The 144,179-nt window shown below is 42.0% G+C and overlaps 5 protein-coding genes across 8 annotated transcripts in view; 4 read left to right on the top strand and 1 right to left on the bottom strand.

Annotated features, from left to right (window-relative positions):
• The first annotated feature begins 38,772 nt into the window (after nucleotides 1–38,772).
• MYOT (myotilin) lies at nucleotides 38,773–52,353 on the top strand. Of its 2 annotated transcripts, XM_062587297.1 has the most exons (10): nucleotides 38,773–38,888; nucleotides 40,614–41,216; nucleotides 43,289–43,439; nucleotides 45,822–45,923; nucleotides 47,965–48,014; nucleotides 48,584–48,716; nucleotides 49,828–50,035; nucleotides 50,505–50,670; nucleotides 51,199–51,332; nucleotides 51,755–52,353. In XM_062587297.1, the coding sequence occupies exons 2-10, from the start codon at nucleotides 40,780–40,782 to the stop codon at nucleotides 51,925–51,927; spliced, it is 1,554 nt and encodes a 517-aa protein (XP_062443281.1). In that variant the 5' UTR covers nucleotides 38,773–38,888; nucleotides 40,614–40,779; the 3' UTR covers nucleotides 51,928–52,353. The 2 variants fall into 2 exon arrangements, with proteins under 2 accessions (XP_062443281.1, XP_062443282.1); XM_062587298.1 differs by lacking the exon at nucleotides 40,614–41,216.
• Nucleotides 52,354–53,555: 1,202 nt separating this feature from the next.
• PKD2L2 (polycystin 2 like 2, transient receptor potential cation channel) lies at nucleotides 53,556–65,994 on the top strand. Its single transcript, XM_062587727.1, has 14 exons — nucleotides 53,556–53,601; nucleotides 53,857–53,964; nucleotides 54,264–54,397; nucleotides 55,661–55,917; nucleotides 56,755–56,976; nucleotides 57,608–57,836; nucleotides 58,376–58,546; nucleotides 60,092–60,273; nucleotides 61,714–61,834; nucleotides 62,658–62,758; nucleotides 64,289–64,378; nucleotides 64,473–64,539; nucleotides 65,297–65,418; nucleotides 65,913–65,994. The coding sequence occupies exons 1-14, from the start codon at nucleotides 53,556–53,558 to the stop codon at nucleotides 65,992–65,994; spliced, it is 1,932 nt and encodes a 643-aa protein (XP_062443711.1).
• A 3,290-nt stretch (nucleotides 65,995–69,284) lies between these two features.
• FAM13B (family with sequence similarity 13 member B) lies at nucleotides 69,285–119,460 on the bottom strand. Of its 2 annotated transcripts, XM_062587100.1 has the most exons (25): nucleotides 119,275–119,460; nucleotides 108,756–108,922; nucleotides 107,653–107,843; nucleotides 106,972–107,184; nucleotides 102,865–103,042; nucleotides 102,111–102,255; nucleotides 98,738–98,895; nucleotides 91,791–91,832; nucleotides 90,598–90,753; nucleotides 88,563–88,698; nucleotides 88,300–88,323; nucleotides 84,863–84,930; nucleotides 84,046–84,100; nucleotides 83,464–83,611; nucleotides 80,742–80,807; nucleotides 79,437–79,647; nucleotides 77,920–78,049; nucleotides 77,342–77,423; nucleotides 76,813–77,042; nucleotides 76,293–76,376; nucleotides 74,991–75,086; nucleotides 73,625–73,708; nucleotides 73,350–73,522; nucleotides 72,835–72,936; nucleotides 69,285–71,627 (listed from the first exon to the last, which is right to left on the bottom strand). In XM_062587100.1, exons 3-25 carry the CDS (start codon nucleotides 107,807–107,809, stop codon nucleotides 71,504–71,506), a joined length of 2,862 nt encoding a protein of 953 aa, XP_062443084.1. In that variant the 5' UTR covers nucleotides 107,810–107,843; nucleotides 108,756–108,922; nucleotides 119,275–119,460; the 3' UTR covers nucleotides 69,285–71,503. The 2 variants fall into 2 exon arrangements, with proteins under 2 accessions (XP_062443084.1, XP_062443085.1); XM_062587101.1 differs by lacking the exon at nucleotides 80,742–80,807.
• A 10,155-nt stretch (nucleotides 119,461–129,615) lies between these two features.
• On the top strand, nucleotides 129,616–132,512 carry LOC134146851 (thymosin beta-12-like). 2 transcript variants are annotated; one of them, XM_062587430.1, is made up of 3 exons: nucleotides 129,616–129,688; nucleotides 131,107–131,214; nucleotides 132,250–132,512. In XM_062587430.1, exons 1-3 carry the CDS (start codon nucleotides 129,631–129,633, stop codon nucleotides 132,285–132,287), a joined length of 204 nt encoding a protein of 67 aa, XP_062443414.1. In that variant the 5' UTR covers nucleotides 129,616–129,630; the 3' UTR covers nucleotides 132,288–132,512. The 2 variants fall into 2 exon arrangements, with proteins under 2 accessions (XP_062443414.1, XP_062443415.1); XM_062587431.1 differs by lacking the exon at nucleotides 129,616–129,688 and adding an exon at nucleotides 130,186–130,226.
• Nucleotides 132,513–142,099: 9,587 nt separating this feature from the next.
• The window catches only part of WNT8A (Wnt family member 8A), a 3,252-nt gene continuing 1,172 nt past the window's right edge, over nucleotides 142,100–144,179 (top strand). The window contains exons 1-5 of the mRNA XM_062587726.1: nucleotides 142,100–142,170; nucleotides 142,314–142,347; nucleotides 142,579–142,717; nucleotides 143,407–143,532; nucleotides 143,633–143,775. Coding sequence (XP_062443710.1) covers nucleotides 142,100–142,170; nucleotides 142,314–142,347; nucleotides 142,579–142,717; nucleotides 143,407–143,532; nucleotides 143,633–143,775 — 513 coding nt within the window. The remainder of the gene's footprint in view (nucleotides 142,171–142,313; nucleotides 142,348–142,578; nucleotides 142,718–143,406; nucleotides 143,533–143,632; nucleotides 143,776–144,179) is intronic.

Here is a 144,179-nt window from a genome sequence, read left to right as displayed (position 1 = left end):
CAACACTCACATCAGCCTGAACATTGTGTTAAACTTCAAGACCTTTTCTTTGAAATACATGACAAGTCTAACATTTCAAGGGAAAAGTCATTTTTTTTGTCAGCACGCCTTGATTTTGTTGACTCATTAATTTAAAGAGTTGATTAGCTCTTTCTTATGCAGATTTGGGTCCTTGCCTCTTTCCAAAATTAAAATATAGAATATACTAATATTCTAGGAGTACTCAAGTTCTGTTAAAAGGTTTAGTGTGGTTAGTGTTAAAATAATTTCAGTATGTTTTGGTAGGGTGGGCATCTTGAGCAGTTGTACAAAAAGCATTTGAGAATAGTGAAAGTATGTTACAAAGAAAAATTATGAACAGTCAAATTAATATAATTTAGCCTTCAATATAAAAAAAAAGATCAAGAGTTACAGTACATCTGCTGCTAAGAAATAATAGCTGCTTTTGTATTCCTGGAATGGCTGAAAAAAATAGCCACCAGTTTAAAACATAGAGGGGTTTATAGACATGCAGAGATAATGTAATTGGGTAAATTTATTATTATGCTTCAAAAAATATATTAAAACTTCAACAGAAAACAACTAAAGAGCTGCAATTATTTTCTCTAATACTCAAATGAAAAGAAACATTCTCCATTTGTTTAACCTATTTTATCACATTTTCCATCTGACACCATTGACTTTAGTTATTGGAGAACCTGGGTAAAATACCAAGTATCACAGCTAAATTGGGGAGAGCGGGGGGTGGGGGGAGGGGGACTCACATGTCACTATTCTGCAATTGGCATCAAAACCAAAAAGTTTCTAACCAAAGTTATAGAAGCCACTTGGATCAAAGTGGCTTTTTTTTGGCTAAAAAGTCAAAAGCATGAGGAGAACTGAGAGCTAGCAGGTAGCAGGGCTGGAGAAAGTCAAACCCAAAGAGATATGGAAGATGATCAAACCTCAAGCTTCCCGGGCCAGGCTTTAGCTGCAGCTTGCAGAATCGTAAAAGCTTATGTCACTGCCTAGCAAGTATGTTGGCTTCCTTTCCAGCTGGGTAAGTAAAGTCTGGTTCAGAGCACATACAAATGCAGGCACAAAGGTTTGCAGGGAGAGTAGGAGAGAAAGCCTTTTGGTTAAAACATGTTTAAGGGGTGGGATATGGAAGAATAAAGTGTGTGAACTTGTATTATGGAGGGACTCATAGGGATCCTTTGAAGGGTGCGTGGCCCACTGCTGGTTGGACTGCCAGCAGAAAAGGCCTATGGTGCGGTCAGCAGACACCTTGGCAGGGTTATTTTTAAATGTCTGTTCCAGTTCCAGTGTTTGAAGCTAGAAATAGTTCAGGCATAGCAGGAGCACCATATGGTGAGCGTGCTCCTCTCCAAGGCAGGGCGAGGAAACGGCGGGTCAGGCTGTTGGCTCGGTTCTGCCAGTCAGACCATCTAGTTTCAATGCTGAACACACACTCAGCTGCTGCAAGGAGACTCCAGCTTTTGGAGTGAGCGCAGTGCCAATTGGATTGTGATAAAGATGTCACACAAGTAATACCTGCTTCAGGGACCAGTCTGATTGCTCTAAGGGTAAAACAAGTAAGGTCAAAATATAAGGTTGATGCATATTCCTGAAGATCAGATTTGACAACTACCCTCCAGACATATTAATATAAAATGTAGATGCCAATAATTTGCAGAATCCCTGGATTCTGATCATCTAAGGAAGCTCTTCTGGTCTCTTTTTCTAAACCCTTAACACGTATTGAAGCATCAGCTTTCAAACCCATTGCAGTTCCACAGATGATGCCAGCAGGAGATTCATTCCTATTAATTTCAGCCCCAGTTAGGTCTGTCAGAGAAAAAAAGATGAAAAAAGAAATATTTTTTCCCTCCCACACCTGCCCAGAAACATAGGCCATGTCCTGCTTCACCTGTGGCTCCACATCATGGCTCCTCACCACCGCCGCCTGCACCACTTCCCTCTCAGCCAGGGTGAGCTCCACAGGGGGATTTTTTTTCTCCTCAGAAAGTTCAGCTTCTAGTTTGTCAACAAGAAGAGCTGGGATGGAGGAGTGGGGATATGCTGAACTGGAGCCAGCATCCAACTTCCCATTGGGATCAGTAGTTGTTAGTCAACATACAATGGCATAAACACAGCCACCATCAGTCCCATGAACTACTACCCAGGACACCCAGGACTTGCTTATTGGGGGCCATAGTGCACCCAGTAGCTTTGGGGTGCCTGGGATTCGGAGCCGCTCATGACGGAGACCTGCTACGAAGCTCACGTGGGAGAGGAGCTGGAGGACTGCAGCGCTCCCCTTCACTCCAAACGCAGATCAAGCTGCAAACTCCCTTAACCTGATCCTACAAACCCCTCCCCACAGTCCCAGAAGAGATATTCATGGCACAATCTCCACATTTACTCTGGAGTGAGTTAGGCCAGATTGCACAGACCTTAGGATGCAGCACGGAGCGAGGCAAACGTAGCCCTCTGAAGGATGCCACAAAGCAGGACACTTCGATCTCCGGTTCAGCGTCTGCACAGCACAGCCACAGGGCAGGAGAACTGGTCAAACGTCTCCAGACAGAGCCGTTCCCCTGCACAGGAGGGCGTCTCGGCCGCTCACGGCATGGGCTAGGCTCGTTTGGCTTTCACTGCTGCAGCTGCCGCGACATGGGATGTTCACAGCAGCCATCCATGGCTCTCTCCAGAAAGGGCCCTTGAAATCGCTGCTCACCGGGGCTCTGCGAAGCCGCAGGGGACACGGTCGCACTGCAGAAGGCACAGCTTCAAGAGGACAGCACCAACTACATACAGAGTGACATTCGCCGTCAGTCCGACATGCCATTTCCACAGCAGGGACACACTGCCAAAGGATGGCGAGCGAGCCACGCGGCACCCTCCCGGGCAGAGCTCTCTGCATACAGCTTCTGACTGACAAAGCTAACGATGAGCAATCAGGTGCCAACTACTCTTTCAAATCCAAAGCTGCCCACGGATCAGCAGCAGTTTTAGGTAACACTAAAAATTAAATGCAGTTTACCTAAAAGGTGAAACATTCATTTCTACAAATTGCTGGGTTCCCCATTAAAAGACATCTGAGGTTTTTTTGATAGACTAAACATTTCTTTCAAAGAAGGTGATTAGGGCTATATAAAAATCACCTTTTTAATTCTACTGTTCAGCATTTAGATTAAGCTACTAACTAGTTTTAACATTTTGGCAGTCATCCTGCGAAAATGAAGATTTAACACAGTCCTAGTCAAAAAGCCCTAAAGGCTTAAGTTTCCACAAGGGAGTTGATAGCTAATACAAAGGATATCTCCCTTGTAGAGCAATTAAACCTCTTAAATGCCCACAACTGTTGGGAAGCCAGAAATCTGGCTTATGTAGCTCTCACTTTAGCATGCTGAGTACACCATAAATGAACCACGTGGAGCATAAGATCAAAGGTAGGAAACGTGTCTTGGATTATTATGAGGACAGAAAGGTTTTACCCAAGCTGAGTTTCCAAAATGCATACAGAAAATGGATTAGTCCTCAAAGCTCATCATCCACTCCTAGCTATGCCAGGAGAGAAGGCCTTCCAGCATTCAGCTTGCTCTGTCTGGATTTTCATTTTCCTTCTCCCTCCTTTTGTCTACCACACTCTTACTGAGAAAGGGCAAAGATTAAGTTTCTCACAGTACTTAGCAAGAACAGCCACCTACATGATGTAGCTACCCAGAACCAGGGCACACCATGTCTAACAACATGCCTAACAACACATAATTCAAGCTTTCCAATCAGAGTAATGCAAATCTAGGTTTTTAATTTTTGTAAAAACTTTGGGAGTTTTACCAGCTGCAGTGTTTACACCAAACAAGTTGTTTCCAGTCACTTAGGTAATTTTTTAATTAAAAAATGTCAACAACTATTAAGCACTAGAACTCAAAGGCTAGTGTTCACATCATTAAGCAAGTCACAGCATTTTACCAACATGACCCCTGAGTATTGGGCTACCAAATACCTACAGTTGCTCCAAACCCATCCTCTTCCTTCCTGGAAATTCTGTCTGGGTAGAATTGGAGATTTTGTAGATCTGTCTGGACCCATCGATTGTACAGCACAGTTCTCTTCTGGGAAATGCCAGGCCAACAACACATGCACTGGAAATTCAACTGTGTCTATGCAACAAAACCAGTGACTCTGGAGCACATCTACTTTATTACACAAGCACAGGCCACCTGCACACCAGAGATGTTCAAAAGCATGGGTCTCACAGCATAAGAGATGTCCAGGAATCCCTGGAATGTAATTTTTCATCCTTAGCCTTGCAGAGAGACCCCCAGCTCATGCACTAACCACCGCATGCTCCCCAATGGACACAACCTTCAGGAGGTTAAATTGATTCAAGGCCTGGGTTCTCGCCATTCTCAGCACCACATTCAAGCCTGTTTTTCCTAATCTATATTTTTTTCCATTGAAATACCAAATGTCATTAACTTGAAGGTTCCCTAAAATTCCATCTCGCTAACATTTTAAAAATACACATTCGATTTGTGTCCGTCTTGTGACAGGACCCATCAGGAAGCTGTTATGGATGAGATGGGAAGGAAGTGAGGCATTCTTCAGAGACGGTCTTCACTGGAAGGGGAAGGTCCAGAGCGCTCGGTAGCTACCTGCAGTTCCCAAAGGGATACATGCACTTTGGTAATCGAGATAATTACATGTTTCCAAGACAGACCGCTGACTGATCTAGTATTTTATAGAGCACACAACCAGACTGGAGCAGTTTGTCATGCTTTACTACACAGCCGACTTCCATATCTAGCTTAACATGTTCAGATCCTCTGGGGAAAAAAGTGAAAAACAACAGAAATACTCTCAAGACTGTTCGAAGACAGGTACCACTACACCCTTGTTAAAAAACTAAGTCTTGATCCTTCTTAGGGAAATCAATGTAGTTCCAATGTGGTATGTTATACTTCCTAGGTAAATATTTTTCCCTTGAAATAATCTCAAAATGTAAAATTCTTGGATGTCACAAAGAAGAGACATTTGTAGGACAACTGTCTCATTTTAACTGTAATGAAAGGTCAGGACAGACTCAGCTCTAGATGCCTGCCCGGGTCTCCTATTCCTGCTTTGGAGTAGCCTGTGCAGACTAGCTGTCCATTTCTGCATGCTACTGGAAGCACCTGCAATGCTTCCTGCCCGAACACCCTGTGTCAACTCTTCTTGCCACGCAACCCAGACCTCACCATTTGCAAATTCACCACACCTTATACCCGCACTACTATAAATACAGGGCAAGCCTTCAGCCACAGCATTACCAATTACTTTATACAGCTGCTTTTAGGCACAACCCTAAAACAATCCGGACCTGCTGAGTTTCACGCATAAACTGCATGCGCTCACTGCTGAGTTCCCATGTCAGGCTCTCCACTCAACCAGTAAATCCGTAGTTTCCACATATGTTTTCATCTGGGGGCTTCTGTGTAAATGTGCAGAGACTGGATTTATGAAACAATCGGATTTTTTTTCTTTGCTGAGTTTTGAAAAGGAGAACGAAAAGTAACCAAAATTCTTTCCCCATCTCATCATTTTACTGTATTGACATTTTATCTGTCTGTCTCTGGAAACCAGGGTTAAAGTCCCAACTTAGTCACAAGTTCAGGGCTTGTTGGAATTGCTCCAGTCCCTAATAACTGTTTGTCCACATCATAAAACTATTATCTCACAATCCGTCATCATTAGCCATCGCTGTTTGGCCAAGGCAGCAGGTTATATTGGGTCATACCTGATATACAGGCTGGGCTAGGCAGGTTAGCCAACATAGCAACTACCTGCACACACCACACCTTCAGCTAGGAGTACTGCTCACTTTTTCGAAAACAGACCAATTGAACACACACTTTTTTTTAAAAAATGTTATTTTATTGGCATTTTTCTTCACAGCAGTTTATGGGTACAAACTATTTTTTTTGCACTGGAGAAAATCAAGGCAGTATTATGCTTAGACTGTATCTAATTAATTTTTCATACTAAAAACCTTCTCAATGCCAGATGCCTGATACATGGTCATTTAGAAACCAGAAGGCATCAGTCAGAGAAAAACAACCCCCCAACTTTGTTCACTGTATGTCCTTTTTACTTAAAGCCACAGTAGTTAGAGCATCGTAACTTAAAAAGTTTTATAGAAGTATAGCAGAAAGACAAATACGTTTCAACAATAATATCCATGAAATCTTGATATTTGATAACCATGGAAACACTGTTATTCCTAGACTTGCTTCCATTATTTGCACACAGGTGGATTTCCTATGTTAAGCCTGATATATGCTGGGGATATAGGTAAAATATTACTAGGTATCTAACAGAAAGGCTGCCTGGTTGCCTTGCGACAGAAGTAAAATCAAGCAATTTCCAAATGTCTTTACATTTTACAGTGTCCACGACACAACATTTAATTCTACATGTATTACAAATATCCTGTAAAAATTATCCATCTGTTTAACTATACCATGAAAAGATCAACATGGATGGTTGGAGGGGAGTGTGGAGGGGGAGAGAGAGAGATTGATTCCACACTCGCCAGTGGAGATGCTGAACGATGAAAGATTGCTTCTGTCTGGGAACCTTTTGCATATTTGAGGACAGTTACATCTCTTCTCCATCTACCTTCTAAAGGCAACAATTAAAGTTCTTTCAGTCTTTTCCTTTGGTCATGTTTTTAGATTACTCTCGGTGCTTCTCTCCGGACTCCCCCTTTCTCAAACAGTCTGCACAGCTCACATGTAGCAGGATTTTATACAATGCTTTGCTTCCTTTCCAGTTACTCCCTATGTTCCCTGCAGTTCTGACCTGTCTTGCTGTTCAAATTGTATTATACACTTCTAAACAGGAAAGTCACTTAACAAAAGGATGAATTTTTAAGATTTTAACATATCAACCTTCCTAGCCTACAGAATTATGCTTTTCTATTCAAGCCAAGTGTCTTGAGCGCAAAATACAGAAGCACAGAACATTATTCTCTGGTTTATCTTTTGCTGGGTCAAAAGATCTTTGGGTCACCTTCGCCATCATCTAACTCAGGGCCACTGAGGAAGATGTATAGGGAAATGTAGGGCTGGGAGCTGCTGTGGCTCCCACGCTGACACCTTCAAGGTACAGTCTCCCAGCTGGCCAAGGAAGACCATCCCTCCAGGCACAACTCAGCCCGGGACCGAGAGCACTGCTGAAGCCAGCACAACAGGAATCAAACACCATGTTCGCCCAGGCCGGCGCAGAGAGGAGCAAAGCGCCGGTATCCCTTCTCCGCAGGTGACGCCTGAGGTTACACAAACAACGTGAAGGCATTCCTGTCCTGTTTGTGCTCAGCTACCTGCTGGTTAACATTTGCCAGAATGTCATAGGGGAAGGAAAAAAGCGCTCCTCAATAATGGACCTTCTGTTGTTCTCAACTCAGGGGTTTTATTAAAAGGGAAAAAGCAGAGAGCAGCTAATCAGCTGCTCTAGCAAATGAAGTTCTGGAGATTGATTTTTCAAGTGATTAGCGGTGCAAATATACATGTTCACAACTCAGATGAGCCTTTTCATCCAACAGCTATTTTCATCAATCAAGAAAGGGTCAGAGAGGGACAGTTAACAGCCAAAACTAGCCTCCAATATCTATAGCTTTATTAGCAGTTAAAAAACTTATTCTGCAGCTTTGTTTCTATAGTCCCAATAGCTCCACAGGCTCCACAAGCAGCTTTAATTAGAAGCAAAAATCTGTTACTGCACCTTTGCACATCCCATACTTTCGTGACAAAGTACCACTTGCTGGACAAAACGCCGTTCACCTTTGCACGGGGCCTTTCACTGTTTGCAGCAGCACCTCAGCACTGTCGCTCCCAGGTTTAAGCTTAGAAGTGCTAACAGAGCAGACCAGCTGCCAGCGGCGCAGAGGCTGAAACGGCCATCGGAGCGGCGCGGAGACGGCGGTACGCCCTGAAGGGAGCTCGCAGTAAGTACGGCCGGCCGCATCAGAGAGCCGGCGTATTTGCTGTGCTTCTTTCTGTACCCGCTGTACCTGGAGATACGACGTCCTTGCAGCTGACCATGCACCTAGGAATGAAGGCGCCGGTGCGCAGCACTCCCATGCTGCACCTCCAGATAAAACCAAGATAAAAATTAAGATCAGAGAAACTGTTCAATATATCCCTAAGAAGATTCAGTTTAAATGTCCATCAAGGAAGGTGATAGTAAGATAATCACTTTTCTATTACTTGGTGCCAAAGAGAAGAGAAAGCAAGGAGCAGCAGGGTTTCGTTCTCCCAAACCCGAGCTTTGGTGCTGCTCCCACGTGCCAGCCCAACATCCCTTGCGCTGCAGCAAGTTAACATTTGCCAGAGCAGGCGGTGAAGGCCGGTGTGAAGCTAAAGACACCAGCATGCAAGGCAGGGACACTGGGGAGCAGGAGAGCATCGCGTCACCCTCACCAGCCCAAACAGGGACGATGCACCCCGCGTGCACCCCTGGGCAGCATCCCGCATGCTCACGGCTTCCCTCGGCAAGGTGCTCCCCAGGTCGCCGCCGCGCTGCTCAATGCCTCGCCACCCCCGGGCGCATCTCCACGGAAACAGCGGTGCTCGTACACTATAACACACCATCAGACACGACTTGGTACTTGCTGCGGCGAGGGCCAGCAAGTGTTTGTGGCAAGTCCTCGGCTATTTCTTCGACGTCTTACAGCTCCCAAGATGCAGCACTGACGCCCCCGGGAAGGCAGAGAACTCTCAGTTAAGGGCACGGTTGTCACACAGGTTGCTACTGCCCTGCCACTTCCACCCGCTGCGCTCTCATTACGGAGCACCGCAGGGTTTTTCGCTTTCACCAGCAGCTGGGGCCTCACGCTGCTCCTGTAAATCCTCCACTAGCAAAATGTCATACTTTACAATTAGTGCACTTATGCAGGACACTGTTACTGAACCTGCAATTAACAATTATAATTAACCACTAGCAATAGGAGAAGCATAAATTAACGTGCTGGCCACACATCATATCGATCCATACAAGCTATTCTCCAACACGGCATTGCATGCCGGATTTGCAAACCCCAGCCTTTTTGTCACACTGTTTTTCACCTGGCCCACATGCTGATTAGAGCAGGTCCCTGGGCTATATGACTAAACGGGTTTGCTTCTGCTCCAGGTTTGGGGCTCCTAGATCACCACCTCCCCAGTTTTTCCGGATGACCCACTCTCTTAGTGCCCAGTGAGTTCTTTCTAGTCTCAACAACAGGTTTGTTTTCTCTCTCCAAACTGCCCACAAAGGAAGCTCTTATACCAAAATTTCACTCCCAAAGAGAAGTTTTGCTGCTACGCCACAGGACAGCTGCAAAGACACTTGAAGGTGCTTCCTAAGAATTGCTCTTCAGAAGAGAAAACTATTGGCTAATTTAGGATAGGACTGTCACAAAGTCCTGCGCTCCCCAACCTCCGCTTTCTATCCCTTGGCACTGATGGTGGGACCAGGCACGTGGCAACAGCCTCATTCAGGCCGTGGATACACAACCCTGGTTGTTCTGGATCAAAACACAGACAGCAGCTTCCTCTGTCTTGCTCTGCCCCTTCCACTTACTCTCAAATGCAGCTTCCTTGTACAACAGTCTAATTTAAAGAGCTGCGTCTCACCCTGCAGTCCTGGGTGCCAAAGCTCTTCTCACCTAGGGTTACTGGGTGTCCTCTCATGCTCTGCTCTGCCATGCTCCTCCCAAACTAGAGCTTTCGAGGTTTCAGTATGGGCCGTTAATTCATCAGAGATTGCCGTTAAAAGTCATTCACATACTCCAACCACATATCCAACTCTCAAGTTTAATCACCAAGCCCTATTTCCATGGCAGAGACCATATACAGGCCATAGCAAACCATGTGGATGGAAGGTCCCCGTTCAACAGAAAGACCGCGTCTCTCTAACACATGCTTTGATTTATAATTTTCTGTACTCTGAATTACACTGGACATTGGTGCAATGCTTCAAAAAGGCAAGGCTTTCCTCTCCCTTAGGCAGTTTTAAAAATATAAAAGTATAAATGAATATATAACGGACTTGAGAATAAAGGTTGATTCCTTATGCTTATACAGGCTCATAGATAATCTCATAGTAGTTCTCAATAAATTAATTCATGCACTTCATGCCCTTAACATTATCAAGATATGGCAAGGAATGCATTACACAAATATACATTTACCATGGGGAGTGGAACAGCTGAGACCAATTTTCATTTTCATTTTTGCATCTGCACTTAGATATGCTTTGTAGATATTTTCCTTCAGCAAGTGATTCAATCCATCACAATTAAAGCAACACAATGCAATCTTTACTTTGATTTAATTGTTCCCCTTCTGCCCGATATACAAGTTCAAGATACTTAAAAACACATTTAAAGTAATATTTACAATAGAAAGATTATTTTCAGAATTAGCACAAATAATGGGTTCACAATTACATGCTGAGAGTCTTGCAAAGCATTGATTTTTAGTACGTAATTTTAAAAGATTTCCAAAGTATGGCAGCACAAACCTGAGCTGATATTTCCCAGGAACTCTAATGGACTTGGGTATTCAAATCCCACAGAAGATCAGACCTTTCCTGCACGCTGCTGCAAACACATTCCTTCCCCCAAATGCTCAGAGCAGAGCTGCGCATTTCAAATCCTGGACTGTGCTCGCAGCCTGCTCGAAGAGCGAGTCCTGCCCCGGCCAGGCAGGCAGCCCACGGGATCATCCCTCCGGCGCTTCTGTACAACAGGAACAAAACAATAGGGGCAAGCACAAAGTCAAACGAGAGCTATGTGGAACAACACCAAGTAGAAAACCTCAACTCAGCCCAACACCAAGTAGAAACCTGCCTCTGTTACTTTGACAAAACACCCAGGAAACTGGAGAGGCACTTGCTGGTTCTAAACTAGGGCTGTACGCCCCAGCGACTTCAGTCACTGCTAATTTGGGCTGAATTTGACCTGGCAATTTGAAAACTCTTCTGAACAGTTCCACAAGCACTCACAAGGTAATTCATGTGTGCATAACGATGGGCTTGTTAAACAGCAAACAAGAGCTACACTTCGGACAGTTCTACTGTCTTGTAACCAGGAGACAGATTAAGAAGAGCAATTCAACATCATCCCAATTAATGAATGCATTTGCTTCCAACACTTCCGTGTACCTTCCATCTCTTGAGGTTGTTCTCAACTCCCTTCCCTTGCCATACCATCAAATGTTGAATGTCATGTCTAAGCTCTGCCCTGGAGCTGTGCCAATGCTGATGTCTGTTAAGGGAAGAAATGAGGACTTCTTAGCATAGGGCAGGCCAACACTCTTGGCAGTGGCCAAGGAATGCCAAGTGATGGAGTACAGTCTGGACGTGAGCACCAAGGAGTTGGAAAGCAGGAACAGCAAGCTTTCTCCCCGTGTTTCCAAACTCCTCTAGCACTGGCAGTAGCAGCCAGGTCTTACAAATATTAGTTAAGGCTTATGCACCACATTCTGGAAAGCAAATGCACCAAATTTTCAGTACTGTGTCAGTGATGTGCCATCTTCGCAAGTATTGGAGTCGTCACGTTTTCCAGGAGTCTTGGCTCCCCAAATTGCAGATCTACTGACAACAATTTTAAAGGAAATGCCACCACCACTTAAGTTTTCATTAGCTGCCAAAATGGGTTTTTATACAGGAAGCAGCAGTGTTGCTTCAGGAACCTTCCCTCAGTAAACCATTTAGAGAAAGCAATTATCCACATCAAGCTGTAAATCTCCATGTTATGTTAAAATACTTGCCGTTCCTCATCAAAGCCATCCAAGAGTTCTTTAACTACTTTGGAATATGAAGGATGCTAAAATAATCAGCACAGGCAAACACCTACTGTAGCAGGTATGCAGCAAGATCTCGGGGGGGGGGGAGAAGCTTTGAATAGAAAAGAAACTGGCGTGAAAGGAGTAAAAATTCACAAGTTTTGTCTTTTTCTTTGTCAAACGTCTCACTGTGTCTACCAGGCAGAAAATAGGATATGCTTGTTGCAGCTGGGTATTTCTATATTGCGCTGCATCACCCAGCACAACCTGTCCCAGAGGATACCAGCATTGCCACACAACAGATACGAGCACAAGCCAGGGAAGAGGGGGTCCCTGCTCGCCCCCCACACGGGCGGCTGGAGCAAGGGGCCAGGGTGACAGCCTTTGCCGCAGACCACTGCCTTCCCCTTCTCCTCCGGCAGGATGCAGCTGAGCCGGGATGGCAAGGAAGTAGCAGGACACCAGGCAGTCGGAAAGCTGGCTATTTTCAGCACGCAGCGGCAGATGTGGCTTGCTGAGTACCAGCTGTGGCTTTTGGAGTTGGTCTCCTCCTCAAACCAACCTTCAAGGAGGAGGAAGCTACTGAACTCTGCACTAATGGATCAAAACCAACTAATCTGTAGGACTCCTTTCATTGGCTTCAGGAGCCTGGATCTTGCCAAAGGCCTGTATCACTCCTGCTTCACATATGAACTGAGGGTAAATCTGCACAGAACCACTGCATATAGCTATTTACACCAGTGCTGCTGAATACAGCCTTTGTATCCCCATACAAAGCTATTTCATGTAGCTGCTTCATGCTAAAACGTACTGCATAATTTTTTTACTTACGTATTTAGAAATGAATACATCAGAACTCATATACTTATTTTTTATGCTTACATTTTATTATTAATCTATCCCGTCTGGAGACTTGGGAGCTAAACGCAAATACATGTTCAAATCAGTGAGAGACTCTTCCTCAACTTCAACAGAATTAAACCAGACTCTCAATATCAAGATCCCACTGCTATTTACTGACTGATAACAGGATGCATATTAATACGAGCCATAAAACATAATATTACAGCTAATCCTATTAGAATAGAGACCTATCAAAGAAATGACTGACAAGAAATATGTTCTCCTAAAATAACCACAGTACCTGTCAGTGGCATTGACATAAAGAATATCTTTGAGCTACAGGTATCTTTGTTAAATAAAAAATAAAACTCTGAAAGAGAAACATATTTTTGTCTGTTTTATTTTTATATGTAATAAAGCCCAAAATGTGACCGTATGTTAAAAGAAGTGTTACTTGTTTATGTATAGTTTCTACAAGACACAGGCAGTATATAAACAAAGCAAATTAACTGATGTGAGAGCAAACAAACAGAGGCCGTATATCACGTATACCACGTATATCACAGTGCTTGCATACACTGGTAGCCATCGGCTCTGGAGCACACAGAGGATACAGAAACGGGCAAGGGAATCCTTCTAAAACACAGGAGGAGCACAAGGAACCATGGCCTGAGCTGCCAGGAAGCTAGTGGCATGACACCGCGGTTATAACTTTGTGAAGTCTTTAACTACAGTTTCTTCTGCACGTTCACGTAATCACATCTTACGTCTTTCAAACGGAATATTCTGACAAGCCTCTTCTGCGCTCCTGCCACCTCCAAACAACACAAATAATTATGAAGTAACCTCATTTATAATAGGTGAAAATCAGATGTTTGTTGAACAATGGGATGCAAGGGTTGGGGGACCAAGAGCGCACGTTGAAGTGTCCCTGGAAGGTACTGGATTTAGCAGCAACACCTGCTTGAGTCAGCAGAAAGCCTGAAGCAGTCTCACCAGAGGACAAGCTCATTGGGATGCCTGTTTCAAGCCCTGATTTCACAGGGCTCCCTGAGAAGACCCTGCTGGGGACAGTTATCTGACATGAGGAATAAAGGTAATAGCCACAGTCAAGGCCAAGACACGCAAAAGGACAGGCTGCCAGTCTGGGTTAAAACAGAGGCTAAAATTCCTGGTCATCACATCCATACATGGTCTGGGCTATCACCAAGCAGGTCTTTTCTTCCTGTGACTTGACCAAGTTGTTTTCTCTTCCAGTGCTTCACGGATGGTTAGTCTGCACTCACCTGGGCAATAAAGAACATGGTTGGTCAGGTGAGGTCAGCTCCACAAGAGATGTCAGGTTTTTCTGTTTGGCCACATGCCACGGTACCAGCACAAATCAGGAAGGGGAATTACAGCCCCCAGCTGCCTGGCAAGCTGCTTGCTAGGTGCCTCTGTCACCAATGCATCGTGTTCTAGTAACTAGCAAGCGCAAAAAGCATGAAAATTCTTTGAACTTTGAAATGCTGAAAATTCCTGGCTTTTTCCAGCACTCGAGAAGCAGTGACTCACTCACAAGAAGAAGCGCTCCAAGGGCTACATGGTTCTCCACAGCCCCAAGCAAGAATGGAGAGCTGCATGGGAGATTGGATGCATGGGTTCACACCTTCACCCTGCAGAAACAGCACAGGGTTCCAGGCAAACATTAGAGCCCACAGGAGATATCATCACAGATGAGCTCTTTAATATAGGGTTCTAATAAATACTTACTTGCCACACATTACTGAATTACTGAAAATGCAATATTCAGTACAAATTACTGAAATGAACCTGACCTCATAATTCTTACTTGGACACTTGTTCTGTTAAATTGCAGACTAAAGGCTATAAGGTTTGATGAGGTGTTTGGGACTAAACATAAAACCTTCATCAGGTCCAGCGCATCCCTGCTTTGCACGTGCGTTGCAATGCAGGAGACAGCAAGGGTCGCTGCACCTTGACAACTCTGCCAGGGCATCTGCAAGTGCAATTTGTGGATTACAGGAAGATGCTAGGAATTTTATTTAAATAATAATAATAATCTTCTATGGTGTGACTGTAATTTAACAGCTTAAATGCTCAGTAACATTTCACCTGCTCAGTTAGAAGATGTTCTGCTGAAGTAATTTTTGGTTTTGCCTTAACACACACAGAGTTCTGGTGCCATCTGCCGTTTGCCTGGGATTGGTAAGCAAGTGCAAGCAAGGCAGATGAAACTCAAATAATATCAGAACAAAAAAATGAAATAATAAATTAAAATCTGGCATAAATCAAAATCCTTCAGATTTCCTGGGGTCTCCTGTGCAATTTAGGGATAAATGGGGGTTTAGCTGAGATGTATTTATGTGGGAAACATCACAAGCAAATCTCTGCCGACACAGTGCTCAACGGCACAGGAATTCAAACCCATTCCCCTCCTAGAAGCATTACACCTAGAGCGAGACGAAAACAGAGAGCACAGCAATCAGACCTGCCTGTTCTCTCATGAGAGTAAGGAGAGAGGAGCATTTCCTCGGGACTAGCAGCCAGCAGCAGCAGAGCATGGAAACACAAATACTTGCCCCACTGCCTTTTCAGGATGCCCAGTTTGACCCAGACCTGACACAAAGATAGTAGCTCATAAAGATACCAGTTTGGGTTTGACAAATATGGACAGTGTTTTGCTGGAGCCCTGTTCAGCTGCTTCCCATGCTATACTTCATATAAGAATCGTTCACATCATCCTTGGCAACAGCTATTTATACTAACTATTGTGGTTCGCTTTAAGCATGCCTGCTGTCCATCAGCAAAACAGGTTTCACACCAGATACAGTGCCTCTTCCTTCTTACATCAGTCATTAAAAACTGAGAAAAGGTTCAAAGTCATGCAGAGAAAACAGGTAAAATATGTTTTGCAGACCACAGACAACATAGTTTTTAAATGTGCTTGCTTCTGGGTGTTGAAACTAGCAATCTTGAAAACCAGAGGTGCTTGCACAGCCATCCAGGCAGGCTGCAGCTGTTCGGATGGCATGCTGAATATTCAGAGAGAGCTTCTGTGAGAGCTAAAAACAGAAAGCCTGGGTGGTACGAGGCAAAGTGCAGGCAATCCAACTTCTGCACATGTTCTGATCATCTTTGGCTGAGGCACACTGAGAGAAAAAGTCTCAGCTTTTAGTCTATTTTCTCTTCCTCAACAAACTGACTCCCTCTCCTAGGCACCAAAGTGAAAAGCCGATTGTAAGAACTACTATCACGATGTGAGATGGAACAAGAGATCATGACAAACTCCGTCCTTTCTGCCTAGCAAGTAGTTTGCTTAGGGAAAGGTCAGGTTAAAACATCCTTCCCTGGAAATCTTTCTGCTCTACCTTGATAAAACCTACACCCATATGCAGGGAGAAAACTCACAGATGATTTTAACATATTTTGTGGAGCTGGCATTACAATGCAGACTGCAGAGGTTTGTTAGGACCTGAACTGGGGACACATCAGTACACTATCTCCATAGATATCAGAGTAAGTGACCTACCCAGGATTGGCAAATATCCAACAAATACTCACCACTCCTCAAATTACCTATAGATAAGTCTATATATCTCAGACTGGCAGTGGTTTCAGTTACACTGGAAAACATATCAGATATGTCAAAATGCCTGAACTTAAACCCAAGGGAGTGCTGCCAGAAAACATAACTGTAAGATCACCCAATAAGCAGATGCCTCCAGGCCATCACTTAATAAAGGCTCTATTGCAGCACCATGCATGAGCTTTAATCTGAGGCTTGTCAGACTCCCAATTAAAACACTGCTCCTGAGATTCTGCGTACAGAGAGCAAACAAGCACCTCTGCTAAATTACTTTCACAAGTTAATACTGAAAGATGACTGAAAACACCTGCCAGCAATGCCACATTTGTTACATAACAACACATTTTTAAATTACTCATGCTCATTTGCAACCCTTTTCCAGCACACTTGCTCAATGCCTTTGAAGACCACCAACATGCGCCAGCAGAATTTGGAAGAGTATTTACCTAATAGTGACATCATCAAAGATAACCTGGATTTACACTAGCATAACTGATAAGAATCTAGGCTAAAACTACTGATTTGCTTGGCCCAGGGAGAACTGATCTTCTGTGGAATGACTGCTAACAGCAAGAGAAGGATGAGATTCATCCTGCTGTCCAAACAAAACCTTCATGGAGAAGTACATCACTCCACTGAATTCAGGGGAGCTCCATCTTCAATTCAAAATTGGATTTGGACCAGGGTACTCTCAAAGATGGGAGGTGGCCTAGCAATTGCTGGTTTCATACTGGTTTCACTCTTTAATCAGCCAGACTTGGCTCAGTTAACTGGTGAGTCCAGTTTCAGACAAGTTTGACTAAGTTTAATCAGCCAAACTTGGCTAAATGTCTCAGTGTTTACCACCCACTTTGAGACACCTGTGGAGAGGAGATAGGAAGGAGAGCTTGGAAGCCTTCCACCACATACAGTCACAGCCCCTCCACTGCATTGTCCACACACTGCAAGCAGGCTGTGACACCTGTGGTTATGATGCTCAGGAGACCTTCCTGAGTCTCTCCTCCTCTGTTTGCAAATGATTACTTTAACACGTAATCATGTTAATTACACTTAGCTGAGAATCTCTCAGGTGAGGGCTCCAGGCTGTTTTCAGCAATGGGTACAGCTGCCTTTAAACACACACCAAACACACAGAAATTCACCCTTGCAGGCCTCTCTGCTCACCTCCTCATTCTTACAGCAGCTATCCTCAACCAGCCTCTGCCCAACAGTGGTAAATCACTCTTTGGGAAAGACCAGTGGGGCCTGCCAGGCTGCCTGGAGCTCCTCTTTCGTCCGGGATTCATAGTACTGCCATACTGCCAAGCTCCTGCCAAGCTTCCTTCCTATCCCAGATTCCCTAGTGATGAGAACACCATCTTGATCTAAGCTACTCCGAGGGACAAAGATGTGCTTTGAGGTCTGTGTTTCACCAGGGTCATCAGACTCCCAACAAAGGTCTGGATTTCCTTGCAGAAACAGGAAATTTCTGCCTAAATCCCAAACCTGTTAGCCATAAGCATTAGTTCAACTCAATCATCACAATCTACCTAGGCATCAACTTGCCACTGAAGATACCTGATTTCTCCATAGGGCAGATTCCATTCATTTTCACACCAAGACCATTTGTTACTTAAATTCCTCTCAGCTTAAAAATCTCTTTCGGAAAAAAAAAAATCACTACTCATCTGTCTCAGAGTTTGATCTGATATATGTTGAAATGTCTATTCAAAAGACCCTGACAAAGCACTTCAGGAAGAAGAGCCCCAGCATTTATATGCCAGCTGCTTTTCCATTCTGAGAAGGTTTTAAGATAGCTGGAATAGCCAGTCTCTTCTCACCATCCCTACATTCAAGCCAGTGTCAAAAGTTCATCTGACAATTATGCCATCAAGGGGTAAATAATAGTTTGAATTCCTAGGGCTAGATGGTCTAGCTAGAGTAAATCCCATTGATTTGTATTACAGTTACTTGTCCACAGCAGGATAGAGCAGCACTCCTGGAGTTAAAGACATGTTCCTCAGAGATCTTCAAGCGCAACAGAGAAGAGGGAGGCAAAATTCAGTCAAAGACATCTGAAAGGAAGGAGGTGCAACTCCCAGAGCATCATCCCTAGGCCAAAATCAGTGATGACAAATGATGATGAGCATGCACCCAAAGTGTAAATTAGCCATAAAGCCCAAGAGCGGCAAAGCTGTGCCACTTCCACAACATTTAGAAGGCACAGAATGATTTCTGCTCAAAAGCCGATGAGTATGGAGGGGAGAACACAGCAGGAAGGTCACTCCAGGAGCAACCTGAGATAGCTGTTCACAGGCACATCACTCCCAGCCTCCTCGGTGCTACACTCAGCCCTCACACAAGCAGACACACCCTCTGCCTAGGACACAGCTGGCACAAAATCCCATGCCAGCAAAGTTGCATTTCTTTTGCACACCTACAAACTGTGCAACTTATATATTCTCTGACTACTGCATATGCCACCCTTTCCAGCACCATCCGGGCCTCGCACTAGTAAACCCCTCTCCCTCACCAAGAAGCACCACCAGGTACTGCATGCAGGGCACGACCAGAGGAGACCATGAGACGGTAAAGGGAGCTCCTCTTCCTACTTCTTTCCACGCAGTACTGCTGGCTTCTCCACTCCCGTAACGCCAGCAGTATCACACCTCTTCCCACACCAGCGCTGCAAAGGAGGCAGAGTAGAGAGGAGTGCTGCTCATCTTTAAGGCCAGCTGATCTTGATACCATTCGCACCAGCACAAAAAATAACAACAAAAAACAAAAAGCCCACCACCATACTGGGAAAGATGCTTTAACCAGAAGTAATTTGTGACTTTTTCACAGCTTTTGTGATGTGGCATGAGGGAAGGAGACAAGTAACAAAATAAATTTAACAGTTTGCGCTTGCAGGAACCCTAACTGGTCAAATTTTCCAACGGGTAATCTGGGGAAGACTTCAAGCAGCCTACAAAAGGTAACTAAGTCAGAGTACCTCAGTTTGCTAGGCAGGGCTTTGCAAAGCAACTGGACGATTTTGAAGGTCCCAAAACTCACACAGGTTGACAGTGACAACATTGAATGACTTAAGGCCTTCAGCTGTGCAAGTACCCTTGCTACAATGAAAGACAAGATCAGACTCATTTATCGACATTTTCAGAGCAACAAGCATTTCCCCAGCAGCTTTGCTTGGGGATATCTTGGTCCTACCTTTCATGTATGTCCACAAAAAAACTCCCTGAAATAAACTGTTACCTAGGATTTTGGAGCACAGTAACTTCCACTTGAATTTGCTGCAGTAACACTGGGCACAGCCACACAATCCTGTGCTTCAATAATGGCCTCGCTCCAGCTCCTCACTACTGAGTACTTCATGGAATAATGCACCTCGTTTAAAAATTTAAGCTCATAATGGCATTGTGCTTCTGCCACCAGAATGTTGCTTCAGGTCCTAGGAGCTTTCTGTAGCTCTTCTAGCAACAGTCTTGAGGAGACACATATGAGACTGCTGGAGTCAGCAAGACATTCTGCTGGCTCCACCAAATCGAAGCCATCCCCTACATTCCTCAGCACTTGGGGAGGGCAAGTAGCTCAGATTTTCTTTATATCCCAGTTAAATAGAAAATTCTTCACATTCCAGATTTGTATAAAGAAGTCTTGATTCTAATGAAGTTCTGTCTCACTTCTCTTTCTTGGCCCTCTTTCAATGCAGAGAGTCACAATTAACCTGAGCTGGCATCTTTTTAACACTTAGGAGCATTAACACAATAAATTAACTATGATCTGGCCACAGCTGTATCTCACAACAGCAGACCTGTTCTCTTCTAGCTAATGGTGCTGCTCTGTTGACTTCCAAACAGCCTGGAGAGAATAAATTGCTGCAGTTTATTCCCATACAGCTGACATTCCCGCCATGCCATCACTCACAAGCAGGGATCTGTACATGAGAAATGTAACCCACCACCCCAGACAGCCTTCAGTCCTCAGAAAGGAGTTGGTGTGTCTAGAGGAATCTTTCCACTTCAAGACTCGGCGCTGACTCAAGCTGCTGGCCCAAAAATCAAACTGATGGCTCAGAGAGGTGAGCAACACTTTAATTTCTGGCATACTGATCATGTTCTCATATTACCCAGTAGCTTTTTGGGGAGTGGGGAGGAGAAGGAGGGATTTGATTTTTGATTTCAGATAGCAATGCTCTCAATTCTGGCAAGTGGAGCTCTGCTCTCACCTGCAGGCTCATCAAGCAAGGGCATCTCAGGGTCCTGGCAAACCAAGGCCTCCAGCACCAGAGCATGCCAGACTCGGTCCTGCTGTCTGCATGAATATCTCCCACCCTCACCTTGGGGAACCACAGATCCCCCAGGCAATACTGTGGTTTCCATAGCAACAGCAGACTCAACTGCCACCACAAAGGCATCCCAGCTTCACAGCACACATGTGAGGGGTGAAGCCATGATGAGCTCCCCATCCTGAACAACTCCATTGCCAAGGTACTTTGCAAGCAGCCACTCCACCAATACTTAGTTTAGGGTCTCAAGCTCAGAAAAGAGGCAAATGGTTTAAAACGCACCTTCTTCAGTTGCTGCTTTACGTGCTGCTGGGATGCAGGCTCAGCTGTGCAGTACTTCCCTGTCATCACCTCCCGCAGCGCACAACTTGCAGCCGGCAGCCAGGACATGCCGGCCCTGCAGCACAGTACACACCTGCCAGCCCAACCTGGAGTCTAGAGAAAACCCAGACACGTGTGCATGGGAGTCTGGGGCTTCCCAGCTCCAAATGGCAGAACTATTGAGGATTAAATGTTTTTCGGAGAAAGCAGGGAGCAATGTCCATCTGAGGGTAGGGCCTGCCCTTTGAAAGGAACCTTGTTCTCCCTGTCACTTGGATATGACCTCACTCTTTTAATATATTGCTTTTCAGTTGTATTAATTAGCACATTTTGGTGGCCAGAGAGCTTTTTTCCATAACATTGTGCTCTCTTTTAGAATAATTCCTAGCTTGTGTTTCAAAAGGTAGCCAGAGAAAAACAGTGCTGCAACTTTACTGCAGGAAAAAGAAACCTGGTCCATTTACCAAAAATACTATTAACAAGAACTGCAACTGCAACTAGTCTCTATTCTTGTTGCTCATTTAATCTACAACATTTTAAATGCATTCACTGACCTTCTCTCTAAACCAGACACAAACTTGGCAGGGGAAGGCAGGCAGAGGCAAAGCCCTGGCTTTCCCATGCCTTGCACCACACACATTCCTCCATGGTATCATTTCCTAATTTCCAAAGGTGATGGCTGTCAAGAGACAACCCCTCACTGACTGCCAGGGGCTGCCACTAGGCTCCAGTTGCAGCAATAGCTGGAGATCCCAACTATGTGGATATTGCTGTGTTCAGCGCTGTGAAAAGTGGCACGTGAAGTGTTTCCAGCACAGATGGGGACAGCCTTCCCCCACCCAACACACACTAGATCAGTTGGTTTTGTTTTCCTGAGGCTCTCCAGTAGTTACACACCATAGCTTGCTTACAAGACATAAGCAAGAGTTTAACAGACACACAGTCTCCATCAGTCTGTAGTAGATAGAAAATTCAAGCCCTGCTGTATTTTTAGGGCTTTCTACCTAGGAATTTTGTGTGCCAGCTGCCAAAAAGACAGCAATCTGAGCACACACTGAGATCACTTCCTAGATATATTTTTAAGCAATCAGCGTGACATCTAGTAGATCAAGAGCCCACCAGTATCTTAGGCTCAGACCATGGGTGGCTGTCATTACACAGACCTTCACAGAATGATTTGCATCCAGCATTCGTAAAGGAAACTTCCTGAACCAGAGCGACCCAAGGTTCAGATCACTGTAGAAAAGTCTTTTCACAAGAGGGGAACAGAGACAGTATGACCAGAAAAACTTTTCACCACTTGTAAACAGAAACAGGTATGTACTAGCATGAAATGTAACATGGGTCACGAAAAAGAAATCATGACTTGCTTTTCTAATGAAATGGCATTAAAATCTAATAATCTGGTCACTGCTACTGCTCCGATTTACATTCAGTGCAAGCTAAAACCTGACCTGGCTTTCTAGATTGCCTTTGGGTAGAAATGAGCATATTTGCTTTAGCAGTGCACTTGGGTTGCTTAACAGGCCAACAGATTTGTATGACACCAGCTGCTTCCATATCAAATGCTGTGCACATCGTTAAAATTAGACTGATCATATTTCCTGGAGGGGATTCTGCTGTACATCCCACTTCCAGCCATCGCATGGGCTCCCCATCAATAAAGAATTTATTTCTTGGCATAAATCAAGCACACATTATTCTGTAGAAGCCCAAATGCCATCGTTATTCATTTAAGTTAACCATTTCTGTCCCCTAAGACCAGGGTGTGACACATCTCTATCATAAGAGCTGTTTGTGGGAGCTGAACAGCCCAGTCTTGCTGCTTTCTAGAAGCAAAAAACAACTATAAGACCAGGTGTTTCTTTATTTTCCATTATAGAAACATCAGCACAAGTTACTTCATTTTATGCATCACTTTTTGCAAGCTCAGTTTTCTATGAAATAGCTTAGTTTTTGTTTAATTAATTCCCTATAAAGTTTCTTCTGGTTGTACAGTAATAGCTTCATTTAGACAACTTGAACAACTGTTTGTGGGAATCAGTACTTTTCACTGCTTCCTAGCCTACACCTTAATGCTACAAAGATGCCTTGAAACTACACGGTGCTCAGCGACATTCTGATCATTTGTGCTTTGCACACATGACTTGCACTGTGCGTAAGAGCTCTAGGGCTAGAATGGTTTTTGCTATGTTTTACAATTCAGTGGGTCACCAGGTTGAGCATTGTGGTGCTACTGTAGCAGGTATAATGGTGACGATAGTGCTGTGACTGCTGCAGTTTTTCCAGACTTGATTATATGATGCACTCTGTGTCACTGTAGTTTTGGACAGTTACCACAAGCTCTGTTGGTGGAGCAGAGTTGTTGGTACAGACTGAGACTTTTTCAGATGCCAACAGCTGCCTCAGCTCCTCTAGTGAAGAATCAGAGACAGGGCACAGCCCAGATACAGATTTGACAGTATTATTAGATCCTAGTGCAGTAATTCCCTAGCCTCTGCAAGAGTCACACAAGGCCAAAATTATGGCAAATCTTCTCCCCACATTGGCATCAGTGTCAGCTGCATCTCCTCCTCCCCCCTGCTGCCCTTCAGACCAAACAGCACCAACATCTTACTCTATCACCATCTTAGAGGGTCACTTGGGATAACTCTGCTGTTCAGGTTCAGGCAGAGGCAAGAGCTCTATCCCACTGTGAGCACCCCCACGGCCCACCCCCACGGCATTATGCCCAGTACTGTGGAGGACCACAGTTTCATGGGAGCTGTGATTTCCAGCAACATCCTGTGCAATTCAGGTGCCCACAGTGAACTCCACAACTCCCACCGAAACCCAATGTTCTGCCTTCGGGAATGTTTCTCTGCTCAGATCCTCGTGCCAGTGGAAAAGAGCAAGCGTCCTGGGACATGAGGAATGGTTCTCCAGTGTCTCCCATGCAACCCAGACAGACGCTCCCCTGCCAGGAGACAAGCAAGCTAAAAAAAATCTCCAGGCGTGGCAGTGAAACCTGAGACAGGAACTTGAAATATCACCCTCCTCATAATGCAAACACTCTTGAGGGGAACCTGTGTTTCTTGTTTAATTTACAAGTTTAAATCTTGCCTATGCACTTTGCCCCATTGGTGGAAGGGCTGGTGCTGGCCATTTGGGGTTTCATTTCTGTTTAACATGTTTACATGGCACAGCTGAAATGAGCCCAACCACCACTTTTGCAACAACAGTGAGCATTTGCGCAGGGGCATTAGCTCCCAGGAAGTACTGCAGCGGGCCTAGCACAGCAAGCCCGGGGGGAGACAGCGCTGAAGATACGGCCACAGGCCTTGGTTACAGGCAAGAAGTTGCTCTGCTGAAGAGCCTCCTGTGCTTTATTTTAACAAGTATGGAGTTTCATGTTTTCAAGTGGAAGCTTTACATCTCTTAAAATAAGCTCTTGGCATCTTTTAATTTAGGTGCTTAAAAAGGGATTTAGTCACTTGGCTCTAAGAACCCCAGTTTGACTCAAGTGTCTAATATCTGTTGGCAGTTCAGCTGTTATCCAAATGCAGGGAGGGAGAAGACAGGATTTCCCAGCCCTGAGAAACAGCTGTACTCAGAAGCGGGCATTTAACCCTAGGGATAAAATTAATTTGCTCTCAGTGCTAGTGTGTGATCTGTTCCCAGCCGCTGGATTAGTATCCCGGGTCTCCCAGGAGGTCCTGCCGTGGCGCTGGGGGCTGTGCAGAGCGCACCCCGCTAGGCGGCCCCCGAGCCATGCCACAAGGGACCTCAGCTCTTGAGCAAGGGACATTTTGAGATGAGCAAAGACTTTCAGACAGGGAGAAGAGTACACGCACTTCAGAAGCGATGGGACTCTCCGTGCCTGCAAGTCTTTGCTCATCTCAAAGTGAGCTTGCCCTTCAAAGACAGCCCACCTTTCTGTCTTTCCTGGAGCGCATGGACAGAAATGCCTGCAGGAGTTCCACTTTTTTTTTTTTTCCAGATGCAAGTCTCATACCCTATATACTTAAGGGGAGGCATTAAAAACCTGATGCACAGAAAATGAGCCTTTGAAATAGTGTGCTAAAGTGCTGCATATTCTGAAAATATACTACAAAAAAATCATCCTTGAAACTGACTCAGTACTCCACTGCATTGCTACAATTTAGAAAGACTCTCAGCAAGCTTCAAATCCAATTACGATTTTGCAGTTTCTGTAAATACCTTAATGACTACAATAATTTCTTCTTTCTTTTCAGAATATCTTAGGTTTCGGGTCATGCAAACCCACCCTTCTCCCCACCTCAGAAACAGTCATTTTAAAAATCTGTTCCACAGTTTGAAACCATCACACATTTCTCTGTAATCTAACTAGTCCTCTCAGGATTCTTGAGGAGTGGGAAGAGAAATAAATAAAATCACTATTTTCCCACTTCCTACAGAAGTCTTGGTTATCACCTTCCAAGGGTGGTAACAGAGGTCCCGCTTTCAAATCACAAATTTACCTCACCAAGTTACAACTAGGTAGTTCACTACTAAAGGGATGATAATTTCCCCATCTAGCCTTGTAGCACAAGAGAAATTGGGTCCAGACAGGGCTCTCTCTATCCCACTGCCTTTGGGAAAGCTTCATTCTTTGCAGTTCTTCCTTCAAGTCAGCACTAAATTGCATTATGCAGTGCCACAAGATTTCCAAGCGTCTAGTGTACACTCCCAGACCTTAAACACCTCTGTAAAAATGAGTAAGACCATCATGCACATGCAGATGGCTTGCAGAAAACATCACGTCCAAATTAATTGAAGGTTGTTATTTTGTATATCTATTTGAGCCTGTTTTGTAAATGAAAGCCATGCTAGTACATTAATATGATCACACAGCCTCGGCCTGCCTCGGTTCTAAATGTAGATTTAGAGATGTACTTCTCCGCCTTAAACACACTTTTTATAATGCCGTTTATTTCAGATCCAGCAGATGCTTATTTTGTTCCTAGAACAGATTTAATGGGTTTTCCATGTTCTAAACACCTGGCAAGGAGTTCCATGAAGCCTTAATATTTTCCTAACCCTGTGTTAAATTTGTCCTAGTGTTCCATATAGCATAATTCTGCAACCATGTCAACTATTCAGGTAATGCTAGAATGTCATCATTATGGTTTGTGTCAACTGCATGATCTGTATGTACCTTGTAATCATTCTGGTGTTGGGTTGCAAAGGTCCCCGGACTCTTCATTTGGCTGAGTCTAATTCTGTCCTCTTCACAAAGATCTAGAGTTACACTAAGTAAAGGCTGACATTTACATGAGACACTAAGACTGCTAAAATGACTCACCAAGGTAAAACCTTGGCTCTATATTCTTTCAAGGGCGTAAGCCGTACAGTGCTAACGTTTCTGCTAACCTGCTCTAGAAAGACTCTGTGCTTTGCAAGGCAGACACGTACCAAGTGGCACATCACGTGTGGGGCTCACGCGGAGCAGCCTCCTCCATGCCCCTGCGGTGCTGCCTGTAGGACTCGGAAAGAGCATCTCAGGAGTTTGAAAACAGATGGTTAGAGAAAACCAAGACCAATCACTCACAGCTTAAAGAAAAGACGACGTGTTGGAGAGAAATTAGCTATCTTTGGGTGACCTTCCAGTGTTATCTGGGAAGCCGAAACTCCTCCCATTTTTACTAAGTTGGACAGCCACGGCTCAACTCGTTACTGAGCATCGCATACACAGGCTCATAGACAAGACAGCTCTGCACTCACGCATGAAACCAGCTACTAGTAAGAGGGCTGGTCAGCCTTGCAGCTGACCCAAAGCTCTCAGCACATTTGCTCTGCTATGTTCACACTGCCCTCCAAAGCAGCACCTGCCACCACACTGAGCACACCTCAAAGAGTCTTCTGGCTTACTAGCCAAATATCCTAAGCACTAGTGCCATTAGGTCTCAATCAAAACTACACAGTTTCAGGCTAAAAATAGTGACTGTTCAGGTGACTAAGCTTGTAAGCATTTTATCTACTACCGTGAACTCTTCTTTATCCAAGTCTAACATTAACAAGCATCAGACACTCAGTAGAAGCAAAATCCAAAATTGAAGGACCATTGAACGTGAAACGAGCACAGCGTACAACATAAACTATCCACAGGAAGGATGAGTTTGTTTACAAACCAAGGAGCTGCAAGCAATGTAGATTCGGAGGGCAGCTTTTGCCTTAAAGAGTAGACACCTATGGCAGCCAGGCACAGACAGACTTCCCAGTAAGAGGGTCTCTGCTCAGTTTCAACTAGGAGGATCCCACTTTGGCAAGAGAATTAGCCCAGCCTTCCCAGAGCACAAGCAGCTGCACCATCACAGATATAGCTTATGTATTCACTGTGTGAACACTGATTGCTTTGTGCAATCATGGCATCAGTCCAGTTTCACTTGTAGGTTTTGACGGCAGTCATCTTTGGCCATGGCCTCTGTCATGTCAGAAGGTCTTTAGTTGTAATCTTTGCATGGTGGAACTAATGCCACACAACTGAAAATCTGTCGAGCACAAATGCTTAAGCTATGCTATTCCTGTTTACAGCGAAGGTTCAGTGACCATTTTATCATGGCTGGAAACTTGTCAGAAGACGTTCTTATCTAGTTCAGTAGACCAAGCTCTCTTTTAAAAGTATTGCTTCATGCTTCAGAGAAGATGTGTCCCACCTTTCTGAGCAAGCTTCTGGAAGTGCCACACTGGACTTTGATCATAAACCACAGCTTGTCACAGCCCCACTTCTGATGACTTCACATACTCTTGCTACTGCGCACTTTTGTGCCTACTGTTTTATGCATGTCTTCACATTCAAGATTGATCAATGAATCTGGAGACACAGTGGAACAACCAACAGTGACTGCGTGTCTATAGGAGAATCAAGTCTTTTCCTTTACAGGAGAAAAGGGAATTCAGACAGCACAATGCAGTTCTGCTAACGTTGTCTCAATCGTGCTCAGGAAGATCTTTTTTAAATTGGATATACATCACTCCTGACATTCCTTTCACCATCTGCAGGTGTCTGATTTTTTGCCACATTTTTTTCTTTGGAGGAAAAACAAAAATCAGTATGTCTTGTAGTTCCTGAAAAATGACTATACTGACCATTATTTGGTAGACTGCAAGGAGGCAATGCTAACAGCTTCCCAAGGATCCATAGTGGAGTACAGCGATCAGTTTACGGTGGGAACCCAGGGCAACTCAATAACATTGTCTTCCTAGTCCCTCCTCCCACATCCAAGAACTTGGATTATCCAGCACTCCTTGCATCACAGCACAGCCTTATTGATGGCCATGTGATACAACCTTGGCCAGAAGCCATCCTTGAATTGCTTTAGAGGTATTTATAATTCAAGAGCAGCAGATTGAAATAGGAAGGCCACGAGTGGTCAAACTATGTGTCTAATTGCTTTGCTGGATCAGGGCCAAGCTTAAGGTATTGCAGGTTTGAATGAGACACAAGTGAAATGCTCTTGTCAGACACGTCTGAATGCCTTAAAGCTGTCCATTTTCTCATGCGGCTCCCACAGTTGTCACAGAGCTGTACCAGTCAAATCCAACAAGAATGCAAAATATCCTTCGCTGTAATAGGTTATGACTGTCTTAGTGACAGAAAGGAGGGGAGAGAGAACAGCTCTCAAATAAATGATTTGGACTAAATGGTTATGTAAAGCCTCTGAAGAGCTCAGATGCTTACACTGATCTTACATGATGAGTTGGGTGCTTTTGTAGCCTACTGACCTATTAGAGGTACCAAAATATCCATCTGTTGATGTACCATCATGTTTTTATAACATGTACCTCTTTGCATCTCCACAAATGTGACCCCAAGACAGGGTGTAACAAAGCTTGTAAATACCAAGTACCACCATATGGAACTGGGAACACCAAGGGTAGGACCCAGACCCTGAAGAAACATGTGCATTTGGCTGACCTTGAACACCGCCAGGGTGCAGAGAAACAACTAAATCCTTAAGGAGTGGCTGCTCACCCACGAAGCCGCAGCTTGTTCTGGTTCACAGCAGGCTGCAAAACACCCACAGTGGGGCCAGTATCTGTGGCCATAACCACGCATCACTCAACAACAAGCAATAGCTTTGTAACCATCCGCTGTTACCTTAAGGTACTGCTCCCATGATCACAGACACATACAAACTCAAACACAGGACTGGGCTGTGTTTGACAATATCAGCTCCCTGGCAATGCAGTATAAGGCTCTTAATTCCACCCCACAGGTGCCAAGAGTGGGAGAGGGAGAACGGCTGGCTGATGGGATACGGAAAATAAATCGCAGGGCACCCTTTGCAAGCCAGTAACTTGCAAGCGTTGCATCAAACCAGACAGATCAGCCCGGAACATATCTTCCCATTACAGCAAGTGCCAAGTCAATGTAGTTATTTCCATGCCTTCTCCTTGCTGACAAACTGGCTAGGTTCAACTCCTTCTCTCCAGATGTAGAAACACTGTCTCATATGCTGCTGTCTCTCAGCTTGGAGCCATGTTTTTAATATTCACTCCAGAAGCAGAGTCAATGACAACAGCATGGCTGCTGCTGGGAATTATTTATGGAGACCTGCATGACTGCTTTTACTGTTGCAGTTCTTCAGCCTGCAGTACTCCACCAGTAATGATCCCTCTTGCAATAGCAAGAAGGAAACACAGATGAAACCATCAAACCTTTTATTACTGTTGTGATGTAATGAGATACCGTAACTGCTTGTTAACGTTAATCTGGTACGCTCCAGTTCTTACATGTGAAGGATCTAGTATTTGTTTTATGAGGTACCATTTTCACTTCCGCTAGAGCAGCAAGGATTTTCTTTAGACTCTTCCATTAAAATGCAGAAAAGCCATAACTTAGCCATGGAGCCGGTTTTCACAGGTAACCTCTGTCTTTTGCAAAGGCCTACATCAACAGTCTTGGTGAGATGTCCCCATACTCTGAGGATGGCTTGAACCTACTCACAACTACTATGGATACTACTATTCTCTTTTGCATGTACTATTTTGCTCTCCAGTCAGCATGTTCTCAGTTCACAAAACATAGCCTTTGCCACGTCGTAAGGAAAACATACTGATTTATGTTTGTCTCCCCAGGTTCATAGGGAAAATCTGAAGGCTTGGCCTCCCTGCAAGTCTCAGCATCCTGGCAGGACCAGAGGAATGTCACAGTAAGTGCAAACACTGTTGGGTCAAGTACATTCAGCCTGCTAAAGTCTCTGTCTCCATCCTGCCATGTTTATTTTTCCCCCCACACCAGGAAAAAGCGGAAAGCCACCAGTGTTTTGCTGACCATTGGTTCCTCAGCCAATGAAGTCCCTAGCAGCCGCTCAGCCCACCAGAGTTACACCACTTTAATTCAGCCGTTATCTATTGACCCTCAAAGAGTAGGTTACATGTTTTTTAAATTATTATTTATAGTATTTTAGAAATATTTTATAAGGATCAGCTTGAGCACATCTTCAGCAAGCCACAAAGAAGCAAGAATCATCACGAATATCAAGATTTGGACTCTCCCTCCTGGAAAATGGCTTTCTGGCTTGGAACATTTTCCAGCCTGAATTGCTAAGAGAATTGAGGGAGCAGGGGGATAAGACTAGAAATCATTGAGTAGCTGCCACACAATGTAGCCATTTGCCAACCTCCTCCAAAGATTCACTTCAGACAGACAGTTGTTTTTGAACAGTTACTTGGTCAAGAGCTGGGGAACTCAAACTATCTAGGAACAGATTTCCATATTAACTCAGGCTGGGAGGGAAAGAGCTGATAACTTGGGCTATTTTGGAGAAGAGACAGATTATGGAAAAGACCACGACCACAGCAAAACAAACCCAGGCACTTCAGCTGCACTTTTCCATGCAAGACAGGTGGTCCCAAAGCTAAATGAGATGGGTGAGAATGGATATCAACACTTCACCACAGAGCAAGAACGCATCTTGCGCTGCAAAGATTTGATAGCCTTAAGACTGCCATTCTCAATTAATCAGACACCTTACTCTAATCTCTACATTAGTTAAGCTTTAAGAATATCAGGACAGACCACTGAAGTTCCTTCTCATTTCTCTACATTCAGCCTCACTGTAGTAACACATGCATCACACAAGCCAAGAAGAGCTAGACCTGGAACCAACTAAACCAGGCAGAAATCTCTGTAGAAGACGACAACTACTGGAAGGCAACATTGAGCTGTACAGCAAAACTACAAGATGTGGGCAGTGAATTGGCTTTTATGCCCTACATAACTAGCAACACTTACAGGTTATCAGCTCTTCTTTCCACTAATTTGTTGTTCACAATCCAGTAAGGCATTTTCTCTTGGAGCACGTGAACGGAGACTTTCCTCAGGGTATATGATAGGCTGGTGCACGAACAACATAAAAAACATTTTAGCAGCTTCCTCTGTTTCAAAGTGAAGTGCCAGCAACACAGCTGGGTTTCTGCATATGTGAAATGCAAGCTATAAAATCACTTTTCTTTGCTATATAGATGCAGAGTCCCTCTACAAGGCAGACAGGGTCTTCCTATGGAACCACACCTGTGTTTACAAAGGTAAAGAACAAAGGTTGGCTGAAAGACATGGCTTTTTCTGCAACTTCAACCCCTAGCATTAGACTTTGAGTTTTATTCTTCCTTTAGAAAACCCCTGGGGGTGGTTCATTTACATTCCATAAAAAAACACAATTCATTAGCAATGCTATCAAACTAGTATCTTAATCGGTAAATGATCCTGACAAACAGAACCACTCACATGAATTCATCTCATTTATTTGCTGCAAAGAAGGCTGAAGTGGAATCTTTCACTGTAGCCTCCTTTATTATATATCATCCTCTAGAATTAGATGTTTTTCCTGCTCTTTCATTTTGATTTGAATACATGAGTAAGCTAAAGTCTTTAAATGAGCACTGGTCTACAGGTGGAAAAAACTCCAAACATATCTAGAATCAAATCAATTATTTTAAGTAAAATAAAATAGTCATGACATCACCTTGTTCACTGAAAGGGCATTTGATTGCCTAAGTGTTTCCCCACTTAAGCAATTACTATCAGCCATTTTACACCATTTTTTCCTCCTCCAGGGTCTACAAAACATCAGAGCTACAAAGGGTCAATTAGTGGTATTTGAATGTCGCATTCACACCACGCCAACCTTACAGGTTCACTGGTACAGAGAATATGACCCAATAATAGATTCTGCAGATTTCCGAATACTGCGGAAAAGTAGGTATTGCTATGCCTCTCTAATGCACATTAATTTTATTGGGATAGTAAGGAGATAGGAACAAGAACCACTATATAAATTAGAGGACAGTATATGTTCGTAGAGACAGGATTTGGTTTAAAAGTATCAAATGATGTGCTGTTACAGACTGCTGTATAGAGCCTGTCCTTTCCTTCTCTGGGGATGCATGAACAGAGCAGGCACCATGGGAACAGGACTGCAAGGGCGCTAGTTACTGGTGAAGGCACTACTGAGCCAGGAAGGCACTGTCACAATATACCATAACTACTGATCAATTTAGCCATCTTCTATATGGCCTCAGTGGAGAGGAGTTTGTGCCATCGAGTTTCAATCAAATCTGAACTTCCCCTAGCTGGTCGGTATTTCTATTGATGGACACAGAGGTGGTCTTCTTGTAATCAGCTGAGGTGGGAGAGTGAGTGAGGGCTGCAGGTCTTTCTTCTATTTTCGCATATACAAACATTTAATTATTTTTTCTCTTATTTTGAGCAGAGGCTTGCTCATCAGCAGTTCCTGGTAAGTACCTCATACTTCTTTTGTTAGACATCCCCTCAGTTTGCCCCAAGCTTAGCTTTTTCCCCTCATCTAATCCAAAATAAAACAATAATGCTGAAAGGATAGCCAGAAGATACCATGTTCAGTGTCAGACTGATAGCTTTCAGGCACTTGGTTTTGACCCAAGCTCCTGAAAGGCTCCGGTTTATTTAGCCACACAGTCAGAAAGGCATCCTTTTACATTCAGCCAGAGTATCCCGTGCGTTAAGAGACACTGGAAACATATACTAACCTGTGGGTTGGGTTTTTTTTGTTGTTTTTTTTTTCCTTTAAGTGACAGACAGAAAGATCCTTCCTTCATCTTTGCTCCTTCCAAATCCCTTGACTTCCTATGCTGTTTACACCGCTTCTTGCCACCAAGCCCCATCACTAACCAGCAATCCCGTCTGCAAGGACCAGGTCCTACCTGCTAACGTTCAGGCCTTACAGTACAACAACATGCCTCAATTTGTCATTTCAGAGGAAGTCTGCACGCTGGTTATTACAGAAGCTTTTCCAGAAGACTCTGGGATATTTAAATGCATTGCTGAAAATGAATTTGGATCAGTGGCATCTACTGCGCGTCTCTCTGTCTCCCCAGGTAAGCATAAAGTTCTTGAGCTGAACAACTGGGCTCAGGAGCCTCTGCTGCTACTCAGCATCTGGCAGAGTCACAGGTATTTACCAAACAAAAACCAGGCCCCAGCACTTGCGCAGGCTCAGCCAAAGAGAAATACCCCCAAAACACAATCCGCTTGGGCATTTCTCAAGGCTGAACGCAAGCTGTTCTGCATTTCTGCTTCCGATCAACGTAGGGCAATGAGGTGAGGCTGTCATTCCCTCGCACAAAGGCTCTCCTCCCTGAGCTTTGCCCCTTCACCCTGCAGCTTAGCCCAACACGCTGTCGGGATGGACACCTTGTTCATCACAACACACAACTTGCCTGGCTTGTGCTCAAAGCCTGCTGCAAAAATGAAATGACTGATTTGTGCACAATCCCCTTCCCAGGAGCAAAAGAGCTGGAAAGCTTCCCGGGTGCTGCGCCGGTGCCAGCCACCATGAAGAAGCTCACCTTCCCTAGAAGGAACCAGACTGCCAACATGGAGCGAGACATGACTGACCAGCCACCCTACGGCACCCAGCCAGAGACCCCAGGGTTAGGCCAGCGAGCAGGATCCACTAACTTCAGCCAGACAAACTCTGAGACCGAAACCGAAGATTTTCCTGGCGTTTATGAGAACTCTCCTCAGGCTTCACCTCTGCGGTAAGGCAAAGGGGAAAATCACAACTCAAGGGTGGCTTTAAATAATAGAGGATGAGCCTTCCAGCAACCCCAGGGACACAACCACAAAGTTCCTGTGCCCCATACCTGATGCAAACACCCATGTGCATCAGCCTGAGCTGTTTGCCTAAATGTCACAGGAACTTGTAACACCAGCCTAGCTACAGAACAGCACAGGCTCAATCTGACAAAGCACCTATCTAAAGGCTCAGGTAAGTGCCTAGCGGTGTTTTCAGAAGCACCTATCTGTAAGTAGCTTTAAAAGCGCAGCCACAAATAGTCAGCCACCGGAAACCCTCCAACTCCACAGTGGAGCACAAGACAACACAACATCCGGGAAAATTCAAGTCACAGTTCTGTTGCCACCAACTTCCTCCATAGCTTTGCCTGAATCCCATCACCTCATATTTCAGTTTCCTATTCTATGAAACAGCAATAAAACTCAGGATCCTGAAAGTGTGGCACATTTAGATTGCACCTGTAAAGCACCCTGTGGAGGAAAAGCACGGAACGGGTGATCCCACCAGACACCATGAGAGGTGTCTCTTGGCATGGTAGGGCCCTGTTCAGCAGATGGCAATTTTCCTTAAGAATACAGTATCACCTCTCACAATAGGACTCAATCCAATTTCTGCCCCCAATGTAACTCTCAAGCAGCTATTTACTTACTGCATTGCTATTTAGCTAGTTTAATTATACCAGAGAAATAAAACAAGTCATAGTTCACATGCTTTCTTAGCAATTGCACCCCAGATTTTTGCAGTGTTTTTCAGGAGTTTATTGGCACGATGAAGATCGCAGACAGTGGCAGTGAAGGGGCCCTGGGGGATTCAAGCCCAGCGCCATATTTCTCCCATACTTTTTGTGACAGGAAAAGCTGTAAGGCAGACGTGCAGATCCTCGCTAAGCTGGATGCCAGTGGCACATTACAGCGATACTATTACAATATAATGTTGTCCTTGGTAAATGGTTGCCTGGGACAGAAAGTGGTCCATGTGTTATAGTTTTTTTTTTTTTTTTTAGACGTGCTCAGCCACTTTCATTAAACCAGTTATTTTAACAATTCTGAACATCCTCCTCCAAATTCAGCACATGAGAGGTCATATTTCAACAAGGATTTCTCTGTGCACAGGAGACTTTTATTGAAGAGTTGACTGAAAACAGAGTTTACTTCCATACGCTTCAGATCTCTCCAAGGAGGCTGTCAGTTTAGCTCCAAGCCCTTCCACGAAATCCAGGAAGGCCTGTGCCAGGAAGAGCAGCCAGGACCCTACACAGAACCCACTGCACAGTCAAAGCCCTGGTTGAAGCTAGCTTGTTGACTCCTGGCCATAAACATGACTGGTACGGACCAAAGGACATGGCAGTCCCGTAGAGCTGCAGTGGGCTTGCTTGTAACCCGCGACGAAGCTGCACACGTACTGTCATCTTCAAATATCCCAAGCCCAGCGTGCGAATACTGCACTGTATTCAAGTAAACTCATGCTCAGCTACCGCAGTAGAGATCTAGCTGAATTTGCAGGCAAGTACCTAGCGCAAATCAGCACCGTATTGCTTGTTGTCTTCACACGTGGCCTATTTCAAACAAGGCAGGCTCTTAACTTTCTGATGACCAGAAACGAAAGTTTGTTGTACAGTCTCTGGTATAATTACCTCCCGGAAGGAATGGAGACAGTAGGATGCATTTTCTAGCTGTATTTGTAGAAGAGGACTGTTTTTTCCATCCTCTCTCCAGATCTATTGGAGGCCACAAGAAGCCTGCACTTCAGCCTTTCTGCAAAGCAACATGCAAGGAGGCTTCTTTCTTGCAGATACTTGCTGCTGAGTTTATTGCTGCAGTAGTATCAGAGATGTGTTTCGGTGTTTATTTTTAAAGTTCTGGTTGGTTTGATATGCAGTATCTGATATCCTACATGAAAGGATAAAATGAGCTATGTAATAGCTTCTAAAAATCAGGTCTATACAAAAATGTTAACTAGCATAGAGTGCTTTTGATTGACAGTGATGCTGAACCAGATTTTGGAAGGTATTTATAGGCCTCAAGGTAAAGAGAGAAAATTATTAAAGTTTCTAGAAATATCCACCTCTGAGCATTTAGGTATTCTTAAAAAACACAACCTTGTTATCATGTGCTTTGAAATATCATTATGAATGGGACTTAACACTGTAAATGCTGCTGTTAATTCAAATTAAGAAAAGGGCATGCCAGTATTTGCAAGGTCAGATCTCCACTGGTGAGCTGTACAGTAATTGTCTTATTAAACACATTTAATTCCATAACTCTGATCACGTAGCCCATGTACCTGAAACCATACTACTGAGACAAAAAGAAATAACAAGCAAAGAACACAATGATAGAACAAAGCTATTACTGGGAACAACTATAAAGTGAATGAAGTCCTTGTACTCATACTTCTCCAAATTATTGCTTAGCAATGGTCTGTCTACAAAAGCTACAAAATGCAATTCTAGAAGACTGCCATTTGCAGATATTCCTTTTTGAGCCCATTATACCTGCAGCTTACTATTTCCTTCTACCTTAAAAAAAAAAAAGGCAGAAAAAGCAGCCCATGCTAGACTCTATGCTGATTATTAACTTTTATTAAAGTAACTTAATCCAGGCAAAAGGGGAGGCTTCAGGCACTAAGTTTACCGCCAGATCTTTTTAGACAGATTGAAGATTATTTAAGAAATAAATAAAGGATTCTTTAGCCTTTTCTAGCCATTTGTTGCTATATGATTCAGGCAAAGAGGAGAACCTGATCAGATGCATCACTCACAGAAAGGAGACTGAAGCATTACAGAAAAGCTAAGCTCTAACACTTCACAGTGCTGGCCAGAGTACTGTTAAGTTACCCTAACACAAGCTGTGAGATTTATTCCTCCACCTCTATCAGCTGAGCTTCTAGCTCTTCCAATTTTTTTCCTACCTTTTGGATCACATTTTCCCATTCCTTGCCTTTCACGCGCATAGTCCTAGTTGTGTCCAGCCTTTTAAACATACAAAGCTGTCCTTAAACTGATACCTTGCAGCCACCTTCAGCTCTGCAGCAAGCCTGCTGCACCTTCATTAAAGTCCATGGGAAGCCCATGAGCCCAGCACAGAACCTGACCTTTAGTGTGCTCACAGCCTCCTGCAGCACAAAGCAGCCTGCTACAGTTACCCTCACTTATTTTTCATTTAGCATGCAACACTCCTTGTGAATTATTGCAGCATTTTCTGCTTAAAGAACAACAAACAACCCCTCCAGAAAGCTAAGGTCAGGCTTCCTCCCCTCCTCCAGCCTCCACTGCAAGCAATTAAATAAATTAGCATTCAGTTAAGGCCTGCTATGTAGAATTAGTTCACAAACACGGGGCTGATGTTTAAATGCAAGCGTTAAATGCAGATTAACTATTAAAGACAGCTGTGCAGATAGACTCAATACAGTCAAGGAAGAGAAGAATCCTAAAGGCCCCACATGGTCAGAGCTGCTCTACTCACAGGGCTGGGGGGTTTTTAAGCAATGGTATGCATGTTATGCAAGAGACTACAAAGTACAATTAAGACACTTAAAACAGTATAATGATCAATTCAGACATAAATTAAGTCCTTAAGTCTTTAATAAAAGGGCTACAAATCACTTAAGCCAACACTATCTTTTCACCCCCTGGGAAGAACAGCATAGCTAGATCTTTTCATCCAAGTAAGTAGGTATAATAATATTTTACTATCAAGTACAGTCTTTTGCATGTGTTATTCCATTTTTGACTCCGGTGCTTCAAACATTTACATGCCTGTTTAATTTTACCCCCATGAGTAACGCCACTGATTTTGATTGTGCACATTACAGTAATACAGTAAAACGCAGGAGCAGGGCAACCTGGCCAAGGGTACCAACAGAGATGGCTGCAGGATGAAGGCTTAAGTGTGTTGCTGATTAATTATTTAAATGACATTTATATCTCACTTTCACATGCCTGTTGCCTTTAAGCAGGTAGCCTTGAAAGCAAGTCCACATTTTCTCACTGCAGATGCAATTAGCTACAGCCAGTTATGGTGAATGAAGAAAGAAGGAATTTCCCAAGATGCTTAACAGAGGAGTTAGCCAACAGTGCATTTCAGCATGTGCAACAGGCCTTCAGTGCTGTTCCTGACAGAGAGGTGGCCAGGGGTGGTGAGAACCATGCCTAGTGCTCAGGGCCAGGGGTGGCTGGAGCTGTGGCCTCAGAAGCCACTACCCCATCTTGGGGGCTGGCAGTCACTACCCACCTTGGCAGTGCTGGGTCCTCACCATGCCAGGACATCGCCACTGCTCGGCCCAGCCAGGAAGGCAGCAAGCGCCCCATCAGCGATAGCAGGCCAGGTCTCCTTGCCCTCTAAGGGCTTCAGCCTCAAACCCAAAGTGGGCAAGGGAATGGGCCAAAATTGCATGATCTCAGAAAACAAATCCTCACCTGCAGACTGCGTATTAAACAGTCCCAAATAAACTGCGCTGGTGAGCTATAAACCCCCTGGGTTGAGGCCAGGGGCATCAGAAACCCCTGAAGCCACCAAACTATCATCCTTTCTGCAGCTGGGATGATACGAGGTCTCTTGCCACAGCCAGCCAGCATGGCCCGACACCAGGCACCTGTCCCAGCCTTGCTCCCCACCAGGAAGGTCCAGCTACACCTCCAGAGCCTGTGGTGCACCCTGATAGAGCTCTGCTCCTCCTCAGCTCTTGCAGCTGGAAGGCTATGGGAGGAGCAGGATTTATATCTCCGGCACTACCTGATCTGCTGACCATGGGCACCTGTGAAAAAAAAGAGGCTCTGGCCTTTAAATGAAGTAGCAGTGGGAGAGTGGGGAGTGGTGGAGACTTTTATTCTGACACTGGTGTAGGTAGGAGGACAGGCAGGCAGGTCCAGCGGCTGTCATTAGCTGGCAGCATGTTAAAGCCTCTGGTCTTATAATGCTACGCAGAGGGCTACTATGACAGTCTGTGTCACTGAATGACGGCCTCTTCCCAAAATACAAGTTAAAGCCCAGGTGACAACTTCTAGGCTGTAGGTAAGGTGCTTTGGGATTTTTGTTTTTATGTTACTTTTTATTTCATATCTAGCTAGCAAGCTGGCATTGCAATGCACTGGATAATGCTGAGCTGAAAATGTACCTTTAAGGTACTGCGCTGTTAAATGTAGCGTAGAAGACAAAGAAGAAAATTGGTGATTTGTTTGTTTTTTAAGTGTTTCTACTATTGTATATGCTTTTTATCTTACAAAGTCAGAAATCTAGGGCTTTTTTTTTTCTAAGTCAAGGTGGGATGGCTTGAGGAAAGTGTAAGTGATCCCTTGCTGTGATGAGTGTATCTGTGTGATGTGGGGCAGTGGGTTTATCTGGTATCTTGGTTAACTGCAGTTTTCTAGAAAACAAAGTAAGGGATGGCTTTTCCTATGTAGGCTGTAGAAAAAATGAATGAATCTGTATATAGTCAGGGATATAAAAAAAGGTATAAAAACAATATTCAAGCAGTTTTCTGCAGCAGTGAATGAGAAATAGTTTGGACATGCTCCAAAAATTTGAGCTGGCTTCAAATTCCAGAGCATAACAAAGAGAAAGTTAGGGAGTTTTTACTAGAAAACTTTGCTTACTTACATTTAATTTTTAGCTAATACTGATAAATACCTTTAGGAAATGAAAGCTTTCAATCTTTAAAACAAGAGCAATGCCTTCAGCTGATCCCCCAAGGGAATTTATGACCTCCTGGAACCCTCCTTTGGGCTCTCCGATGAAAGGAATACAATATACTGGGTATATATAGCAGCGAAACAGCTGATCTCAGTGGGACAAGATTACAATTTTTTCCAGCACATGTAACTGGGTAGATTTATATTCTCATTTATATTAGTAGCTTTTCACTTATTTTGGCAGAGGGCTATTTATTTATGCCAGAGCTGAAGTTTGTCAGTTTTTAACAAACCTACTCAGATCTCTTTAATCAAACTTTCGTCTTCCATAAACTGATGGGAAGCCCAACTTGGATATCACTGACCTGCAAAATACATGCAGTCCCTCCAAGCAGCTCTGCTCGCACTATTTCATCCCGCAGCTGTATCATTCTGGCTATTACTAGCTATAACAACAAATCACTTCAAATGGAGAAGCACGGTCCTTGGCATTCCAACTCCTAATCTCAATTGGATATGAAAAAAGCTCTGAATTCAAAAACTATTACAGAAGAAATTGAGATACTTGGTTTCAAATATTTAGCTTGAGGTTTAAGAAAATAGAACATGTATCATGCTTCCCTAGTGTAGTGAATTTCCTGGCAAAAATAGTGAGTTCTGCACATAATAGTACATTTAGTATTTTGAGAGGGTACAAAACTGGAGGCTCCAAAGACCTTTAATTAGGATGGTATGTGGCAAATTACCTGGTTTAGCTCTACTATCTAAGATTGTCTGTAGACATTGACAGGCGATGGGTTGTCACAATAAACCAACTGCTATTTCTTGTAGAATTTACTGGGCTCTTCTAGATAAGATAGCATTGGAGAATACTGCAGCTGGGTGCGACAGAGTGCATGACTTATTACTGTAATGAGAAATATTCACACAGTTCTGGAATAGTTCTAACCAATTCTTCTAATCAATCCTGAAACTCTTTATTTTAAGCTTAAGGCTTAATTGTCTGAACTTCATGCTCTTTGGACTGATAATGACTGCTCACAAAATAGTATTTTTGCAATTCAAATTGTGCCATACAATTTATTTTATCTGTATTGTCTTCCTTAAGGGAAAATCCACACCAAGACAGCCTCTATTCTGCAAGGCAAGGGTTCCACTCTATCCAGGAGCCCAGCCAGGAAAGCTTTTGTAGCCTACCATCTAATATTTACCAGCCACCTATCCAAAGCCAGTTGTCACCAACAAAAACCCAGGACAGTCGTGAAACCTCTCCTATGAGTGTCTGTAATTTCCCATCTGTTTCCTCTATGTACCAACCAACCATGTTTAACTACGAACGGCCAAAACACTTTATCCAGGCTAAGAATATGTGTCAAGGGCAACAGCAGCCTCCAGGACCCGCAGCTTCTACAGAGTCAAGCAGACCAATCAAACAGTCCTCCATCCTAATACAACCTCGTAACCCTAGTGGGCAGAAATTTTCTTCCTCTTCATCGCTGAGCTCTTCAATCACGCTCTCCTCGCCTTCCTGTAGTGCCCCCAAGGAATCCACATATCCCGTCACACCTGCATCTGCGCAGTCTCCTGCTAGCTCATCATCTGGGCACCGGCTTATATCCATGCCTAACCAACCCCCTGCAGCATTCCTGTGCTCAGTGTTACCCTCGCAGCCTGAATATAACAGCCAAGCTCCTTCTCCTATGGATCCTCAGTAAGTACCTACAGGCTTCTAACTTCCCCTTGCTTTGAACTAGTTTTGGCTGACTTGGCCTCTCCTGTGCACTGACCAACCCAAATCCAAATGTCCAGGGGAATGCTGGCTTTGCTGAGGCCAATGGCACAATTCCCTTTGACTTCTGAGGTCCAAGGCAGGACTTTGCATGAATAAAATGAATGAGTTTAGGAGGCTGAATGCTCGCTTGGTGTCTGTGTGGAACAGAGGACTATAAATTGGAAATTAAACTACACAGCATCTGTGTAACTGGCTGCTGTGCATCTCCTTGGGTTGCTTTGAGCAGTTCAACTTGATTTGATGAAAACTGCTTGTGTAAAGGGTATCTAGAGCAGAAGATGGGCATCCATCTCAAATGAATTTCTGTCAGCAAACATGGCTTATATGTGGAAAATATTTTTTATCCAATATAAGCACCATTAAGATTCCTAGCAAGTCTCAGCAGTATTTCCAAGCTCCACATCACAATAGGCCTCAACTTATTTACAACAGAGTTTTCATTAATCACAGTTTCTAACAAGAAGGCAGTCACTTGAAATTTTTTATCCCTTCACATCAAAGACCAAATTCTTTCCTGGATATGTATTATATCATTTTGTGTTTGGGCTACAATCCAAATACCTCTCAAGGTCAGTGAGATCCCAAAGGGAGCTAGGTCTTGCCTTCTTACCACCTTCTATTCCTGCCAATGTTAGCTGGAGGTCCTGGGGGAAAATCAGGGCAGGGAACATTCAACTGGAGATACTAGAAAGGTGATGAGGGTAGGGGTGTTTCCTGCTGACTTGGATATAAACTTTGGCTTAAATGTCATTTTGTATTCAAGAAATCTGAATGTAATACTAAGTGGGCTAGCTGTGACAGAGTTATGTTTCTTAAAAGTACTGCTAATAAGGCAGGACAGTATATATGGGTTAGGTATGCATCTGGAGTAACCACCGGGTTTTGTGTGTGTAACATATGTAGGGCTGTTTGTTTTCATAGCAAAGGGCTTTGGTGCCTCACTATGCCTTTCACATAAGCCTCTCTGAATAACTAAATGCAACATCCTGTGAGTCAAGGATTTTTCTAATTATTTTACAAATGGGCAAACAGGAACCTGACACTTAACTTGTTGGCCGGGAGCAAGTTTTAAGTCCAACCAGTGCTGAGGATACATACCAGCATTATAGTGCTTCCGCCCTATTCTCATCAGCAGAACAAACTCCCATGCTACAGAAGGAAGAAGATTTAGGACAGAAATAACTGCCTGATACAACCACAGTGTACAAGGCCTGACTGCATTTAAAGGATTAGGTTAAATATTGTCAGCAGAGCGCTGTGACCTCTGGTAGACTTTCACAATCTGTTTCGAGGGACGTTCCTCTTTCCCTAACAGCTTTCAGAATCAAGTCTATATCACTTAACTTGTTACCACAGTCAAGACTTCATTGTGTCCCTTGATTATGGATTACAGAATTAAGATATACGGGGGGTATGCAGCATAAAGACCCAGCCTAGCTCAGGTAGGCTTGAACATCTGAACACAAATGCTGTATCAAGTAACTTCTGGTGCGTAGAAGAAAAAAACTATAAACAATTTGTTCACACCTAATTAACTAATTTGTGAACCTGCTGTGGTTTTGCAGCACCCAAGGCATTTTTAACAATTGAATTGCAGAGAAATGCAGTTTTTGAGGGAGAACTTGCTCCCTGACAAACTCGCAGGACTTAATGGAGTCAGTGGCTCCTTCAAAACACTGCTAGCCTTAGTGCACACATGAGACCCAGTAGTGGGGCCACAGCAAGATTTAGAGATGCTGCCCACAGTAGGCTACTGTGACAGTGTTGTGGGAGAACCATCAATGACTGGGTTAGACCACGATGCTTCCCCTTAGTTTTTTGATCCCCGGTTATAGCATCTGGCCTACCTATCTCCTAAATGCTTTACAGGTTCATCTGAATCACAGTCTCTAGGTAACAGGTTCACATTTTTGTGTATATTCTGTGAAGCTGTAGTGAACAGCCAAGGAGGCCTACAAGAATAACTTTGTTTTCTCTTCTTGCATGAGTAGTTACTCAAAACCGATGTATAACAAACAAGCCAGCATCAAGTCTATGCAGAAGACATCAGACTACGAGCTTCGAGGAACAAAAGAGGCCCTCATTCAGGACCTGGAAAGGAAACTTCGATGCAAAGACAACCTTCTCCAGAATGGTAACCAGGTAAGGAAAACTCACTGATTAAAGAATTGGTTTGCTCTGACTTTTGTTAGTGCATGCAGGGATTCAGGGACTAGGCTCTAGTGCTCCAGAGACTGGAGCCTTCCAGCTGAACAGGAAGCAAAAGAAAGTACTGGAGCAAGTGGATGGCAGACCATTGCCCAAATGCTCTTACTTAGTACTGAGATAAGGCCCAGTGAGGGTTCTTTCAGCCATTTGTATCTAATTAAAGTGTGTGGGTTTTTTAAAAACAAAACAAAACAAAAAAAACACTCTTCCAGCAGCAATTCCATTTTTGACCTAGGCGTGGTTTCTGAAGGATTTAAATCCAGCTACTTCAGTTCCCAGCATCCCTGTTCGTAGTTATTTTTGCTATTAGAATGCAAATGCCTGTACTGCTGGGGCAGGTTCTGAGCCCAGCTCAGCCATGAGGCTCCTTCCCAGTAAAGGAGCAGCATATTGTTAGGACATGATGAAAGCTGTCCTGAATGCGTAGCTGTAAATCTGTCTGTAGGCAGCTACTGTGGCAGCTGAATGTCTGCATCTTTTGAGACTTCAGAAAGGGTTGCACTGACTCCTGAAAGCAATCTGACGCAGCAGGATGGCTGGGCTGCTATTGCCTTTCCTTCTTATCCTACCCTCTTGGCCAGCACACACTGTTGAAGCTGTTCTTGAAATTATGCAGTCAAATTAATAAAGCTAGGGTGTGGATTAAGGAATCTGTACACCTGGAAAAAAGTAAGTATTTAGAGAGGGGAACAAACTCGAACTCTCTGCTGGGTATCTTGCTGAATATCACATCCACAGACAACTTAAAACCCCAAGATGACTGCCTCAGGGTTCTCCAGATATGCTTTCTCTCTGACTTACAGTGCTAAAGGTTGATAAAGCACCCCTGAGTACTTACAAACTTGGATAAGCACCAATAGTTGGAAACCCATTCTGGCATCACCATATGCAGTAAAACTCTTGTATTTCTCTCTATACAAACAAAAACAAATCAAGGAAAACACATGAGTTTCTACTTTAAAGGCTGTCTGCCATAAGAAGGTCTCATCCGTGGCTAGAGAAAGCAGGTCCCTAATGCAGAAACCATCCTGCTGATTGGAGACAGACCAGTAAAAGCTCAGTGTTTACAGGTTCATCCCTCTTCCCACTGAAGTAGAAAGCAGCTTTGCAGATACCTTCAGTAGGAACAGGCTTGTGGCTATATAATTTCACATATTGAAGGAAAACAAAATACTATGTCAAATCTGAGTTAGTGTGTCCCTAACAGGAATGTCCTATCTGCTTTAACAAAGCTTGCCACTGCAAGCCAGCTTTCCTTCCCATACGAAGCCAGGCTAAAAATAAGGCTTATGCAATCACCATTCTGTGTCCCCTTCCCCTGTCCTCCAACAACGTCTGAATTTGCCGGCCAATCTCAGCACCACTCGATACAGCAGTAATGATCTCAGGGATATTAAGTTCCCACAGGTTTTGCAAAAAAGTCTCTTGCTCTCTTCTAAAGAGAAGTCCCACAAGACTTCCCAGGCCTTTATCTATCAAGGAGCAACGGCATATATGTCCCAGACTCAGGAAAATTCAACTGGAGCTTGTCCTCACTTCACAAACCCAAGATAAACTTGTAGGAAGCAAAGTTTCAGGTCTCTTGGTGCTCACAGGATCAACATGCTCAATCTCTTCTAAAGTAACAGAATTTAAATTTAACTCTCCTCATATTTATCCCCATGCGCTGCATCCATACAATAAGAACCTGATCGTTACATAACTGAAACACATTCCTACATCTTCTCAAGGCAACACACAGCATTTAAGAGAGGAGCTGTAGGGCTGGCATGGACTTCGCTTGTGCTTTCACAGATACAGGCTGCCATTCCTCATTTCTCCTTCTCCCCAGCACACTATACGTTCCCAGCTGGCTGCATTTACCTGTGGTGTGGCTCTTGCCTTTTTGGGGGAGAAGGGGACATTAGCACCCATCAAGCCTCTAGTTTCTGAAGTAAATCCACAGCTGAATGACTTGGAAAGCTTTCTGAGGGCTAACAGAAAGGTACCCTGACTTACTCTGGCTTCTGAGATGATGCCATCAGTTATCCATAAATAATCCTAGTGCAGAAAGAGAAGGCGTGGAAGGCCACAGATGGCATTAAAAAGGCTTTGATGAACAGACAGTTTAATCTTTTATGCATTGCAGCGGTGTATATATTGAGGCTGACTCCAGTAGGCGTCACGGACAGCAAACCCTCTGGAACAGACGTGGGGTTTCTATTCAGCTGCTGCTTTCAATGACAATACCCTGAATTGGGGGCATATTAATGTGCTCTTACAAGATGAACTGAAATAGTAAATGGACTTCTAACTAGACTTCCTCTCTGCTTTAAGCGGTTAACTTATGAAGAAAGAATGGCTCGCAGGCTACTTGGACCAGAAAATGCTGCATCTGTGTTTGAAGCACAGAGTGAAGAAAGTGCGCAGAATGCACAGGTAAACGGGAACCTGTCCCTAGAGCAGTGATTACCTGGCAATTGCATTGCGAGCGGTTGATGCTGCGGTGGGGAGGCAAGGTGGGGTTTCTTTGGTGCCAGTGCGGAAGAGGAATGGGAAGGGGACAGCCTGCACTAGCAGAGCTCCGTAGAGCTGGATTTGGGGGGTTTCTAGGGGGAAGTTTATGCACTCGGTATAGTGGTAGCAGTATTTGCATCCCCTTACTGGGACTGATCTGTAGGAATGACCTCTCCAAGCAGGAATTACAACAGCTGCTACACAGCACATTACACCCTGCCTGCGACAGGCAGGGAGGAGCACAGCGAGGGACACAGGTACACGCTCTCCAGCAGCCTGAGCTCACAGTTGGCCAGGACAGCAGGATTTACACCTGTCACTGTTTAGAGTAAGTGACTGACCATAAGAGGTCAGGACCTTGTAGTGGGTTTGGTTGGGTTTTATCCTTTCCAGGAGACTGCAATCGTTAAGGGAAGACAAAGCAGTTATTTTAGCAACCCGTATGCTGATAGCCAAGGATATATTAGTACTGGCATGTTGAATAACATTTTAATTAGGGACTTGCATCATTCATTGGTTATTCAGAACAGGCCAGTTAAAAGCTTTCTTTGGCGCTTCTTTGGTCAAAGTTAATGGAAATACATCTGTGATGTGGCACTGGATATCTGTGTTACCAAAGAAAACATCCCTATCCTGCTGCATGCATGTAGAGGGAATCAGCAGGCTGTCATACACCTTTCAAAATGCAATTAGCAAAGCTCTCTTCAATGCAAGACATGCTTAAGATCACAGCAAGGGAGGAAAGCATAGTCTAAGTTGTAACGAAACTGTTTCCCCCCACCACTGGCCTGATGTCAATAGCAGGCAAGCAGGGAACACTATAGATGTCAGAGAGCAAGAGAGTCCTCATCTTTCCCAGAGAACATGGAAATGTTCAGCCAAAACAGGATGACTGACACCTTTTCAGGGATGTGCAATACTCCATAAAGAGTGGAAGGAGAGACTGGCTTATGTTTAGGAGATCTTATTTGCATTGTTCAGTCTTATTCTAAAATATTACTGCCAGTGACTCATTTAGCCTTCTCATTCCTCAGTCACTTACAGTACAGTCAGTCTGTATAACAGAGCACTAGAATTACCATCAGCAACTTCATCCCTACAGCATCGTTTCACAAGGCAAAGAAGCAATTACACAATACTTGTGTTAACCAGCAGATACAAGCAATTGCCTTTGAAACTCCACTTTGAGCTCAGTCTAGCAAAACATGAATTGAAGACTGCTTCTGTGCTTGAAGTTTAAACCCAGGCTTAAGTGTTCCACAGGTCTGGGCTACAGAGCACAGAACTAAGCATCATAATGGCTTAATGTAAATACCCTAGAAATTTCCATGCAGCATTTCCTCCCTCTGATTCCACTGCTAAAATGAGTCCCTGGTAATAAACTCTACTGGTACTCTCCAAACATCCAAGTTCCTAGCAGGGTTCAACCTGGGTACTTCAGAAGATCTACTCATGTCATTGTGGAGTTGTCAGTAAGCTTAGCTGGGATTGTGATCTAGGAAGAAAACTATTTTCCAGTTCAACATGTGTTCATTGCTCCTGGTACCATATTTAAGTGGGCACAATACAGTGTTCTTGCCAGTGATTCCACTTCTATTCCTGCTGTAGGGAAGGACACTCCGAACTTAGCTCTCATTTTAGATACAGCCAGTAAAACTATTCCCCTCTAACAAAGGTTACTGGTTTGCCAAAAGCCTTGTTTGCCAAAGGCAACTACTGCACCTATCACCTGTGCAGAGTGATGAGAAGCTGTCCCATGCTATTAATAGTACTCATTACTGGCCAAAAATCTAGGATGAAAACCAAGCATATTAGCTCCCAATGCAAATGTCTTCACACCTTGTCCCAATGGCTTCTGAAGCATTCAGTTTGCTTTTAAGCAGCACTTAAAATGGTTTTCCATTCAGTTTATACTTAATCTTTCTCTGTAAGCTAACTCATCTTTCCTCTTTCTCTTTCCAAGCACCAGAATGCAGAAAACATCAGGTTGCAGGTTCCTACAACACACGTAAGGTAATGCATAAACTTGCACTGAGCTGCTCTTGAAGGCTTTATTTAAATGTTTCCAGACAGTATTAGTTTTTTATTCATTTTTCTAAAATGAATTACTGACTTTTCAGCTAAAATGCTACCATTTGTGTGTGGTTCATGATGACTGATTTTAATCCAGTCAGTTTTAAGCATAATGTTAAAGTTGTAAAGACTCCATATACCCAGGGCAAATACTCTACCTATTCTAGATAATGTACCTCTGCTGAAAGCAAGTTCTAACAATGCAAAGAGTAACTACAGACCTTAGACCATGATGAAACATAGCTTACATTAGCCTAATATCCCAAGGAATTTGTGAGAATTAAGATCAATTTTTATATGTGATATACCTATGTTGAATCAAATAACTTAAGCAATATAAACGGTTGATCAAAATTCATGCCTAACCTAATAGCTGAAAAACAAAACAGAATTGTACTGCTGGATGCTTAGGACTGCTAAGGTATTCTGGCTGCAATTAGTATTTCAATGTGACTTGTGCTATGGTAACTTTTCCACAACTAATGCAGCTGGTACTGCGTGCTTTTCAGGAGCAGACCATCATCAAGAGGAGATGAACATGGACATGACGCAATCCAGGAAAAATTTTTTCAGCCACGTTTTACACAAGTGCCTGAAGATGTAATTATTGAGGAGGGGCGATTCTGCAGACTCGACTTCAAAGTAATGCCAGTCTTTCACTTTCAGTCCCACTAACTTTGTGGTGTGTGCAGCATACAGGTCTCTGTGCTGCAATGCATATGCGTTTTAATAAGTCAGAGCACTAACAGCCTAACAGTAGCCAGTGCAGGGTTTCTCTAGGCCATGTGAACCAACAGAAAGCAGATTAATTTCTCAACATTTTTCCCTTGGAAAATATTAAGTGGGATTGGATGCATAAGAGTCCATACTCTTAAAGCTAAGTAGTGGTTAATAGGTACCACCACAAAAGACATTCTTCATTGGGAAGAATGAGTATCAAGGCCCTGCTTCAGCAAAGCATTTAGGCAGATGGCTTTGTGCTTTGCGCTGAGGCTCCCACTGACTGCAATGGAATGGAGCCACATGTCCCGTGAGGCCTGCTGAGGACTGCTGCCTTTGAGTCCTCTGAGGCTGTAGGTCTGCTCTTGCTGCAGCAGACAACCTTGTAAGGAAATGCCCCAGCTGCAAACGAAACACCTGAATGGCCTGAAAACTGCAGGACAACTGTACCAATTTTAGGGTAAAAGACAGAACCTAGGTCTTGCACACATGCAACTTTATTGCAAAGGCTGTTTGCTGGAAATGACTGTGGTTTGCTTTGTTCCTAGTCACATTTGAGGTGACTTCCAAGCCCTTTTTTTCATACAAATACTTGCCTGCCTTTGGCACAATCGTTAGTCATTTTGCTGCAAGCTGCCTAACTTCTGAATGTATTGACAATACGAATGTCTACAGCATTCAGTTTATTTACACATTATCAAAACAAAATGGACGGTGATGATTTTTACTGCTGATAATGTTAGCTCTGAGAGATTAATTCAAAACTAGCCAGCAGGATGGGAATGGCAGAGGTCTGCAAGAACAGCATGCGCTGTCTTGTAGCTAAAGCTCATCTCTCTGGCTTGTCTGGAGCACTCCATGAGCCTTCCTCTTTGCACAGCATCACATAAATATTTAAAAACTAGGCAAGACTGCAAATTTCTGCAGTTGGGGTGTGATTCGATCATCAAATGCTTCAGATTCCCTATAGCACTGAAGGCTTCATGTTATGTTAAGGCTTGTTAACTCTTCACTTCTTTCCTCTCCTTTACAGGTTAGTGGGCTGCCAACTCCAGATGTGATGTGGTATCTGAATGGAAGGATGGTTCATCAAGATCAGTTCCATAAAATGATTGTGTCAGAAAAAGGATTCCACTCATTTATTTTTGAAGCAGTCAAATCATCTGATGCAGGGACATATGAATGTGTGGCTGTCAACCGTGCAGGGGAAGCTTCTTTCACAGTAAAAGTGGAAGTAATTGGTAAGACATAGAGCACTAATAATCAACCGGCAAGCCATGGAAAGTGTCTGTAGTCTAATGCCTTTCTCTGTGTTCGGGACATTAAAACAATTGGGAAGCACAGGTGGATCTCTATATTCAGGCTCAAATTATAACAAATGTTTTACCTTTTCCAAGACTATTTTAATACATAGTTTTGGGACTCTATATTTTTTCAAAGCACTTATATTGGGATATCTAGGCATCCTGTCCAGAATTAGGGAGTTGCTCAAATATCACAGTATTGATGGGAGATGTTGATCAATACTCTTGCTAAAGTGGAATTTGTGCCAGCTGTATCCTCCTGCTCACAGGAACTGCCAATAGGCTACAAAGTTACTTTGAGACATGCACCCTCCTGAATTTAGCCTTCTAAAAGCTTATAAACAAAGCCTGCTATTGACGTTCAATACTTACTATAACTCCTGCTCATCTTTCCTCTTCAATTTAGCAAAAGAACATCATACTCCTCCAACTTTCATCTTCAAACCACAAAGCAAAAAAGTTTTTGAAGGAGATACAGCCAGACTCGAATGCCAGATCTCTGCTATCCCAACACCTCGGATTTACTGGAAAAGAAACAATGAAATGGTACAATATAATACAGACCGAATAAGGTATCCTACTAATGAGTTGGCCATTGGCGTGTTAGAAAACGATAATCAATGTTTAAGTCAAATCTGAATGAGCGGGTTTCTAAAAGCAGCAGCCTCCAGCTAGATATGCCTCTCATTTACTACACGTGATAAACAGGCCCATGTGTTGGACAGATGCAATGCTCAGAGTCCCATCTGAGAGCACAGAAAGAAAAAACTGTGACCAGATGTCACTCTGAAGACTAGCAGCAGTCACAGTGCTCATGGGGAAGCAAGGACTAAAACCTGCAATGTATTCATTGTGCTTTGAGGCAGCGTAGGCTATGAGAGGGCCTCGATGCCACCTGAACACTACCACAGTGTGACTGAGTGGTATTCTCACAACACAGCAATGCAGTGTTGATGCCTAAACAATTTGCAGCGCCCTGCAAAATTTGTTCTAGGGCTTTCTCAACTCCTCAGCATATAGGCTGCCTCTCTAACTTCAGTGTCTTTGTCTTCTCTCCTTCCCCCTCCAAGCATTTACACATAAACCCTTTAATTTTGCAGCTTGTTGCATGACAATACTGGAAGGATTTGCCTCCTGATTCATAATGCAAACAAGCAAGACGCTGGTTGGTATACAGTATCTGCTGTTAATGGAGCAGGTGTGGCCACATGCCATGCCAGACTGGAGGTTGCAAGTAAGTACCACATCACGGTACCATCAGACTACAACTCAAGCAGCCACTTGCCTCTGTATTCAGAACAGACCCTCAAGATTCGCCTTGTAAAGCTAACTCCTGGGTGGATTTCTTTCCCGAGATACTGACATAGACAAAAAGATACTCCATTTGTGTAGTGCCCAGATACTGTGTAACGCATCCTTTGTATGTTGTCTGTCTGCATCTGCTGTCTGCACTATTTGAAGATTATAGTTTGCTTGATACCAAGAAGTAGGATGAATGATGGTCTTTCCCATCAGCTTCCAGTGCCTGGGATATGGGCTTATCTGTTAAATTTGTTCTAAGGGTTTGCTGTTTTACATTGCAGATAAAAAGCAATTGGGTTACTATATCACGGGTGCCTGGGAAAACACTGAAAGAGGCTTTTCTCTCTCTTCTAGCGCATGCAAAAAAGCCAGTTCCAGCCCCTAAGCAGTTACGTGTTCGACCAACTTTCAGCAAGTATTTGGCACTCAATGGTAGAGGACTGGATGTGAAACAAGCTTTCTCACCAGAAGGAGAGTTTCAACGTTTGGCTGAGCAGTCTGGACTGTATGAAAGTGATGAACTTTAACTGGAAATGAAGAAAGAAAATTCACTTGCACCTATAAGAGACACTTAAAACATAGATGCAGTTAAATGGTGATTGCTCTAACTAGCAAAATACCTATCTATATATTTTTACTTTGACTCTTGCACATTCTGCTGTTCCAATTTTACCACGTTAGATTTTATTTATATGGGGTGGTGAATGTAACCATTTACTGAGTATTATATTTTAACCATACAGCCCAAGAAAGCAGGGCAATTAGTTTTTACAAGTGTAGGTGGTTTTAGTTACACCTGTGCTTGATTACATGCTAAAGTAGATGATTGGTTTGTACTGCTTCTCTAATATCACTCTTGATAATATCAGAACTCTGTGCTGCCTGAATACTATAAACCAAATAGATTAGAGTGTTTTTATGAGAATTTGTCAAAGACAAATAAAATTTTAAGTATCCAACACAGGCTGTGGTCACTCCTTATTTTGTTCAAATTAGTAGCTGGTTTTAGCATCTGCTGGCAGCTGGAAAAGTTGGATTCTCACCCTGCTAGGTCTGCCTCGTTCCCCTCCCCTTTTCGGCTAGCTAGAGAAGCATAAACTAGATGCTGACACTCCCTTAAAACTAAAAAAAGTCAATGTTTTTTCCTCTACCCCCTTGCACGTGGCGCGAGGCTGCACTGTTTGATACGAAGGTGAAGGTTCTCCCTTCGCTCCTTTAGTCACGGACCTGCCTGCGGCTCCCAGCAACCTGGTGCGCCGAAGCATTTGGGTAGCGTGCGTGCTGCTATTGGCAACCACCTTGCTCAAGAAACCCAAAACCTGATTTTGCCGAACTCCAGCCACCCAGTCTCTGCTCTTTGCAGGTTACTCACTTCAAGCTGCGGATGCTGAACGAAAATGTGCAAAGCTGGAGCTAGCCTGAGCTCTCCTGTGAGTGCGCAGAGCAACGCTGCTGCAAGTCACCAAATCGCAAGAGCATCTTAGATGATAGTTTTAGCTTTTGCTGTAGAAGAAACGAAGTCCGCACTTCAGGCCACTCTGCTCTATCAATAAATCAAAACCCCAAACACCAACTAACAAACTCCCGTGGCGACTCTGCCACCGCGCTTCTGCTCCAGCAATTTAGCAATGACACCGAATTAACTCCTCCGGGCTGCGCACGTTGCTGGCTTGGGCTGACCTAATGCAGACTAAAGCCCGTTTTCGGGACGCCAGACAGCTTGGGAAGGGCACAACAGCAGCACCTGCACCGCAGGGCCGCCCCGAGCTCGGGGAAACACACGCTTACATCAACATAAAAATCTTTTTCCCTGCGGCCTCGCACAAGAAGGGAACTTCCCAAAGCAGGGAGCCGGCCCCACGCTTAGCCCTGTGGCGACCCAACACTGTAATTTATTGCTTAATCCCCCTCACGCGCAAACGGAGCAGGCCCCAGTGCCGCGGCGGGAAGCGCGCGTTGCCTCGGGCGTTACGGAGCCGCGCTGCGGGCCGGAACAGCCTTCCTGACGGAAAAGCCTCGGTATCGATCCCCAGGAAATAATGACAACGACAAAAGTAAAGCCCGGGGCCCGCACAACGGCGGGCGGCTGCTGCCCCGCGGTCGGGCGCCAAGCGCCGCCGCCCGTTGCGATTCGAACGCGGCGGGAGGCGCCGCCATGGAGCCGCGGCTGCTCGCGCCGGAGCCGCGCCTCAGCGGCGCCGGTGGGGCCCGGGGGAAGGAGGGCTCCTCACTGGGGCTCCCCGCGGGTCTGCAAACTTGCAACGCGACCCAAAAGCGGTGCCGAGCCTCAGGCGTCGCGGGCAGGGCGAGGCGCCCTCGGAGCGGCGGCCGCCTCTGGGCGCCCCCCGCACGTTACTAACGGCCCTGGCGGACTCGTGGCAGGCGGCGCCTTGCGGCCTCGCTGGTTTCTGAGGGCCAGCACCCTCATGGCCACCTTTCCCTCCCTCCTCTCCCAGGTGTAAGCGTCGTGCAGCCGCGGCCCAGCTGCAGCAAAGAGCTGGAGCTGAAAACCACCCTGCGGGAGCTGCTCATCTACATCGTTTTCCTGACAGATCTCTGCATCCGTAAGTCTACAGCTGAACCAGGCGACTTCAAACAGCAAGCGGTTAATCTGCAGTCTGGCAGTGAACGAGCTATACGTCTTCCAGTATATAACGGTGCTTGGAGGGGATGGGTATAGAGTTATTTAATCCTTAATTCCCCTTGTCACCAGCCAGAAGTGTCATTTATAAGTCAAAATTGCTCTGCCTGCGTTTTTCTGGTAGCACGACTGTTAATGATGGCTGAAGAAGGCGCGACACGTTTAGGAGCTGTTGTCATCCCCTCATTTCGGCTCACAAGCATCCCCCTTTTTTCCTTCCAGTGACGTTCGGAATGGTAAGCACAGACATGTACTACTTGAACAAAGTGATGTCGCATCTCTTCCTGGAAACCTCATCCCCCGAGGCAGGTGGGATTACTTTCAGGAGTATTGGCAGCATAGTTGATTTCTGGAAGGTAAGGCTTTAATTGCAAATGTTTTTGTAGGGAGAAAGCAAGGGAGCAAGATCCTGGCGTTAGTTCAAAGCAGCACTTTCTCTTGGTTCTCCTAAAATCTGCATGCTAAATGTTGCACCCCACAGCTGAAAAAAGTTGAATAACTTCTTAAAGTATATTTGTGTAAAAAAAATATATATCTGGGGACAAATAGTAATATTGAAACTTCTGATGGAGAGCTTGAATAAACCAAGAATTATGTGCTGATTAACTGCTGCATGATACTCTATTAGGCTTTAACAAAACAGAAAAATTTGGGGTTTACAGTTCTTTTCATTTTCAATTTTAAAAAAAACCACACAATTTTTATACACTGTTGGTGTGGTTTCCCCTGGGCCAGCCAGGAGAACCTGCCATCTTGGTTCACCTGGTATACTATTAGCCTTCCAACCACATTTCAGTGATGGTTGCAAAATATGTATCTCTAGGTGAGTTCCTAGAGATTCCCCAGAATTACTGGTATTGCCTAGCTGACATTGGAAAGCAAAGTTTCTCCTCCTACTTTCTGTTAAAAATGGAAATCTCTGGTCATAAGAGTTCATTTGGAGGAACTGTTTCCCTTTTATCATGTCTGTTCTGTGGAGTATTGGTAACTCATAAAATAGCAAGCCCTTGCAATATGATATAAATGATGATGTATTAGAAGCAGTTGTAATACACGATCAGATGGTGTCAAACCACAGAAGTATGCTGTTTTAAATAATATTATCCCCAAGTGTAGTGCTCTTTATCTGTAGCTAAAGAACACCCAGGAAGGAGGAATTTTTTCCCCCTCCTTCAGAAATAAATATTTCTTCATTTAGATTCAGATGACTGAAAACACATTCAGAAGTACATATCTCAAAACAAGTCTTCAGAGAGTATGATAAATAAACAGATTGTGTCAGAACAACAAACATTTATGTGTTCAACCATATTTGTTTAAAAATCAACAGAGACGTATATTTTCAATGAAAATCCAGATATGTGTTACCATCTTGAGCTGAACAATCCCATTCCAAATCTCTGATAGAATTGCACAGGGAACAGAACTGACTCATAGAAAAAAAGATGCAAATGTACCTTTTAAATAAGACGGTATCAGTGGTCATTCCTTGTGTCCTAGGTGAAGACTCTCTAGCCATAGGTAACCTGAGAATCCTGTAGAGATTTGTATGTGAAAGAACTGGGCAATAGTGGTATTTTCATCTTCTTTGGAGTCTTTAACCTTGCTGGTATATACAGTTTGCAGAAGGACCCCTCTTGGATGGACTCTACTGGGACAAATGGTATAACAACATGACATTAACCATCCAGAAAAACAGCAGCCATATTTACTATGAGAATTTACTGTTAGGAGTAGCCCAGATTCGCCAGCTAAAAGTACGCAACGGCACCTGTTCCATCTACCCATATTTCCAGACTCTTTTAAAAGAGTGTTATGGTAAATATCGCTATCGAGCTGAAGACAGGTCAGCTTTTGGTCTAAAGAACGGGTCTGAGTAAGTATTCTGCTTCAGATTTTCTAGTGGCTTCTTTTGGATGTATACATGTAAGAGATTTTTCAAAATTACAATACTTTCAATTGGAACCAAGCATCAAATGCAGAAATGTTTTTGAAAACTCCACTGATACAACATAAATAATTCCTTAATGCCACTACTCTTGAGTTCGTAAGACTGCATATGCTATGAGCTGAGTTTTTCACTTGTTTACATTGAGACAATCCATGGATTTGGTTTTGCGCCAACATTATAGACAGGAATTTGGCATGGAAAATTTATAGAGGAGGGGCAGGAAGAACTGAAACAGTGAGCCCAGTTCAGTAAAAGCACATATTAATAGATCTCTCTCCACTAACATCTCTGGAGAAATGCTCAATTATACGAGACTTGAATTTAAGTCACATATTTATGAATTGGTATCATGCTGAAGTGCCCTGGAAACAGCCAAACGGGCATTTAGCATTGATTTAGCCCCGTGAAAGAGCGTGTGGACATGCCATATTAACAATGAGCTGTGCAAACCAGAGATGTTGCATTTACCTATAAAGGTTTTAAGGTAATAAATCACCTAGCCCACTTCGGGCAAAATCAAGATTCTTAAGGAATTGCTGTTTTGTGAATGTACTGAATAGATAATTAAAATAAATAGGAATATTTTAAGGCCATATGTCTCGTGCATACTTGATGTAGAGGAAAGAATTATTTAAAGAACTGTCTCTAAAAGTTGGTTGTGAATGCAATAGAACGCAAGAACTAACAAGAAATTCTATAGAAATTAACTTAATTCAGTCGCATTTCCTTAAGATGAGTCGCTTTGTTTCCCATTTCTGATAGATGGAAATACGCCTCCATCTCCTCTTTATCTCCCTGGTACTGGGGCTATGCAGGTTTGTACAGCAACGGAGGATTTATATTCACCTTACCCAAGTCAAAGCAGGAGAGCGTGGAGAAGCTGGTGTTTCTTCGGCAGAACAGCTGGCTCACTAGAGGCACCAGGGTTGTGTTTATCGACTTCTCTCTGTATAATGCTAACATAAACCTTTTTTGTGTAATCAGGTGAGTTCTTACTTTTATTACATGTGAAATCCGATTTACTGAGGCATGGTGCTTCCGTAAGGACACAATGAAAGACTATTCACCTCTGGCATACACAGTTAGGCAGCAGTTGGCAAGACGGTAATTCTTTAAAAAATACAGAAATCCAGGTAGTGCAGGGAGCTGGTGCAGATCCTTCATCTCCAGTCTTTTAAATAGGTGGTCTCTGGTCTGTACAGGTTGTTGTTGTCCGTTGGAATCAATTTCATAGCCCTTTGCAAGCCAAAGATTGGGTTATTGGTCCTGTTGTCAGCTAACATAGGGAAAAGACAGAGTCGCAAACTCAGGATACAGCAGAGAATAGCTGTTCTCCTGAAACAGTTTATTCAAAGACTTTTAACTAAACAATATCACTTAGGTGTCTTCAGAGCTTCTTATTTTTGTCTGTTTCCCTACCACGTAGTTCTGGCTTCATGGGGGACTGTGCTTTATCTTTATAAAAAGATCTTAGAGGTCCAGGAGTTACCAAGTTGCCCATTTTGCATAAGTGTTTGGCCTAACTACAGCCCAATTATGTATTACTAACATAGTAATAATTAATATTAGAATATTCGAGTAATAGTAACTAACAGCAGTCCCCAATTTTTTCCAGGTTGGTTGTAGAGTTCCCTGCCACTGGGGGTGTTCTCACCTCCTCACATATCTACTCCGTGAAGCTCCTCAGATACGTCACGTATTATGATTACTTCCTGGCCTCTTGTGAAATCACCTTTTGCCTCTTTGTCATCACATTCATAATCCAGGAAGCTATAAAAATAACAAAACTGAAAACAGAATATTTCAGAAGTGTCTGGAACTGGCTGAATATACTGCTGGTGGTGGTGAGCTGCCTGTCAACTCTTACATCTATGCTTGCCCGTTTAGAGTGCTACAGGATAGCCAGTCCATGAGCCAAAACAGCCCAAATCTTTTCCTGGTTAGAGTCAGTCACCTGCTGTAATACACTAAAGAGGCCATATGGCCCACTGGAGTTCACAACACCTGAACACTTTTCCTGCCTTGCTGTCAACTTGCTGTGGGGCTTCATGTCCTATCCATCCTTTGTCCATCTTTTATGCTTTAGTTGTAATCTTTGCAGAGCTGGGAGGCACAAGCCCAGAACAGGGTTATCATAGTAAAATTAGAATGTATGTAGTAGATTACATATTACAAATCCAACATTAGTGTAGTACAATTACAAATAATTTGGCCAATAAAGTATCCTATAAAAAGTTTATGACTAAGTACCTAATAAGCTCAGGTTCTTTAAATCTAATCAAGGGCTTATTGAAATCAATAAAGTCTTTCCTGTGCAGAATGACAAATCTAAAGAGAGGGAGGTAACTAAACTTTAGTTTCACTGGCTTCTGCTTTCCTTCAGATATCTATCCTTGCCATTGCTTTCAATATCTACCGCACTGTAGAAGTGTCCCTGTTAATGGAAGAGCTGCTGTCTAATTCATTTGTGTATCCAGACTTTTACTTTCTTGCATCCTGGCAAGTCCACTACAACAACATGATTGCTGTCAATGTCTTCTTTGCTTGGATAAAGGTATAGGCTCTTACTGCCTTTTACTGTACTTGAGAATCATAGTGTTTTTAAGCGTATTATAAATATTTGCTCTTACCTTTTTAAGGGTGAACTGCAAAGGCTGGCCTAAAAGAGGGAATTTTGTTTATAAGATTCCAGAAGAGTTTAAAATTATCTCATTGTTTAGGGAATTCTCATAAACATGGGTCACAAATTCCAAGCCTATCTAAAAAAAATTCTGTGTGTGGACAGCTGTCTCCTTTGGAACAGCTGGGAAATAACTGTGCCCAAACAGCCTCCTCAGACTCAGTCTTTTCCTAGACCCACTATTACCCCAGTCACAGCTTGACCTATACAGATGACATAGCTGTAATAGCTCACATAGCTAAGAGCTATGAAAACACTAAGTAGTTTTTAACTGCAGAGGAAGCCAAAATGTGTCTGAATTTGATTCAGAAATGGGTTTGTGCCAGGACCCCTTTAATTTCATTCTTCCTTGCAAATGGATTTGCAGGTCTCAGGACAGAGCAACCAGATAAAAGGCTTCTCTAAGATAAAAGGCTACTTTTATTCCTAACCAGGTGCTCTGGGGCCAAACCAGTCCTGCATGTTTGCATGCCACTACTTCTAATCTACCAAACCTTGCAGACCCTGACTGAGGTCTGCATCCCTTCCCCTGCACACAACATACAAATAGAGTCTCCAGTTTGGTTTGGCTTCAGTACTCCTAAGGATCGGATGAAACCACGTTCTCTACTGAGGCCCAGGCTGCTTATGGGCCATCTCTCCTAAGTGTTTGTAAAGCACCCAGCACACAGCAGCTGGGAAACAGAATGGTCATATCTACCAGAAGAGATCACTCTTTAGATCAAACCCCACATACTTGAACATACTCCATCTCTGCTCTCCAGGTCATGTCCTTTTAAAATAAACAGGCCTTTGGCCTTCCTCCACCTCCCAAGCCAAGGCTGTAGGAAGAAGCAGTTTGGGAGCGCTGGCTGTTGACCAGTTCTGTTACAGTCTTCTTTGTTGTGTCCCTTCTTTGCCCTAGCTTCACGTTCCCCCGCATCATCCCCCCACAAACTGGTTACTATTAATGTAGTAGCACAACTGTGTTCCTAATTAACAACTGTCATTGAACAAGGACAGTGTGATTTTGTTCGGGTCTTGTTTTAGAGTCAAATTAAAAGAGACAGCTTCTTACCAACTCAGCCCCACAGGGAATCCTCAGATGCAGGAAGGTGGTATGTCTTGTACATCTCCTTGACTGGAGATCCACATCTGCCAGAGCAGATTACACATCCCAGCACCAGGAGGGACCCGTTCACACACAATTAGCCTCAGCAATTAAGCATATTTGCCCTGCAGAACTCTCCTCTTCCCCACAAACACACCCAGGCCTAGTGCTCCATCCAGATTCATACCTGTAACATATCTGGCACACAACTTGTTTCCAGATAAGATTTAACTTGCAAATTATGATTACAGATGACATTCCAGAAATTCTGTTAAGATGATGCAGTATATTTTGATCTCCTAATAACAATTTTTTCTATTCTCTTGCAGATATTTAAATACATAAGCTTTAACAAAACCATGACTCAGCTGTCCTCCACTTTATCCCGCTGTGCCAAGGACATCATTGGATTTGCCATCATGTTCTTTATCATTTTTTTTGCATATGCACAGCTGGGCTACCTGGTCTTTGGGTCACAAGTTGATGAGTTTTCCACTTTTCAAAACTGCATGTATGCAACTTTCTAAACGTTTTGATACAAAGACCCCAGTTGCTGAAGGTCCAAACAGTCTCACCTAAGCAGAACTCAAAGAGTACAAGCCTCCAACTCCTTAAGCCCAATTTACAGAGCGAAACCAACATTGTTTGCCCTAGGAGCTGTTTACCAAAGCCATCATATGCACAGAAGACACAACATATACAGTAAACAGCTCAGAGAGGCAAAGCTCAGGTGCAGTTCACCCAAGGGACATCACCATCCCCCCAGACTCTCAACACAACTTTGCAGGACAGAGCATGTAGCCAGACCTCTGGAAGTGAGGTATTCTGCTTTGCCTCTTTGAAAGCAAGAGCTTGAAACTACCCAGCAGACCTGCTGCTGGGTGTGTGATACAGCTACCAGCATGCAAACCACAGTGGAAACTGCTTGAGACACCCAAGTGGCTCAGAGCACAGACTGGCCATCTTTGCATGCAGGAATTACAGCTCTTTTAAAGAAACATTCAGCTGCACAGCTGAGATTGCTTGCAGATGGGGTTTGAGCAATCTTGCTTTCTCCCCCAAAATTTTTCAGCCACTCACTGTAGCAACAGCATCAGATCAGTTCCAGCTGGCACTTGGAACAGGGCTTGTTGCACCTTGCAACAACTCCTACCTGTCATTACCCTTGTGCACCCTGTTCTAGTACATGGCTTAATCAGAAAAGCACTCTGCATTTAGCATAATCTTGGCACTGCTTTTCTCCCTGCACCTTCTCTCTGGGTCATGCTCTGTATGGCAGGTGCAAACTTCAGAATGGAGTGAGGGAGCATTTGTCCTGGGCTTTCCCAACACCATTTTCAATGTTTTTAGCCATTGCATCAAACTGCAGCTCTATCCATTCCCCTGGATAAGTCTAGCGCTCAATACAGTATGTCAAAAATTTAGAGAGATTTCTTAAATTTACCAGATTGACAGCAGCTTTTTTAATGTAAAAATGCACTCTTAGAACATAAAATTATCTCTCATTTTGGATCCATTTGGATATGACATAGTTCTAAGAGGCTCTAATACAAAGGAATAAAGAAATGCCTATTTGTCTTACATAGGAATAAAATCCCCAACGCAGGAACCTAAGCCATTACCTTCTGCACTAACAGATGATGTGGGATCCTGGATCTAGAACAAAAGGGAAATAATTAAAAAAAAATACCGAGGGGTTTATCTCAATGAAAGTGTCTTCTGTTCTCCTATAAAACATTTTAAAAGTCCTGTGTACTTTCAAATTCTCATATATATTCTGAATGCCCAATTTAACATGCTACAGTGGTTTATCTGTTGATTTCAGTGACTAAAGTAATGGTGAATCAGTCTTTCAGTTGTAGTCAATCTGTTTCTTTGTTTTGTAATGCTTAAAATACTGCTCTATAAGAAAAGCGAAGCAGTCACATCATTCTCATCTTTTTACTCCCAGCTTTACGCAGTTTCGTATTGTACTGGGAGATTTTAATTTTGCAACTATAGAAGAAGCAAACAGCATCCTTGGGCCTATTTACTTCATCACATTTGTGTTCTTTGTGTTCTTCGTGTTGCTGGTAGGTGTCCTCCTAACAAGTACTTAAACTTTTGCATAAGCGGCAGAGACATACTGCTGTCTCCTCTTGTGTAGTGCCCTGAGGAAGCATTTCCCTCATAAGAAGAAAGTTGTGCCTGTAATACTGGCTTGCCCAGCTGCCCCTCACTACACCCAGGGAGACAGAGACTTGAGCTTGAGCTCTTTAGCACCAGAAGTTATACAGCAGCATTGGAGAGGTGCTGTATCTGAGGTAGTCTGACCTACTGGCGCACCAGCACCGGGTTAATCCGGTTCCCAGGTCTCCCTTTCTCCAAACAGCCACCAAAGTGTCTCTTGCACCATGGAACAACCTTGTTGCACCTTGCACTCTCATGCAGCACCCATTTCTCCAGATTCTCATTTCTAAAAACTTAACCAGGAGCTCTTAGAAACTGCACAACTTCAGCCTCATCAGGCAGGGAGGTTAAAATGAGACTTGAGTGGGACTCTAAGTGCACTTATGCCCGACTGTTTGGGTTGATGTTTTCATTAGTTCAGATTGAAGCACCACCTGGGAAAGGTGCATGTATGTGATGCGAGGGCTGTCACCTCCAAGAGAACAGACCTTTCCGTTTGTTCTGCAGACATGAAATAGCCAAGCAGTTCCTCTCCAGAAATAGCCCCTAAAACTGCAAGATTAACACAGAATTTAACCACATCTGGAAACATCTGCACTCAGCAAAGCTCTTCAGTTCTATTAGTCACATGCCCTAGCATCAAACAGCCCCAAGTATAATCATAGATCCAGCATAATACAAATACAATTTGCAGAGAAAATAACTAAATGCATCCTTCCTATGCAGAACATGTTTTTGGCTATTATAAATGACACCTATTCAGAAGTCAAAGCAGATTTTGCAGTGATACCAAGTGAAGATTTTGCGATCAGTGACCTCATTAGACGGGTAAGTACACGCTTCTGTAACTACCTCCTTTAATTCAAGATAGGAGGAATTCTGTTGCTATATCACTAGTGACGAAACTTAAATTGGCATTTAGGAATGCCCAGTGTTTGGTTTTTTTTTTTCTTTTAATAATTTTACGACAAACGTAGACATCCCTCTATAAAGCCTGTAGGAACTTACAATGGGTATTAACGGTTTAAGTAGCATAGAAATTCAGGATGCAGGGAGCCTGCCTTTATCTCACCCTTTCAAAAGCATCTGTAAGCCCAGCCTGGTTTGTGATATATACTCTCATCAACTTTTCTTTAGAGTTTGCCACTGCTGCCCTTCCAAATTGAGAAAGTAAGGGTCACTGCACACAAGTTCAGGGTTATTGACAGAATAACTGAAACAAAGGTGCCCCGCACCAAAAGGGAGCCTTTGGCTCCATTTTGGGGGTATAATCCAGGGTTACATGTACTGCTGTGGAAAAGGTAACAGTCTGCTTGCACTGGTGTAGCTGTGAGAGAAGGCCAGGGAAAGGGGATCATCACACTGCTCGAGTCAGGCAGCTGATGTAGGCTTCTAAATGCAGACCAAGGGAAATGTGCAGCTGGAGAGGAAAGAAGAGGGTGACAGAGAGAGAGTAGCTACACAAATTTTAGGATTTTATTGCCATTATAGCTTAATTTTTATTCTTTCATCCAGCTTTTTCAGCCTTGCCTCTTCAGTTAAAGGCTTGGAAATTTCCAAATAGGCTTCTAAGAAAATCTGGGAAGACTAAACAAGCAGAACTGTCTAACCTTAAAATCCCACCAAGTTCAGGGCATTTTATGTGCCAGAAAGGCACACAATGGGAGAACAAACCTTTCAGTAACTTTTCAGTTCTGCTTGAAATTACAACCTCCTCCTTTCCCACCAAACATTTGCGCCAAGGAGAATGCATGTAGCTCTGTTGCTGGGACAAGTCAGCCCCTCCACCTAGAGGTCAGACTTTCACTGGGGAATATGGCATCACTAGTGAGATAAATATGGGACTTGAGACACCTGTATGTTCAGACAGTGTTTTTGCAGGTCTGCCTACATTGCTGACTGCAGAGGAGGGCTGGCAGCCTTATCTGCTTGAAATTTTTCCTGCAGGTTTACGTGCATCACACAGACACAAGTTACATTGCTTCTGCACAGCACAGCTTTTGCGAGGGAAGGGGGTTGGGAGTCCCTGGCCAGCAACAGTACGGCTTACATTCCCCTCCTCAAGCTCAGCCCCTCACTAATCCTAAACTACTGCAAGACTAAGTGCCAGAAAAGTCAAAATCCGTACTGGATTTGCTCAGATACTACCTTCAAGGATTTCATGACAAATCTGAGAGCAGAGTAACTTCACTGAGCTGAATAAATGGGAGCCAAGAAGGCAGCAAGACTGGTAGGAATTGTACTCGATTGCCACAGCGTCATGCTGACAGTCTGCTCCTCACCTTCAAGTCACTCTTTGTGCAGAAGTGTCTCTGGCTAAACACACTGCTCACTTAACATGCTCTGCTTTCCTTGTCTATGTTCAATAAGGCCCTCGTCAAGCTTAAGTTGAAGAAATCAGAGACTGACATAAATCCAGAAGAAAAGAGCCTGGGGAGTGTGAAAAGGTAGGATCTCAGCCCAGGATTCAGAGTTTGCTGTTGCTCCCTGCACTGGGCACACACCTATTCTCACAGGATTTCTGTTTGTGTGAACAACAAGCACGGAATCAGCCACTACAAGAAAAGACATTCCTAGGCTTTCCAAAGAGAGCACTGCTGATGCAAAGGTAGGCTTTATTCTTTCCCTTTCTTAGAAATTGCTGATTATATTTCAAAAGTTGAGTACAAAAGGAGTCACAGTTGTACCTACCCTTACTTACAAAAACTATTTCTCCACAGAATACTAATTTTAACATCATAGGAATAGCATTGAAGCTAGACCTAAAAATAAACAATCACTAATTATACCCAAAGTTCAAATGAAAGGGTGTCCAGGCTCTGCTCAGACAAGGTCATACAATATGAGAGCAGAGTTGGCAGCAGGTTGGGGTCCATGTGTCATAGCAGTGATAAAGTTGTGAGCTAGACTTTTGCCCAAATGTTAAATAGATGCATGGAAAACAAAATATGTTTTCAAGCAGCCTTTTGGGTCATAAAACCCATTTGCAGCAGGGAGAAAAAATTCCTACCAGACCTTGGTAAGCCCATAATCCGAGCTAACCCAGTGCAAATACTTCTGAAACAGCAGTTAAAAAAAAATACGCTTCAACAAAGGAGAAAAGAAGTCATAGGTAGCCATAACCACTACTCCACACAGAATGTTTGCAATCTCTCTCAACTCTGAAGAGAAACATTTATTCTTGCATCCTTTCTTTTTGGAAGGCTCAGAAGTAAAATGTACTTTCAGATAGAGAAGAGAGCATGTTTTTTTCCCCCATGTCTTTCTGCGTGAGAGTGTAGCAGGTATCCAAGTAAGCCAGACTGGCTTTTTCTGTGCTGTTTTTTGTTTTTATTTTACTTCCTAATCCCTCTGCTGTTGAGTAGAACTACCCAAAGTTGTCACAGCTACAGAAACAGAAGGAGAATTTCCGTCAGAAGCATCCATCTATGGAGGACTTCGGCTCTGTCACGTCTCAGAGCTCCATCTCCCCTGAACAACTTCAGCAGTAAGTGGCTGAGTTTGTTCTTGCTCTCCTCTCCCCAACCCCGGGTGACTGCAGACTGCAGCAGCCCTGACTTGGATTACCTAAAGCATTATAGAGAGGCAATTTGAGACACAGGAGATGAAAAGTCATAAATTACAAAATCAGTAATTTTAAGAGATTATTTGAAGTGCTTTTACATTGTTTGACAGTGACTGGCCTGAGAAAGAGAAGGTGGAAGCAGAAAAGATGTTTAGTAAAGCAGCTTGCAAGGACATTAGTCAAAAAAATGAGGTGGGATCAAAATTTTAAAATATTTTCACTTTTTTCAGCACATCCCCTTGTGCCTGCCCACAGAGGCAGATAAACTGTAAAACCTTTATGCTTGAGAAGCGGGTAGTTCAGAACTAGACTTTTGGGAGCTGCCACAGTTCAAACGAGCAAACAGAAAGGTTTACAAACAGAAGTTTAAGGGAAGCCTTATCTCAAGGATTTCTTACTGTATTTTTGTGTCCTAGACTTTTCAGGTATACAGCTGAGTTGGAAAAGGAATTAGATGATGTTAACAGGAAACTCAGTAGAATTTTGAAGAAAAAGTAACAGATGAAGGTCACAAGGTAAAATGGATGAGCTCATCTGGAGACAGAGATGGCCTTATTCTTCACACAATTGAAATTCGAAAGCAAGAAAAAGCAGTTCTTCTCCCCTACTTTTCTATTTCTGGATAAGGAAGCAGGAACCTCAATAAAAACATAGTGTTGTTGCTTCCCAGTATTTTCCGTGCAAGTTTCAGGTGGTTTTTCAGCTCTGAAAAAAACTCACCACTTTTGCCAGAGTGCTGGGTAGAAATCTCTACAAATGCCTGAGTGACATTTACTCTGCAGCCTCCTTTGGGGAGCACTGATACAACTGCTCTTGAAACGAGGAGGGCAGATCATGAGCAATGGCAGCTTCCTGGGCCTGCTCTGTTCCCTTCTCTCAATTTCTGGCCCAATCTGGTTTAACACAATCCTTAATTACTAACTAGAGTCCAGAACATGGTTTATTAGCCCAGACTTCTACATATTGAGGTTTTTTTGCTAGTGCATCTGTTGCAAGTGCTAATCGTTATTTTTGAACAATTTTTGTTCTGTTCTTTGTAAAACAGGTTATACCTCCAGGGAAAAAAAAAAAAAAAAAAAAAAAAAGGAAAAAAGAAAAAAAAAAGAAAATCTGATTCCTCTTCCAGGATTTCTTTTTTTTTTTTTTTTTTTTTGCCTAAATCTTAATAACTACAACCACTAGAGGGCAGTTCGCTTCACCTCTACACCAATATGAGTTCTGAGAACGTGCCCTTTTTATTCCTAAATCCATTTATACCCATTTCCCCAGAGACACTAGACATTCCTGGGGTCAGGAGGGTTTTGTGTCAGGTACGCAAGTGGGGCAGCGCAGCTCGTGCTTCTTTGCTCTGCCACAACCTAAACCCAGGTTTTCATCTCTGCCAGCACAGTACCCAGTCATGCGTAAGCTGCACAGCCACAAGGCATTAGATTGTACGGTTTTAAAGAATAAGCCTCCTTTCAAAACACGTAAGGATTCACAGGAAGGATGATCACTTTGTGGGCCAGCTATTTTGCTAGAACAAAGACCCACACACAAGGTTTCCCTCACTGCCTCATTTATTCCTGGAAACAACAGAAGATAAACTAGGTGTTGTGTCCAGACCAGAAACAATCTGCTCGTATCTAGCCATTATTTGTTCTTTGCTGCAGCTGAGACACAGGAAGAAATAAAACACGTGTCCAAATGCCATCTGAGCACACCATGAGAAAACACAGGGCCATCGCCAGCTGCAACACCCAGCCTGCACCCAGTCCACCCAGGCACCAGCCTCTGCCCCACCCAAGTTCTGCTGCTGTACATCTCTGTGTGACACAACTCCCAGCCTCCAAAACACTCTGAAGCAGGTATAAACCCTAGAAGGATTTATAGTATTACAAAGCCTTAGTTCTGTCCTGCAGAGTACTGTCAAGGTACTACACGGGCTCCAGTCTCTCTGTCTAATCCCACTGTGCAGGAGCTGTATCAAGAAGAAGGGATTAGGCAGGCAACTGAAGAGACAAGGAGAACGTGTTACCCATGTTCAGTGATTTGGTACTTTGGCCTCCTGGCCAGACATCCTTTCACTTCTGAGAGGGACCAGTTTAAAATAAAGCCACCTCTTCCCTTCTGTTTCAAAGGGCTCTCATTGCTATGCAGTATCGCTGGACACTTAATCCAGAAAACCTTGATCACAGGTTATCTCTTTACCTTAATTCCTAAATAGCCTGACATGCAGGAAAGCAGAGGTATTGTCTGTAACATCTCTTAATTTTTTTTCCCCCTGAACAATTATTCTGATACAAGGACATCTTGAAATTTTTATCCACAGCTATTTACCCAGAATTTTGTGGAAGAGCTTCCAAGCACTTCTCATCCTTGCTCTACTCTTCCAGACCACAGGAGACTCTCTCTATAGCCTTGCCTGGCAAGGCCCTAGCCCTGCACTCAAATCGCAGCCCAGGAAAAACTCTTTAAAAAGGTAGGACTTGGAATACTATAGCTTTGTGCTCTCTCAGGTTCTTAGGCAAGAAAATATCCTTGAATTTTTGCTTCCCTCCCCGAACTGTATCTCATCGACTTTGATTAACCACCTTCAACAGTGGGTAGTTTTCCTTCATTAAAGTCTTTCTTCACTGTTGTAGAACACATGGATTTTAAGCAGCTTCTACCAATTCACTGTTTGAAAATTTTTGTCTTCTTAACATCTTGACTACAGCAAGCTTCACCAAGTAAATAACCATAGAGGACTAGACAACAGCTCTGTAGCAAGACCTTGGTCATTCTTCAAGTCTACTAACACCATGTTTATTTCTTCCCCCATCTTTAGAGGAAAGCCACGCATCTGAGCTTGTGCATGCAAGTATCTTGGAATCAACATTCACTCTTGCCATGTACACAAGCTAATGTTCACTGATCAGAGGGAAGGTTATTCTGTCCCACCCTAAAGAGGACACTGAAGACTGCTTTCTCACTCACCCTTCCTAATTTTTATTCCCTGTTTCTTCCCACTTACCTGCACATCCTCATACATTCACAGATTCTCCACATTCAGGAATTTTTCTGTCCTCTGCCAGGCCTCACACTGAAGAGAAAAGCAGTCACAGAAAATACAACAGAGTAGCTGGTTTGAAAGACTACATAATCACCTTTCTTATGGTATTATACAAACATACAATAAAAAAATCAGTTTGGTCCAGATGAAAAGCATCCTCCTGTGCTTACAAGATTGTGCGCAGCAGCAGTGTTTATTGGCCACGAATACACAAGTAACTGCTGTAAGTGACATTGATTTTGAGGCTAAGCAATCATTAGGAATATAGAGGCACTATAAAATACTGCTCAGCAGCTGAAGGTGTCACACCCCAGGGGCAGTGAATTAGAACTGCAACAGCTCCACCAGCGATCTCCTCCAAAGGCTGCTGCTTTTAGAGCAGGAAGGAGTGTGACTCTGTCTGCACCTGTACGGTCACATTCCCAGCTGACACTCGAGCAGGGATAGAAGCTGGTATCGCACAATGTGCCAAGCTGCCAGTTCAGGAGCGGACATGGTGACTTCCCTGCTGTCTCTGCTGAGGCAGAGGCACAGAGAGGCACAGGCTAAACAGGTGAAGTTAGGGCTTGAACGGCTGTAACTGGTAGGGCTGCCTCAGCACCTGGCCCCCCAGTTCTGGTGGCTCAGCTGGGAACTCAGACCTGCCCAAGCAACAAACACCTTGAAACTACACATACATACAGGAATAATGAAGGACGCAGCATTTGTCTTTAGGAGATGGTACTGGAGGAAAAAGCACAATGAGAAACAAAAATATGACAATAAAGGTTAAGGTGTTTTTATTATAAAAGTCTATACAATGAGCACCAGACATAGCAATGCAATTATATCTGGTTTAGTTATATATATTCCATATCTATATATCCATATAGATATATAGGTTTTGCTTTTACCAAAGTAAAACTGTTATATCACAAAATGCCTAGTTCTACCATTTATTTATTGCTCAACAAGGATGGCACAAAACACACTCATAGCATAACTGTTGCCATGCTTATCTACGATATGGAATAAACAGCCAAACACTGCATAACAAACACAAAGCAGCTGTTAATTCTGAATTGGAACCAGTCTGATCACTCACTCACTTATAAAAATATTGGAATCATATAGATTTAAGCATTATAAAGGAGGAATATATTATTTAAAACATTTAAATAGTGCATATTGACATTTTGCATGTGGTATATAAAACACAAACATTCATGTACAACACTATACAGTACACATTAGTTTCAATGTTTGGATACACCCGTGTCTGCAGACTGATAGAAAAGTTAACTGAAGTGTACATTGCACAATGGAACTGAATAAAATTGATAAATGGTCTCAAGACTAGTTTAACCTCATAATTCAAGGTCCCAAATCATTTTGCTGTTTAAAAAAAGGCATACCACCAGTGCTCAATAGTTTTAGTGCTTTTTTTTTTTTTCTGAATTCCAAAAATACATGCCTACAAGCAGAGTAAAAACAAAACAAGAAGTATTCTATAGTACACAGATGAAATCTGAGCACTAAAAATCCTACTTTTAACCTATTTCATATGCTTCATGACAGAACAGCAAGCCTATGAGGTAACATGCTAGCCACATCTTACTTTGTGAGAAAGTTCATTTTTGGTCTTTCATAAAGCAGTATGATTAATAGCTGTGTTGACGTTAGCCAGTCATAAAAACGTGCAGTCAGAGTAGGTGCATGCAGAATATGGCCACAATCGAACTCATATATTGAAGAAAAAATTTACGAAAGCACCAGTTAAAATTAACACACAGACTTTGCCAGATCAAAAACAGCTGCTGATGGCTGTTGTAGAACATAAAGCTAGCAAAATCATCATTCAGCAGAGCAGATGCGATCATCAGAACATTATTTAGTTTCAACTCTGAAGCTAAATCATGCAAGGCCCATAAGCTGATTTGCTTACATCATAAAGGTTAGATCATTTAGTTTTATTCTCCAACCGTATAACAAAATCATGATAAACAGCAGTAATTTCCTCACTCAAAGCTGACACAGTTCATCTTATGGTGCACATTAGCTACACTGATTTTTAGCCCTTGATACCATACTCATTTCACGTACAGTGGAATTTTAACTGACCTAAGCCAGGTCTTTTCTGCTGGAGCTGCGCAAGTCTGAGCACCATCAGATTTCCAATACACTGAAATGTTCATTATGTTCCTCAAATCTTCTGAAAGTGGAGATGCAGTATCCAATTCAGACAAAACACCATGTCACCACTAGCTGATAAACAATAACTGGTAAAATGATAAAATGAACAGTAACGTAAGTCCTGTAGGCAGCATGTGATATAACTTTTCAGTTTTCCAAGTTTTAAGAGACACTAAGCAAGGTCACATTCTGGTTTGTCCACTGTCATCTTTATCAAGGAGGATACATGACCACTAAGTAGCAAAATCCATAGATGTTAATTATTACTGTGTGATAGATGCAATTTAGAATATCAAAAATTAAAGTTGTTCCACAGCAGTCCTTTGAAAGGAATTCAGTCCAGTTTTTAAATGTCCCAAGAAAAAAAAAGAGCCGTGTGTTTAATTTGCTGATTTTTTTCCCCCATAATAAAAAATAGGCAACAGGAATAGTTCAGTGAAGCATTATGATATAGGTAATTTCTTCAATAATGCAAAAGGTTGGTAATACCAAAAGTCTCAAAGCTCTTGAATGCTAAAGAACAAAATGCTATAGTCTTTTTGGAACAAGATGCATATGTAACACAAAATTTTGATGGAAACTGTGGTTGCTTAAGTTGGATAGGGCAGTCTCGAACTTAAAAATCTTATTTGCTCTCTAGACAGGACCTACTTACCCTTCAAACATGTTATAGTGGCACCACAATAAAGTGCACAAACTGGATTCTTTCAACAGTGCATGACAAATGAACACAAGCACTCAATAAGTACAATGGTAGCATAAGGAAAGATTATGTTATTCAATGTTTTGGAGGAACATAATTTATATTGACTTTGAAGAGTCTTGTTTGCTGATAAGGACTTCTAACAGCCTAAGTTTGGCTTTAATTTTCTTGTACTCCCTGTACTCATCAAGCATTGGAATCCGGTCTTCTTTCTGCACGTTCCTGTAAAAAGAAACGTATTTGAGTTTCAAGAAGATCCTATATATTGTTGAAAGTCAAACACAAAAGCAGCAAAGGGCAGTTAGCTTAAGACAGACAGAAACATTTTTGGCAGGTGGTTAACCAGTAACAGGCATATTGTTATATTTTAGTTCTTCGTAGTTACAATTGCCATAAACTGACACTGCTGAATGGAAAAGCCGGTGCATTTGTTCAACACAGCTGCCGTAACATAGTTTATAAAGCTTTTTGATAATTTCTTCTGCAGTTTTTACTAACAGTTTGTGAAGACTTTTTCATTTCAGGTCCTGCATATACATTACAGAAAACATCAAGGTTTACGTTTGGTTTAGGTACATTTACATTTTCACTAAATTGAGACTGACCAACAAAATGATAGCACAGAATTATTCTTATTTACTTAAGACTAGATTATAGTAAATTAATCTATCAGTAATTATTTTTAAATCAATCATTCACTATTAACCTCAACATTTGCAATCAAAGTCAATGGGAGTTATGTCTCAAATTCAACAAGTGTATGATGGAACCATTAGTGAAATTTGTAAAACTAATTGCCCAGCAGTTTATGGTTAATGAGAAATACAGTAGCGATTGTAGTTAAGTAAGAATTTACACCAGTCAAGAAAATGATCTACCTCTTGAGTGTTACTAGTTTTGTTCATGAGGTGACACCCCTCGAAAAACCTCCTATTGCACACATGGCAGCGGTTCAATCAAATTCATGACAATATACATTCAAACAAGATGCCTAAAATAACTATATAAAAATAAAAGAAAAAAATAAAAATAAAAAATCCACCCCCTTTATTGGTGAAGCAGTTATCACTGTCTGAACTGGCCTACTAGAACAAACAACAAATAGGTGTTTCTGGGGAAGGGAAGCCTGGCTACGTTAAAAATAGAGGGACAATCTGAATAGTTTTTATAAAAGTTAATTCTTCCAATTTCATTACTATGCCTTACAGATTTTAACAGGGGAAGTAGAAGACTAAGGAGCAGGCTTTCCTCTATTAAAAAATACATGAGCTAGCACCAGTCATACCTTGAAACCAATCTCCTTCAAGAAATTATTCATAGTAAAGATTAAAACAGATTAGATTCCATTTGACAATACTCATTTTAAAAGTGAAAAATGTAGCTACAGAACAAAGCTGCTGTCCAGCATCTATTCTTCTGTTAAACAAACCTTCCATTCTGTTGATAAAACTCCTCTTCAAATTCTCGTAAAGTCTTGCGTAGCTTCTTTTTTTCAGCTCTGGCTTTCCACAGTTGCTCCAACAATTCTGGCCTACAAATTCAAGTGAAAGAAAATACTGTTGGCCCTATAATAAAATTTAAATTCTTCAAAGTATGCTCAAAAACAATTGAACTAGTTAACTAATACTAACTTGATCTCCTCCACAAGGAGTATGGCATCTGTTTGATAATGAAATACTGAAAACATCTAGTAGTTAATAAAAGGGTGCAAGTTTTCTGCTGTCTACACAGCAAAAATAGGTTGAGGAAAATGTAGAAGACTAACTTGCTGAATACAAAAAGATCTTAGTCAGACACGTCAGAGGAAGGAACACTCATTCAATCCGAACAGTTCCTGGTAAGTGGTGAACTTGTCAATTCTCAATTTCATATTTCATGTCATGACTGTAAGTGCAATCAGTGCAACTGCTGTAATAGTGTTAGTCATTTCTCATTTATACATACATAGAAGCAGCTCGGGTGCTTGACAGCCTAAGGTCCCGGGTCAGTTTCTCTTGACCATCTTCAACATCAGACTCCGAGTTTTCAACTGGGCTTAAAACAGACTGTGTTTGGACAGCAGTTTTTAAGATATCATTCAGGTCTGCAGACAAACCATCACTTTCCTCCTCTTCTTCCTGAACAGCCAAAGTAGGAATTCAAAACAAATATGAAACACTTCCATTCCTTATTGCATCTGCTGAGAAATATATGTATATATTTTAATGCACTGTACACACCTTAATTTCTTCAAAAAAATGGGCAGTTTCACCTTCAATAATGGGCTGTAACACCTGCCCCCGCCTCTTGGTTGACGGCGACCCCTGAAATATTTAAGCTTGTTTCATTACATTCAATTAAGCATTAAATGCTGTATGGGGTAAATACAATTTTTTTCAAGTCATTGCAATTAATGAGTATTTCTTCATTCAGAAAAGTAGAATAAATATCCTTACAGAACACAAATGGGACAACTACAAATGATACCTGAAAAAGGACAAGAAAAGCCCCCTCTGTTGAATTGTACATCTAAAAGCTACCCTACAATTGAGAAAACTAAGGGAATTCTCTGATAATAAAGTACAAGGAGGTTTTAAGGATTTTTTCTTCTCCATAGCACATGCAAGAAAAGAATGATCTTGAGCTGGCCCCTGTTATCTCCATACACTTCACCTGAGAGGGGATTGCTAAGAACAATTAGAGTAAAATTAGACAGCAGATTAAATCGCTGCTGTGTAAGCCACTGCACAGATACGTAAATCTGGTGGAGGACTATCTCACGTCAGCTCTCTTCCTTACGAAAAGGTCAAATAACTAATATCAAAACTATGTTGTGTTGCATGTCTGAGTCAGCATGCAAGATTTTGATTAGAGTTTGCGAAGAACAGCCAGCCAGCTGTTTGTTATTCCACAACTTTTTGTATGTCACTGCAAACAAGGTTACATCCATCTCCCTGCATAACATGGAAACCCTTCTCCTCCTCATTTCTTCCATAATATATTGCTTGTAAGCACGTACAAGACAAGACTGGAGTAGGGGGAAGCACTGCAAGTTAGAAGGAAATGAAGTTAAAATAACAAAAAAGCACAGATGTTTTACAGATGCTGCAGACATTGATAACATATCTCAAATTGGTGAAACAAGCAGGAATGAGACGGTTCTTATACCAGTCCTTTCACTCATGCCTCTGGTGACAACTTGAGCTAGAGAAGAGGCAGGCTTCACTGCAACTAGCATTGCTATTCATGGGAGGACAATACGTACCATGGAACTACACCTAGCACAGTGACTTGGGAATGTCTCAGCCAATTAAAGTTAGACCAGCTTATTTACTTCTACCAGGAACCATCTACTCCCTAAGAGCCATCAGGTCAAAGACAGCTTTGAACTGCTCTGGTCTCAGCAGTCAATCAAATGCCCCAAGTACAATGACAACATCCTGCATCTTCCAAAAGTAAGAGGTGTTTTATGGAACAGTATTACTAAACTCTTCTAAAGTCAGCCTAGCACTTCAAAAGTGGAAGGAAGGAAAAAACAAAACAAAACAAAACAAAAAAAAAAAAAGAGGGAGAGAGAAGAGAAAAGATTATATTTGTTTTACTCACAAGGATAGGAGTAATGCTTGCTCTAGTTAACATTTGTTTTACAAGTCTGTATCTGTCATAAAGTGGCTTCACAATATGTCTTTCTTCTCTAGTAACCTAAAGGCAGAGAAACCACAAATTAATTACACCAGTCACTCAGTAATATACAAGCAAACACAAAGTGCATTGCTTCTCATGCCAGGCCTCTAGCACATTCCAATTGGGAATATAAAACTAATTTAAATAGTGTGGGCTTTGGTTTTTTTTAAACCTCCAAGGAAAGGAGTGGGTGCTTTTTTCTCTTGCTTTCTCACTTTGACTTTATATTTTTCAGGTGAAGTTTAGAAGAATTCCTAAAAGTTAGGGCAGCTCCAGTAGGAGCAAATGCTCTATCTTTAAAAAACTATGGAAAAGAAGAGGGGGTGAGGGAAAAAAAAAAAAAAGGAGAGAGGGAAAAAGGAGGGAAGGACCAAAAACTAGGGAAGAAGACTACAAGAACCACTGAGTGACTAGCAATGATGATTCTACAGAAATGATAGAGGTGAAGGAGGAAAGAGAAAAAAAATAAATACAGAAAGATGAAACTGTGGAGGGAGATCTGATTTTACTCTCAATTCTTGATCACTATGTATAATCAATCTTTAAAGCTAGCCTGAAGATTTCCTGGGATTTTCTTCCAAAGGAGATTGTAGAGCCAGTGCCAATACCTCCAAGGTCATTATTCTGCCTTCCTTGGCTTTTAGCACTGAAGGCTTGGGCAGACTGACATGGCAGTGCTGATCGTCTAGTTAATGCGTCAAATCCACAGAGCTGATAAGAGCAATAAGGATCTTGTGATAGGACTAATGGATACTGACTACTTACAAAATAAAACCCAAAATTTTAGGGGCTAATTGTTACTCACTTACTCTTACTTCCATATATCCATTTATGTAAGATATACACCTCATACTTGAAATACTAACATCTTTTAATTTGTTGGTGAAATCCAGAAAAACCTTTCAGGCCTGATCCCAGGATCAACAGCTTGCTTTTAAGACTTGTTTGCTTCACAGAGAAATATGGAGCCAAACTCTATAAATCACATTGCAAACCACAATAGCCTACCCATCTGTGGAAAAACAGCCTATATAATTAATCATTACATAAAATTCTACTTTTTAGAAGTCAATGCAATAAATTCCTCTAACAGTAACATGGAAATTGATGTATAACTTTGTGTCTTGAGAAAAACAGTATCAAATATTGTTGCTACTCTTAAAAGAGAGCTACCGTTGTCTGCGTATACATTAACATAGTTTGATGAAGTAAATCAGGTATTACCGGCCGTCCATGCTGACTTTCATAATACAGGAGACTTTTCTGAAGAGATGTTTTCTCCTCTACCAAATGGTCCTTTGTCATTTTCTGTCAGAAGAACAATTTACATCTAATCAAACACAAGTCACGTCAACAGCTTTCCTACATTAACAGCTATAGAGACACCTTAGCCAAACTTAGCTTAGTTAACACATATCCCACCTCATCCATTTAAAGCTATCCAATATTATCAGCAGATACTTGTAAAAATTTTAACAAACACTGAGCAAGAAAAATGTCGTTCAACTTGACCATTTCCCCACAGAGTCTGAAGTATGGGGGCTTGGGTAAGGGCTACTAGACAGAGACATCATTTTATGACAAAACAACATTCTGATGTTGTTTTAAGTGTTAAGATAGTCAGGTCACCAATTTACTTACAGCTTTGCAGGGTCACAGTTTATGTTATGTTCAAGTGTTTGACAGTGCTCTATTACCTTCTGCTATTCACCTAGTAGCAGCTTAACCATAAGCTTATGCTTACTTTTATATCTTCTGGCAAACATCTTTCAACTCGTTTCTCCTTTAATCTTTTCAAGATGAGTTCAACTGTAGCTTCCTTGGAGGGCTTCTTCTCTTTCTGCACAACCCGCATCTCATCTTCATTTTCTTCATCCTCTTGGTCAAGAGAAGAGCCAAAACTTTTTGGAAGTGTGTTACTTCGTGGACGTGTTTGAGGTATGAACTCTCCATCTGAGCTCTTCTGCTTTGCATCTGAAATGAGAAAAGTTATCCAATCTAAAAATTTAAAATAACTTTCAATTGATTTAATTGTAAATAAAGGACATAACACAGTCTGCACAGGCAATTTTCTCCTCCAGTAAACTAAAAACAAAGCCCCAAGAATAATTTTATTTGGCTTTTGCAATAGAATAGGTCAGAATCTAGAAATTAAAGTTCTTTACTACCCTGTGGAATTTCCTTGAATGACATATCACTTCCATTTTAGTGATTTAGATAATTCACATTTGTATTTAAAAAAACAAATTCTTTTTTTTTTAAACAATCCTTACCTTTTATTTGCTTTCTCAGTTTGGTAAGGTCAGTCATCCATTTCAAAACTTTAGGGTTGGCTGCAATATCACTATAGGAGGGCTGAAAAGAAATACAGAGAAACTACATTTGCATAAAGTCAAACATACACTAAAGCTTTTTTATAAAGATTTCAATCATATAGGACAGTGAAAGTGGCTAGTACCAAGGATGCCACCCTTCGTACCAGCTCAAATCTCCGTGTCAACATAATGGACAACACCTCTGAAAATAGATTTGAAATAGAACACCAGAAATTGAACAGGCTTGAATAAGAAGTGAACCACCAAGTAAGATGCTTTTTTCTCTCCCCTTATCTCATCTGACATCCTCAGTCTCACTGTGTAAATGTCACTGTGTGCCCTTCTTTGGGCTCAGGTATTATGGCTTATTTTCTGCTCCTGCTGTTTTTTCACTTCAATTTTGCAGACAGCAGCATGTAACAAAATTATTCATATTTTGTGATTCACAGTTAGTTACCCCGTACTGAACTACTGGAAGTAGCTTAGCTCTACTATGAGGTAACTTATCTTGCATAAAAGCACAAGTGGTAACTTACCTTACTGTTTTTCTCTTTTTCAAATTGTTCCTCAAATTGCTTTATTTTTCTCTGTAATTTCTTGACAAGTTGATACGGAGTCTTGTCTTCCCTTTTGTCATCTTTAGAGCTAAAAGATGCTCTTCGTGTTCTGTAATAAAAACATTTTTAAAGCATCGTTTTAAATAATTAAAAAGTGCAAGAAACTGCATCTTTTTTCTTTTGAGTAACAGATGACTAAATTCAGTATTTCTTTTCTCAGTTTACAATTCATTCTTCTCGAGTTTTCAATCAGAGATATTTATTTACTGAATCAAAATGCCTTGATCTGCTGCCTTCAAAATGTGATGTCCTGTTTTTTCCTTTCTAGTTTCTGAAAGATCTTTCAACACAACTAGTGATACCTATGTAGTTTGAGGCACTAGAAAATACTACAAATACTGCAGATCCTTAGTAGTTTGAGAATGATGAGAAGAGCTATTATAATCATAACTTTTCAGCAGGTCAGTCATCGGTGTTTTTTTTTTAACAGTATTCCTCAACCATACTTTCTGCTGCTGCTAACCGGAAAAAACTTGGAAAAGTATCCTTTTGCATCAATAACTCTACGTTGTACGGAGAATCAGGGATTCTGAACTTGGTCTTTCCTGTTCCATATTTTCTCATTTCGTAGGATTATTTCTTCCCTAACAAGCACAGAAACTTTTCTTACACTACTTCTCACAGCAACAGTATTAGATAGTCAGGTCACCAATTTACTTACAGCTTTGCAGGGTCACAGTTGCCAATGTCACACAAACAACTTGCACCTTCTTTAATAAATTCAGCTTTTACACATTGAGGTAAATGAGCTTCACCCTCTAAGCCACCAAAAAAAAGGGGCCTGCACAAAGAATCCTGTCTTCACTGTACTGCTGTCTCACAGCTCTCCAGCAACTGATACCTTCCTATAACCGTCCTGAATGAAGGCTTTCCATAGCCCAAATGAACAGTCTTACATACTATTACTGCACACTTTAGTTGCAATAATTTGTGCAACTTGTTTCACACAGCATGTTGTCTGCTCCCAGCGAAGAGAACCAAACCTGAAATAATGCTACATGAAAATAGATATTCATGCTACAGAACCCCGTCCCGAATTACATAAAGTCAGGGGCCAGCAGTCTAGTAAAGAATGGTAAACAGAATATATAAATACTTCTTCAGTCCAGGAAGTGCCATTACAGTAGGCACCAGCAGCACTGACTGAATGCCAGGAAATATTTCATAAGCTTGTCCTATTTTTATACTCTCAGTATCTGCCAGCAGCCACTTTCTGAGACACGACACCATCCTAGATGAATCTCTGGTCTGACCCAATATGGCAGTTTCCAGGTATGTAAAACAGCCAAATGGCCATATAAAGCTACATTTGACTTTGGTCTTTAATTGATCATATCACAAAAACCTATTAGGCTCTTAAACAGTTAACAGTATCTGCATACTGGCAGTCTCACCTCCTACCCCCAAATCTTACCAAATTGTATTAAAATACACACCTAACAAAAGAAAGTGCTTTGGATGAAGGATCTAATGTTTCTGGATCATGCAAGAAACGTTGGCTTTGTCCAAAATCCAAACTACGATGAGACAATACGGGGTGACAATCTTCTTCCAAAGGATGATTAGTCATTCGTCCAGCCTGTGGGGAAAGCTGTGCTTCTCCAGATTCACTGTCCTCCTGCCAGGATTTGAAAGCAGGAAATGGATCTATAGCATAAAAAAAGAAAAAGGACACAAAATCGTACTAGTCTTAACAGAATTATAAACAAGAGTCAGAAGGAAACACAAATGCATACCCAATGCTTAGTCTTGTATGCTATAAAGGATGTGGTGTCTCACACAAAGTGAATAAATACAGTGAAATACATCTGAAAGCTACAAATTCTGTCATATGACAATTGAAAGAAAAAGGTACTGAAACGAAGTATGCACACTAGGATCCCTTTTTCAAAGTGTATCTTAGGAATATGCATTCCTGAACAACTCAATAGTGTAACAGTACCTTGTTTACTAATCCGAAATCTGAAGGTTAGAAGAATAGATTTATTATCTGTTGCAATATATTGCTGTGGAAATCAATTTTCATATACTGCCTTAGTACTTTCAAGGATTGTCCTCTTGGTTTTGAACAAAGCTAGGTAAACTTGACGGTACCTCTCTTTAGGTATTAAACTCATTAGCTTAGTCTTTTTAAAGGAAGATTTTTATTTATTTAAATCCATCTTGACACCACTGAGAAAAAGAGATTTGTTAACTTCTGGAAGGCAATTTCTCTCTAAAGCAGAGGATTCCAAAACAATAGAATATTTTTTAAATGCCCATGTAAGCTAGTTACTAATATCCTTTATTGTTCTCAGATATGGTTTTCTTGCTGTCTAATAAAAAAAGCTGACAGCCTTCCAAGCATTTCAATTTAAAATAAAACCCCTTTTTACTTTCAGAATGCTGCTGCCTATGTTTTCCGATGCAAATCAGAAATTTGAAAATTGGGTTCAAAGTGTGCAGAACAACAATAAAACCCACAAAGTAATCTTTAAAAAAAAGATAACAACCCTTGTACCTGCTTTCCACTGCATAATTACTAAGCATTATGGGGCTTTTGTTTTGTTTTTTTAAGCTAGAATCTTGCCTGTCTGCACAGTTCAAGATACAACTTAAAAAAATAAAATAAAAAGTAAAAAAAAAAATTGTAGATCAGAATATTCCCAAGATATAAGGGACAGCAGGTGAAGGGTTAGTTAGAAAGCAAACCATAAACTATCAAAAGGCAGATAACTGAACGTATGGCGAACCATACTTACCCTCCCCTTCTCTCTGCAGATGCATTGTTTTGAAATCAATGAGGGGAAAAGTGATAGGGCATGGCGCTAATAAAATGAAAAAGAATGGCAAAAATACTAAAGTGAACACACAGCACAGTCAGAACAAACCATACATAACATGTAAAGCAGGAAGATACAGTACCAGGGGAAAACATCCCATCTTTGGGCCAAGCCCTGAGCACTCTCAGCTTCCAAGCAATTTCAATGGCAGGTAAGGATGCTCAGCCCTTAGCAAAATTAAACTGTTTACTGAAAAAGTTTACAAAGAACTGACAAAGGAATAGTAAAGACTTACTGTACTTCAGTAAATGTCTCATGCATCTCTATGTTAACAAAAACCAAGTTCTAAATATAATTTTGCTCACAGTTCAAAGATGGTAGCGATTTTCAAAAAGCAGGACAAATGCAGAAAAATCTACTCAGAAATGTAGATCAACTGATCTGCATTTTTCTCCTACTAAGCTAGGAAGTATTCCATGCTCATTTTCAAGAGCTATATTGGTTACATGACCAAGTTTTCCATCACACAGGCTTTAATATTCAAAATCTCGTAGAAGACTTGAACTAGTACAGATTGCTTTACAAAATCGATCTACTTAAATGGAATGCCACAGGACCTGCAGTGCCTTGAACACTGAGGTCCTAATATATACTCCAAACAGGACCGAAGAATAGCCAAACCTGAAGTACTTCACAATGAAATACCATGTGTCCTGCAAAATATCATGATTTTATTACTACTATATTTTACTATGTATTATATATTTATATACAGATAAGCTACTTTCTGTTCAAGGTAAGGATCATAAAATTATTTAGACATATGAAACCAAAGTGTCTTTTATGAACAGAATAAAAGAAAAAATGAAAATGGAAGCCACAAACCTTATGGGAATATGTATTAAAACAAGTTAAAATAAATAGAGGGTGCAACAAAACATAACATGTAAGTAAACAATTAACATAAATAAAACAGAGAACAAAAGTTATCAACTTGAGCAACAAGAGTGAAAACCTGGACTCAGTGTCTTTAGATGCCTGCAAAGTGACTCCTATGACATGACATACTCTGAGCGTACTGTTTGCCAGGGCTCAAAAGGATCAACTGGCAAACATGACAAATACAGATAAGCCAATCCCAAACTGCAAACTTAATCATTTTACAAAAAGGTTAAAAAGGAAATATGGATTCATGCAGGGAATTAACTGAGAAAACATGTAAAAGCAAGCAGAACACAAAAATAAGTACTGTCAATATTGGTGACTAACAACTTTTTAAGTTATCGCTACTTGAGCTTAAGGCAAAGCTTTACACACTGACACGCTACAACTACAAGCTGCACTGTTAACCTATGCACATTTCAGGAATACTTCAGCAGGCTTATTGTTTATAACACAGCAACCAAAAAGATAATTGGATTCATTTTTTGTTACCAGTGACTTATTGATGTTTGATGGTGACCCCTTACAGACATCTCAAAAAATAGCTGTCACTGGAACAACCTGCTGGAAGTAAACCCTCATCCCTGCATAGTAAACCTGTACTAACATCAACCACCTCATATTTACAATTTGTATAAATGAGACATAAATGGACTTTGATCACCCTACTACTGGTGCCAATTCGTAATACTTTAGCAAACTACATCAATTCCATTTTTTAGGTGCAAAACAACTGATGATTCAGAATATCAGCACCAGGCAGAGGACAGGATATAACATACAGAGAAGTGCCTCCAGATAAACAACTATTTTGAAAATAAAATAATGTCAAGAACGTGTGTTTTTTTGTTTGTTTGTTTGTTTGTTTTTGTTAGGGTAGAGAGAGGTTGTGTTTTTATGCAAGTGTAAGGACAGCCTAAATGGTTATTCCCAGACATCTGACCAATAAAGTTCAATGAAATCAAGTTTAGGGACTTGCTACACCTGGAAGACTATAAAGAATCAGCAGGTTATAAAATGTAGAGAAAGCGCTCGAAGACAAAACTTTATTTCATACAATTGAAATATTATTTTGCTAATGTTTCTAAGATCCAAACAGTATACCAAAAGGGGCACAGAAATAGTACCCATGTGCAACTTAGCTTTTATTTGAAAATTGAGAGCTGTTTCAATTTGTCCAATGGCAAGAGAACCAACATCTGACATTCCTGATGTTTAAAACAACCAATAGATTTTTTTCAGACTAAGTAAGTGGCTGTATTTAGTAGTTTAGTTATTTTAAGTCAAATTTAGCTAGTATTAGAACTTAAAACAGTTTACATTAAAAAAAAATCATTCACAAGGATAAAAACAATGTGAATACCACTATATGACACAACCAGAGAAAGCATTTTTAAGGGGTCTGATATACTCAGGGTTCTGGAAACATTAAGTCAGTTAAGTTCCTTTAAAATTCCTAGTATGAAACTTAAGCTTTTTTGCTATCTTCAGTTGCTCTTTTTGAGCTTTTTTTTTTTCAGTTTTTTTTTAAAGCTCCTTTCTTAATTCAGTTGCAGATAGTTCTGAAACAAGATGGGACCTATGTCATAACTTGGCCAATCTTACTGTAGGTACAGGAACAAATGCAAAAACTTGAAAAAAAAAAAAAAACTAAAAAAAAAAAAAAAGAAAACTCAAGCTATCAAACTGCTTGCTCTACTTTGGCAAAAAGCTTTACTTATCATGAGTAACTACACTGCAAACTAAAGGTGAAAATTACCTTCCCATTTGTCACCATCCGATACATTTTTCAGATCTAGACGTGGTACTTGGACACCCACAGCTTCTTCAGAAACAGTAATGTTGCCATCCCCTGACACCCCTGAATCAGTATTTGCATTAAGATCACAAGTCTTGCTGGTTGAATCCTGTATTTAAATAACAGACAAGAATTTTTTTTATATTATTTAGCAACTGGAAATCAGGTAACAAATCAGTGTCAGTCTCAGCACCTCTGGAAGTTTTCTGCAAAAAAAATCCTTTTTTTCCTGTCTCAAGTGACAATACTCCCACATTCAATACAGTATTACAAACAAACTTCTTTCTTCCACAGTAGTAGTCAGTTATTAACCTTATAAAACATTCCTTACACTAGATGCATAAATATAAGCCTACTGTGCTGCCAAAAGTTTTTGTGCAGCCAGGTGATAAGATCTCTGACAGGGATTATGCAAATCTAGCAGCAGGATGACCAATATAACAGAAGTTGTTAAAAGCGAGGTTTATTGTTTTTCTTATCTCTATTTAAGAGAAATTTACAAACAATTGTGTATTTGCATATAAATTAAAATCACAAACTTACCAGAAACACCTCTGAAGTTATTTTGTCATTACCACCAAGCAATATACTCTTTTGCCTAAAAACAAGAAACAGACTGGTTATCATTTTAAACACAAATTCTTAATAGACAGTAAGTATTATATATTCTCCCTACATGTTATTCTTAGACACTTCAGTCCAGTTTTAACACATATGCAACACATTTCCTTGAACTGAAAATTAATATTCTGGGTAGCAAATATTACATTACTCTTTTGGTTTTGTTCTTCACACAGAACTTCAAACCGAAGCATGTAAACAACAACTGGACTTAAACTAAATGGAAAATAAAAACATAATGGAAAATAAATAAAGCTCAAGTCTTTATTTATTCCCAAACTGAGAGCAAATATTTTGAAATTCAACTGCACTAAAGCTGAAATCTCAGTCAATGCTGAACCCAAACTGCAAATGAACTGAAAAACTTCCTGGTTAGATACTGTATTAATTCTGAAACCATTAAGAGTCACAAAATGTCCCAAAATTATTTGAAGAAAACATTTTCTCTTCCATTTCTCTTGCCCAGAGCAAAGGGTGATTCACGAAACATGACATCAATCATATAAGTTTGTATCAAGTTTCTCTTAAGTGCATAAAGTTCTCTGCCTTTTATTTCATCAGCATAAAAAGATAATTCCAGCTCATCCTTGCTGTTTTTATATGTGAGAAATTATGCGTTTTGTTTTCCCTCCCATATATTATACTGTGCTGTAACAAATTACCAGAGTTTGGTGTACTTATGTTTCCAAATTGAAGTTACGGAATCTGCCAACTTAAGTGATAAATGAAACATTCATACCTTTCACTATTATTTTCTCCATCAACTTCTGCATCTTTACCACATGGTTTCAACAATAAGTCTGCAGTCTGTTGGCAAAAAGTAGGTTTAGAAAGATTTGGGACTGGTATTCTCAGCTGAAAACATTTCTGTAATCATCACTGACCACAAAAAGCCCTCCAGTACAAAACTGAAGGGTTTGGGTTTTTTTGTTTTTGGGTTTTTTTTTTTTAATATGTGGGAAGAAATTGTACTTGCTAACCATGTAACATTTTTTACATTCAAAGTGAGGCCAGTTACCAGTCGTTTTACATGGAAAATAAAAATCCACTGGATATATCACTAGAAGGCAGATAATGGCTTTCCATCTTCAGATGAACCATTTTCCCCCCATATTTTTTAGGATATAAGCAACACTTTCACTACAAATGCTCAAGAGTAGCACAAAGTTTAGGGTGACTAAAATCTTTGCAACAAGTATATCCTAGTCTCAAAGATACTTACACTGGATGAAAACTCGTGCTCACCATGTGTAAAATGAAACAAGTCTGACAGACTTTCTAAAAGGAACTACTAATCCCTGTAGCTAAATAAAGTACCAACAGAACTGGAAAGGGATGAAGAAATGTTGGCAGTTATTCTATGACACCATCTCATAAAAAAAGTTCAGACGAATACACATCACCATTTTGTTTACTAAAGGCTGGTAAGAGAAAGACTGATCACTTCAAGGATCCAAGACTGATTACTGGAAGTATTTAAGCCAAAGGCCAGTACCTGTTTTCCTCAACCAGTGCCTTATTTTGGAGAATTACAAGCAATTTGAAACATGAAATATATCCTCCTAAATCACACATTACATTTGATTTCAGGTTTTAAGCTCTTGCAAATGAACTTTAAAATGTAGGAACATAAAACAAAAGATCAGAGTTCAAATATACATAGCAACTCCTAATCATACAAGACTGACAGTAATATTTGCCCTTTCTCAGACAGAACTCCATTATTTTGTTTATATTACTTCAGTCTTCTAGTCAACTGAAGGAAATAATTTCCAATTACAATATATTTGGAACAGTCCAACAGATAATTTTCAGTCTGGAGATGAGCTGTGCAGCTCTTAGTCACATTTGCTGTGGTTGTGGAAAAAGCTGCTTCCGCTTCCACTTCAGACCCAAAGAAGAGCACGTGCACAAGAGCTCATCTTTTGTTTCCTCCAATCCTATAGGTCATCTTTTAAAACTCCTTTCAGACAAAAGAATCACAGTAGCATCCACCCTAATGATACAACTTTCCAAAGAAGTTGACATGGTATACTAACAAGAAGGTAAAACTGAGATTTAGAAGAACAAAGTTTCTCTCTAAACCTTACCATTGAAGTCAATGGACAGAAATGTGCCAAAAAGCGAAAAAGGCCAAGAACGATACCGTGTACGACAACAAGAGTGCATCTATGCACAAGCATGCAACTCCCAAGCATCAGTTTTCCCTTCATACTCTTAGCATATTAATGTACATAGAACTGACAAGTGCACATACTTCATTAGAAGCATAATTCACATTTCTCAACTGTTCTTTCACTGAAACCATTGAAACTGCAAAAATACAGTGAAGAACCACTGGTTTATTTTTTGTTTCTCCATCTGCATCTGTATGTTTTGAGTTTTGATTTCTGAGACTCGACATTTATTTTATCCAAGAAACCAAGAGGAAGTAAGGAGAAAGAGTTAGCAGTTAATACGAGCAGTCCACTTTCTATTGCTCTTGAAGATTTCCATTGTAAAAAGATTCCAAAAATCTAAAGCAAATGTTTCTTTGGAGAAGGGGAGGGGTGGGGAGGGGAGAAAAAAAAAGGGGGGGGGGAAGACTTCTTAATAGTCTGTCAAGACAGACACATGCAGAAGCATGCAACTCTTCCCAGTACTTTCAGAACAGTTCTTGCCAGCACAGTATTTCACCTGGATTGAATAAAGTACCACCTAATTTAATAACATTTTTTGTGCATTATACCCTACAGGATAGCAGTCTAATAAATTTTTTATAACAAGGTTTGGCATTAATGCATCGGGAAAGAATCTGGACAATCAATATGTTCCATTAAATTTTAAATTACAGAATGAAGTTCTAAAACAATATGCAGCAGTGAAAAATTTGGCTCGTTAGGCGATTCAAAAGAGTTGCTGGGATCCATGAGAGAAAACAGAAAGCTAGACAAAGAACGCATTACAACAGTGAAAAGCACAACAGCAATGCCTTGTTTTAATAATAACACAGGAGTCCAGGCAAGAGTCATGGTTCCACTACACTAAGGCATCAGTTTCTATCTTTTGAAGCTCGCAGACCCATTAAAATCATCCAGTTGCTAACAGTGGGTTTATTTTTCTAGTTATCTTTCAGGAAACCCTCAAACTGAGTTAAGGGTTCACAGACAAGTTAAAAACCATTGTAGAAAGTTCCCCTTCAAAATTTATAGCAAATCTCTTTATCCACAGAATTTATCATTTAGAGTTATGACAATAATCGTTTATCAAATAAATGAGGAACTATGGATTTGAATTTCCCATTAGAAGTGCTTATCTGAGAGCTGCATATGTGCTATATTTCATGCAGAATTGCAGAGACCATATTCTCTAGCAATATTATTGTTACACTTGATTTTGTTTTTATCAGCACATATTTCAAAGCATCATTTCATTGCGTAAAGATGCTCCGGATGAGACACTGATGTCTGATTGTTAGCAAAAGCGCCAGTACATTTCAGAGCATCTTTAGAAATTCAGGCCATACATACTACAAACCCTCATGTTTGACTTTATGCAGAGGTCTAATGATTTGAGGCTCAAATCAAAGCTGAGTGCTGCATGAGGCAAACAATTATTTCAACATTCACTTTTTCTGCAGTAACATACTTCCATCCAAACTGTATACAAGGTTTACTTCTTCCAGTGACACGAAGCTGTTCAGTTAAGTATAAAACATAAAAGCAAAGCCAAAGTTAAATCTATGACATCTGAGGCTCTGTGGTCTGACTCTTACATTTTTAGTTGCTTTCTGAACTTTAACAGCAACTTCAAGTATCATTAAATCTTATTTTCTGAGGAAAAATGAGTGTAAAAATAAAACAGCTCAATTCATTTTCTAAAAAGCATGCTAGCCATGCATCTTAGACCACTATGCCTCTTAAACGCATGACTTTTTGTGCATTGGAACACAGTCAATCCTGACACTTCAAAAGATAATTTAAGTATTGAATCTTTTTAAGGAGTTCACAAGCCTCATTTTCTTTCTCTTCTTTTTCTGAGTGCACACATCAGTACAAGGGGACACAAGTTTCTACCACTGTGACTAACTATGGGTTATGCCACAACCACAGTATTAGATTCTCTTCTCCTCAGGAAGCTTTTACTAACAGACATCCTACTCTAACCAGTGCTATGCTTGCCGATACATTAACTTACCTGAGCAAAAGGAAGGGCCGGCACCTGTGAAAGAAGAAAACCATTAGTCAGTGTCCAGTCAGGCTGCACCAAAGTACGCAAGAACTTCTCCATATATGTCTATTTTAGAAATCTGCATAGCAAAAAAGGGAATTAACTGCATAAAGCAACAGAAAAACAGCATATAAAGCTGTGTCAGAGCTATCAGAACTCAGGTGCCCAAAGCACTTCCCTGCTAAAGCCACAATTAACCATTTTCACATACAAGAAGCTTTAGCTCTCACCTGAAGACTTTCTTCCTCCTCAGTTACAGTATCATGTTTCATAGCTTCACTGTCTAAATTGGTGCTAACCAATATTTCAGAGCAGTCTCCTGTGTTCTTATTGCTACCAATGTCATTATCTTCAATAACATCATTCCTAAAGAGACAAATAAGACAACCTTTCAGCAACCTCTTCTTCTGCTTCTTAAATAATCTGTATCTAGACCTTGTTTGTTACATAACAGAGATTTTTTTTCTCCCCCCAAAAAAAGATTTCTGACCAAAAATACTGCTAAAAGCTTGAGTTTCAATCACATGTTGTAGGTAAAGTTTATAATTTTTCAAAAGAATAGTTTATATACACTTAAGAGGTTTTCTACACCAGCATTTGATGGATATATAAAAACGTATTTCTTTGATTCCTAAATTATAAAGACCAGCCTCTCACCCTCCACCTACCATGCTGACCTAAGGCACAGAAGTGCAACTAAAGACATAATGATACGTTGAAACTACCATGACTACATTAAGTTGCTGTGACTACCCTGCTGTCAATATGCAAGTCAACTAATTTAAAGCTAGTATGGACACGTTCCCCTCAGTGAGGAATCTCATTATATCTACCATTTAATATTCCTAAAATTCAATTTAAGGCTTGTAACAGAATATCCAGACTGGAACTAACTTATATGAGAAAGGTCCATGTACTCATTACATGCCAGCCTTCATATTACCACATGATTCTGCAATTCACTGCAAGTCTTTAACATCCTTGCCTACCTTCCCCTGTCTTTCAAATTCCTACTCAAATTCCTAAACTACTTTTAAAAATGCTTTTCTTCAATCAAGCATACAGATAAACAGTATGGCTTAGAATTTTAATTTTAATTAGTTTTTTGTAATTTCTGCAATTATTTTAAGCCAGCGTAGGGAATTTGCACTGGATTGTCACATTATTTTTTATTACTTACTCTTTTATCATTATTATTTATTTAATTGTATGTACTGCTTGTGTGTAGTCCCCTGGTTGCACTGCTTTAAAGGACCCAGATAACCTCTTTCAGGAATGCTATCATATATCATACATTATGGTTAATCCACAGTGCTATGATGATCAGAAGCATTTGAAATACAGTCTCAGTGCCAAGAGTATATTAGTTTCAAATCTGCAGTGATGCTACTTTTAGTCTCTGCTGCTGCAAAGCCAACCAGCCAACCTTAAAAGCACTTACATTGCAACTGAAGGAATTCTGCAACTACACATCTTTCAGGTGATTACAGACTTCCTTACACATTACCTCAAGCAAATTTAATCTTTAACACTAAAATTCAAGTTATAATTGAACACTATCAGCAACAATTACTTGTTATTCTCCTATGAAAATTTTATGATCAATTACTAACTTTAGTCCCCCTTGTCACAAGACTTAAAAACACTGAAGATTTGGAAAACAGCATTCGAGCCTCTGAATATTTGACATATTTCAGGCTCCAAGTCACAAAGGGATTTAGATGCTGAAGTCCTACTTAAATAACTGAGAAGGCATCTTGGCAGTCTGGGTAATAATTTTTGATTATTTTTAATAAAACACTAAAATGCACCAGCACTTCAGTGCCATCTTACTGATCATTACCTCTGTAACCTGGAAAGGCTTCTGATAAAAATAAAAGCTGATCAAATGGGACAACAACTCCATGCAATTAATATCCAAATTCCTCATTGTAACCAGCTTTAGATGTTTTGTTGATAGTGGCAGCCAGAGCAGTACAATAGCTAAGCTGACATGAAAACGTGTACTAAAAAAACTAAACAAACTAAATAAAATAGTTTTTATATGATAAAATTGAGTCATAGAAACACAAATACGACTATAATGAAACTTTTGGATAAATTTAACTTGGTTGTGCTACTTACAATAGGGTTTAAAATGAAAGATAAATTTAAGTTAATAACAAAAATTTACTTTGGGTTGATGGGGAGGAACGGCATAGACTGTTTTAGAAAAGTTTGGACATATAATCCTAAACAAGTCATTGCAGACATAAAAATTCTTACTCGTTGTTAGATCCTTCCTCATCCCCGTTGGGGTTTTTTGCTTCGTTGTTACAGCCCAATCTGTGTTGCTGTATATGCTTAAGATCGTGATCTAAGCTGCTCTGCAGATCAAAAAGGTGCTGTTCCACAGCTGCTCTAATTGTTCTTTCTAAAATGCTAGCAAAAAAAAAAAAGACAGAAAATTTACATTAATAACTTCTTGCATTGATCCACTATGCAGAAAGATGGATGTATCAACTCTTATAAGAAAGGAACCTTTGATGCCAAGTACTTCAAGGCAAAACAGACTAATCTTTCCAAAAAGATGAGGAGAATTACTGGATCTATTATCATTTATTAAATAAGATTTACACAGGAAAGTATTATGAAATCTATTAACAATATTTCAAGAGAATATAATTAACTTATTACAATGATTAACCTATCTAGATAAAAGAAAGAAAAACTATATGCAAGAATTTATATAAGCCTAATACATTAGGCTACACTGAACTCCTGTGTCTATAACAGTAATAGCCAAAACATAAGCAGGTATCATTACAGCAGTCAGTTGTATCCCTCCTGAATGGGGCTATAACTTTAAAAAGACAAGATCTACCAAACAGTGGAGACAATGAGAAAAACCTGATGAAGGAGGGATATACATAAGGGACATGCACAAAAAATAAGCTTTAACAAAATGGCATTCTTGAAATACAGACTACTCTGATGACTGCTTCTTAGGCAGCTCATCCATAAGGATGCATAAAAGCTCTCCTCCCCCCCCCCGATTATTTTACCACATCTTTTACTCTGGAATTATTTTTATTTTTCCTCTTCAATAGTACACGCAATTCCACTTAATTAGATTCAATATTAACATCTAGAAGTGACATTAAAAATGCTACTGTGAATACTTCTATAATTTCAGAGTCAAACATCTATGAAGTATCTGAGTATAAAACCAAAATATTCTGGAATCTAGGTTCTACCATACTGTGGTGCACATTTCTGCAGTCAACAATACAGACACACATGATGTTTGTTCCTACATGACCATTAAATTCCATAAATGAAATACTTCACACTAAAAACGTGTCCATTCATAACTGTGATAGTCAAGCCTACTGCATTTCTTTTTCTTGAAAGCAGACATCTCATCTACACATTTTAACAACAGGAATCACAATTTTTTTTATTTTCATTATACTTACTCTGCAGAGGCTGGCAAAATACTTATGGGAGAGATATGAGCACTGCAATAAGAAAAGAAGTAAGTTAATGTAATTCAAAATAATTGTAACACTAAGCAAAAGTCTTGAAGACAACAGAAAACAACCTCGAAAATACTAGAAATACTGCATGTAATGGAACTAATTAAAATAGATACATCATAAAGCAAACACAGTGGTTTGCATTATTACGCAAGGTTATTTTTTAGATGGAGAAGCTTTAAAGAATGCCATTTTAAGACAGAAAGTTGTCAAAGCAGCAATGCAGATTTGTCTCTCAAGTACTTACTGCAGTTACGAGCTATCAGAGGTACGGTCCTTCCCATGGGAAATACTAAGCACTTAGTCTCAAGAGATTTACTCGTATCTTGCTTAAGAATGCAGATTTTAACCTTGCTGCCTAAAGCAAACTCTGAGTTACTCTGCTTCCCTCCACAGCTACAATTCAGAGAAACTTTTACTGCCTGTCAGATTGTTGCATATTTTTATTCTACAACATTCAACAGATGCTGCCGCAGTCTCCAAGGACAGCTATGTTTCAAGTGCAAGGTGGGTACCTTCCAGAGGTTTTGAGATAGAGTTAGCTATTTGTAAAGCACCTAGAAATCTCTTGAGCACTAATCATTTCAATCTGAAATTTTAAACTCTTGGACAAATCAGTGTATCTACACAAGCAAGTTAACTCATGTATGTGCTCTCCCTCTCCAATTTTCCATTAATACAATCAAAATTCTAATTGCTGTAAAGAGAATACTTATGAAAATATAAGGCTGAATGATAATAAACATACTAACAATAAATGTTACTAAATGCTCCACAGTAAACATCAAGGAATTGTCGTATGTCTTCTTCAGGGAGTGGAGAACCACACCACCACAAAGGCAGCAGGAAAAAAGCAAATTTAACTAAGCCCAAACAGCTGAAAAGCAAACTTTTCATCTACTTTTTATTTTGTAATAAAATGCACTAGCAGCTAGAACAGATTTTTAAAATTACTTTCATGAATGCATAAAACAAACTCTGAAACTTTACAGAGGGGTAAGGGGGGGAACATGCAAGATTGCTACTCCTCTAAAAAACTGAAGAGATACCTCAAGGACATGCTTTTGGCTAATATTAGTCTTTCTTGTGCTAAATAATGTCGAATAGACTCTCTGTTTATCTTAGAATAATTCTGATACAGCAGGGAGTGTCTTTCTTAGACCTTATAAAGTTTATTAGTAGTTCCACATCCACTGCCAGAGAGGTAAGAAAATTAGACCACCTATTCCAGCAAACTTTCTATTTCTTCTTCTTCTATGTAAAGGCAAACAAGGGAGAGGTGAGGCAGAAGAACATGAGCAAGAAACAACTCTCAGTTAGACACTATGTGATAAGGAAACATGTTAAAATAATTATTTAAAGATGCCCTTTTGCCTTACACGTACTGGACTCAGCTAATAGTGAAGTGCACTGTTTGAACTACACCACTCAAAGACAGAACAAAGCTGGTAATTAAAAAGACATGTTTTGTTTTTAAATGGCCACATGCTTTTGAATCAAGCCTTTTTTTTTTTTTTTTTTTTAAGATGGGTGCAGGGAAAGTAGATCTGTTCCAAATGCTTGGATGAAAAAGGCCAGCTCTAAACTACTCTTTCAAAATAGACATTGCCACACAGCTTCAGAAGATTTATCTGATGTAGAAGCTTGATCTTGCAGTCACTAATTTCAAAGCTCGTTGATCAAACAACTAAATGTGTGTTTGAATACACTGACATTTCTTTTTTTCTTTCAATCCCAGAAACAGCATGAAAAAGCTCAGACTTTTTGAGATATTTGCATTTCATCGACATGTCTGTTTACAGGAATTCAGCACAGCCCTACTACTTGCACAGAATGTTTGAGCTTGCTGATCAAGAATTTTTGCTCAGACAATACTTGAAAGAAAAAACAAAGAGGTGAAGCTGTAAGTTTAGCCCCAGGAACAAGATGAAGTAGAAGAGAAGTACGAGCAAGATTTTCAGAGAAGAAACGATGAGATTTCAAAATGAGAAAACTGTAGTTTTAAATATCTAATCCCAGGATTTTCAGTAATTCTAGAAGAGCTACGTTATAAAAGGTATGCTTACCTTCAGAAAGTACCTATACACACACACACAAAAAAAAAATATACAGTTTTTCACACTACAATCAATTTACTACTAAAACACAGTCACTTCTAGGATAAAGGAGGAAAAAAATGAAAAAGAGGCAATCAGAGCACAGGACACTGCAACACAGTAGTAGAAGGGTGCAAAAAAAATTCAGTCAAGGGCACAAGTACAAATACTATTTATAGGAAACTGATGACCTGAAATCCTTTTATTCTACCACTTGAGACAATGAAGAACTGTGTCAAGAGTGGGGAGAATAAACTCATCTCCAAAGAATCCAACAGATTTCAGATATTGTTTATAACAATTTTCCATCTTACTAAGTAATCTTCAGCCCCTCCAGCATAGGACCGTTCAGCAGTGCTTTTAATAAATACCTTTGGATACACTAGAGGTACTCAGCAAAAGATGTGCATAAATCAGCAGTATTCCAAAGCCTGAGGAATCCTCTTACTACTAAAGAATATCCTATGTCTTCAACTAATCACTTTAGTAATTAAGTACTTTTTGAAAAAATGCGTCAATCACTCTTAGCAGAAAATTCATCAGAATTCCAGAATTGATATACCATGTTCCAGAATAATTCTCTGTACAGCAGTATAAATTACAGCTTTTAAATAGGTAACGCAGCATGACACAGCAAGACACAAAGGTAAACATCTTTGTTTTGTAATGCTAACCCACCCCGAGAATCCGTTTTGCACCTTTTCCCTACCCATAAACAATCCTGTTAAAAAGACATCTTGAGGTAGAAAAATACAGTAACTAAGGATAAATTTGCAAAAACTTTGTAGTGTTTTACTGACTGTACTTAAGTTCTTATCTGCTATTAAAATAAAGATCAACGATGCCATTATTTAATTTCATAATATCCCGAAAATTTATTTCATCTTGCACATTTTTTTTTGAAATTAAAAAATCTCTTATCTGCAATCATTCCAAAACAACATTTTTCTTTAATCTATTTACCTGTGCAGCAGAACTTTGCAGGCCATTCTGATTATTTTTACTATCCCAAATGAGCACTTCATGTAAAAATGCTTCATTTGATAAACAGCAAAGCGCGATACTGCCTGTTGGTTGTGCATACTGCTTGCTCGGATTCAATGGCTGCTTGTCAGACAGTACTTCTGGAGTGCTGCACTAAAGCCTGCAGTCTAAATAGAAATAGACTGCAACATGAGGTCACTCCTGACAATACGCTGCCCAATCAACATTTGAAAGCCTTCCTAACATGTTGTTCAGAGATTTTCTAGGATTGAAGCAGGGACAAGTATTTGGATCTTAAACAGAGAGCCCAATCAAAACAACGTAATATATTTTCCAGCGATCCAATCCAGTTGTTATATGTGGTTTGTCTTGATATATATATATATATATACATATATATATATATATATATATATATACACACACACCTTGCCTTAATTAAGGTATTATGTCCTCTCTATCACTGACCAAGTTAATTAAAAAGAAAAAAAAAGAAGACACAGACAATGAAATATCAGACAAGTCGTAAAGAGTTCCTCTTTGTCTTTTCATTTAATGTAGAGAAAGCAAGCTGTTTACAGAACTTACTACTTGTTGTATCTCACCATTTTATATATCTAATTTTGAAAAGTCCAGAGAACGTATTAAGAATTTTATTTTAGACTTGTAACTGACAATATTGGAGATGAACTGCAAAACATTGAGCAATTACTTACTGACAAAGAACAGCAATGAAAAGATTCAGCATAAGGATTCTAAAGTGATTGCTTCAATAGCACCTCTTAAAAAGTCAGCTGCAATGCTGAGGCAATAACCCTTTTCTATAAAGGCTGGGACAACCAAACGGCAAATGTCACGCTGTCAGGCTTCTGATAACGGACAGTATGATGTTGCTTTTAGAATACACAGTGTCAACTACTGTACAACAGACGTTCCACAGAGGAAACTGCCTTAAAGGTCACTCAAAAGGTTTATTTTAAATAACATTTTCACACAGTCACTAAACCAGACTGCATTAGTGATCATCCATGTTCTCATCAGCTCTCTCGCTCTTACAGGCATACACACACACACACACACACACACACACAGTCAAAACACCACCATGGAGTGCCTCAAGGTCATATGTTTTTTTAAAAAAATGGAACAAGAAAAAAAGATAGCAAGCAAAATTATCACATTCCTTGTCATATGGATCAAGATGATCTTTAACAGAAGACACTTGCAACCCTTTCCCAAAAAGTTTCCATAAAGACTCCCAAAACACACAGATACTTGGTTTCCAAAACCTGACAGTAAAAAAAAAAAAAAAAAAGTAACTAGACTCCAAGTTAAGGAACTGTAAGAGTCACATTTGCAAGACATGCTTTTCTTCCTCTTTCCCTTACGCAGGCCCCCATCCTGCATTACCATGTGCTTTATTTTTTTTTAGTATCAGTAAACTAACAAAATTAAAGCAACATCAAAGGCAAATCATGAAAATTTAAGTTTGTAAATATATTTATGTTGATCAAAAGTTTATTAAAATATACTTTCTCATTCAGCCTGCATTATAACTTTTTTCACATTTCCTGTAACAGTTGTGGTTTTACAGACAAGTTCCTTCTTCTTCTAAAGAATTCTTCCGTATCCCTCCCACAAAATACGCAAAATGCTAACCATAATTAATACCTTTTAATTTTTAATTAATCCTAAACATAGTGTAAAAATGTATTTCTCTTTAGGCTATCAAATTTAAAAACTCTCAAACTTAAGGAATTTGTCACTATTCCTGCACTTATCTATGAATATTACAGTCAGTTTAAAACTTTAACTGGAACAAGGGTACTTTTGTTGAAATTCAAATTTCAGGGGCTCTTTTTAAGTTACGGTAAAATTAAGCAGCTATGTTTCTGACAAGGATAATTAGCAATTACAGTATAATTTAAAAAAAAATCAGGATTATTCCTCACACTTCCCTAAGCCATTACATGAAATGCCCACACCAAATGCATACCATATAGAGAAAAACAAAATTCAATATTCATAAAACGTAAACCATAAACACAAGTCACACAGACTTAAAAGTATAAATGTGTATTACAAGTAACCAAAATACAAACCTGTATTGCAAGCAAGTGCAAATAAGCTCTCAGATGGAAGTATGATTTTAAGTTGACATATACGCTTTATGAGGATAAGTCTTGATTAAAACCTAACTCCCGCTCCAATACTTCCGCCCTTATTAGACTCCACAGCTTCCAAGCTGGCCCGCAGCTCTTTACCAGTACAGCCTATCCAAACGGATTCCTTTACAGTGTCAGGCTTCAAGGTAGGTAATATAGGGCCCTTCAGCTTCAGCAGCAATAATATCTGTTTGGATTCATTTTCATGAATCTTTCTAATAACTCTTTTCTAAAATATAGTTAGCAAACCTCAACTCGTATTTAAGTGTTTTTCATGACAATCCTACATTGATAAAATGCAGAAGTATCAATCTCTGAGTAAAATTTATCTGTCGGAGTTTATTTAAACTGAAATAAGAGTCTTTAGGTATTTTATAAATATATTAAAAAGCCAAATTTCACAACACTCTGCTCTGAAAACAGGGTATCCAGAACCTTCATTTCAGCTCAAATTAAACAGAGGCCTGGGGAGACTTTCTGGGTCATCAAATCAAGTTTTCTACAATTGCAAGCAACTCATTTTATGAAAACTCATTTATAATCTCACAGAAAAGCCATCTCTAAAGTGCTCAGAATTTCTCCACATTACTGCAACAGAATGCCTTTCCAAAGCTTTATCCCTCTAACGTCTAGGAAACCACCCTCTAAATTCCAACTTAAAATCATTAGTGGTCAATACTATCCACTTGTTCTCATCAACATTGTCCACTTGGTCATATGTAGCTCCTCCTCTGCCCTAGTGGTTGTCTCGGTGACATACTTTTAGGAAGTAATCTTCATGGTCTTCATTACCAATTGTTTATGAAATATATTATATTGCACTCAAGTGAAACAAGGAAACATTTTCCTCATTTAACACCTGGCCAAACTGGGCAGAGAGACAGAAAGACGACAGAGAGACAGAAAGACGACAGAGAGACAGAAAGACGACAGAGAGACAGAAAGACGACAGAGAGACAGAAAGACGACAGAGAGACAGAAAGACGACAGAGAGACAGAAAGACGACAGAGAGACAGAAAGACGACAGAGAGACAGAAAGACGACAGAGAGACAGAAAGACGACAGAGAGACAGAAAGACGACAGAGAGACAGAAAGACGACAGAGAGACAGAAAGTCTTAACCTGGACAAACAAATTCTTAAGGCTTTAGAATGAAGTAGGGTCATATAAGGAAACATCTCTGTTCTCCAGCATGCGAGGAGAACTTGTCCTACAATTTCCTACTATACTAGAAAATAACCTTGGTTTTCAAGCAATTCAATAAACATGAAAATAAAGTGGAAAAAAGGAAGTGGTGGCAAGATGGTACAGAACATGTTTGGATCTGAAAGATATTCAGATTCTTTTTTGTTTCTGCTACAAAATTTACTCTATTATCACTTCACAGTTTCATTAAAACACACCCTCTTTCCCTTCTCCTCCTATATCATCACATTTAATCCAATTTAAGTTCTACAGATTCTTTCATCCACTCAGTCTGGAAACAGTTTTGTTACGCATTTTACTACTACAAGAACTCCACCTACTTCTAGAGCTTTTTCACAGACAGGCAATATATCTCAAATGTCTGACAGCTTTTCTCACACACAACACACCATATTCCAAACATAAAGATAAAAATTCAAGGCAGAAACAGGTTACCTTGTTGATGCTGTAACACTCTTGGAATCTGAGACACTCCCTGTCATATCTAGATGTACTACAGCTGGCCTTTCAACAGGTTTCTCTGTGCCATCTTCTGGAAGTTCTTCAGACTGCTCAAGCTTTACATCTTCCTCCTCTTCCAAGAGATCATTCATCTATACAAAGATTTAGTCACAATTAATGGCTAAAAAGTTCTTTAAAGAGCTCCATGGAATTACAAGAACATGTAAATTATAAAATATCCATATTTGTAAAAGGAAAATATATTTCAATTTTAGAGGAACTGGACACACAACACTTGCTTTTACATAAAATCATACACTAGACGTCATTAAAAAGCTTTATATAACCCATTTAAATTTTTGGGGAAAAAATGAAAAAGTAGCACCTCTGAGGCAGTAAGTGTACACAGGAGAACCCAGAAACACAACAAAATGCCACAGTGAAGTCACCTGGCACAACCTGTGTTTCTTTGCCTAGAAGATATGGATGGATAATTCTCATCTATTCCATAGATGCTGCAAGGTTTATTCATACCTGAGAAGCATTTTCAAACCGTTCTATGGAAGGTGATACAAAACTCTAAGACTCTAGATTTTCCATGTACTGAACAAATGTTTATAATGGCAACTGTAAGATCTGTTTCTGTCAAGTTCGTTTTGTCTGATGATATTTTTTTTGTTTCCCAATGTAGGAGATGTTTTTACCAAAATAGTAAAATACAGCCAATTAAGAAATTAAAATAATACAGTCAACTGAGAATCAGAGCCATCCTCTTTTTCAAAAAGCAAACAAGCCTAAAACTTCTAAAAACATGAAGTAAACATGTCAAAGTGATTCTACTTGATTCACCAAAACTCTGATTGATGTGACAATTCCCCAAACCTATAAAGCCAAAAATAAAAGCATCAGCGCCAGCCTCAAGAAAAGATGTTTTATAATATCCACCATGTGAGTAGAAAAGAAAAGCACTGAAATAAGAGAAACTGAAACATATGGAGTTTAAGGTTCCAGAGAAGGTAGAGAAGAGGTATAGCCCCGCCCTCCCCCCCCCCCCTTTTTTTTTTTTTTTTAGGGAGGAGTGCAATGTTATGTTATATGGCACTACATTCAGGGAAATAAATTTATTTACTTCTGTAATTTTGAGAGGGCATAGTAAGGCAGCAGGGGCAAGCCCAGCCCTGCCCAGGGGCAGCAGCCCTTCTGCCCCCCAGCCCCAGGGGGAGCAGGCCCAAACAGGAGTGTGCTGTCGACATCTGCTGGAGAGAACACGGCATTAACGGGACACCCTGCCAGGCCTGGAACTTGCTCGTGTTACACCGGCTGTTCTGTTTGGGAAACACTTCTCCTAAGATGTAACGAATCAGAAGAAAAGGCCAGTGATTTTAACGAAGTATGAAAGCCTAGGCCAAGTAACTATACTTTAAAGAGCAGTCATTCCAATCCAAAGTAGTAGTTTTTAGCCTTGGATTGCAAACTTACAGTTCCGACAGAAGAAAAGGAGCATTTAAGACTTTAATACTCATTTCCTGTGTGTAGCAGGACTACGCTAGTCCCCAGTGCTAGACACATTCTTGCTAAGAGCTGAAGAAATAGCAAACATGCAAAGCTGCAGTTTTTCGCCAGGGCAGCTGGCAGAGCGGCAGCTGCTCGATCCAGAACCTGCTGCCCACACCTGGCAGGCCGGACCAATGGGCGACGTGTTGCAAAGAGGAAGCACTCAGCTGTCCTAGTACTTGCCTCATCTGTCTCACTAGGAGGCGTTTGTGGGATAGTTAGGCTTTAAAAATTCAGTATTTTCTGTTATGTTACTTAGGTTTCTCTTTTTCCTCTTCAAAGAAATTTATTGTTTGTCAAGCAACTGAGCATCAGAAAATTCAGTTTAAAGTTTTCCACATTCCTGGGTAAGGATTTGAGCCACAATTTTATCAGCAATATTGGAACTATCTCTTTAATTATACAAAACTATGTCTTCCATGCTTTATCACTTTTATACCATGACTGGTTAAGAGTTAAAAACATTTGCCATAACAAATAATGTTCATAGAATAGAATCAGTAAGGTTGGCAGGGACCTCTGGAGATCTAGGCCAACCTCCCTGCTCAGCAGGGTCACCTAGAGCGTATTACACAGGGCTGCGTCCAGGCGGGCCTTGAAGATCTCCAGAGAAGGAGACTCCACAACCTCTCTGGGTACCTGGTCCAGGGCTCTGTCACTCTCACAGGGAAGAAATTCCCCCTCACAGTCAGGCAGAACTTCCTGTGCTTCAATTTCTGCCTGTTGCCTCTTGTCCTGTCACACAGGGCGACTGAAAAGTTTGTCCCCGTCCCCTTGACACCCTCCCTTCAGGTACTTGCACACATTGATCAGATCCCCCCTCAGGCTTCTCTTCCCCAGGCTGAAGAGGCCCAGCTCTCGCAGCCGTTCCTCATAGGGCAGGTGCTCCAGCCCTCGGATCATCTTTGTAGCCCTACGCTGGACTGTCTCCAGTAGCTCCACGTCTCTCTTGTACCGGGGAGTCTAGAACTGGACACAGTACTCGAGATGAGGCCTCCCCAGGGCTGAGTAGAGGGGCAGGATCACCTCCCTCGACCTGTGATGTTGTATCACAATACCACACAAGTGGTGGTTTAATTTTCCTAACAACTCTCCATCTCTATTATCTGCAGCATCACATTAACTTAATGAAGTTAAATTTACTGAGAGAAAAGCAGAATTAGCAGTAATGGATACCAACAGCCACAGAGACAGGTGAACCTGACAATCCTGACAGCTGAATACTAGAACCCAGAATATTTCTGTTCTACTCAATTTTCTCTCTCTGATTTTCAGGATTTTTCCCATTAATATCCAGATGACATTTTTAAGTTTTAGAATCAAAAACATCATTCAAAAATTTTTGACATAGAGAGACTCAGCAATGATGACACAATCAAGTGGGATGCAAGACCCCAAGTATTTCAGTAAGATATACCTAGATGTATTATAAACCAAGACCAAAAAAGTGTAGTTTTGCTTTCACATACAAAACAGTTCTCCACTCCTAAAAGGTAATTACAAAGCTATAGCACTCATATAGCATAACACTGTCTATGTTGGCCAGGATATTATTATTGTTGTAGCCCACATGTATTTTTCTACACACAGTAGCTACTCTCCTCTTACTGCAAAGTAACAATTTCACAAACACAGGTATGTTAAAATAAATAAATAAAAAAAAATATTTAAGGAAATAACCAGGCTTTGTCAGTTTACAAGAGACTACTGAAAGGCATATTAAAAAAATTGTATTTCAACCTATCTTTCATAAACATAAATGGTTACAATGGACAGCTAAGTAATAAAATATTGCTACTTAAAATATTCTTACCTGCTCAGTTATTGAGCTTAAATCATTAGTAGATGAAAAATCTTCCTCTTCATTTTCAAAGAATTCATAGTAGTTCTCCAGAAGTCCCGCCATTATTCTGCTAACTATTTCTTGTTCTTTCAGATCCTCCACATCTGTGTAAATGCTAAAGATTCCAATACTATCTTAGTTTGAAAATCTAAATCCAACTAATTCCCCAAAGAACTCCTCTGAATGGTTTCTAAGGGCTACACTTCTCATCATTTTCTCTGTTCCATTGTGAATATACAGAACTTCAAGCCTAACTTCAAACTACTGCATTATAAAATTTTATACTAATTTGTATTTAAGTTTAATAAAGCAGCAAATACTTAGTCTATTAACTTTTCGTGAGGAATGTTTAAAAGTCAAGTAGTTTGCTGTAGAAGGGAGTCCCCAGCATGCATTCACACTTTAACAGTTCTCTTCCAGAACTTTTTCTTTTTTTGTAAATAGTAATCTTATATACCATCTTTAAAAAAAAAAAAAAAGCCTGAGTATAATTAGAGCAATGCAACAACCAAATCAGTGATTCCAACACCACAGCTCACGGGCAAGCTGTTGTTTAGATCACAAGCACAATCTGTAAGTGAGAAACAGTGGGGTGACAGAAAAAAAAAAAAAAAAAGATATCATATAGTCGCTGCTGTTACTAATGAACCAGGAAAGACTCCGGATAGATTTATACTCTCAACTGCACATAAGAGTACTGCATGAACTTTCATAATCAACTTACTGAAAGACATCTGGACCAAAGACTGCAGCCAAGGAACTTGCTGACCAAATTTCTTCATGATGCGATGCTACATTGGCTAAGAATTTACACAGAAACTTTAGCAAACTGTAATTAACAGGTGGAAGCTGCTGCAAGAGGAACCTCAACTTTCTTCCAAATTCATCTTCATTATTATAATCTGTAAAATGTAATAAAAATATTTTAATGATAATATTAAAATATTTGATTTTTTCACATTTGATAATGATCAGTCTTTTGACTCAGACAAAAATTACTCACTTTTGAGGTATAAATACTTTAGTCAGACCAAAATCTAGGACATCAGGATTTGAACTGCATTTGCTTTGTCTGAGCTTTTAATATTTGACTTATCCATGGAAGAAGGAAAAAAGGTCAGCCAAAAAAGAAGAAAACCTTCTCCATCCAATGTATCTAAAGGTTATCTACAGTGGTAAGTACTTTATAATCAAGCTCTCTGCTTGTCCCAGCATCTGGTCCTCTTATTTCAGTCTTGGCATTAGTCTTTTCCTCTCTGAACTTTCCAAGAGATGCTGATAATTCTTATTTCCTATTCAGTCACTCTTCACCAAGTTGTCAGAGGTTTGGCATGGTGGAAGGAAGTGGGGAAACATACCAGAAAAACTCTACAGTCTTGATTTCAAAGCAGGTTCTATCAGAGACTTTCTCTAACTATAAATTTAATTTCTGCTGTGAAGCAGTTTGACTACGTAGGGCTAGTTCCTCCGTATTCTTCAGTTTTACCATTTTTAATGTAACAAAAGTTTCGCAGAAGAGCTCTAGAAACAGCTAGCTATTAAAAAAGCTAATTAAATTTTCTGTTTCTGAGGAACCACTTTGTCATTTTTCCCTCTACCAGTATTCCCTTCCCAGCAGATGACAAATTCCGCTTTCTTTTATAGTGCTTAACTGGTGAATGCAAACAATCTCAATACACTTAACCTAGCACATACTTATTTCTTGCTGGTTCAATCTCAGACCTGAAAAAGGCTTACCAGCAAACCTTCTCATTCTCACCACACATCCATGTATCATTCAGTAAAATATCTGTTGCATTATCAGTATTACAGGCAACGAGGTTCAAAGAGTTTACAACTGTTTACTACCTAACAAGGAAATTCCATATAAAGGTAAAAAGTTTCAGGAAAGCAAATTAGGAGAAATTGATACCAATAGACCTCCCTTTCCTTCTAAGAATTTTAAAAACTCTTCTTAGATTACACTCCAAAAAAAGTTTGAAGTTGGTAAGTGGTCATTCTGCCCCTCTATATGAGGCAGCTGAGGGACACACTGGTCCTTAGTAGCTTGTGAAAGAAACAACTAAATTCCTCCTGTATACATGTGATAATACCAAATGGTAACTGTGCAGGACTCCCTCTGCTCAGACACAGTCATTCCAGCATTTGAATTTGAAGGTAACAAACAACAACAAAAACAAAAAAAACAGCTCTCCTAATACAGTAACAAAATGAGCTGAATACTCTAGATGTATGTAAGGAAACAGAACAGCAAAGAGAGAAACTAAAAGCTTTCAAATTCATCCCGCAAAAAGAGAGCAAGATAGGGATAGGTAACACACAAACACACACACACAGAGATGTTTAGTCTTTGTCAATCCATTTTAAAATTTAGGTTCTAAACAACAGTTAGAGACCTAAAGTGAGAAAATACTTATCTGAAAATGAAGTCGTCTGAATGTGGTCCATGGATACACACTTCTGGGAAACATGGCCTAGTGCATCAGGGTCAAATTCACACTTCAATTAGTAAAATCACTTGCCTTCGAGGAACCACCATTAGGCCTGCACAGAACGAGCCTTGAAGGGTATACAGGCCACACCTTGTTATATAACTAAGTTGTTCCAAGAACTCAGTTTAACACACAAGGCCCGATAAAGGGGGAAAATATCATAAACTACATATGGATCCAAAATTACCATCACCTTCTGCATTTTTATAAGCAATTCCTCTACCTAAGTTGCAGTTGATCTTGTAACTCCGGAAACTAAACACAGGCATGACTATCAGACAGTCAAAATGTCAAAATCCAAAACCAGAGTAGAGGAAACTAAACCTCTAACTGTAGTATCAAGCAACAATATTTAAGGGTTTACCCTTACCACGGGAATGAAACATATAGTTTAAGTCTTTATTGCTCACTTCATTTTACACTACCAAAACAAAGATAGAGAAGACTTTTTTTAAAAAAAAAGAAGCCAACAAGCTGTAAAGACAGTAAGCTGCAAGTTTAAGTGAATTATACTATTTCTTTGCCTGCTTAGCCAGTGGAAAATAAACTGGAAACTATGTGCTGAACAACAGCTCTCCTCCTAAAACAACCTACATATGAATCCTTGCACAGTAATCTATTCAAAGGTGGGGGAAAAACAACCCTTCTCCCAAACCTGAATTTCACACTATAGCTTACAAGTTACAGAAGGAAATTACACCATCGTTACACCAAATAAGCATACCACACTTCCATTTCCAGTCCTGATAAGGCAGCATTGCAAACTGAAGTGCACAGTAGTATTATCTGACAAAAAAAGCAACCAGTAACATTCCACACTACTGCCTTAACAATTTCATTACTGTCTTTTGTTGTATATCATCCTCTTCTGAAGGAGAAAACTGATTCACTAGCTGCTCAGATCCAGTGAACCATGAACTTAGCAACACAAATTAAATAGCAGACATATCACTCAGGACATTCTGTCTACTGATACCACTTCACTTTCTCATTACTGCACTACAGGACAAGTAAGTACTCAGAACCTCAACCTTAAGACTTAACAGGTTCGTCTAGTCAAGAGCTGCCAGAAATTGTTTCCAGAGTAAGCCTACTTATAGGGAATACATCAGTGTTCAGTCTCCAGCCACTGGATATCCAGATAACCACCCCATATTCAAAGTTTCAGTGGCTACATCTGTAGCTCAGTGGCTATACATATGTAGTGGCTACGAAGGGAGGAAACTGAAGCAGCTTCTTGCTCTTACTAAGTGTAATGTAGCGTAGCAGCACATGAAAAATCACACTCAGAACAAACAGGACTATCGTGAGGGTTGTCAACTTCTTATCAGGAATAAACTCATCAACAGAAAACTAAATTAAATGTAGACAAAAACATGTCTCTCACAAAGCAAAACAAGCCAAGTACTTGAAAAGAAAGTCTAAGGGACCCTGGAAAATAAGTAACACTCCTATACAGAGAGGATTAACAAAACCCTCAGTTATGTTACAAGGTGTGGAACACTGACATCTATATACCCTTTGAGGAACGCACAATGCATTACTTACGGTAGTGCTGCAAGACAAAAGTTTTTACTAATCAAGTTATGAATTAACTCCAACACTGCATAACACAGCAGAGGCCAAAAGACCCAGGAGAGTGCATACTTATAGACAAGTTCAGAATTAGAAAACACTGTGCAAGCATATAGGTGGAAACTTAAAAGGGTAAGATTTTGCAGTAACTGAAAGATATACTTAGCAGCAATATGCTGGCAACAGGCTTTTTTCCACTTTCAAGTGAATTTTAAACAGAAGAAAAACACACTGGAAGGGCAAATATGGTATGGATATTGGGTATGTTTGAGATCTCTTCTCCTTTGCTACAAAAAGCTCAAAATGCCATTGAATCAAGAGCATAGGCAGAGCAAATGAAATTCAGAGGAAAGAAGGGAAAAAGTAGAGTTCTGTAGCACTTTTAGATCATCAGTGTTGGGATATCGTCAGACAACTCTGAGTCCAGTTGCTGGTGGGATATTGTGAAACAACTTTGAATCCAATGCCTTTGACCAATGTTGCAGTAGTCATGCACAGGAATGTGGAATACTCAGAATAAGCATGATGATATGTGGTAGTTTCACTGTCTTCCTGCATGATGGATAAATTGCATCTCTGGAGCCACACAGTTTCTGAAAAATCCTATTTATTTGTTTTTGTGCTAAGAGAAGGTATATTTGACTTGAAATGAATGCATACACACATTATTACACAATACATCAAAAATGCAGCGTCACCAAGCATCTCAATTTAATACTAGTTTTTACTTTTTAAAAAATATACTACTAGAAAATAATTACTACCTTGCGAAAGTTGCATCAAATGTATGTGCAAGCTGCCTGGGATAACTGGCTCTGGAAGTTCTTGAAGGAAAAATCTAAGAAGGCTAATAGCTGAGGGTACATCTGCTTCCTTAACCAGGTCCACATCTTCTCCGTTATCATACCGCTGCCGAAGCCACTCCACTGTTTCAGCATTCCCATTGACTTGAAAAAGTCCTTCTTGTTCCAGACCCCCTAAGTTAGAAGAAAGTTACAAAAATAAACTCTTCTGATGTATTACATATGCATAATAAATCCAAAACACTATTGATAATCCAAGATGCACGATTCACGCATTTAGTGAAAGACTTCCACGACAATAATTTTGCTGAATGTCCATCTATCTTTTTCACACTAAACACATTCTTATGCCCAGCTAACAATACAACACTAACGTAAGTTATCAGCAATTTACCATGAACAATGTACCATCAAAAATGCATCATTTTCTATGAAGTGCCCTACCAGCCTGACATTACTCTTATCTAAAAAACAGCGGTAAATCAAACAGAAGGCATTAAAAAAAGGAACTATATAATCACAAAAATCATGAGCAATCAAACACAAGAAATTTAACAAAATAAATACTCTTTTAAGAAGCTTATTTTGTAAAAATAAAAACAGATAAATATATTATCTACAGTACAGCAAGATAATACATACCATGTTCCTCAATATAGTCCACGACATGGCGGACTATGAATGGAACCTCATTGTCTGGTTGCCCTTCTTGCTGCAGCTCATCAAGTGGAATTCCAAATATTTTGTTAGCAAGAACAGAGTTGCAGTTACTCAAGGAAGGGGAGGAGCTCTTCCTCATATCTTTTTGCAGCCAAAAATCAAAGCTGTCTTTTCTGTCAAGTAAGAAGAATTAAAATCATACTTCAGTGCACACTGTTGAACGTGCCTCTCTGTAACATACTGTGTTTTTATTACTTAATACAAATTCTGTCCAGTCTCTTAGCAGGAGACTGATTTAACAAAAAAGTTTTGTTATAGTTTCAAATACAGCATAACTAGATAAATGACACTACTGCTGAGGTGTTCTGTTCAATCCTTAATAGGAGACAGGGAGGAGAATATATCCACAAGGGCTGCTCAGCTAATTCTAATTAACTAATTCTAGTTACTGCATAGTTACTTAAGTAAGCTCCAAGGAACTTCATAGAAGTGAGACTCTTCTATACATTTTCTGACAATGTTTCTCAGTTACACAATTAGTCAGACAATAAAATTTCCACATCAGCTCAAATTGAGATTCAGAAAAGACTCTCACTTCAGAGTCACTTTAAGTAAACTTCCAATATCTGCCTCGATTTCAAAGTTTTCCTGAACATAACCCTCCCCTCCAGAATGGTTTCTAGGATGTTCAGTGATAACATTCCTCCTACCATGCAGAATCTTGGACATTACTTGGAAGTCTTTGCTTGATACAGGTTCTAGATAACAAAGGTTATTACATGGTTTTACAGTTTAAGTCACTCAGTTAGCAAACTCTTACTTAAAACCAAGAAATTTTTTTCTAGCATCAGAGAAAAACTGCCTTGTTCAAAATGAAAACAAAAGAAACCATACTTGCTTAAATGCAAGCTATCACTTTCATATAGGTTGGACACAAAATATGTACCAATAGTCAAAACACTGCACCTGAAAAATTTAATTCTCTAACTATTGTATCGATAAACTGTAATAGATCAAGCAGACTGAAACCCACACTTTCCTTTTTTTTTTTTTAATGCCCAAGTAAAGTAGTTTAAGAACCCTACCTCAGAGTACTTAAACAGCCGAGTTTGAAAAACGTTTTCTGCGCCAGCTGCCCTCACTGACCAAGCATTCTTTTGTCATTTATGGTTGTTTAAGATTATGGCAAAAGATCAGCCTGTAGTTCCTCATTGAAGAATAGCAGAACTCGATCAGTACTTCAGCAGTTAATCTAAAAATAAGGAAAACACTATTAGACCATACCATTTTCAACAGTTTTACACTCAATCATTAGTCTAAATATTTCACTTGAGGCATTCACCTTAAGCATAGTGACCACACTAGCATGGGACATCTTAGTCTTAAGAATCTTGAAATTAAAAGAAAAACTAAAAGAGAAAAAGAAAGCAAAAAGAAAAAAAAAGCTCATTTTCAAATTCATTCATTCATTCTTCAAAATAAATCACTAAGGGGTAGGTAGGTTAGATAACAATGTTTTAAAGTACCTACTGTATTAAAGCACTTGACAGCTACAAAAGAAATTTGAAGGCTCTCAGGCATTGTTTTAGCACATTATCTTTAACTACAAGCTCTGCATGAATGAAAACAAAGCTTGAACGAAGGAACAACAGTTAATTCATTTCCAGCGGTACAGCTGATCTTTGCCAAACAGTTGATCGTGTGTCTCAGTTACCAGTTCAAAGTCCAAGTGATCGTGATACCAAAAGCAATTTCCCCCAAATCAAATTCCCCACAGGTTTATTTTTTGTCTATATTATATAGATACATATACATACATGTATATACACACACATACAGCCAAAATTAGACAATAAAATGGGTTTCCCTGGCTTTAAAACCATGTACTGAAACCTCATAGTTTTATAATAGGAGATTGATATGTGAATTTGTAGTATTGACCTTAAAAAGTGTCTTCCCTTTCTTTGTTCCCCTACTCTGGCTCTTGCTTCTTTATCACATCAGAACCAATTAACTTCATCCTCACTTTCTAAGCCCTGACAATCTACCACTCTCATTCAGTAACAAAATGACAACTCCATTCATTAGCCTGTTATACCAGGAATCTAGCATACTTCAATTATTATGATAAGTAACATATTTTGTATTCCCAGTCCTTCCCGCATCGCACCCATATTTTGGAGTAGTCAGTGATAAGTTTCATATAAGATTGCTTCCATCTTCATCCTCAAAATTGTTTTTGTAGTGAGGTCTACAGGGAAAAAAACTGACATTTCAGGCATTCAAATGTTGAAATCTTCACCCATCAATATGAACAACAACAACTGATATTCCTTCCTTGCTCTTTGTCGTCTGTCTCTAACCATCTATTGTTCCCTACTACACACAGATTGCAAACCTGTTATGCTCCTAGCACAACTGGGTCCTACTCACGACTCTAGCCCTCATGACAATAGCAAATAAAAAATTATAATCCAGTCAACAGGCTTTGCCATTTTCTCTTTTCATAGATGTATTTTTGAGTAACTCACATAAATGCACAGTATAAAGGCTGCATAAATTTACAAGTCATTTTCAAATCTATCATTGTGTAGTTCTTGGTTCCTAAAAAGATGCTGTCAGATTTCAACAGTGAAGCACTTACATTTCTTAACTTCCCTGTAATTTATGAAGTCCCTGCCTAGACCTTTTTCTTACTATTTTTGTGTATTAAGTATAAGTCAGTATAATCCGTGCATGCATGATATATTTCAATCAATCCCAATATATCATGCAATTTTCAAAACATCAAGTCACAAATATGGAGTGGCAAAAAGATGATCTTCTCAACTTCCACTGAAGTCAAATTATCCAGAACAATGAACTAGAAGGACTCATATTAGCCAGCTATGGGGTTAACAGCAGCTGTGAATAATCTTTGCTGGATCTGCCACAATGCTTCAGGCAGCTTTACTAAAATAAACAAACAAATTTTCAAAACAAACATCACCTAATAAAATGAACAAATTAGAAGCAACCACTTCTTTTTACCACTCTACCAAATGAAAAACGCGAAGTTACATCTCTTTTCATAGGTAACTTTCTGTTTAGTTAGCTAACACAAAAACATAGCCATTTTTATTAGGTTCTGAAGACAAATAGGCTGCTTGAATATTAAATTCATTCAGGAGACATGACAAAAGAAGGAATTCTATCTTAGTTAACTTGGCAATGCAACAATGAGATTGACACAGCTTGTTTGTCTCACTTTCCAGAACAAGATCAGATTTATAACGAAGCTTACACTTTAAAGTTCTAGACAGTTTATCATCTAGAAAAATTACTGAAATTTTCACCCTCTCACCCGCACACATCTTTATATACACTCAAATATAATCACTATATATACTGAGTCCAGAGGTTTTAAATCTTTTGCCTTTGAGTCTTTGGTGGAACCTTTACAGGCTGCGATACAATTTATTTGATATTTACTAACTCATGAACGAGCTAGAAATTTAACAGAAGTTGTTATTCTGACTTCCATCAAGCTTTATTTCCCATTATTTCCAGCATACTGAAACTGAAGGACAGGCTAGAAACTGTTGATTATTAAGTAGTATACCTCCAATTTTTATACTGAGCAATAGCTTTCCCCTTTGCCTTCCCTTCACTCAGGAAGTACATTACTTTAATACACACTTTAATACACAAGTCTGAAAAACAGGACAAGCTATATAATCTTCAGAATTATTTTTGCAGAGCCTGTACTGAGCTTTTACAAATATCAGGCAATACTGCAATTTCTTTAATATGAACAGACATCTTAGAAGACAGCAGTTGATCCATTCAATCAACTATTCCCACTTTTGTCCACATTATCCAGGTACTTTCGAACACATGCTTTCCTCAGTTTCACAGCCTTCATGCTTCACTAGTGCTATCTAGTGAAATACAGCAATTTTTAAAAGATAAATACCAAAACTTGACATTTTATTACTAATAACACCAAAACATGACTGCTTTATTAAAAATGTTTTGGTTCTGCCTTCCTCCATCTCCTCCCTTTTTTATGCAAACGTTTAACAAAGATCATTTGAGTTACAACGTTCTGGAATCTTACCTACAGAAAATTAAAGATACGTCTTACTCTGATCACATACTAATGCATAACATAACAAGAGGTTTAAACAAAACAAAACAAAAAAAAACAAAACAAAAAAACCCATCACCCTACGTCCTATGCAACACCTTGAGCTCCAGAACCTTAGCCATGAGGATGAAATTCTGTTCTGTATTTTGCATTTCACTGCACTCATCTGTTATAAAAAATGTCTCCCCACTCCACCCTCCCTTACAATGCAAGAACTTTACTGCAGAGTCTGCTGGGAAAACTGCACCACAAATCTCATTTTGCCATCATAATAGCATTCATTTATCTTGCCAGCTAAGAAGTAGTCACGCCCACATACGAAATGCCTCTAAAAGAAAAACAGAACGCATGGGTAACTATCAATATTGGAAGGAGAGGTATGAAAGTTTAGCCTTAAATTTGGCTCAGCTTTTACATTACTGGCCAACCTACAAAGGTAGGAGCATAGGAGCGTCACTTAAAGCCCTCAAGCCTCCACCACCTTTCTTAAAAACAAAGGAATGAAGAGATAGAAAGTAAAAATAATTTAAAGAACACCTGGGGGGAAAAAAGGCTGCAAAAAAAAATATGCTACAGGAATGAAAACATTAATTCTGCACTCAGAATTTCTGTACCAGGTCATTTAAGGAACTCCTATTTACTTACTTTCTTTACCTGGTAAGTACTCCACATTGCCTGTGAAGCCAGTAATGAAACCAACAATGCCTGCAGTTCTGTCTTATTTTTAAATATACTATCTTAATAATATTTACAGCTAAGTATTATTTTGTGGGATTAGCAGACACCACCTGTGATTTTTATGCAATATATGAAAAGTAAAATCTACACCTAAGATTTTTAGAGAGAAAGAAAATGTGGTAGGACAACAAAGTCACCTGGCACCACTTCTCAGGAGAAGTACCTCAAATTTAGACTTTGGCTTTATGGGACTAACTTTTTCATTTCCACAATATTGTCACTCTGTACCCTTCCACCCCTGCATACAGAGATGCAACAGAACACTTCCTCCTACACAAGTATTAGGCCAATGCTCATGTACAACTAAACTTCCCCCAAAACATTAAACTATCTCAAAAATCAGTGTTTAATTTTTTTACTCTATATTCGATGAATAAAAATAATACATTATGCGACCTACTTATAATCAGATAATTTCTGTGTTGTCCCTGGTGATGTATACAATGAAGTTAATGTACTTTTAAATCCAAAGAAAGCACTGAATCTTTTTTAATCTAAGTTTGAAGTGTTTATAGTTATAGCAGATTTCAAAATTTTCAAAATTATAGCCTAAAACTTATGTCATAGAGTCCAACTTAGAATTATGGAAGCTTTCATCATATAATGACATCATCCAGAGCAGCAGTAGCTGCCAGCTGTGAGCACGAAGCAGCAGCATTTGCCTGCCTGGGAAATGTTTGTGTACTGGTTGGCTGTAGAGCACAGCCCCATTTGGTAACTTCTGTACCATGTACCATTTCATTTAAGTTAAAAAGGCAGTAAGTTCTCCTCTTCTTGGTATCAAGCTTTATCAAGGTAAAAAGGAGACTTTTCCCTCATCCCATAATGCAGGTCATGATCATAACTCTGGTCAACTGATGATTTCTGTGCTATCCATATACTCACATTACTATCAGCATTTGCAATGGATGAAATGCTTTCAGACACAAGAGCTTTTCTCATGTAATTTACAACTTTTGTTCAGCTAACCAATATAAAAATAATGTTTCCTCACTTAAATTGATTCAAATTTGAAAGTATGGCCAGGTTGGGGCAGGGAAACAGCTTGGAAAATAAGCTTTAAGCAAACAGAACACCAGCAAAAACTCAGGACACAAAAGTATAAGTGAAACTTCTCACAATAGCATAACTTTTATCAGAAAATAAAGATATACAGAATATCCTCCACAAGAATAAAAAGGATATTTTGTTTTAAAGATATATTTGCACCTTTTAATATATTTAAGTAGTCATAACAAAAATAATCTATTCTAAGCCAGTCTTGTTTTTTTTTTTTTTTTTTTTTTTTTTTTTAACTTACATAAATAGACTATCTAAAAGCATTATTTCCTCTTTCTATCAGTGAAATGAGCTACTGAAAACCACTTGAGTCAAAAGGCTGGACTGGCAAATCAAAGAATTGGGCTCAGTTATTATTTTAAATTTTAAAAGCTAGGTTTCTTAAGAGTGCATTGTCCATTCCCTTAAAGGCAAAATATTTTAAAACACTGCAAGTTAGAATTCTGTGTATGTTCAATGAAACCATTTTAGAATAAATGTCTTTTCAAACACATGTGGATTTCCTCCTCCTCTCATTTCTAAGCATGGTTATTGTATTTTCATTCACAGCTTTGCTTTCTAATTAAATAGGAATTGAAAAGAAACAAGATTGTTGCAGTTCTGCACACAATACAAAAAGCACTCAACAGAAGTATTCAACCTCAGCTCTTTTATTAATAAAGCTCACTACTTGCATGCATACACCTTCACATGTGTACTAAAACACACCAAACCTCAACTGAATTAGCTGCAATGTTACATTATCTGCCACTGAAACCGCTACTTTGTACCTAGATAGCCCCGAAAATACTCGACCTGGTAATACTGACAAAACAAACCTAAGCACAAAAGCCAAAGCATCAGATTCAGCAGATTTGGGACGCAGTCTTTTTTCCCTACTCCTGGAAATACAGCAGCAACCATTGCAACTTACAAGTCAGAACTATTCAAATTAAGCATTTATGTCATCACCATGGAAGAAAGGCAACCAAACAATTCCTGAAAGCTCTTCTGAGAAATACATTAGTAAAATGGATGGACTTTTGGGTTTTATACTTAAAACTTCCAAGCTAGAAAACAATAATATTTATTAGAATTTTTCCCCAAGATTAAAATTCAATCTATAGTTTAAGCTCACTGAGCCTAAACTCAGGCAGTTATATTTTCTCTGGAAAAAAAACATCATCAAATACAGATCTTTACCAGAAGCGTATCTAATGTCTGCTACACAGGATTAGTTAGACTAAATAAAAGATTTAGGAAGAAGTTATGAAACTCAAAACGTGAAGAAATAAATGAATCATTTATCAATGCCACTGTAGCGATTTTAGTAAATCTTGACAAACACCAACTGATTTAAACATCGCTCACAAGAATTTACAATTTTTAAAACAGTAAGCTGAGAAATCATTGAAATCTGTTAGCTGATTTACAAGCCTTTTCATACACAAAGATAACATTTTATATTTACTTACTAGATAAAATCCAAAGGCTTTAGCAGCATTGTTGTAATTCAACATATTTCTGTAATGATATTTTAGCAAGATGAATTAATAAAAACCATCAGCGATAGCAGAAAAAAAGTAGATGTTTGCTTGCTGCTTCACGCCCACCACTGAATGCTGCCAGATTTGCGCTCTCAGCTGCTGCTGCCAATGCACATGTGCAGAATTATAAAGAAACTTCCTGCTAGCACAATCCCGTCACATTCTTAACGGCAGTAGTTAATAAATAAAAAGGCTTCTGTATCTTGTGTAACAGCTAATTATATTCATCCTACTTGCCTCCCCCCAAAGTAAAGCTGTATTCAACCAACCACATGTATACTTCCCAGTACATCAGATAAAAACGTAACTTAAGTGCAACAGCACTATAAAAATACAGTAAGGTAACTCATAGGAAGAAATTATCAGTAAAACTCTGCAATTGCACAAGTTCATATTATAAAACTAAAGCAGCTTAACAATTGTCACCGTTGTTAGGATGAACTTCAGAAGAGAAGTCAAGCTACTCAGAGACACCAAAAACAGCAAACTATAAATATATAATGCACCTAATTTATTATACACAAGTTATCCTATTACATACATTTATTATCAGTCTGTTGCTCACCCTCTTTGATAAGCGAGCAGAAATATGCATTGGAACTCAATGCATTACAAAATGTGGTACATAACCCATTTACTATAGAAAGCCTGCCTGTCATAATGCTGACCATGTGTCATCAAAATAAAGGACAGTCTTAGCATCTTCACTGGAGGACTAAAACATTTTAACGAAGAGTTCAATTCTGTGGCAATGACTATTGAATTTGAGAAAAAGGAAAATAAAAAAAAAGAAAGAAGCGACTGCTGAAGAAATCTCCTGGTAAGATTAGAACAATGATAAGAAAACAAGAGATTTAACGAAATGAGAATTTCGACATCAAAGAAAAAAGGCTTTCTAACGTGCACACTCAAACACAGAGGGGAAAGGAAGAAGGAAGCACATCCATAGGGTTCCCAGCTTTCACCTCTTATTTTGTCCAAGAACTATCATTTTACACAACTGACCACTAATTTTTAATCCCTAACACACTGCAGGGAACACTGAACAGAAGAAATGTGTTAACAGAGCAGCCAGCAAGACTGAAACCTTGACAATCAATATAGGGCTCCCTCCAGATACCCTGTTCTGATGGAGCAGCCACACAAAATTTCTTACAAACATCTAGACAAGCGACTAAAATAAGCTATTTAAGTCTCTCAGTATATTTGTGTGTGTGTGTGTGCGCACACGCGCGCGCGTGTGTGTGTGAACTAAGTTAGTCTTTGTTACAGGTTGTCTGAACACAAACATAATGCAGTATCTTTTAACCTCCAATTTGTCATACTTTTCAAAGACAAACATACAGAATATAAGATATCATACATTCATAGGTGAGAGCCTGTAAGAGTACAATGAGTCACTATCACAGCAGAACTATTCATTTCAGTATAGTCAGAATATAAAGGCCTTGATCCAACTGCAAAATATTATACATTTCTAGCATCGAATGTGTTGATCTGTATGTTGCAAATAGAGAATGTCAGCACAGTAATCACCTTCTAAACTATGTTTGCTAAGACTTCAGGGTAAATCAACTCTACAAAGAAAACGCGTGCAGTAGAAGATTTGGTAATAAGTACATTATCATTTAGATTATAAGAGTAAGCAGATTTCATTTGAATTGATTGAACATTCCCAAGTCCCAACAGCTGGCTACGCACCAAAGAAAAAGCTACAAAACCAAATTTAAATTTACTAAGATCTTGAGACAGCTAGTCATTATCCTGAAATAAAGTAGTTAGTTACAGGTAAAATTTGTAACTTATTGCAAAACAATACAATCAGCAAGAAACTCAAAAATGAACCTCCTAATTTTAGATAACTTTCCAGGAAACAATTCAGGTATATTCTCTGCCTGAATATAACTCTGACATGAGATGTACAGTCTCTCTGCTGAACAACTGATGTATCAGTCACTTTAAAATCAGCATTACAAGTAAAAATTCTCACTCTTTCAGATTCTACCAAAGAGGATTTAATATTTCCCTCCATTCTGTAAGTCTTTTTCAGATGCATTGGATAAAATCTAATTTTTTCGGGTCTTAAGTAAGAGTCCTCATATTTCAAAGGATTAGCAAATACAAAACTGTGTTTGCAAGGCGAGAAAAATAGTTAAAGGATTACCAGCTTTCATCCTTACAGATCCAAACACTGAATTGTCTTGCAAGTCAGCTCACTCCCATCCTAATGGTTACTAATTTTTTTATTTTGTGTGCTAAGCTGGCAGCAAAAATAATTTGGTGTTATGCACAAAATATAAAAATAATTTAAAGGCATTCTCTTATAAACATCACTTCCTCTTCCTTAAAGTTGCAATGTCTTTTGAAAAAAAAATCACTTAGACTTGGCAGGTTTTACTTCCTAATAAGCCCTAGAAGAAGGCATCAGTGCTAAGCTATAAACATTTGACCAGAGATCAAAAGATTGAATATTTGAAATGGGGGGGGGGGGGGGGGGGGAGAATGGCAAATAAAAAGAAAAAAAGCCACACCCACAGGGAAGGTAGGGCTATCACAAAACTGAATCGTGTATGTTCCAAATGCAAAGCATCTTAAGCCTCACCTGCTTTTGCAAACATGTTGCTATGTACATTAAAAATAAAAGCTTTACTGCTGGCACAGGTCTCATTGTGAGCCACAGATGACAAATAAGACTCCGTATCAAGTAAGATTGAGCAGATCAAAACTATACTTTGCCAAACTCAGATGTTTTGGCATGTTGCCTGTGCCAGAACTTGAGAGAATTAGAAATCATCACATAAGGTCCTGTCCTAACAGCTTCTTTTGAAGTAACTATGAAACACTATTTGATTGCTCTTACTGGAAATGTTACTGTATTATTTTAGGAAGGTGCTTTCAAAACATTAATAGAAATACCTGTTGTTATAGTTTTGTGAAGACAAGAAAAGGACCCCTACTATGCTAGACAACATATAAAATATAGGGGGGGGAGCAGCTAAAAACATTCTATATATCTTCAAAAATCACACCACAGCAAAAAGCGCATAAAGCAGCTTACGAGCAATGAGGAAAAAAAAAAAAACACCCATAAAGGGGCTAGTGAGATAGCAACAAACATTTTTTTTTTTTTTTTTTTTTATGCTGGCAGATTACATGGCACAGAGGACAGACAAGCTGCAATGGCAAATTTCCAACCTAACTACTAACCCAGTTCAATAAGTTATTCTAAAGTCACGTACTAATTCCTGAGGACACTCAGGAATACAAGCCAAAAGAAGTGTAATTTTCTTATATTTGGTTTCATTTCTTTTACCCAGGCAAGGCTAAAAAGAGTATCTAGGCTGTATTTACTTTTTCATCCTTTACCTTTCCTCCTCCTTGAGTCTGACAGCAATAACAAATTAAAAAAAAAAAAAAGTAAAAAGGCAATAAGACTAAAGAAATCAAGAGCAAGTCAGTTCTGTGCTAGAAGTTTAAGTTGTAGTGTTTGATGTTTTTTTTTTTTTTTTCTTATTTGCTTTTAAACCTGGAAGTAGTAGTCCATCTCTGGAGTATCTCATATTAAAGCAGCTTTTTGGTAGCAAGAAGCACGTAAATGTTTAAATCCCTAAGGAGCTCCCAAGAACAATGGGAACCCACACTGGCAGATTCCTCGGAAGATACATTGGTCTCAGGCTGGGGTTTTAAGCCTCCAAAGAATCCGTGGTGCCAGCAACGCCTTTGTGCTCGCGGAAGATTCGGGGTTAGCTGAACTTCTGGTACCAACTCGGTCGGCATGGGGCTGCAAGGCCACGGCTGTCAGCGCGCCACGTCCCGTGGCTGAGCCCCTGCGGGAGAGCACCCGGGAGGCCAAGAGCCCCCGCGCCGGCTGTCAGCGCTCGCCTGACGGTTCCCCCGCAGAGAAACACAAGCCAGGATGCAAAGGCGCCGCCTGACAGCTCCGTCCAGCAGCCTCTAGCAACTTCTGCGCCGCGCAACAGTTTAACCACCCCGGCCCCGCCGCGGCGACGAGGCGGCTCCCGCGCCCCTTCCCCGCGCTGCTCCCGGAAGGTTCCTGAAGCCGCCGCGGGACCGGGGGTGCCGGGCCGCCGCCGAGGGGCCCCGGCCGCGCCCCCGCCCCGCGGCCGCGCATGCGCCCCGCCGGCCCCTCACCGTTGCCGGGTGACTCGCCCTCCCCGCCGTCCTCAGCACCGGCAGCAGGTTCCTCCGCCTCTTCCTACCCCGGGGGGCCGGTGCGGGCCTCCGCTCGCCTCCGCGCTCTCCTCGCTGCTCTCCTGCCGCGGCCGCCGCCTCCCGCGCCGTCTCCCGCGGCCGCCGCGCTGCCGACCCGGCCGCCGCCGTCCGTCCCCGGAGCCGCTGCGTCGCTCGAGCGCGCCTCCGCGAGCCGGGGGGTCCCCAACGGTAGCGGCGGCAACGGGCGGAAGTGACGCGCTGACTGACAGGTGCAGCGCGCGCGCGTGCGGGCCCTCCCCCCCCCCCTTTTCAGCTGCCTCGAGGTCACGTGGTGCGGGTCGCGGGGGAGGGGTCGTCGGTGGTGGCGCCGCGGCGGCGCTGAGGCGAAGGCGGGCGGTGCCTGGCCGCCCCTCAGCGACGCTCCGGGCCCCTCGCAGCAGCTTCCCCCGCGCGCACCACACCCCGGGGCGGAGCCGGCCCGGCCCCGGCCCCGGCCCCGGCGGGCGGGAAGGCGGGCCGCGGCCGTGCCCGGCGGCCGGCGCGGCGCTGCCCCCGCAGCCGGGGGCCGCCTCAGGCGCTGACAGGCTGCGACGGGGAACAAATTCGGGCGCTGACCGAAGGATGAACTTCCTCGGTTTTAACCCTGCGGTGATTCCGCCTTCTGTCCGTGCGCGTTCCAGGCTGCCCGGGGCGCAAAGGCGTTAATACGAATAATTGAGATTTCTGTTGCATCTCCGTGTTCCTCGTAGCCATATGGGGAACTCGCAGCATTTTCTGAACTCAGCGTGCCGAGAGCGATCACTCCCTAGCATTTCCCAAGCGTGAGCGTGCCAGCAATAACGAAGTGCCCTTAAACCATGAGCATTTCGAAATACGAAATCCAGCACCCTTTTAGGTTAGCAGAAGCGAGCGCGGAGATGCAGACTCACGCGAGGAGCGTTAGCAGCCGTGCCTCACGGGCTGCGGTTCTTAGGTGCCCCCTCGAAGCTACAACAGCTCCTTCCGTAACGCAGAGCCCGCAGCCATCGGTGGTGGGTTTAATAAGCGTTTAACGAAATTCAGCTTTACATAAAAAAAAGCTTCTCCTAAGAGGATTTTTACTTTTTTTTTTTTTTTCCCCTCCCTGTTGGAAAAAACTTACAAAGAAATACATGAAAAAATGATTGAAGTGGGATGAGATTAATTGAAACTTCTAAATAAGTGTGTGTGGGGGGGTATTTCAGGTTTTACAAAATGGATTCTCAACTTTAATCTAGAGATGCATATTTCTGTAAAAATCATTAAGAGCTTTTACATTCAGAATCTGAAGAAAGGAAAGTCACAATCCTACAGTAAATTAGCTTTTTTTTTAATCTAAAGCTATATTTTTTTTGCTAGAAGGCTGTGTATCATTGGAAGTTGCCTTACAAAGACAATAAAATGCAGAGGGTCAAAATAGATGACCTCAGGAGGTTTCTATTTTCTGTCAGTCTGCTTTCACAGCAGATTTCTCCCCTTGAACAGTTAATAAGATTTCCTCACATCAGGATGAGGTTCCAGAATTTGTATTTTGTATACATAGCTGTGTTCTTTCTGATTCATTTACCCTCATCAACAACAATAAAGATACTGAATCAGAACAAGCTGGCAATTTTGTTGATGAAACATGGGAGAGAACGGACTCCAGCTGGCTCTTCAGCAGATCTGTTGGCTACTTGACAGGAATAAAACTGCAAGAAATCTGACACAGAAAACACATGCAGAGAGAGAGGAGACAGACAGTATAGAGGCAGGCAGGTAGGCAGGCGTTGCACAGCACCTGTTCGCTGGTTTTGAGTCCAAAACAGTATATTCCCTGCTCTGAACTGGCTCCGAGTATGCCATTTCGTGCCAGCTTGTCCTACCTCTTTTCAAATGCTTCCAATGCTCTTTGCAGGGGGCAGACATATGCAGTCCCAGGCTGCCATTTTAGGCTTTTCTGCTCTTTTTGTGTTCTCACATCCTAGTTCTGAAAGTTTGAGGAGAACCTGTGAGTCCTGGTGCTTCCACTCTTTTTAAGTGGTAAAAATAGAGGGGAGAGAGGGAGCGGCTTAATGAGCATGGTTACAACCCCATCACGGAGCTATTGAAAGTGTCAGCTTCTTAGGCTACTGTTAAAAATTGCCATGGAGTTCTGTGGTAGCTTTTTCCATCCCTTTCCCACTATCTCAACGTGCATCTCATGTTTCTCCCACTTACAGGATACACAGACTGCAGCACAGCTTACAGATGTCCCACCTAGTTTAAGCAGTCTAGTCATAACAGCCTTGAGCTCTGCACAGGCTCATTTACCCCCTCCAAACCCACAGGCACACACCAAGCAGGCTCAGCATGAGCAGGGGTGGTGCAGGTGCATGGTTGCAGTCACATCACATGTCACGGGCCTGTCACCACATGTCAGGACATATGACACGGCACTGCCCTGTGCAGAGTCTATGACAAGGCCGCAGCATGGGGCTGCTCACGAGGAGAAGGACACATTCCCCAGCTGCTGCACAGCTCCAGGAGCTTGGCAGATGCGGCTGGTCAGGATCTGGCTCATAGGCAGAAGAGGCACAGTGCTGTGGCATCCCCATCTCATCAGTGAATACATGCCTAGAGCTGCATCCCTAAGGGTGAGCAATTTCTATACCTCACAAGCCCAGCAAAGTTGCTCAGACCAAAAGTTTTACAGAAATTCTACTGCTAGGCACTCACAAAGCAACACAGTAAATCTGAAAAGAAGCTAGCATAATTCTGTTGTTTTCAGAAAATGGTATTCATGAGTACGTCATCAACATAAGAGTATTCATCAGTATATGTCACAGTAGAGCTAGAACCATTTCTCCTTCATTGGTCCCTAATGTGAGTTTCCTGGCCTATACAAAAAACTTCAGAATAAACATGCTCTGAAAACTAGCTTCTAATTAAGTCTAATTCCAGCAGCAGTCCTATGCTGATCTTCATCGGAAATTGAGCAAATGAGGGAAAAATAGCCCTATTCTGACTGTGCTCACTATTGAGCAAGGCTTTGTACAAACTGAGAAAATACTCCAGAACTTAATCAATTTTGCAATATCATCCAATCTTTTGAAGTTTGATAGAATAGTTGCACAATTCTTTACCTTCATATTTGATCATTATCTTATTGAAAGAACATAGAAATCTGATGCATATTACAGCAGACCAAGTCTTGCTTTGCTATCTGTATATTATATGCCAACAGTTTTTACTTAGGGAAAAATTATTCCTACATTTATTTGTCTACACACAGATTATTTGACTTTCCTGGACTTGGAAGTGTTCAATTTTTGTCTCAAACAGACTCTATTGATATCTTACAAAAATACTGACAAACATTTCAACACCAAAGAAGAAATGGCAAACAATAACACTTCTCAGCTGGTTGCTCTGCAATATATGCAGAGCATGTATCTGCTCTTCCTATATGTTTTTTTCCAGAAAAATAGGCATGTCTACATAGGCATGTGTCAGTCAGACTGAACTGACTTTGTTCCTCTTTTCCAGTGTTATGAAATTTTCTAACAAGCGTTTTGTTTCAGTATGTCCAGCAGAAGACATCTGTAAGTGATGTCTTAACTCTCAATGGAGGCTCCAGGAAGAGCAAGTATTCAGTTCTTCTGACTTACGATGTCCAAAAGGGCACCTAAAAATCAAAGACTGTTTTTTCCTAAATCTTTGCCCTGTATTAACAAATGAAGCTTCACAACACTCAAGCAACCAGGTGAGAGACAAAGTCCATTTTATGGAAGGACAAACTCAACACAGAGACATCTGTCAATTTTTCCAAGATACATTCCATCCTCAAGATTATCTGCCTTTACTAAACACATATATGGGATTTTTTAACTTAATATCAAAGGCACTTGTTCTATGTAAGCCTCAGATATCTTTAGTTGATTTTCTACCAGAGTTTTATGATTAAAGTAAACATTTACACATTTTTCCTTGCTTTTAAATACTTTTAGGGCATGAATCTTGAGTTTGGAAGATCTACTGTTAGAGCAGAAGTCTAGGAATATGGGACAAATGTGGTTTTTAAGGCTTGTTCACATTTTAATTGCATAGTTGCAGACTTAACAGGAGATAATTCCTCCCGTCTTGAAAACAAGGCATCGTAAGGTTAATTCAGTCTTCTCAGTTCCATTTCCTCCCTTCTGTTCCCCTTCCCACACTCTCTCCACCCCATCTGTAGACAGCTGAATTGTTTGAATTTTATGCAAGCATCCAATGGGAAAAAATATCCAATGTATGCACAAGACACAAGCAAAAACTGTAGTATTGCACACTTTCATTTTTCACTTCCTAACCGCTTTTGTCTATATTCATCAGTTTGAGCTTTAGACAGACATGAACACATGCCTCAAAGCTAGTTTCCACGGAAAAGTTAACTTGAATTATAGCTTGAATGGCCTCATCCCTTTTAAATTCCTGGGTTTTGCACTTACAAAGATTTTTGCTTCAGCTGCAGTGGCGCTTTTAGCTTGAGTTGTGGAAAGGCTACAGTTCAAGTAAGCACCATTTGTCTGCTGCCAACACAATTGTCTCTGCTGCTCCCATGTTGTTATTTCATGGTGTGGTTACTCTCACTCAGAGCAGACTAACTCCAGCAGAGTCAGTTTGAGCATACAGGGCTCAAGTTAACCCTGTCATCAAGACATAGCCTTAATAAAATTGCAGCTGTTTTGTATGTCTTAAATATAGTTATAAAAATCAAGCCATTGAAGTAGTTAACAAAAACTTTCTGTTATGGTCAGGTTATGCAGAGATAGCCATCAGGAGGCTAAATAGTCTAATCTTTTTCCTTTGGATCTCAGGGAACAAAACCAGCATTTAACATAATGTACTTGCAAGCTTTCATTAAAACAAGCAAAAGATAACAAGTGTGGAATCTACTGATTACCGCTTTCTTATGTTAATAGTAGTTATTGGTGACCTTGTACATGCTATTTAATATGTATATGCTCAGCTTGCTCCACATAGCAGGTTTATAAAATCAAAAAAAGAAGTCTGGAAAAGACAACATATATATCCCTTCAAGTAGAAATAAAAGTTTTTAGTCTGGAAACAGCATAATATCTTTTCTAGATGATCTTTGTGAACTATCTGGTGTGTTTCTCTGCTTGAGCAGCCTTGTTTTCTTAGACAGCTGAACAGTTTCAAGGTTTATCTTATTTTGCCCAAAACCTAAAATCTTTAGGCTACCAGGAGGTCGCAGGCTGTTGAAAGTGATACGATTTTGCAACACAGAGAGAACTACTGCTTAGACACCCATCAAAAATTCTCGGCAGTCCTGTGTCCAGAAGTCAAGGGTATCATGGCTCCGTAACTAGCCCAGCACACAGCACAACGTGACTTGAAATGACAAACACACCTATAGTCCTTTTTCTGTCTAGACAAAAAAAAAAAAAAAAAAAAAAAAAAAAAAAAAAAAGCCTAAACTTCATAGGAAGTTAGTACTTCTCTGGAGTTTATTATTATTAATGCATGAAATTTTGCTGCTCCAGCTGCACACTAGATGCCACAGTCTAATGCTTGCGCTATTTCATCTCTATACAAAATGATGATTTTCCCTTTATTTAAAAGAAAGAGAGTGAGAAATTCAGCAGTGAAATATCTCATTCCGGAGTGGTCAGCTCAGCTCCAGCAAGCAGCACCACGCTGAGTACTCTCTGTTCACCCAGGACTTCTCTATCTTCCTGAGAGCTGTTACTTGCAAGAGAAGCTACTGTTACTAATGTCCAGACATAGAAAGAGGAGATTGGGGGTTGGGGGCGAAAAAAAAAATCTGTAAATAAATATCAGAAGTCATACTAAACTAGCATTTTTAGGCCAGCACTCATCACAAACTGTCATGTGCTCTATACATATGAAGTAATGTGACTAATACATCACATGCTTCTCTCCCCTCCCTGCCCTTGAGATAGAAGCATGTGCATGGACATTCTGTATTAATTTTACTCCCTCCCTTTAATAATAAATGCATACACACAGGTTGCCACATTTGCTAGAGAAGGCAAGGCCAAGCCAAGTACTTTGTTTCGGAAGAGCACCTGCTACAGTTCTGAGTTAGTCCCCAAGAAAGTTCAGTTGCCTGAATCTCTTACCTGGCTAAACATTTAAAAATTCACCTCCATACTGAGCTTTATAAGACTGAAAAGGAGAGAGAGGAACTTTCCATTCTCACTATGTTTGGTTTCTTCTTTTTGCTTTGCGCTGCAGTGGGGCTGCTAGTATAGACTGCCCAAACTCCAGAGCTATTTGGGAAACACAGGGTTAGGAAAATAAAACAGCCAGGGCAGAAGAACTATCTACATATAGCCTCTCCTCTGTCTCCCTTCAACCTCTGTACACACCCACCCTTTAAAGGCTTAATAGTGTAGATAAGGAAACTGAAACACCTTAGCTAACAATAAAGTGTATACTGGAGGACAAGTATCAAGTATTTACACACTAGCAGTGCAGCATTACAACCAACACCCTGCCAAAGAGAGATCACTGCCTTAGTTACACCCCCAGGATTCATTGTCTCCTAGCCTGGGAACCTGTCTCCGTTCCCAAACATGCATATTTTTTTTGGCAGCAGGATGGAACAAAAGGCACAAAGAGAACTAAGAAAATCTTTTCAGCGAAGCTATATTCCTTTTTCTGTTCCACCAAGGACAGGAAACCTTCTAATGCTTATTAGCAAGCCCAACCCTGCTACCTTTCTGGAAGGTGCTCAATTCTCAGCGGACCCTAAAGCGATTAGGATGCTTAGAGCATCCAGCCCAGTGATTTTGACCTTGAAAAAATTAATCCTCTACCTTTAGCACCAAAAATACCACAACATTTTGAAAATGAAATCACTGTTATATTTGAGTGGGCGTGTTATTTCAAGACAGCACTAATGTGATTATAAAATCAGTTGTGTCAGCTTATTGGCTCAGCTACAGACACTGATCTGCCAGAGCGTCTGTTCCTCTAAACGGCTGTTCGCGTTAGGATGCCTTGTCCCCCTTCAGTTCCGTACAGAAACGGATGCACTCTGATTCCCACCATTAAACCAAAGAGAAAGAAACCCCCTTCTTCTTGCGGTCATCCACCCAATCTCTAAGAAACTTGGCATTTTCAGGGCACATCTTGTGCCAAACATGAACACAGCATTCCCCAAACCTGTGAAGATTATGCCCAAACGAGTCACTACATCCAGGCCCCACGGAGGCCAGGCTTACTGGTTCCAAGTGCTAGACGCCAAGGGAAAAAGCCGAGCAGCGGCAGACTCCAAACTTCACAGCCTCTCTCCTCAAACACCCCTCAATTTTCCTTCTCCCTTGAGCTCCCTGTAAATATTTCCTCTCACCTATTACTGCATCTTGGTAGCAAGTGTTTGTTTTCCTCTGTTTTTCCGTGGGTGTCTGAGAGACACTCTGTGGCTTGTGCTGCAGGGCATGGTTTATGGCTGTAAGTAGCAGGTGACTCACTGGTATCAGAGGTTTTAGTCCTGGCAGATTTGACTCAGACCATCTTTTGGCAATAGACTGAAATACAGTTTACACTGTATCTGAGACAGTTTTTCAGAGATGACTCTACCAATACTGGCTTTACACACTTTTATGAGTCTAGGATCTGTAAAGATCCTACAGTACTCGTTTTGCTTGCTCTGTTGGCTTAACAGTTATTTAGCAGATCATTCAGTTGCCTCCATGTGCCCCAAAGACTGTTGTGGTTCAACGTTATGACAATCATTTCAGTGCCAGGTTCCTCTCACTGAAGATGGTGATTCTGAAATCCTGCCGTTAAAAATATTCTACCAAAAAATTGTTTCATGGATGTACTGGAAAGGATATCTGAGCTCCCAGTGAGAGTACGTGGTATCCGAGTAAAACATCTCCTACCCATCTCACCCTCCTGTAACCAGCTCATCTCGATGCCATGTGCTCGCTGTTCTGGCTATCCCTAGAGCACCTCCACTCCGGACTCCACACAAAACTTTCCATATGAAGACTACACAGGGCTGTACCACACAGGCCATGTAAACACAAGGCCTGAATGCAGCAATAGATGTGTTTGACCACAGCACCATACTAATGAGCTGCAGAGGCTTGATAGAGAGTTTACGCAATGGCCAAGGAGTTTGTTAAAGATGAGTGAGTAGCTACCGATTTGAACTGACACTGAGAACATAATTTCTCGTAATTACATTACATGGACTAACACTGCCGCAACTTCCTCAAAATCCCAACCCCATATCAATTAAAAACCTAGTCATCTTCAGTGTAAAAACCTAAACAACTTACCAAAACCGTTTTTAATACTCAAGCCGCCCAAAAGTTGGGCGCTTAGAATAGTAGTGGTGAGCAAAATAAGCGTGCCCACCCTGTCTTGGCTCGTTTGGAAAAGCCCGAGTTATGCTGCGGACGCTAAGGGCTGAGCCCTTGTTAGGCACAGAAATCTAGATTCTTCTGCTTTGCTGGCCTGAATGTTTTGGTTGCTCTTCATATATCTGAGAGAATTTGTGCCAGTCTAAAACCAAAAATTATCTTCCCGTATAGATCTCTTTCCATTTTAAGAATTCTAATTGTCACATGTAAAAACAGATAGTCAAGTGTTTATGAATATTCGTTCATGAACTGCATGAATTCATGATTCATTCAGGATACATCTTAAAGTTTTTTCCTGAACTTAGGATCCTCTAAATCCAGTGTCCAGCCTAGCACGAGGAGGTTAATGCTGTCTCTTTAAACAGACACTAAAACTGTTCAGTGCCAAATCTTAGCTATGGCTAATACTGAATATTCACCCAGCAGCTGCCTTCCTGCTTATTCCCATGAGTTTTCGGTCACGAACACAGCTTTTTATTTTGGACAATTGGTTGGAGTAAGGGGAGGGAAGCAAGGCAACTAAGTCCTGACCCTAAACATTACTGGTACGCACAGAAATTGATTTTGATGGATGGTCAATGCAGATGCAGACACAAGTAGCTGAGCTTTTAATCGTAACAAAAAGGTAGCTGTGTTACTGCCAGGACAATTTCAGGTCCAGAAGCTGCACAGCCAGGTTTGCACAGTCTTGAGCTCAGTAGGACTCAAACTATCTTTAGGGAGCTCCAGTGGAGTAGCATTATCCAGGTTTTTCAACTGTTAAAGTCCTCTGTTCTCCTTTACCTCAAATACACAGATGCGGCCATAAAGAAAAAGCTCTCAGACACCATTTGCCAGGGCACTCAGCAAATCCTCCATTTTCTTGAGATAAGGAAAATGGGATGGATTAAGGAAGGAATCACTGGATGGGAAGAAACCACTATTTATGAATGCTTACGAATAAAAAGAATCATCTTTTCTCTGTACGTGTTCCTGTATTTTAATTTAAACACACACTGAAAAGAGATTCAATCCTTCAAACACATCCGTTTTCTCAACGCACACACATCGTTCAGCCTCAAAAATGCTCGAAGTCTATTATGCCAACAGAAAAATCCACATTACCTCCTCGGGGCTCTGCATCCGCTGTATTTGTCTGCCCAAAAGCTGCCTCACAGCTGCTCGATAGATGTCTAAGCTCATTGTCTAGGCTCCCTTTATAGCCAGTAGAAAAAAACAGGTACACCTAGCACACAATTAATTTCATCCTAAGTTAGATGCCTGAAACAGATTGGGTGACGAGCACTGCAGAAGTGTTTACTTCTCTCTGTTGACTATCAGAAAGTCTAGACAAGTAATTGAGGTGGAGATACCTCAAGTTGTACAAGATGACCCCCCCCAGCATCTTAGAAAGATGCACATAGCCCTTCCCTGACTGGAGCCCATGCCAAACTGGAGGGCCTTGAAAAATGATTTCCCAAACAGTAGATCAGGAAGTGTAGCTGAAGAACATGGACAAAAGATATCATAGCCTGAGAATTGTCCATAGCCCTTGCAAGCGTCAGCTCTAGGAGGCGGCTACACATAATGTCCATGTGCTGCACTGTCTCTTCTCCATTTAGTTTTTCTTCTTAATGCAAAATGCATCTTGCAGCTGAGTCAAATGCACCAAAGAGCTGCATTAACTATTTTAAACGATTTTCAGAAATCGCATCACTCAGCATGTACAGAATGTTCTCCGCACTGCTCAGCCTTCCTCCCTTCTCTACAACTGAAGAGATTCTCCGAGAGCAAGCCCAGCATGATTAACGCTATTGAGACCGGCTGAACACAGCAGGAAGGCTATGTGAACAGGACGCGCAAATACAGCTTCTGACCCAGTCAAGGCAGGAAGGTCAACTACAGGCAACTCCCAAGGTCCTGCTTCTATGTTAGGCCAAAGGAGGGTCTATCAGGTGGTTTTGTAGCTCCTGAAATGGGTGGGAATAAAAGATTCTTTGTTCTTTCCTTCAGGACACATTCCTGGCAGCCAGGTTAGTGCTTACTCTGTTGCTTATCTCTAGATTTGGCCCTGGATTGCAGCAATACTACCACACCTGTGTTTAGAGTCCTCTCTAGCCAAAAGCACGTGCTTCTGTCGACCAGAACGTCTTCAGGATATTCCCCAAGTGCTTTGCTGAATTGGTCCAAAAACTACACACAAAATAATGCTGCAATGCCAGCCCTTAGATCAGCTCCAAGCCTCAAGTCAGCTCCAAAGCTTGGCATTATAAAACAAGAAGAAGGGAAACTTAAATATTATTGTCTTGGTAATGGAATGGAAAAAAAAAAATGTATTTTGGCAGTTTTCCATGGTCAGCTTTCCCGTTCTCCTCCCTCATCTAATTTCTGCAGTAGCAATCTGTCCTTTTCCTAAATGCTGAGCAATCCTAGCAGTAAACTAATCAATATTAATAGCGATAGGATAGGACTGGGGAAGGGGGGAGGAAGAGAGGAGGGATTAACATGACCTTTTTAAACTCACACTGCCTCAGACGGTCACGAAGCAGCTGAGGAGAAAGCAGCCAGACGGTAATGACATGTGGTTTTAGTAGCTTTTCATTTGTTTTTTTCCTGTGCATATTTACTTCTGTTGTCTCAGTACAGATAGCAATGAAATCAGATTGTCTTAAGGAAGGTAAAAAATATAATTCTATCTGCAATCTCTGGGCCAAGTGCATCCTTGATGGAAACTCCATTGAAATCAGTGGAATAACACACAGAATGAATTTAATCCTGAATTTCTCTTAAAGGCAGCAATAGATTCGGGAAGTTTTAACAAGTGGAATGTTTAATGCTGGTTTTTTTAAATTAATTTCTTTTATAATAGAGTTTAATCAAAAACACTGAGCATGCAACTTGAATATTGAGTGCGAGAGCAAACAAAGGATTCTATGAACCAGTCTTCCTATTGTTAAGCACCAGCATACTCAGCAGCTAATCCAGATATGTATGTTTGTATGTATGTACGTACTTCGGTTAGCACACTCAGAATTAAAGAAAAATTATTAATTTAAAAAAAAATCATAATTCAAACTATTTGCTCATATTGGATTTATGGCTTATTGTAGACCTTCTGATTACAAATATTCCTTTAGATAAAGGTTTATATCAGGAGGTGACATGGATTATTGTCAATTAATGCATTGCCTTTACTTAAGTATTTTTGTTTCTATGTTCAGGATATGATTTTTTCTGAAAGGTCTAGATAAACACCTGTTTGTATCTTTCCTCTTTTGTTTTGAAAGACACATGCTTTCAGGAGAGGTCCTAGATTGAGATGTTAGATTTGTGTTGTTTTTGAATAAACATTTTGATAAGATTTTCATTTTTAGAGCAAGAAGTGCTTTGCAGATGGCTGATATCACAGCACTAGATACACACTAGGGTGTGTTTTTTCTTCCTTTGTCAGGACCCATCATGTCCGACAAACCAGATTTTGCAGAAATTGAAACATTTGACAAGACCAAGCTGAAAAAAACGGAAACCAGAGAAAAGAATCCATTGCCCACTAAAGAAAGTAAGTGTTTATAAGGCTATTTGAACTAAGAATAGTAAGGACACAATCTGTATTGCAGTTGATATGCAAAATGAATACTAATCATAGGATTAATGGCTCAGATTCATCCCCGACTTTAACTGGGGATAATGCTTAGGCTTACACTATATATTGGGCTTCCAAAGATGCAAACAGTTACAACCAACTTTTGTTTTGTTGGAAGAATTCTTTCTGATGGGATTGAACCTGCTTCTGCTGAAAGCAAGACCAGTTTTTCAGCTGTCTACAGGTAGCAGGATCAAACCATGTTTAACTGCCACGTTAGCAGCCTCTTCAGAGGCACAGATACAGAGGTGAACTCTTGCAAATCCCTGGCAGACAAGACAGCATTCCCAGAAGGTGCCCAAGCACCGAGTTTAGCATGCCATGAGGCACGCGAGCTGCTGTCCTCCGCTGGGTGACTGGCATCAGCCCTGGGTAGGAGACCTCCACGCACCTCGTGGGGGACAAGGCAACCAGAGCAGACTACCTTTGCCCTGCCTGATAGGGATCCTCCCTTAGCAGAGGGCTGCACCCTGGGCTTTTTCATGCAAACTCTCCTCCCATATGTGCACTGCACACAGGGAGCCAGATTAGAGTTGTGATTCACACTGAGCTTTGGACATGTAAACAGCAGCTTCTCTGCATTTGGATTGGACCCTGAGTTTCCTTTAAAAGGGTATCACTAAGCAGAAAGGAAACCAAGGGCTTCGGCAGTTGTTAAGTGACTCCACTGATTCTTCTTTGGATGCATCAATATAGTTTTTCCTGTGTTTCATTATCTCTACAGGAACTGAAGCTGTAATAAGAGGTTTGCATATCATGAATTGCACCCCACTTGCTGCACTGACAGGGGAACACGGGGGCTGGGGAGGGAAGAGAGAGAAGAGGGCAGCATTTCAAGGCTGTGAAAACTTAACATCCCTTGGATATAAAAGTGACGGCAGAAATCTGGGTTCTACAGAATCATAACAGTTACTGATGACACCATTTCCTGTGGGGTTTTTTTTTTGGCAGCAATCGAACAGGAAAAGCAAAGTGAAAGTACTTCCTGAGCATAAAACTGAAGATGCAATGGCGGCTTCGTCAGTGGGCTTTTGGCTTCCAAGTTGGGGTTCCACCCCTTTTCCTTACTCCGTGTTTGTTGTCCATTTAATTTAACAAGCATTTGTTCATCTTGTTTTCTAGGAAAATTTGTTTTGCACTGATTCAACAAGGAATTTTGTATTTGTATTCTTAAAACTGTAATTCAAAGTTCTGTATCAACCCTACTACTTGCCCCCCTCCCAAAAGAAAAAAAAAGCAATTTGCATACAAAAATTGTTTTCCTAAACCTCACAATAAACAGGTTTCCTCTGATCAGCTGTCTTTGTGACTTGCTGAAATAGGATTTACACTGGATAGCATCCTTATCACTTGTTTGCATTGCTGCAGTGCCTAGAGACCTCAGCCAGGTTGGGGAGCATTACAGTAGGCACGGATAGGTCCTCCCTGGCCCTTAAACAGCTACTCTGTGCGAGCACTTACGTTTGTGTGTTGCAGACTCCCAGAGCTCTGCGAGGAGCCTCCTCGCCCCCAGCAGATCATCCATATCCATGTGCAGGCAAGGAGGGAAGAAAGGGCTGGCCCGATGGCAAGGTGTCATCTACCTTTGCACACGCAGGTCATGCCACTCAGGTGCGTGTCCTGCTACCTCTCTCCACTTCTCACTATGCCTGAGGAGCCACCATCCCCACAGACGCTGACCCATTGCTGTCACAGCGGCCGCAGGGACATCACTCATCTCTCCCAAGACGCCGTTTCAAGGGAACTTTGGGAGGCAAGCTTTATATGCTAACAGCTCCCAGCTTTTTATAGGCACAGCTTAACAACAGACATGAGCAATACAGGAAGCTGTTGGCCAGTTTTGATCACGTCTGAGAGTAGGTTAGAGGTCTCAGAGACAAGCAAGTTTGTACAAGCTCCATGAAAAACATGGTGGCTGAGCTGAGGGAAGACTCAAATTAGCATTCCAGATGGAAAAAAAGGGCTGTAGTGGCATCTCATTGGATAGTTGTTCTCTTCAGCCTGCCAAGATCCAGTCAACCTTGGAAGCCAGCACAGCACACGCAGCCTTTCACCTATCTGATCTAAGGAGATGGGGAGCAGTTCTGCTTGTGCACGTGGTGCCCAAGCAAGGGGGGAGAGGAAAGAGTAATAAATATTGCACTGAGAGATTTGGGGGAACAAGAGAGACATTCAACAGCAAACAGGCATAGAGCAAACCTTGAGAGCAAACCAGGTTTCCTTAAGTCTTCGTTACTGTTGGTGCACTAACATCCTCACTGCCTCTATGAAGGGTTTGGCAAAACTGACTCCAGTCCCAGTTCTGTTCTCGATTACATCACACCACATTATCTCTGGAATTAATTTGCAATCATCATAAAAAACAAAAAACCCACAAAAAACAAGTGCTTGTTCTGGGAAGAAAAATTGCTGCCACTGAAACTTCCATGTGATCATACTTGCACTGTGAAATAGGAATAATTCCATGGGCTTCAAACACGGTTACTCTGGACTTACGTTAGTGTAAAGCAAGAGAAACTGGCCTACAGGCTTCAGAAATAGAAGCCATGGTTAGCGTGGTATTTTGAAAAGCTCTCATTTACTTTGAGGCCAACTGACCTCCAACATTTGATGTGAATGGTAAAAACTCTAATCAAACAATAGCAACCTAGCCACAGAGCAGGTGACTTCCAGTGGCAATCAAAACCAGAGCCGGCCAAGAGACCAACGGAAAACACACTGTGCACAGAACGAGCAATTCTGTTGCCTTCAGAGCTCTGTTGCCTTCAGTGGCATTTGCCAGAGGGCTAAGGTGGGAATTTGAATCACAACTCATCAGTTAAGGCTGCTACAAGCAATGTGTTGTTATTCTGGCCTATCTTTTTGCACATTCTCCTCTGGGGACCTCATTCCCTTGAGGCTTGACTCTAAGGGCTTTCTAAGTGTCTGCCAGATTTATTAAAATTCATTTTTAATTAAAAGGTGGAAAATGTGAAAGGTTGAGAAACAAAGAAAATCTCTACTTTGCCTTATGACTCATCCACCCCCATACCCCAGGGCCCCTCATTCCAGCTTGAGGGTCAGAGCATTTGACATTACTTTGATGAGAGTTTCTCCAAGGAGAGAGCAGAGCTAATACACAGAGAAGCAACATTTACTGGAAACTAGCACAGCTAATTCTGTCCAGCAAGATTAACCATCATTTTTCTGAAGAGTTGTTTCAGCAACAAATAACTTCTGTCTACCTTCTGCTTAGAAGGGATGGAAAGTTCAGGTTTGTCCCTGCAAGCAAACCACCTGCTACAGCGGTGCTAGTACACCTTCTTTTAGGAGAGGAGCGAACATACAGAAAGAGCTTGCCCACGTGGGGGTTCATGGGAGGATGGTTCTGATCAGAGAGCTGTTGCGATCAGCATATAAGCACCCAGACTAGGTGGTGGGGTTTTTTTTTTTTTTTTTTTTTTTGAAGGGCCAGGAGACAGTATTTCATTCCATGTGACAACCTTCCTCATTCACTGCAAGCTCAAAAGCACATGCCAATTCACAGAGCACAGCAAGCTACAAGCCACCAAAAACTTCTTTCACACAACTGAACCAGTGGCAAGTGTCTGAGCCTCCAAATTCTTCCAGAAACTCAAGTTCTGGACTTTGTTCTCAACCACACACTTTATGGGAGGACTAGAAGGAAGGCCTGGCCAAAGCAAGAAAGCAACAGTCTCCGCTTTTGTTCGGCGCGGAGGGTTGCAGTAGGGCTCTAGGGAGAGATGAGAGGGACCAGAGCGCTGCCTACAGCTCCCGAGCTGTAGAGACAGCAGGTTTGTCCCAGCGCTTCACCCGCAGCTGCTCTTCCTGCTCCTGCCACCAGGTTCACTCTGCCCCCGTCAAAACTCCTCCTGCTTTAGCCATTTGCATTTAGAGCCTGATATAGAACAAGCACAGTCTTAGCGCTTCATTCATATAGCTTGTTCTGCTGAAAAGGCTACCCAGACTAATACAATTTAAGCCAGCTTTCCCACCTCAAGATGTGACTGGAAAAAAAAAAGAAAGAAAAGAAAGAAAAAAAAAAGAAAAAAAAAGTCAAGGTGCAACAGAGCACAGAGCAGGCACTGGATACTCAGCCTAACCCCAGCACTGCCATGGGCTCCTCGCTGCAGCAGAAGTGCCAGCAGTGCCTCACCTGGGTCATTTCTACAGCATATTGCACAGGGGAAGCAGCACGGATAGAGCTTGCATTCCTGCTTTTGCACCTTGTTAGCTCCATGCTCTGCAGGAGCCTGTCCTGCTTCACAGGATGGCTCTTTTAGTCTCTAGAGTAGGTAGAGCAAGAAAGAAAAAAAGAAAAGAAAGAACAAAAGAGACCTAGCAAGAAGTCCCTCACTTTTTGTTTGGCTAGTGGAAGAGAAGGAAGAGGAGCTGTAACCATCCCTCTTCCTCATTCTCTCTTCCTGGTCACTTCAGCCCAGAACAAGACCGGATCACAAGATTAAAATTCACAAAGACAGGTGTGGCTTTCTCTTGCTTTAGTCAAACAGCATTACCCCCCCCCCTTACCTCCAGGGCAGCCTGGGGCCACAAACCAGGAAGCTGCTATTCATTCAAAGCCAAGAGAGGGAGTTCTCATCATTCCAGTCATTCTGCTGGAATGGTTCATTCTACTGCTCTAGTGAAATATTTAGCAGCAAAAGAGAGCTATGAGATGACACAAACCCAACCCAACCCCTCATGCCCGCCTAGGAACTTGCTTTCTCAGCATTACCCTGCTTCTGACCTTCACTGCCCAGAGAGACATCCTCAGAAGCACAAAACAGCCACAGCTTCAGGAGCAAGGTCCCTTCCCACTCCTGGGTGGACAAGCAGCTGATGTAGACAGCTTCATCAGCAATCCAATAAGCTCCAGGTGGGAGACTTAAAGCTCCTTGCTAATTACCAGTAACTCTTAGCTGCTGTTGGGCTTGGTCCTTTGTATAATGACACAGTGTGTTACAACTCCTCCAAAGGAAATCCAGCTTCTGAGCTAATCCAGACACAGCAGAAAAAATCAATATATATAGATAAATGCCAGCTTTCCTCCTATTTCCGTAGAGCCAGCCTTGCCTCCTCCACGCCACACCACCACAGAAGCCCTCATCCCTGGTTTCAGGGAGGCTGAGCAGAGGAGCCCTGTGCTCCTATTGATATCGCACGGACACCGTCTGGTTTCCGAAGTCTCGTTAGGCAGATGTTTGATAACAGCAGGGAGGACAGATCTTGAACCTAGCTTTCCTGCAAGAAGGGCATGTGTACGTCAAGTTTCAGTTCAAGCCCAACTAGAAACCACGTGGAGCTACTGCTCATGTGGAGATACCACTAACCCCAGCTCAGGTGTCACAGACCGAGTCCCAAAGCACATAGGATGTTCTTCCAAATTATGAAATGAGATCTCTTTGGCTGTACCCTCTTATTTGGGTCATTAGCGCCATGGTGGTTAATACTTCTTGTAGCAGATGTGTACGTGTGACCCTCCATGGGGGCAATGAGCTGAGCCTGCAGGCTGGGTTGCTTCAGCAACAGCCGGGATTCCCAAGGAACACCAAGGTTTAGGAGACGGGGGCATTGGGGAAACATCCTTGGCTGTTTCTGCTCCATCACTGGAGATGACACACCAAGGGTCTTCCCTGCTAAGAGAAGAAAGGGGGAAGAGGAAAGGGGGAGTGAGAGGAGCAACGGGGAGGCTGATGCGAGTTTGGCAGGACTGAGGATGGATGCTGCATGCAAGGAAGAGGTGTGGGGAGCCAAGGTGGCGAGGGGGAGGGAGCCGGGGTAGATGCTCGAGGCAGAATCACGGGAAGATCTGCTGCTTCCACTCGCTCTCTCACCGTTTCTCAAAAACACAGCATTAAAACAAGGACCTTTTAGAAAGCACTGACCTGCTGCTGCCAAGCTGGAGGGAGCCTCCTACGCGGCACGCCTGGACACAAAGCGGGCTGTGTTCTCCGGGCGCGCGGGCACACCGAGCCCGGCCCGGCTCCAGCGGCTTCACCTGCTGCTGCGCGGCCGGGCAGCGAGCCCGCGACACGCTCCAGCACCCCCAACGCGGTCCTGGCCACCGAGACGTGTCCCAGCAGCAAAATCCGCTCAGCCTTGAACGTGCAACGTGATGCAGAGACAGTTGGGCCTGATCCAGAGCGTGTAGGAGCAGGTGTGCGTGTGGGTACGTGCGTGCGCGGGTGTCTCTGTAGCTCAGCTCCGGCGTGGTCCGGGATGACAGCAGGGTAATCTCTCCTTTCATTCTGTGGCATGTAGCCGTGTTGTGAAATGTGGCTCCACGTGCTTTTTATCTTCTCGGAAGAGATCATCTGAGAAAAAACAGTTGCTGGGGATGGTTCACGCGCATCTTGTGTGCTCTGCTGACAACAGCTCTTGACAGCTCCTACAGTATATTGCAAGTCTTCCGAGGCTTCACGTTTTCTTCAAGGGCCTTCTCCAGAATTCATTTGAATGGCTGAGAATTGGGAAAAATGGGGATGGAGCAGGGCAGCAGAAGGGCATATTTTAGCCCCCCGTGGTCACAGAGCCCTGTCAGGGCTCCAGCAGCAGGCACCAAACAGAAAGAATAAGACCTTCAAAAGAAAACAGCTAATTCAGGAATTTTAAGCTGCTCTCATGAATTCAGTGGCCAGCTCAATTTCTAAATTTCTGGATCTGGCAAGGTTGCAACAAGCATGGAGGAAAAAATAAAAGATGTGTGACTCCAAGTGGGTGTTTTCAAACAGAATCTTGTTTGGGGAAAATAATCTGTCTTGGTCTGCTTTGTGTTCTCGTGATGCTGGAAATAATTCTCCTCTTCTGCAAGAATAATTGCTCTTCTCTTTTTCTGCTTCGCCAGCAGGGAGCTGGCACAGGTCGTGCCCAATCGAGGTCGGTGCCCCCGCCGCTGGTAGTTCCGTGGCGTTCCCACCTCGGAGTGTAGAAGAAATGCCTGAGCGGGCCCTGTAACATCGGTTGAGCTTGACAACCAAGAGAGTTTAAAATGCCGAGAGGGCGGCCGCGGAGCCGGCATCCTTCTGCTTTGCTCCGCGAGCTTGTGGACGTGTGAACCAGGGGGGGTTTCCCACCACGATGGCAGAAACGAGGACCTGTCTTTTGAAAATAAATAAATAAATAAATAAATAAAGCTCCGTTTGCAAGACGGTCACGCAACGCAAACACCGAGGCTTTCGGCATCGGGCGCGCGGTGGGCTGCGCGAGCTGCCCGGCCCCGGGCGGGAGCAGGGCCCTCCTCTCCAGGGAGAGCGATTAGCAATAGCTACCAGCGCTATCGGAGCTCCGTAAGGGCGCCGTCATAGCTTTGCAATAGCGCTGTAACAGCTGTAGCTGCCCCTCCGCCGCTCCGAGCCTGGCGACCGGCAGCGGCAGCCGCGCGGGATCCCCGGCGCTCCCGCGGCAGGGCGCTCGCGGCGCTCGCCGGGGCTCGGCCCGGGGGCTCGGCTGGCGGCCGGGCAGCGCAGCAGGGCTCCACCGGCCCCTGCAGCATTTCTCCCGTCCGTCGGATGCTGCCTCCGGCCCAGCTAGGTAGCGCAGGGCTATTTTGCAATTTGCTCTGCAAAAGGACTCGAGAATGGGGGGGGGGGGGAAATAAAAAGAATAAAGAGAGAAAGAAAGCTGTTTTTCCCTGGAGGAAGCCGCACAGGCCGTGCGAGCGAGCGGGGATCCACGAACGCCCGGACGCCCCTTCCCACGGCTGCCGCGGGAAACCCGCCCGGCTGACATCCGTGGCCTCCCTTTTCCTGAGGCTTGTGTGGCCCGAGTGTGCTGCACGCTGCCAGGCTTCCCATTTCATTTCACTTCTTCTCTTTTAATGCGCGTCGGCCCGTGTGAATTTGCCTCCCTGTTCGCAACAGGTAACTCAAGACCGGACTTCAGGCGTGAGCCGACCCAGACCCCTGCTTCACCGTATGCAAAACTAACGCAGCTTTAACCGACCTCGTTTTGTAAACTTTGTGTCCGCAGCATTCAGCCATGCAAGGAAATGAAAGGGCTGAAGCTACTCGCTGCTCAAAATGGGCTGCAAAAGTGCAAATCGGAGGGCCGCGCTCACGGAGCAGGAGCCCGAGTGCCAGGGAGCCTCTGCGGCCTCCTGCACCGGCTTGCAACCGCGCCGGAAGGGCTTATACCTGATTTAGCAACCCCAGAGAAGGCGCTGCAAGTTGCCACCTCCCTCCGAACTCGGGCAACGCCAGCCAAGCTTCCTCCCGGCTCAACCAGCAATAAATGCAGGGCACCGGCTTCACCCGCAGCCTTGTTCAGACAACAGTGACATCAGTGCTCTGCTGCATTTAAAAATGGAAATATTCAGGTAAACAGCGGCGCAAAGGGAGACCGGGCAAAGAGGATTCCCCGCGGGGAGGAGAGGCGCAAAGCGGGGCGGCCTCTCCGGGAAAAGCCTTCGCCAGCGGCATGCTTTGCCTCTCGCTTTGGGCATTTTCTAGCTGGACTGCGTGGCCCAGGATACCCCAAAAGAAGCCTTGATTTGGTGCGTTTGGGATCTCCCCTTTTTAAAGGGGGGAGGGGGATTTTACAGAGGAAATAAACACGGCGAGGATGAGGCCACCGAGGCGGTGGCAGGCGGGAGTCATTAGGGTGAGACGATAGTGGAAAAGCACAGCTTTTCCTGGGAGAAAACAGCCTCGGGACCAGTTTCCTCAGATTTTGGCAAAGCAAGAAGAAATAAGGAGAAAGGAGAAAATGAGTTATTTCCTCCATCTTCTCTTCCCTTTTCCTTCCCAGCATCCAGGACACCGGCTCCGGACCGTCCCATCCGGACGTCGCCTTCCTCCCGATTTACCTGGGCGGGGAAGCGGCCGCATCTCCGGCCGGCTGGAAAAGTCAGAACCTGCTTCCTAGCTGGAAGCAAAAGCAGCAAAGCCCCGAACGGGGCCTAGGAGCCACCCGCGGTCCTCATCTTGGGCGCCAGCGCTTCCAGCGGCAGCGGAGCCGCTCACGCCCGGCCTCTCTGCAAAGCTCTCACGCCACGCTTGCCGCTGAGCTGAGGATCCGGATGAAAAAGATAAAATTAATTAAAATAAAATAAATAAACAAGTGTTTCTGTGCACAGCTGACCAGCTAGGAAGGTTTTGCAGAGCTCCACGAGGAATTGCAACTCCCCGGGGCAGAGAGGCTCTGGGCGGGCGAGCCGCGTGCCCGGCTCTGCGGGCGGGATGCCGGCCGGCGTCCCGGGGGGACCCCGCGGCGGGACACGGCACGCCGCCGCCGGCTGCCACCTCTCCAGCCGGGGGGGAGACGGGAGTGGGAGTGGGGGGGGGGTCTCTCTAATTACCCAGGTGGGTTTTTTATTGCAACGCGGGCGGCAACGCAGGATTTGACGCCAGGGCTCTGAATGTGTCACCTGCTTGGGGCAATTTAGCAATGGGGGGGGGGGGGGGCTGTGTTATATTCCCTTCTTTCCCCGCCCCGGACGGCAGCTCCTGGGGCAAGGCGAAGCCCCGTCGCTGCTGGTTCCCGGGCCGCCCTGCCCCTGGCCCGGCGCCTGCTGCAAACGTTCGCTGCCGCGGCGCCGCGCACGCTACGAGCGCGCCGGCCTCAGCCAGCCCGGCGGGCGCCTGCAAAGGCTCCGACTGATCCGAGGCGCCTGTTCGCGCCGTACGAATACCTGGGTATTGGGAGGCCACGCAGACCGCCGCTTCCCATTTGCACGGGGTTTTGCATCCCTAACCCGACTTACCTTGCATCCGCCTGCCCTCAGAAAGCCCATCCCGCCGTTCTGCGGGCGCGCGGGGTCGCGGCTGCCGCTCACCGCTCTCGAGCTAGGGCAGGCACCGACACAGTTCAGCGCTCCGGCCACCCCCCGCACAGCACGGGCTGCTCGCTTGCATTAATTTTTTGCTCGCCCAGAAGCGAGCGGAAAGCCGGTTTCCAGGCGGCGAGCAAGCCCGAGGATCGGCTCCGGCTTTGCGCCCCGGCTCAGCTGCAGCCCTTCCGCACGCAGCCACGTTTCGCCAGCGCGAACGCCGTCCTTTAGGAAGCCGGATGCCAAAATCCGCCTCAGGCCGGCACAGCTCCGCCACGCAGGAAAGCCGGCCCCCGGCCGCGTGCCTCAGTTTACCCGGCTGTAAAGCAGGCGGCTCGTTTAACCGCTTTCTCTGCAGCGGCTCCTTCTCTAGGGAGCGGCAGGGGGCTCGTGCATGGAGTGCATGGAGCGGCGTGGCGGGGAGTTTCGCCGCGCCGGCGGGAGCTCACGCGCCTGCGGCTCGCCCGGGAGGCGTTTTGCACTCGCAAAAGCACGAAGCGCCGGCAGCGCGGCCGATGCCCGCGCGCCGCTGCCGGGGTGCGGGCGCAGGGCCCGTCATCGGGAGGAGGAGAGGGGATGGCGGGGAGGAAAAAAGAGGGGGAAAAGTTTAAAAAAAAAAAAACACCCAAACCCAGAGCCCCAGGCCCTGCCGGTCAGCGAAGCTCTGCAAACCCGGGCGAGCGGGGAGGCCCGTGCGGCGCTGCGCGCGGCGGCTGCGGGAGCCCCGGGGGGCGTCGCGGCGGCGCTGCCCGGGGGAGCTCGCGCCCCGGCGGGATGCGGTGACACCGGCCGCTGCCTTTTGAAGTGCGGGCGCTAGGCGTTGCCTCCTCACCCATTGGAGCGGCGGCTTTTCTTTTTCCCCCTTTTTTTTTTTTTTTTTTTAAACAACCACATTAAGTCATTGGGTAGCAAACGAACCGGGCTGGAGGGGGGGGGGGGTTTCCACCATTCGCAGCTTCGCCTTATAAATATCAGGGCGGCGGGTTCCCGCGGAGGAGCAGCTCGCCTCCGGCAGCGCCGCCGTCGGGGCCGGCCATGGGGACGCGCGCCGCGCTCGCCCTCTCCGCCGCCTGCCTCTGCTGGGCCGCCCTCGGCGCGGCCGCGTGGTAGGACGCGACGCCGCGGAAGCGCCTCTCTTTTATTTTATTTTATTTATTTATTACGGGATGCTCTTTAGCCAGCACCGGGTTCCATGATGCATTTCTTTTTTTTTTTTTTTTTTTTTTTTTTTTTCTTTTCTGTCTTGCAGGTCTGTGAATAATTTCCTGATGACCGGACCCAAGGTAATTCGCCCACAGCCTGTTAGGAGTTTAAGCAGCGCGAGCTCGCTTTGCGTGCGGGACACGGCGCTTTTCCACGGGAGCGGGTTCCCCCTCGGCCCCGCGTCCCGCTGCGTAACGAGGGAAGGGAATTGCCTTTTTGGGCAATTTTTTTTTTTTTTTTTTTTGGTGGGGTGGGTGGGGGAAGCACCGGGTTTTAAAGCGCTGCCGTTCCCCCTCCCCGGCCCGTGCCAGGCTTACCTGACGTACTCCAGCAGCGTGGCGGCGGGAGCGCAGAGCGGCATCGAGGAGTGCAAGTTCCAGTTCGGCTGGGAGCGCTGGAACTGCCCGGAGAGCGCCCTGCAGCTCTCCACTCACAACCGCCTCCGGAGCGGTGAGTGCCCCGCGCAGCCCTCCCCCCTCGGCGGGGAAAAAAGGGAAAAAAAGGTCTTTTTGGGGTGGGCAAAAAAAAAAAAAAAAAAATGGCTGCATTTAAAAAACTATCAGTGGATGTGTTTGAACATTATCTACTTCAACAAGCGTAAACCTCTCCAACCCCCCGCCCCGAGTAGCATCTTTACTTGAATCTGTTGGCAACAGGTTGAAGCCCCAAAAGAAGCTAAACCAGAAGCGTGGGCCTAGACGGCCGCTAGCACGGGGGCGCCCGCTGACCGGGGCGAGCTCGAACGCCGTCTCGCCCGGCAGGCGAGAGCGCAGCGCGAGCGAGCCCCCGAGCAGCAACCCGGAGCGAAGCCCCCGAGCGAACCGGGACGGGGGCGTCACCGCCTCCTCCTCCGGTCACCACGGGACTCCACCGCGCGCGGACACCGGGATAATGCAGTGCCAGACTGCTAAAGCTCTCGATGCTGAAGCCTGGAGAGACTCCGGGCGCGAGCGCTTTGCAGTTTAGGGAGGTTTTAATTTCTGCGGTGCCTCTTGCACAAATTGCCCTGCGTAGGGGCTTATTTTCCCCTCCCTTTTCTGCTCTGGCACTGAAAGCTTCGCAGGAGAACTCCATTCCCAGCACAACAGGACCGACGTTCTGTGTGTCTGCACGTGACAGCTCCTTCTCTTCCCCCGTAGCCACCAGGGAAACGTCCTTCATGCACGCCATCAGCTCCGCCGGCGTCATGTACACCCTCACCAGGAACTGCAGCCTGGGCGACTTCGAGAGCTGCGGCTGCGACGACTCCCGCAACGGCCGCGTCGGTAAGCGGCGCCTCCGGCCGCCCGAGGCCTCCTCGCGCCGCCCCGGCGCGCTCGGGCGGAGCGGGGCCGGGCCGGTGCGAGGCGCGCGTGGCTTTCGCAGGTGGCCGAGGCTGGGTCTGGGGAGGCTGCAGCGACAACGTGGACTTCGGCGAGAGGATTTCCAAGCTCTTCGTGGATGCTCTGGAAACGGGACACGATACCCGCGCCCTCATTAACCTGCACAACAACGAGGTTGGGCGACTTGTAAGTCAAACGTTAAGGAAAAGCTAGCGTCTACGTTGAAACTGTAACCAGATATAATCTAATAATTTCGGGTCCCGGGCTCCAGCCCTCTGTGCCAGTCAAGGCCTTGCACTGCTTGCACGGGGGGAAAAGAGAGTCAGAATCTAACCCTAAATCCGACCACGAGCAGCTGCCGTGAGACGCATTTCTGCTTGCGGCTTCAGTAGCTTCGTGCAATGCAGGTAACTACTAACACAGGTGGTTTATTCAGAAAGCAACACGTTTTATACGCTCCTGTCGCTGGCCTGGCCTCTAAAGCAACGCAAGCGCTACCCTGCTTTCGTGCAAGATGCATTTCCAAGCTGTTTAGCGGGGGAAAGCACAGAGCAGTAAGAAGAGGGCAGCCAGCTCCCGCTCGCCCCCCG

The sequence above is a fragment of the Rhea pennata genome, chromosome 14 (genome assembly GCF_028389875.1).
Source record: "Rhea pennata isolate bPtePen1 chromosome 14, bPtePen1.pri, whole genome shotgun sequence".
Taxonomy (NCBI): Eukaryota; Metazoa; Chordata; class Aves; order Rheiformes; family Rheidae; genus Rhea; species Rhea pennata.
This window is presented reverse-complemented; position numbering and strand designations above follow the sequence as displayed.

Excerpts from the sequence above, each read along its gene's own strand:
- FAM13B (XM_062587100.1), bottom strand. The coding sequence starts at position 107,809 with ATGAGGAAGAGCTCCTCCCCTTCCTTGAGTAACTGCAACTCTGTTCTT. Across the intron at positions 77,043-77,341 it reads ACTGAGAAAGCAAATAAAAG|ATGCAAAGCAGAAGAGCTCA; the intron begins GTAAGGATTGTT and ends TTCTCATTTCAG. Across the intron at positions 73,709-74,990 it reads CAAGCATTACTCCTATCCTT|GGGTCGCCGTCAACCAAGAG; the intron begins GTGAGTAAAACA and ends TAAATATTTCAG.
- PKD2L2 (XM_062587727.1), top strand. The coding sequence starts at position 53,556 with ATGGAGCCGCGGCTGCTCGCGCCGGAGCCGCGCCTCAGCGGCGCCG. Across the intron at positions 53,602-53,856 it reads GCCGCGCCTCAGCGGCGCCG|GTGTAAGCGTCGTGCAGCCG; the intron begins GTGGGGCCCGGG and ends CTCCTCTCCCAG. Across the intron at positions 60,274-61,713 it reads TCCACTTTTCAAAACTGCAT|CTTTACGCAGTTTCGTATTG; the intron begins GTATGCAACTTT and ends TTTTACTCCCAG.
- MYOT (XM_062587297.1), top strand. The coding sequence starts at position 40,780 with ATGAGTGTCTGTAATTTCCCATCTGTTTCCTCTATGTACCAACCAACC. Across the intron at positions 41,217-43,288 it reads CCTTCTCCTATGGATCCTCA|TTACTCAAAACCGATGTATA; the intron begins GTAAGTACCTAC and ends TTGCATGAGTAG. Across the intron at positions 43,440-45,821 it reads TTCTCCAGAATGGTAACCAG|CGGTTAACTTATGAAGAAAG; the intron begins GTAAGGAAAACT and ends CTCTGCTTTAAG.
- LOC134146851 (XM_062587430.1), top strand. The coding sequence starts at position 129,631 with ATGGGTGGGAATAAAAGATTCTTTGTTCTTTCCTTCAGGACACATTCC. Across the intron at positions 129,689-131,106 it reads GACACATTCCTGGCAGCCAG|GACCCATCATGTCCGACAAA; the intron begins GTTAGTGCTTAC and ends TTCCTTTGTCAG. Across the intron at positions 131,215-132,249 it reads TCCATTGCCCACTAAAGAAA|CAATCGAACAGGAAAAGCAA; the intron begins GTAAGTGTTTAT and ends TTTTTTTGGCAG.